Genomic DNA, 119385 nt, shown 5'->3' with positions numbered 1-119385 from the left:
AGACAATGGAGGTGAATATAAGTCTGATCCTTTCTTGAAAGTTTGTCAAGATGAGGATATTGTGAGGCACTTCACGGTTAGGGAGACACCGCAACAGAATGGGGTGGCAGAGCGCATGAACCGTACTTTGCTTGAGAAAGTCCGGTGTATGTTGTCTAATGCTGGTTTAGGCAAGGCGTTTTGGGCTGAGGCGATTGCTTATGCAGGCCACCTTATTAATCGGTTGCCGGCTGCTGCGAACGAGGGCAAAACGCCCATGGAGGTATGGTCTGGTAAACCTTGTACTGATTACAAGCATTTACACATATTTGGTTGTCCTGCTTACTATCATGTCAGGGAAAGCAAGTTGGATCCGAGAGCAAAGAAAGCTCTATTTATGGGCTTTAGCACTGGCGTGAAGGGATACCGACTCTGGTGTCCAGATGAGAAGAAATTTGTTGTAAGCAGAGATGTGACCTTTGATGAGGCTGCTATGGTTAATCAGAACAAGCATGAAGGTGAAATTGAAGCGACCAAGACTATGAGTAGTTCAAAGCAGGTGGAGTTACTGAAGACTCCAGTTGTTCCAGTAAGGTCTGATGTTACAGACACTAGTCCTACAGTTGATTCTGATAATGAGGACGATGAAGAGGAGGCACCTACCCAAGAGCCTCCACAGCAACAGGATTTTATTGCAATCAGAAGACAGAGAAGGGAAATTCGGAAGCCTGCTCGGTTTACTGATATTGTGGCATATGCACTTCCCGTTATTGAAGATGATATTCCATCTGCCTTCAAAGAAGCTGTCAGAAGTTCAGAGAGCGTGGAGTGGAAGAAATCTATGGATGAGGAGATGAAATCTCTTCATAAAAATGAGACTTGGAAGCTGGTTCAGTTACCAAACGGGAAGAAAGCAATTGGTTGCAAATGGGTTTATGCCAAGAAGATGGAATCTTTGGGAAAAGACAATGTAAGATTCAAAGCCAGATTGGTAGCTAAAGGCTACGCTCAGAAGGAAGGCATTGACTACAACGAGGTATTTTCTCCTGTAGTAAAACATTCTTCTATTCGTATTTTGTTGGCTTTGGTTGTGCAGTTTGACCTCGAGTTAGCTCAACTTGATGTCAAGACGGCGTTCTTACACGGTGATTTGGAGGAAGAAATTTATATGTCTCAGCCGGAAGGTTTTAAGGTTGCTGGCAAGGAAAATTGGGTTTGCAAATTGCAGAAATCATTGTATGGCTTGAAGCAGTCTCCAAGACAATGGTACAAGCAATTTGATAGGTTTATGATCGGGTATAAGTACACAAGAAGTCATTATGACCATTGTGTATACTTTCGCAAGCTACAAGATGGAACCTTCATTTATCTGCTTTTATATGTTGATGATATGCTGATAGCATGTAAAAGCAAAGTGGAGATTGAAAGGTTGAAGACTCAACTGAGAAATGAATTTGAGATGAAGGACTTGGGAGAAGCTCGGAAGATACTGGGTATGGAAATTGAAAGAGATAGAGCGAAGGGCAAGATTAGTCTGTGTCAAAAGCAGTATTTGAAGAAGGTACTACAACGTTTCGGGATGAATGAAAATTCAAAACCGGTTAGTACGCCTCTTGCCCCTCATTTCAAACTTAGTGCTTCTATGTCTCCTAATACTGATGAGGAGAGTCATTACATGGCTCAAATTCCATATGCAAGTGCTGTTGGTAGTTTGATGTATGCTATGGTGTGTACTAGGCCTGATATTTCACAAGCTGTTAGTATTGTCAGTAGATATATGCATAATCCAGGAAAAGGACATTGGCAGGCTGTGAAATGGATTCTACGGTATATTCTGGGTACTGTGGATGTTGGTTTATTGTTTCAGCAGGATAAAGTTAATGGTCAATGTGTTGTTGGATATGTAGATTCTGATTACGCAGGTGATTTGGACAAGCGTAGGTCCACTACAGGTTTTGTATTCACTATCGCTGGAGGCCTAGTGAGTTGGAGGTCGATTCTGCAATCTACAGTTGCCTTGTCGACTACTGAAGCAGAATACATGGCGGTAACAGAAGCTATAAAGGAAGCCATCTGGCTTCAAGGGTTGCTTGATGACTTGGGGGTTCAACAGGACCATGTGGATGTTTATTGCGACAGTCAGAGTGCTATTTATTTAGCAAAGAATCAAGTTCATCATGCACGTACGAAACACATTGACGTGAGGTTCCATTTTGTTCGTGAGATTATTGAAGAGGGAGATATTCTTCTTGAGAAGATTGGAACCACTAACAATCCTGCAGATATGTTGACAAAGCCAGTTTCGTTGCTCAAGTTTAAGCACTGCTTAGACTTGATTGGCATTTGTAAAATTTGTTGATTGCCCCGTGGGGGATTGGGAGACGACTATTGGGAGTTCTACTTTGATAGTTTGAGCCAAGGTGGAGATTGTTGACTATTGTCTCAAAAGCAAAGTTGCTTTCGGCCAAAAGTAGAATATATTATTTGGCATTGGCAGACAAAGTGGAATGGGAAGCTGCATGTGGGAGACAAAAGGCTAGCATTTATCGCTAACTTTTGACTTGATGGGAGGCCTTTGGCCGTTGGCTTCTTTGAGAAGCCACTTCCTTTGGCTTTAAAAGGAGAAGCAGCATCAGCCCAGAGCATGAGAGACAGAAGTTTGCAGAGAGAAAATTGAGAGAGGAAAAATAAGAGTTGGGCAGCAAAACAAATTGTTGATGTCGTTGGTTATTTTTCCCTTTCTCTAAATTGTACTCAATTTGTATTCTCTTTATATTCTTGAGTGTGTGAGCTTGGGTATATTTGGGGCTTGGGTTTCTGAGTGTTAAACACTATTGTATTCTCTCATTGATTATAGTGGAATACTCCGTCGTCTCCAAACTGGATGTAGGCATTGCCGAACCAGTATAAATCTTGGTGTTCTTGTTGGTGTTATTTTGTGTTCATTTTTTTTTATCTCCTGCTAGTTGTGTTTATTTTCACTCGCACTTGGTTGACGCTTCCGCACAACACTAGCCCCTCCCTTGCCATGGCAAGAGGCAAACTGCTGGAAGTGCTCTGATAGAGGAAGAAAGGGAGGAAAGGTTGAAGGACCTATTCATTTTGGGGGAAATCTTCTTCTTTTTTGGGATAGATTATTCAATTATCTTTATGAGATAACCGAGCATGACATTTCATATATATTTATTCATTTACAAGATGTTGCAGAATATTCATGTCTCCAACGATGCCTTCAGCAGCTTCCATGCCAAGATTAACCACTTTCTCTTCAGCAAACAAAATTTTGTGGCTCTTAGTGTCTATTAGGAGCTTCAAGCTCGCACAAACGTTGGAGGTTGCTGCCATATTGAACTAGTGATGAGGAAGACAGGGGAACCATACGGCTATATATTCCTTATATAATAATTGTATGCCAATGTTATGTTTGTATTGCCTAATTATAGATGTTAATTGAAGCACTCAAACGTCCGTTGCCTTTATTGCAGTGAAACATGAAACTCAACATTGGAACTTGGTCTTCATCAACATGCATCTAGAGCTTGATCTCTATTCTCTTCTCTCACCCTTTGAGGAATTTAGGGAGCCACTTAGCAGACTCTTTGGGAATGCGCGTGAGATTGTTTTTGTAATCGATGTAGTAAAGCCCAAATCTTAAGGTATAGCCATGAGCCCATTCATAGTCATCAAACAGAGCCCAGTGGAAATATCCTTTCAAGTTCACTCCATTCTTCATTGCCCTTCATCCAGTACAAATGCCTCAGATTATTTTCAATTCTATGTGGATCGTTCAGTGCAACATCAAGTCCAAGTTTATTATCCTTTGGCTCAGTAATTCCGTTTTCAGTAATGTAGATTATCGGATTCTGAAAATTTTTATTCATGAACTTCAACAGTTTCTTCACACCTTGTGGATAAATAATGTAGAGGATCGAGTTTCCTTCAACCTGAGGACCAATAGGATCTTCGTTTTTGTTTTCGGTCAACATTGAAGCTAAAGGATTGTTGTGGTAGCAGAAGCTCTGTCTTCTGCAGATTATGAGTAAGGCTAAACGTACTGTCCTACAAGACTAATTCCACTTTGTCCACCTTGTTTCTCTTGAAACTTCGCTTTGTAAAGCTCAACAACAGTGGCATGGGCTAGGAGAAGGTTATGGCTCACGATGTAAGGTTCAGTGGCTGAATTGCCGGCGATACGCATGGAAACCCTGCTGAAATAGAACACCTTCCTAGCGCAACAATTCCATAGTCATATCCAAATTTGGCAATGATCAACTGCTCGTTGATTGGTTGATTGTGATCCAATTTTTGACCCTATCTCCGAATGTTGTAAAACAGATTTCAGTGTAAGCCTTGAAATCATCCACAAAAGAACGGTTCGCCTAAGTACTAGTCTTCCAAACCTTGTGGTAGGTCAAAGTGCAATAAGGTCACATAGGGTGTGATCCCATTCTCGACTAATTCATCAATAAGGTTGTTGTAGTGATCAATGAACCCATTATAGCCGCGCGGTTGTACTGTTTGAAATGATAAACGTATAGCCCCCCGGCTATACTCTTTTAATATATTATATTTAAAACGTATAGCCTCTCGGCTGTACTATTAATTGGAATAAAAATTAAAAAAAACCCGGCATATATACTATTAATGTAGGGAAAAATAAAAAAGGGCGCATAGCCGAGTGGCTATACTGTTTTAATATATTATATTTACACAGTATAACGGCGCCGCTACACAATTAATTTCAAAAGCAATTCAAAAAAACACCGAGTCTAGCCGCATGGCTATACTCATTTAATATAAATCTACACAGACCAGGCCAAATTGTTTGAGTTCAATTCTAAAATATACGCAGTAGCTGCATTTGATGTGTTGTGAAATTAAAGTTAAAATGCAATTGTAGAGAAACGGCTGCACTGAGGAGGATAGGCTTCGACAATTCTTCAGTTTCTTCAGATGTTTTGAAAAAGTACATATAGATGAACTTGATTTCTTCAACCCCCCTCAGTACAAAATTGGCCTCCTTATTTGATCTGGATCAACGATAAAGCTGAATGATTGTTGCGATGGTCGGATGACCGTTTGATTCGAGATATAATGAATGAAACCAATAGAATCAATGGACCAAAGTTTACATGATCCAAAGTAATAGAATAGAAATCCCAATCCACAAACCAAAATGAAACCCCAAAAGCTCAATGTCGCTAGAGGACCAAAGTTGAAAAGTTTGTGCTGTTTCTTTCCAAGGAAGACATTGGTAAGAGCGGTATTTGACTCCAATGATGCCCTTCACCAACTTCAAACCCTACAAGAGAGAGAAATATACACGTAAGACATTTAGCTCTCTAAATAGATCAACAAGCCACTGATGAGAGTTAGAGAAATATATAGGACATGAAACCTCCTTAACTTGAAGTGCATCAATCCCCTTCATATTGAACTTTTGAAGTACTGCAACACTTGATTCGGTGGTCATTGGCTTCACTTCCAAATTATCCATTATCATGTAAATAACACCACCCTTGACATAGCCTGCCTTAATATTGCTGGAGGTTGCTCCAATAGGAGCAGATGGAGAAACATAAGACACCGGGGATCTGCACTGTGGACAAGGGATTCCATAGCTCTCAGAAATACGGTTACTGCACCTCACACAAATGTAGAACAAATTAGAAAGATTCTAGTCATTGTTGGTCGGCAATGGCAATTGAAGGATATTGGCCGCAGAAATTGTTGTTTTGGGTTTGAGCAGGGTGTCCTTAAGATTGAGTGGCAAGTATGAGTTGACACTAAGGCTTTCGACACTCTGGTAAAGGTTGCCTAAGCAACCAACCATACCGTCGGTTGAGACGAGGCTAGTAACAGTTGCAACATGCAAAGACAGAAAACTGAAAAGGAAATCAACAACTTCCTTGCTTGCTTCAGCAAACAGAACTTTGTGGCTTTTTGTGTCAATCAGAAGCTTCAAACTCACGCTAGCGCTGTTGGTGGTAGCCATTGAGGGGATATTAAGGACAGACCTTCACAAAAAAAGTATCCTAAATTCAAAAGTGAACGGATCAAGAAGGTGGAGGGTCACCTTGAACTCTTCATCATCAGTCGACCACAAAGCAACTCTACATATACAAATCTGTCATTACTTATACATAGGGAATATAATCCACTGATGAGTGAATAAATATGTATTTATTTCCACTAAAAAACTGTAATCTTAAATAGGTGCGAAAAATCGGCCTAGGCGCAAGGCGGGAGGACAACGCCGCAATTTCACCCTAATCATTAGGGGTAGGAGCCATGGAGTTAGGCGGCGCCTGGGCGCCCGCCGAGGCGGCCCTAGGCGGTCCTAGGCGGCTCTAGGCGGGTCTTGGGGGGGCGTTTTGCCGTTGAGGCGTGGACGAAGGGCGGTTGAAGCACGCAGGATCCGCTGCTTGTTAGGAAGAAAGACGGAGAGGGAGAGAGATTGAGGCAGCGAGGAAGGAGAATGCGACGCTGGGAAGAAGAAGATATCTGACCTAATTTTTTATATAACTAACGGGTTGGATTTTGTAAAATGGCCTTAAACATTGTATTAAAATGGGCCTTTTTTTTTTTTTGTGTCAATCAGAAGCTTCAAACTCACGCTAGCGCTTTTGGTGACAGAGAAGAAGGAGCATATATGTGCTTAAGCCTTCAAAGACCAAACTTCATAAAAGAAGTATCCTAAATTCGAAATTATTCAAAAATGGCAATGGTGAATGGATCAAGAAGGTGGAGGGTCACCTTGGAGACTCTGAATCATCAGTCGACCACAAAGCAACTCTACATATACAAATCTGTCATTACCTATACATAGGTAATATATATGTATTTATTTCCACTACTTGGCATTCATTAACTAAACCAACAGCCAGATTTACAATTCGTTTTGTTTTGTATTTGCCTTTTCATATTAGGTATTGTATCTTCAGACTTCACTAGTTTAGAGGCCAAAGACAGTGAAAAAGTCAACTAACAGCAAACAGAATTTTGTGGCTTTTTTACATGGACTAGGAGTTTCACCTTATTTTTGGTGATTGCCATTGATGACGTCAAGAAGACTGATCCATAATTACATGGATGAGTTTATTCTTTGGAATGGATGATGAACTTCATAGATCAAGTAAGAGGAGAGAAATTTGATAGGTAAAGAGAGAGAAGATAATAAATCACAAGAACATGTAATTTTGTCACACGTTCACATGAGTATGGATTAATCTGGTGTGAAAAATAGGAGGAGCTGTAATGCAAGGCATCAAAAAGCTTTTATAAGCTTGCAAACTGCCACTTCAGAAACAAACTACATTTGATGTATTTAGAAATTGAAGTAAGAATTTGTGTGACATGACAAGGGTTTCATGCACATGTTAACCGCCAACATGCAAAGACAGAAGAGTGAAAAGAAAATCAACAACTTATTTGCTTGCTTGTAACTCTTTGTGCAAAGAGGACAAAGAAGGACGACAGGTGTATAATTTGTCTAAAAAGCCTTAGAAAGACCTATGTATAAGCTTAGACAAACCTTAGAAAGCATCAACAGCAATTCAAACTGAATCAATGGTACTAAAGCCTATGAACTCATAAAACTGCCCAAATGGAATGAAAAAAAAAAAAACAGGGAACTGTTATAAAAGTTGGTCTCCTGCCAACTGGTTTGAGATTTGATCATGCCGAAAAGAAACTAAGAAATGGGGCCCCAAAACATAAAATCAACAGAAAAACAAAAAACTAAACAGTGCAAATGCCTTAGAGAATCAGTGCTTCATAAAGTCCACATTTATCCTTGCGCAGCAGTGTAGATGAGCAAGTTTACTTCAGCCGCACGATCGGTTCTCCTTGTTCATTTTTGTATCAACGACAGTGCAAAAGGATCATTGGGATAGCAGATTGGTTTCCTTGGACTTGTTGGGTCGTTTTTACCATATCTTGCGGTATAATATTTGTTACCAATAAGATCAGAGGGCCAAAGTTGAAATAATCCAATGCAAGCCAATACAGTAAATTTCAATCCACAAACTAAAATGAACCTCCAAAAGCTCAATTTCTTTAGAGGACCAAACTTGAAACCTTCATGCACTTTATTACCAAGGAAAACATTTGTAAGAGCGGTTTTTGACTCCAACGATGCCTTCACCAACTTCAAGCCCTAAGAAGCAAAAGCACAAACAAAATATGTAGTATCAATCAATTGACACAGATAGAGAACACTATTTATTGTAAACAAAACAAATTTTAGAAAAAAGATCAAACCTCTTCAATGTCAAGATCAACCACCTTCTCTTCAAAAGCATCAACCGTCTTAAAGTTCAACGTTTTAAGCAATGTGATCCTTGATACAGTAGACATAGGCTTCACTTCCAAATCATCCATTATCATGTACATAATGTCGCTCTTGACGTATCCTCCCTTAATATTGCCCGACATCACTCCAGTAGGTTCTGGTGGAGGAGCAACATAAAACACCTGGGTGGATATTTTGAGTAAAATGCACGTTGGACAAGTTGTTACAGGACTAACAGAAATATGGCGCTTGCAATTTGCTAGAAAAATCTGATTATGAGTTACCAGGGTGTTACAGCACTGTACAACCAGTTGATTAGCAACAAGGCAGTTAGAGACCAGCATCATCCTCCTCCTCCTGTACACAGCAAAGTCCAAAACACATTATGTCAGGATTTGAAGAACACAGCAAAGTAAAGACTCGTCAGGGAAAATAAAGGTCAACAATCCTGATTGGAATTAATATGGACCCAGCTATTCAAAATCCTTATTTGAAAACTCTATCTTTTTTTTTTTAATTTACTCAGGAAAGATGAGATCAAGGAAAATATTATGAAGCATTTTCAAATGGAACTTTTTCCAAGACAATGTTAGCATTTCTCAATTCATTTACCTCAACTCTTTTTATATTACTTGGTTTCGGTTTTGATGTTTTGCTAGCAGTATCAGATACTACCATCCAATCAAAATTCCCTTCTAATTGGGGATTTTTAATATAAATGGAGACATTAATAGACTTTTCAAGGGGCACCTACTGCAGCTGGCCCAAAATAATAGCAAATAAGGTCTGGTTCCATATAGCAAGTGATTCTGCAACTTCAAAGATAAAAAGTGCAGAAGCAAAAACATGTTTAAATGCAGGAGATGGAACAAAATCAAGTGAAACGGCCTAAGGTTGCATGCACCCTGTTAGTTAGTATTGCAGTACAAGATCATCAGACTAGAAAGGTTGATTCACCAGTGACCTGCCACATGACTGTGAAAACAGTGTAATCCTAATTCCACTCCAACCAAAAGCTCATTATCTTTCAATTTGGAACCAACTTAAGTCAGTTCCGGTACACCAAGAGGTACCCTTCCAGGATGTGGAATCCAGGGGTAGGCGCCAAGGAGTTAGGCGGCTCTAGGCGGCCCTAGGAAGATCTGGGCGGGCGTTTTGCCGTTGAGGCGTGGACGAAGGGCGGTTGAAGCGCGCAGGATCCGCTGCTTGCTAGGAAGAAAGACAGAGAGAGAGAGAGATCGAGGCAGAGAGAGGAAGGAGAAGGCCACGCTGGGAAGAAGAAGAGTACAGCCGCTCGGCTATACGCTTTTAATATATTATATTTAAAACGTATAGCCGCGCGGCTATACTATTAATTTGAAAAAAAAAACCAAAAAAAGGGAGTATAGCGGCGCGGCCATACTATTTTTATATATTATATTTAAATAGTTTAGCCGCCCGGCTATACTATTAATTTCAGGAAAAAAATTTAAAAAATGGAGTATAGCCGCTCGGCTGTACTCTTTTAATGCGAATGTCAGGGATATTGTGAAAAAAAGCAATGTGTGGTGGTGGTGGTTGTGGTAATTTCAACCCTCAGTAGTCGGTATAGATATGCAATTATGAATATCAATTAATTTGATGTTGCTCGAGAATTGTCGTTTCCAAGTGATGACATCATTGCTTTTTTAAGTCGAAGGACATCATTGCTTTTTTAAGAGAGAAAGAAGAAAGCAAAAGAATCCAATCTCTTTTTATTAGTTTGAAGTCAAATACGTACCCAGTCCAATTCATTCAGCCAATTAATATTGTAAAACAGAGGATACATCATCCATATTCAAAAACTAACATTACAAAAGAAGTTTCAAAATGTCAACTTGAAATGCTGCTTAAAGGAACACATTCTTCAAAATGTCAACTTGAAATACATCATTAAAGTTTTTTCTTCTTCTATTTTGAAATAAAGCGATGTGATTAAGTCATCAACAATGATACCATCAGGAGCCCTCATACCACGTCAAACCCTCAAAAGAGGATAAAGCAGACTATTCCAGAAAGCTTATTATATGCGGTTGTCTTTATCTTAAAAAAATACACACATTCTAGTCAACGAGGTGGTCTTAGATGATGCAGACTAGTGATCTTAGATATGCGGTTGTTACTTTTCCAAAAAAACGATTTGCGGTTAATGCAGACTTTTCAAAAATAAACATATTCTAGTCAGCGAGGTCTAGATCTAACCGAATATAAAATAGCTTGATTTGTAGACTAATGATATTGATTAGATTTAGAGAAACAATAGGATCACTTTCCATTCCCAAACTGAAAATATGTTTTGTGACCTAAACCAAATTTCCCATAGAGGAAATCAATTTTGGCCAACTTGAGTGTAGTGACGTATTAATTAATTTTTGCACTAAATCGTTGGTGAATATTTTTAGGGTAAACTGATGAAATACCCTTGAACTTGTAGCATATTATTATTATTATTATTATTATTATTATTTTATAAAGAAAATTAACTATATGAATTAACTTTTTCAGCCAAGTTTCCCTTACCATTCATTTTCCTCATATTTCATCTAATTTGTCGTTAAAAGATACCAATTTGAGGGTAAACAAAATGGGAAATCTAAAAAGATACCAATATAAAGTGGGACCTTAAAAATAATTAAAAAGTGAAATATAAAACATAAAACGCAAAAGATAAAATAAACCCAATCCACACTCACCAGTCCAACAACCTTCTCTCTCTCTCTTCCCTTCCTCCACCCCCAAATCATTCTGCCTGTAATGACATCGTTGTAGGAAAGGAAGAGTCGGCCGATAATTAAGCAACAGTCCTTTCAAATAGGGTTTTTAACTGTAGATGTCCTTAAACTCTGTTAATTTGTCCTTCAAAATGAGGGGTAAAAACGTCCTTTCGAGTCCCAAGAGTCTCCTTCCTTCGCTTCATAATCCCTCAATAAGAGAAATCCCCAAAATGAAGAAATCATAAGGGTGCTGAGTATCCCAAATTGCACCCTAAGGAAAAATGTCGGAGAGTTCGACAGATTCAAATTGCAGTCATCGTTACTGCGAGTGTGGGTCAGAAATCAAACGTCGGACTTCACGGATGGATCTGAATCCTGGAAGAAGATTTGAGGCATGTTGCAATAATTGGGTAAGTTTTTGTATTTGTAGAAGATTGGTTAAAGTAAAAAATGATTTTTTTGGATTTGAAATTGGTGTTTGGTTTTGTTTCAATTGCAGAACACTAAAAGGGGGTTGCATTTTTTTTGAATGGATGGAGAATGAAACATGCCCACGAGGAAAGGAAATCTTGCATGGGTTACTTAGAAGACTAAGACGAATTGAGAGCAACGGCGGAGAACTTCAGATTGATGGAAGAAGAAAGGAATAAATTAGAGCAAAAACTGAGAGAAGTGGAAGAAGAAATCAAGATTTTGGAAAAACAAATTCTAGGAATGGGTAAACAAGTTGTTGTACTAGAAGGGGAAATTTTGAGTTATCGACAAAGACAAAGATGGTTGTGGGTTGTTGTTCTGTTGTGTTTTATGTTTGTAATATTGGTCATCAATATGGATGAATTGGTAGTGTGGAAATGGGCAGGAAATAGGTATAATATTATATATCCTCTTCAAAATCTTTTCATGGCATGGGCATAGTGTAGAAATGGGCAGGAATTGGTAGTGTGGGCAGGATATGGGAAGGAATTGCTAGTGTAGAAATCTGGGCAAAAACCTAGGCTAAACCTGGGTTTAAGGTTATTTTGTGCTGAATTGGCAATGTATAAAACCTTTTGCTATATAAGGTGATTTTGTGCTGAATTGGCATTGTATAAAACTTTTTCCTATATAAGGTTTTGATAGCAATATATCCTCTTCAAAAGCTTTTGAGCAGTGTAGAAATGGGCAATGTATAATACCAAATAAACATGGCAAAAGTAATACTTAAACATGTAAATAACATTTACCAAATAGTTAATCCAACATCCTTCACCAAAATACAATCCAAAATATACATGAACATTAAATAATCCAACATTAAAAGACCTTTCAAAATAACATTACCAAATAGCATACTTCACAATCTATTATTCTCCATCCAAAATACACATCCACATGGTACTTAAAAGGCGAAAATAGGCCTTCATCCAAAATAGGTCTTCATCCAATATGTTCATGTTTTTGAAGTTGTTCCTCCTATTTTGACACTGTGTTTGAATCTTCCAAACACTCTACGACTTGTGGTTTCTTGAGTAAGTGAAAAGGATGGTGGTTGCAAGGGCATTTGTTGTGAGGATGTCATTGGCAGATTGGCCCTTCCTTGCCTTATACCACTTACCACCTAAGATTAAAAACACAAACAACATATATTACTAAATAGGCAAACATAAAAAACCTGAGTTGGGCAAGCATAATAGGCAACTAACTGGTTGTGAAGATGAGGGCCTTGCAACTTGATTCCGTATGCCTCTTCCTCTGCCTCTGCCTCTTTCTCTGCCCCTAGGAACTTGAATTTGGGTTGGGGCAGTGTAAGTTTGAGTTGGGGAAGTATTAGTTTGGGCTGGGGCAGTATTAGTTTGGGCCGGGGCAGTATTATTTTGGGCTGGGGCAATATCATTTTGGCCTGCATTTCCATTTTGGGTTGCTTCAACTCCATTTTGGCATGCATTTCCATTTTTGGCTGCCTCAGCCTGCACAACATGCAAGCACAACTATAAAATGGAAGAACCATAGCATAACTAAACCCAAATAATTAAAAAATCATTGCATAACTAAACCCAAATAATAAAAAAAACCATTGCATAACTAAACCTAAAAAATTAAAAAAACCTATCTTCCACATTTTTGGCCTTCTTTTCCACATGCTCCACATCTAATCTTAATGAAGAGTCTTCTAAGTTTTGCTGGTGGAGCAGTGTAACCTGGAGGCAAAGGGTTTGGTGGGTTTGGGGCTGGTACTTGAACCTCACCAAGCTCCTTTGTCCTCACTCTCTTGGGTCTTCCTAGTTGTCGCCTATGAAATTGAGGTCTAAGTGGAGGCAAGCCATGCTTAACCCACTGATCCATAGAAGGGATGGGGTGAACTATTGGTTGATATGACATCATGCATGTTTCTGGCTTATAACACTCATCCACATATTGAATAGGGGTTTTCATCTCTGTGGAATATAGTTGAAATAGCATGTGCACAGGGTATGCCATATAAATCCCCTCTCCTACAACTACAAGTCATTGTTTTTAGATCTACAACAAACTCCCCACCATACATGTGACTCACTTGATACACTTATATCTTGGATGAAAGTGAGATCTAGTCCAATTTTTGGGTGGTTTCTGCACCAACCATTTCCAAGCTTCCAAGTCTTCTTGTTTCATCTTCTCTATTTATGCTTCCCACCATGGAATAGTAGTGGCTCTGGCAACTGCCCACAACATGTGTTTAAGAGTAAGACCAAGATGTGTTGCTCTGAAGTTGTTGTACAAGTGTCTGATGCACATTCTATGCTTTGCAGTTGGTAGTACATGTTCAATGGCAGGTATGAGGACATTTCGCTTGTCACTTATGAAAACTCAGGATAAACCATTTGTAATACCTAAATCTTCAATCAACAAAGACAGAAACCAAATCCATGAGTCATTGCTTTCAATCTCAACCATAGCATATGCAATTGGAAAAAACCCATTATTACCATCAACTCCTACAACAGTCAATATTTGCCCAGGATAAGGACCTTTTAAATGGCAAGCATCAACACCAACAACAAGCTTGCACCCTTCTAAAAACCCTTTTTTACAAGCAGCCAGACACACATGATTCCTTTGAAATATTGCTTCACCCCCAACCAGATCACACTTAATTTTCACTATACTACCCTTGTTGGTATTCTTCAACTACTTTGCATAGTCCCACAACCTTGCATATTGTTGTATGTAGTTTCCTTCAATTTGTGCTTTAGCCAATATCTTTGCCCTATACAATTGAGTTTTGGACACCCTCACATGATAGGACTGCAATACTTCTCCTTGAAATACTTTCAGATTCCAATATGTGTTTATCTTAATCTTGCTAGAAAATCTATCACAAATACATTTGGGATTAGCGAACTTTAGCTTGTCCACCCTCCCACGTGTATGTTCTAAGCTCAACTTCTTAATTGCAAATGTTTGCACATCTTGGTTCATCTATGAACCATAAACCACAAATGGACAATTTAATCCTCCTTTGCAAATTTCCTTTACTCTCCTCTTGTTATTTTTTCAAAGTACACCCACATTCCTTCAATGATGGAATATTCCTTCAGTGCCTCTTTAAGAACTTGTCTATTTTCAAATTGCATCCCAATATGAAACTCAGGATTCTTTAAGTCCACCTCCCTCCTATGCTACTTAAACCGAGGTAGTTTTTTTTCCTTCTCACCTTACTTGTCCCTTCATTATCCCCTTCCATATCATCCCCATCACCCTCACTTTGAGTATCAAAATCTGAGGTGTGCTCACCATCTGATGACACTTTTCCAGAAGCCTCAAAAGTAGGCCCCTCATTGTTACCATTCATAGTGCGCTATGCCCCTTCATGAACAGACACTTCAACTGTCTTAAACCCAAATTCTTCTTCACTGAACTCGTAATCACTATTAACAAATTCTACATCATCTTCTTCACTGTCTATAACCTCAGCTTCATCTTTATCTTGCACCTCAATTTCATCTTCCACCTGACTTTTGTCTTGCACCTCAGTTTCATCTTCCACCTGAACGTTGTCTTGCACCTCTGCATAATTGTCTGCACCATCCAAACTACGACACCTAAAAGATGCTTGACTTCAAACTCTATTAGAATTGCCCACTTCAGTATAGTACAACACACCAATCCTATTACATGGCATTTGGGCCAACATGTCAACCAGTTTAGCATTTGAGCTGATAAGTTCAAGCCCACCTGCACCATGCTTTCCACCCTTCCTATACCATATTTCCAAATTTGGTTTGGGGTTGGAAATGTCTACATTGTAACCAAGCCCTTTCTCTACCTTTGTTAAGTCCACCAATCACAGAAAATCATCTATAACATTATCCATGTAACAAACTTTTCCATTTTTATACTCCCCACTTTCCAACACACCCTCATGGTGAAGTTCCAAAGTAAACTTTTCATGGTTACCTACACAGTAAACAAGGGTCAAAATAATGTTAAAACACACAAACTTGTTTTGGATTAATAAAATCTGACAAAATCATGTTTTAATTCAATGTTGTGCACCAAAATCAAAATATATAGTACACAGTTCGGTGATTTTTTTATAATTGCTATGGAATAACTTTAGTTAAAGGTGTGAGGCATAGAAGACAAGAAGGGATAAAAAAAAACCCTAAATGTTGCAGTTAATGACAGTATAAAGCAAAGCCTGGAAGGAATCTTAAAAAGTTATGGACCACATAGACAAAAACAAAACCAACTCATATGCATTCAAACATGTAGAATCAGTTACTGTATTTAGGAGCAACACCACCCTAACGGAAATCAAACTCTTCCATCACCATCAGCCAAAAGGACAAAAAACCCAAATATCCCCAAAATGAAACCTTAACCCTTAATTGTACCCCCCAATCAACCCCAAATTTCGAAGCTTACACACAAAATTTCTCACTCACTCAACATTGGATCAGTCACTGCTGCAGCAAATTGAACTCCAATGTTTGACGAAAGGGTCGGTTCACAGGTATGGAAGATCGAAAAGCGCTTTCCCCCTCTCTCCAGCCCTAAATTGGATTATGTTTCGTTCAAAATGACGAAAACTCCAAGATACCCCTCACAACAAACGCACGTGCCATTCACACGGTCAAACTCGACGGATTCTATTACGGCATGACCCAATTGGAACTACTTGTCGAGTTAAAGGATGTAATTGCCTAAAAAAAAAAGTTCACGAACCCAATTGCAACTGAGGGCAAAGTTCATGGACGTCTACAGTTAAAAACCCTTCCAAATAATTTGCAAGAGTTGGCTGCTGATTGTTCGCATTGGAGGATTAAAGGCAGGAGAAATCAAATGGGCCCTTTTTTTTTTTTGGTTTTTTGAAGAAAACTAACATCTCTACACGTGCTCTCATACATACAAGACGTGCTCCACACAGTTTAGAGATTTCTCATGTAATTTTTTGCAATTATTCTCTTTGACGTTTGGTGGTTGGTTATTCTACATACCCATAAACATGATCTTATTTATTTATTTTTGTCAATAACCTAAGCATTTTTATGAAGAATAAAACTCAAAAGCATGAATTCAAATAAATAGAATTTTGTTCATAATTGAACCTGAAATCTGAATCCTGAGTTTAGGTATAAAAAAAAAAAAACTAACAGAAAAATAAAGACAAATAGGTATCCAATCCTCCTATATTATTTTTGTTTTTGGCTTGCCACAATCTGCTGGGACTTCAAACTTTCAGTAAGCATACTTCATAATGGACCATGCTTCTAAGTTGAACATTCGTACTAATTATTAAACAAAGAAAAACAAGTTTGTTTTTATTTTTCTGTTAGTCCCAGCAGATTGTGGCAAGCAAAAACAAAGATAATATAGGAGGATTGGATACCTATTTGTCTTTATTTTTCTGTTAGTTTTTTTTTTTTATACCTAAACTCAGGATTCATAGAGGTATTTTCAGGTTCAATTATGATCAAAATTCTATATATTTGAATTCATGATTTTAAGTCAAAAAATGCTTAGGTTATTGACCCAAAAAAAAAACATGATCAGGTTTACGGGTAGAATCCAACCACCAAACACCAAAGAAAACAATTGAAAAATATTACATGAAAAATCTCTAAATGGCGCAGAGCGCATGTCTTGCATGTAGAGATGCTAGTATATACTAAAGAATGATTAAATTTAATATACGCCCTTTTGTTTGTCAAATTATGTACTAGTATATGGAATTGTCACGGACAAGCATAGTGCAGTTGGAAAACTAATAGTGCTCTTATATTTCTTCTCAGTTCTAATGCTGAAGTGTTTACTCTAATACCTATGGGCTGTTCTACATCAGTTGGTATGCAGAGCCTTCTCTCGATTTCGCTTGTGTCTACTCTCTGCCATGGTACCCCAAACCGTGGCCTATCCACAGAATTTCATGAGTTCAAAGCCAAAGTTTCTGCCAATATCCATTGACACCCAACTCTCCCATCTGAGTGCTGACCAAAATTTCTGCCAATAATTTTTTTAACTTTTTCCTTATGTTCTATAAATAGCACTCACAAAACCTCAAGGACACATAGGAAAATCAATTTTTCGGAGATCTGAAAATGGGGAAGTATAACAATATGAGTTGGGTCTTGGCTTTTGTAGGGTTTATGCTCTTGGGTGGGATTTGCAAGGCTAATGGAGCTATCTATAATTATGATTTTGTTGTAAGTGCTTCCCTACGTTACACTAGTACCAGTTTGAGGGCCTCTTGCATGTTCATGGTCATCGTCGCTTGCTTTTCTTTAGGTTGTATGTATAGGTGCATGGTGTGGATACACACAGACACACACATATATATATGTATGCGCTTCCCTACATTACACTAATACCAGTTTGACAGGCCTCTGCATGTATCATCTTCGCTTGCGTTTCTTTGTAGGTTGTATATATACGTGCATGGTGTGGAGATACAAATGGATATATATATATATATATATATCGAATCGAATTTTCCTTTTTTTTTTGTGGAAAATTTGCTTACATCTTTTATGGGTATTTCACTATAATTGTGTCATTATTATTATTTTAATAAAAGTGATAGTCTAAACTATAGGCAAATAAGAGTTTCTCACAACACACTACTAAGACATCATGAGGTGTTGAACCTGAAATTACTGATCTACAAGTCAATGTGATTTTTCAGAGACTAAACCATGTTGACACTAGAATTGTGTTATTAAATGTTGGGTTTTGTTTGTGATATTTTGCAGCTGAGAGAAGAAAATTTTACAAAGCTTTGCACCACAAAGAGCATCTTAACAGTGAACGGGAGTTTTCCGGGGCCGACCATCACTGTTCGGAAAGGAGACACTGCTTTTGTGAATGTCCACAACCAAGGATTATATGGTCTCACCATTCATTGGTAAGTCCCATTATTAGCCTAGCTCTAGATCTGCGGTGTTCTTTTGACATAGATCAAGATTCTAGACTCGTTTTAATTGAGAAATTATAGAATTGGACTATAGTATGGTCATGCAATATAGTTTGTACACGTGTCATGTTTCTCTTTTAAAGTATCCATAAAAATCTACTTATGTCATAACACTTGTTCGTATTATCATTCTACACTATACGTGTTCTATAATGGAATATATCTTCTTTAAGCATTCTAAAATAATAGAATTTTAAATTTAGAGTGCATGCATGATGACAAAGTGAAAGGCTAATATTTTGCGCACCACCAAACTTTAAATATTGTTTAATATTTACAGGCATGGAGTGAAAAACCCGAGAAATCCATGGTCGGATGGACCCGAGAACATAACTCAATGCCCTATTCCTGCCGGAACAAACTTTACGCACGAAGTTATATTCTCCAGTGAAGAAGGAACATTATGGTGGCATGCTCACAGTGATTGGACACGTGCCACTGTTCATGGTGCCATCATTATTCTACCAGCTCTCAACACCAGTTATCCATTTGTAACGCCAGATGCACAAGAAACACTTATTCTAGGTACTTTTTATTTAGGGTAAATTGGTGAAATACTCTTTGAATTTGTAGCATACTTTTGATTTGTCCCGATTATTATTTATAGAAAAGTAAAGATATGAACTATGTTTTAGCTAATTTCCCCACATATATGAAAAGGAAATATTTACAATATTTACCAGGAGTGCAGACCATGCGATAACTACAAATATGAAAATAAAAATATTTCTTTGATTAGAGTTATTTTTGGTGTTACTTATAGAAGTTTGAAGTTTGCAGCAAAAATAAACACAAAATTGTTGCATCGTATAGTTGCACCATTGGGTCTTAATATTTAAATTCCTTTTTCATCTGGTTTAATGGCAGGATCCTGGTTCAAGGGAGATGTGAATGAAATAATTGAAGAGGCCCTTGCAACAGGTGGCGACCCCAACATTTCAGACGCCTTCACAATAAATGGAGAGCCCGGAGATCTGTATGATTGTTCCAATGGTAATTATAATAATCAAAGATCCAAACCTAATATGCTTTAATTTATCTATTTTAATCTAATCTCATTGATTATTTATTGTTATTATATATGGAAGTGAGAAATAGCAATGGAGTGTTTGTTAAACGGAGTTGACATAAGGGATGATGGTATCATTCCGCGTAAGGTGTCTATGAAATATAATACCATGTGTATAGTTTCTCTGACTTTTGTGGTGATTAGCTAGCAAAACTTAGTAATCAATTTCAAACTAGCTATTGGTTTATCGGTGATGTGTGTGAGAAACACCTTATTAATTATTTTACTGTTGCAGAGACAACATATCGTTGGTTAGTTGATTATGGCAAGACCTATCTTCTCCGCGTAATCAATGCCGTGATGAACGAAGAACATTTCTTCGCCATCGCCAACCACAACCTCACAGTGGTAGCTCAAGACGCTGCATACATAAAACCTATAACCACCTCATACGTCATGATAACTCCAGGCCAAACCATGGACATTTTGGTCACTGCTAACCAGTCTCCAAGCCACTATTACATAGCTTCTACTTCTTTTGTTGATGGGGACGTCGCATTCAACAACAGCACCACCACTGCTATTCTTCAATACAACGGCAACTACAGTGCCCCCTCAACCATCCCCTTACCGAATCTTCCCGATCACGACGACGACACAGCTGCTGCAAACTTCACTACGCAAGTGAGGGCCTTGGCAAGCGAAGAGCACCCCATTAGTGTCCCCGTAAACATCTCACATAGGCTCTTCATCACTGTTTCTATAAATGAAAGAATTTGTCCCAATTCTTCTTGTGATGGGCCAGATAACAACGCACTTGCTGCAAGCTTAAACAACATCAGTTTTGTGACTCCATCCATTGATATACTGCAAGCATATTATGGGTACGTATCGTAATTTGAATTGGTTGCTCAAGTAATTGGTTAATGTTGTAATTTTGTTAACCCACTAGCCTAACCACGTCTGCTTACTTGTTCATTTTTGCGACGTTGAACCTTGTTTAAAAAAAAGGTTCTAACTTAAATGACCTTATTACCTATGTACAGGGGAATTAATGGAGTTTACACACCTAATTTCCCAGACAAACCGCCTTATTTTTTCAACTTCACGGGACTCGTACAAAACAACACAATATATCCGAGCTTTGCGACGAAGGTGAAGATGATTAAATATGGTAAAGAAGTTGAGATAATCTTCCAAGGGACCAGCATGATTGCCGCTGAGAACCATCCAATGCATCTCCATGGTTTCAGCTTCTATTTGGTTGGAACTGGTTCTGGGAATTTCAACAGTACGACGTCACCTAAGACCTACAATTTGGTTGATCCACCAGAAGTAAACACCATTGGTGTACCGAAGAAAGGGTGGGCAGCCATCAGATTTGTAGCTGATAATCCTGGTAAGTTCTACTTCTACAGCTACCTGATTAATGTACATGTCACATGTCACATGTATGATGTATGTAATTAGGCAAATTAAATTAAGAACAACCATGGAGCTAGGGTAACTAATTAATTAAATGAATTATATTTGATGATTATTTTCAGGAGTATGGTATATGCACTGTCATTTGGAAAGGCATTCCAGCTGGGGAATGAACACTGTGCTCATTGTGAGGAATGGAAACACCACTGAAACCAGCATTCTCCCACCACCTGCGTATATGCCTCCTTGTTCCAAGTCTTAAATTTAGAAATGTAACCAGAGTATACATATTTATATCTTGAGACTTGATTGTATTTGTTAGAATAATTGTATCATCCAAGTTTCTGTTATAAAATAGACTGAATATGAGAGTGTGTGAAATATAGTATTCTCTGTGATATTGCAACTAGCAGTGTTATCATAATCTTTCTCACTGAATTCTAGATCTCTTTCTTTCCTTCTCGCTTTCTCTTCTTTTCCCTCCTTTCTTTCCATCTCTTCTTTCTCTCCTTCTTTTCCATATCTTCTTTCTCTCCTTTTCTCTCTCTTCTTCTTTCTCAATTTTGGTGTGTCTTTACAATGCATCCAGCGCCCCTTTATATAAGGAACTTAACATTCAATGCTCTACACGTGGATAAGGTAAAAAATGGATACACGTTAAAAATAAATTTTAGGACAAATTACGAAAGACCCCTAAACTATGGGGTCATTTTCAAGTTCATACTCATTTTAAGGGACATTTACAATTATATACTCACACTTGCAAAAAACCTACAATTACAGCTAAACTGTTAGTGAATCTGTTAAATGCTCACGTGTCAAAAGTGGGACCCATTTTTTAATGACATAGACTTCCATGTGGACAAAATACCCTATAAACAGTCTCCTTCTATTGAGGGATCCCTCAAATTATTTGAGAGACACCCTTTAGGGCCAACTATAAATTTTTTTTCAACAATCCGAACATCTATATTTTAAGTTTACATTCATAGATCATCTTTGCAAAAAATTATACAAATTGGAAACCATTTCGACATCTAATTGTGTCATACAAAATCAATAAATATGGTGCTTCAAAGAAGTATTAAAATTTTAATAATTTAATTGAGTCGTCAAATGATATCGAATTCAAGTGAGATTTTTTTTGTAGAGATGATCTTTGAATGAATATCTACAAAATAGACAGTTTGGATTAATGAAATACTATGCGAAGTGAGCCTTACAAGGATGTCCCTCAAATAAGGATCTCTCAACTAAAGCTCTCTGTATATATATATATAGTTTTTCTCTAACACGGATGTTCGCATTTTGTTAAATTACAGTTGTCCACTTTGCAACTTGTTTTTGGCAGACGAGGTGGATTTGATTCGTGCAATTCCAATTAGCAGTAGAAAGCCGTTGGATTCATTGATTAAAAATGGCAGTTTACAATACAAAGTGCTTAACATGTTGCAAGAGCCTTGAGAGCAACCAATGGTACTGCTTCTTCTTTTTCTGCATCTCCATATTCCCACATTTGGGATACTTTTTGCAGGGCGCACACCTCTGGCAAGGTGAAAGTGATTTGGCGGCATGTATGTTTTTACTTGTATATACATATATATTGGCAAATTTGTGGGCAACCGTAGTTTAACAAAATGCAAACGTCCGCATTAGAGAAAAACTCTCTCTCTCTCTCTCTATATATATATAGAGTTATTTACAGTAACACTCTTTTAGGTTTTCGGCATTTTCACAAACCCCTGAGAATTCAAAAATTACACAAACACCTCCTGAGGTTTCAATTTGTTTTCCCAAAAACCATTTTCGTTGATTGTTTGTCCAAAACTTGATAATTTCATTTTTAAAAACGTGTGCAAAGGACAAAATCAACCTCAATGAATGTGTTAGCAATCTAATCTTAAAGGCTAACTTTCTCATTATACGAAATTATATATATATATATAAAAATCATCATTCTTTGAATTAAAAATCAACGAACAAGGATTTTGTGAAAACAATTTAAAACTTCAGGGGATATTCGTATAATTTTCAAAATTCGGGGGGTCTTGTGAAAAAGTCGAAAACCTGAAAAGTATTAGTGTAAATAACTCTATATATGTATACATTTTTTTGGAGATAAGTCTAGAGAATATTTAATCGAGTTAGTGGCCTTTCTAATTAATTAGGGACAAAACTTGGAGGGCACCCCAATAAATTAAAGAAAAAAGAAAAAACTTGGAGGACACCCCATTCTCTGTTGGTAAATATCGTCTATTATTACCGCTCACTTGACTTAAACCGACCTTGAACCGCCAAAGCTTGAGAAATCGACCATGGCTGCTCGGATGTTGCAGAGGCGCATAGGCTCACTCTTCCCCAGCAATCAGCAGCAGCACGCCAAACTCTTCAAAGGTTAGCCCCCGCTCTCTATTGCCCACTCAAAAACCCAAGAAATCATGTTTGCGAAATTGGGGTTTCTTAGTTGATTTTGGTGGGGTTTTGTTTTCATCAACGAAAAATATGAAATTTGATTGCCATTACAAATCCAAAAATTGATCAGGCTAGAAAAAGCCTCCACCTTGCTATGTTTTGGTCTGTATGAAGAAAATTTATCATCTTTATGGGATCACCCTCTATTTACAATTGGGCTAATTGGCATAAGAGATTAACTTGAAGGGCATTAATTTAGGAACTCTGCAGTTTTCATGGTCATCCATTGGTGGTTCTTTCTCTAATTCCTCATAGGATGAGTGTTATTTTTGGATGCCGGGTTAGGATTAGGAGGAAAATTTCCTGAGGTGAATGTACTCCAAAATGTACTCCAACAATATCTGTAACATGGAACACTTGAAAATTTGGCTGAACAGTTTGAGAAATAGAGTTCACAAATTGCATTTAAGTATTAGATGGTTTATTCATTTTATGTTAATCTATTCATGGTTTTAGGATATTGGTGTTATTTGCTTGTTGACCTTCAAAAAACACAGACATGGGCACCCATAGTACGTGCAACTCATCAATTTAGATACAGAAGACTATGAGTATGTTGTGAGTTTTGTGACTGAACATTTGAAAAAAAATAAGAAAAAGTTGAAGTTCCTTTTGTTGATCTATTTCCATGACAGTCCTCCTTTGCCTCTCCCTTTGGGCTGAAGAACTTGTTGGGTATACAATTTTGATTAACTTTTGTTTTGCAAATTGTTGTTGGCAGAGCAATTTGTTCCTTCTGTGAGTTCTGTACTCGGGAAATATGGATTTGACAAAAGGGATTTTCAGACGCAAACAAATGCAACCAATCTGGTTAATGAGGGTTTGGCAGATCATGGAGATGGCAGTTTGAAGCCTAATTGTGACTCGAATAACTCTCCGTCCCTCTCAAATGCTATCAACAGTTCTGATGTCAAATTTTCTGCTGCTGCCAACTTGAAAACATCCCCAAGGCATGACCTTGCCATGCTTTTTACTTGCAAGGTCTGTGAAACAAGATCTATGAAGACGTGTAGTCGAGAATCATACGAGAGCGGTGTGGTGGTAGCGCGTTGTGGTGGGTGTGACAATCTCCACCTGATTGCTGATCATCTTGGGTACTTTGGAGCACCTGGAACCATCGAGGACTTTCTGGCTGCCCGCGGGGAGGAGGTGAAAAAAGGTTCTGCTGATACACTGAATCTGACTGTTGAAGATTTAGCTGGAAAGAAAGTTTGAAATGATTGAGCTTTAGCTATTATAATGCAGCATTCATGTAAACATTTTAAAGTTGTGTACAAAAGCTGAACCTTAGTTTGATTTGGCAATGTCAAGTTTCACTTAGAAAAGCCTTTTTCTGTGTTTGATGAAGATTAACAAGGTGATCTATGCTTAGTGCTTCCATTTTGGGTAGGGAATTTGTGAACGTAAGGGTACTTAGGCTTGAGAATTCATTGGGAGATATGTGATCTGGCCCAAACCCGATTGCCATTCGGGTGGTAAGTATGAAGCCAGCATTTAGTGTCTGCTCAAATATATAATACCGCAAACCCAAAAAAGTAAGGAAAAAAAAAAGAGGCAAAAGGGCGATTTCATCTAAATAATAGCAATGAAAAACAAGAATTTAATCAACTTAATTTGATGAATACTCCTAGAAAACGCGTTAACTTGTTGGTTGTTTGATTTAAATGGCAATTTCTGTTCAAATTTGAAAAAACAAAAATTGCTTCAATACTCCTGAAAACAACAAGTGAATATCACCCTAGTCATTTTAGTTGAATGGCTTGGAGATTAGTTTTTATTCCGAGGAGTTCGCAGCACAAGTGGTTATGAAACAGAATTGAGTTTTGCTTATCCCTTTTGCTAATATTGTTTGTGTTAGAATTAATTAATTTTTATTGTCTAAATTAAATTAAATCACTCTCAAAATATACATTATTTCCAAATATAAAAGTGGTTACGGATAACGGGTCAAGTACTTGAGCTCCATCTGGGTACCGAGTCTGAGCTTATATAAACGCCAACCGACCGAAGTAACACTCAAACTGAAATTCTCTCCCTTTCCAGAAACCATGGCGAGTACGTGTATTCCCTCCACTTTTTCACCTATTCTTCACAACTTGACTACCAGAAACTCCATGACCATGGTGGGTTTGCTCTCTTATGCCCCCAAAAGCCTCAGGCCTCTCTCTCTTACCGAAAGCTTCAGCTTCAGCTCACTTTCCACCGCCAGAAAACCACCGGGAAAATTGTTCCAATTCCAAGGTAGTGTCTTTCTTCAATATCGACTGTTATTTATCATGTGGGTCTGAATTTTTTGTAGATTAGATTATATTTTTTGAGTCATAATTGAAACTTGTCTGTGATTTTAGCTAGTTGCTTTGACATTTCGGATTTATTTTCTTTTCAATTGATGGTTTTAATGGGTATTGAACTCATGTGGTTCGAAGCAGTAGCAACATGGTTGTAATTTTATTGGTTATTATTTTAGAGCAACTGGTTTACCTTGGTAGAGAAGAAAATGTATTGGATAAATGACTGAAATTGAAGTGGGAATTAGTGAGAATAAGGAGATTTTTATTTTTTTTTTATTTTTTTGGCTATGAGGAAAATGGGTTTTTAGTAATATTTTTCTGTTGAATATGTGCCAACCTCCACTCGTACTGGAATGAGTGGAGGTTGGGGATGAAAGTTTCTGTTCAAAGCACTTGCACTTTGGTATATTATATGTACTGGAGTCTGTTTGTATCTTTGGCTCTAATTGAAGGAAACAGAGGAGATCATGGCTAAGAACTTGCTTTTCTTTAACCAATAAGTTGGAGTCAATCCACTGTGTAGTGTGTAAGAATTGTGAATGACGGAAACAAAATGTTTACTCTTGAAAAATATGTTTTAGGAAGAAGCCCCATTATCAATTTTTTCCCCCTTCTGTGAAATTTCTCTCTCTTGCTGTGAAACCATCCACTTCCTATACAGGTGAAAATTATACTGACGTTAAGTTTCTTGGACTATTAATAGGCACCTAATATACTGGTTGATCGGTAGTTCATGTTTGGTTTCTTCTATGTATAAAATTTTGCTTTGGTTCCTGACAATTATTGAAAATGAAAGAAGTTTGAATCTTTAGTTTTTGTTATATTGAGACCCAACAGATAATGTCTTCTCTCAACCAAGCCCTATGCTGCTGTTTAGAAATAATATCAGAAAATTGAGACTTCATTTCTCTCTCCCTCTTGTTTTCTCTAAAATGGGTAAGTTCTTGATGAGTTCACTTTAAATGTAATTGTTTGTATGAAAAGCCACATCTAATCATATGCTGGCTGTGATTTCCATCATGGAATTTATTTGTCTCTGTTTAGGCGTTAGGGCTTGTTTTATTCTAAGTGCCTCACAAGTTTAGAAGTATAATTTAGAAAGAGAAGTTTGTGATGTTATTATGGGATTTTTGACAGTGCAAAGTTGAGTGTGTCAGAATGAATCTTTTTCATTTATACTATGTCTTAATTTTGGTCAGTGAGATCAGTTGCCGCTCCGGCAGAAGCTGTTGCCGGGTTTGATGACATGGTTTCTGGGACTCAGAGAAAGTATTACTTGTTAGGCGGGAAGGGCGGTGTAGGAAAAACAAGTTGTGCTGCGTCACTTGCTGTAAAATTTGCTAATAATGGGCATCCCACTCTTGTGGTTTCCACTGATCCAGCACATTCCTTGAGTGATTCCTTTGCTCAGGTTTAAAACACTCTCAGTTATTAATGTTTTAAAGTATTCACATTTCCTGCAAAGTAGAACTGGTTGTAATAGGTATGCTTGTATGTGCACAAATATTTTATAATTGTATATGTTATCTTGTCCTAGGATTTGACTGGAGGGACACTTGTACCAGTTGATGGGCCCGAAGCTCCGCTTTTTGCTCTTGAGGTGTGGAGTTAGCTTTGTATATGAGTTTTCTTCATGTAATTCTCTGTTTGCGGTATTTGTTTTATGAGATGACCATTACAATGATTAATCGGTTGTTAGCGTTTCTTAGTATGGTTTTGTAATCTTATACATAGTGTACGTAGTTAAACTAATAACTTTACCACAGATAAACCCTGAGAAGGCAAGGGAAGAATTCCGTAATGTAAATCAGCAAAATGGTGGAACAGGAGTCAAAGATTTCATGGATGGTATGGGCCTTGGGATGCTTGCGGAACAGGTAAAAGCTTTTATTTGGAGATATTGGTATTGCAACTTGAGTTGTAGTTTTCATCTTTTGATCCTATTTTTATGTGATATGGATGTCCTTAAGCCATTAAAGGCCTAACTGATATGTTGCACACTTATATTCTCACATCATGATCTAATTAGTATAGCGTTTCCATGTATAAAAGGAGCATATGTACCAATATAGATTCACTTATGCTTTATGGCGATCCTTGCTTCTCTCTTTAACCTTTGTGTTTTATTATTATCATTATTTTTATGGTTGAAGTTAGGAGAGTTAAAACTGGGAGAATTACTAGACACACCTCCTCCTGGTTTGGATGAAGCTATTGCAATTTCCAAGGTATGCCTTTTTTGGCTTGCCAACATGCTCAAAATCTTTTTTGCTCTTCTATTAATGTTTAATCCTCTTTCCAGGTGATACAATTTCTTGAATCCCCGGAATATAGCATGTTTACTCGTATTGTTTTTGATACTGCACCCACGGTGAGAAAATATTGATTCTGATTTTGTCACCTCAAATTTTATTTTATTTTTTAAAATGTTGGAATTAGCTCACTATGATGAGATATTGTTAACAGGGTCACACATTGCGGCTTTTGTCCTTGCCAGACTTTTTGGATGCATCAATTGGCAAGATATTGAAGGTAATGATGGCAACTTAGAATGAATAACTATAGAAATGTGTGCATGTGTTTTTCTTTTTGGAATTAAATGCATCATATGACTTGAAATTTAAATTAGGAGATAATTTATGAGCAGTTGAAGTCTGCTGCACTCCTCTGAAGTTTTGATAGAATGACTGCTATACCCAAATGTTCTAGTTACTTGATTCTAGTTACCAACAACATAATATTGACTTTGTTTTTTGACTAATTGCTTGAGAAGTATTGTTGCTGGAAAAATGTATGCCATTTTTTTTCGTAGTTTATTTTCTTAGAAGTTTAAAGGAGTAAATGCTTGATGTAATTTATGGATAAAAGCTCTGATGACTGAAGTAAGCTAACTTTGTTGGTGTTGACGCTCATAATATCCAGGCAAAATAAAAAAAGAATTGGCAATTGGAAAGTGGAAGACATTTTCCCCTGGTTCTGGGATCACTTGATTGTAGCATATTGTATTTCCTCGTAAACATATGGCTAGTCTGCAACTGAAAAGACAAAAAATATATGGCTAATCTCAAATGAATTTTAGCATTCTTACCTGTGTAGACATGTTTGCTACTAATTGCTTGTTCTCTTAATTTGCAAATAGTTAACATTTTCTGTTATACAGCTTAAACAGAAGATATCTTCAGCCACATCAGCTATCAAATCTGTCTTTGGGCAAGAGCAACCTCAACTGGGCGCAGTAAGTCTGATACTTTGATCTGTTTTTATACTCTGCTTCCTAGACAAGTATGCTAACCTTTTAATTGTAAAACTTCAATGCAGGCTGACAAATTAGAGCAACTCAGAGAGAGGATGATTAAAGTGCGTGAGCTTTTCCGCGATACTGATTCCACAGAGTTTGTCATAGTAACAATACCCACGGTAAGATCTTTGAAAATGTGGTTTGATACTGGATGTTTGTGATTTTTTGCAAATGTTGTTTTCCTTTATGCTGTAATTTAATTTGTTATGAGTTCACTTTAATAGAGATCTATTTACTTGATTTATATTCTACAGTGTAGAATTTAATCTTGTAAAAAGATGGATCCCTGCATATTATATTTCCTCCTTTTTCCTTCCTAGTGAGCATCATTTGCTTGGAAGTTGGCTAAATATGTTCAATGTTGGATGAAAAATTTGCTTCTCATCGATTGTTCACACTTTTGTTTTTCTTGTTCTTCCCAAGGTGATGGCAGTCAGTGAGTCATCTAGGTTGCATGCCTCTTTGAAGAAGGAAAGTGTTCCTGTGAATAGACTTATTGTTAATCAGATTCTTCCCCCATCTGCCTCAGACTGCAAATTTTGTTCAATAAAAAGAAAGGTGTTAATCTACTCTCCTTTTAATTTCGGGTAGGAAATGCATTCACCCTCTGTCCTTTTGGCAGAATGTGCGTTTTTTGTGGCATCTAGTAAAATGATGATATTTTGATGAAACTAATAACCAGTTGAATGCAAGAACTGTCCAGACCGTGCAAAAAAATATATTGTGCTTCAAAGATAATGCTCTTCCATCTCATATGGATGGGGTGAGCACCACCCATGGGCATTACATGTGGGACCCACGCTTGTGTTCGATTTATTATGTTTCTTAATATTCTTACATGTTTGGTTGGCGGCAAGGAATTCTAATTAATTTTTCTTTCTAAATACCTCAGGATCAGTTACGTGCTCTTGATATGATCCGGAGTGATACAGAGCTTGCCAGCCTGACGTTGATCCAGGCACCACTAGTTGATATGGAGATCAGAGGTGTTCCCGCCCTTAGATTTCTAGGAGACATAATTTGGAAATGATCATCTATCTGCAGTCATATAATCAATGATAAAAGAAAGGACCCTTTTTTTCTTTAACTATTCATTCATTTGAGAAAATGGGTTGAATTTGTTGCCCCTGTATCCAGTAAAGTAATTTTCCCTGTAAAAACTGACTTCCCTTCCTTTCCCCCTCCCAACCCATCTTACTATAATGCAATAAACCAATTGATCGCAGGTATAGACATTGAGAACAACTCTGCATAGATTGCATTAAGATCAACAGTGTGTGTTGGGAAATTGGGTTAGACTTTGTTCATTGCCAAACCCTAAACCAAATCTCCTATAAGATACATCCTAGGCTATAACCCTGGCGCAAATGGGACACCGGTGGATGGCAGCCAAGAGTTGCCACCAATAAACTTGGCGACTGTAAAGGAATTGGCCTTGGACGCCTCAGTAATGACATGATAGCTGAGCCACTTGATCCGGTTTGAAATGGAGGCACCTGGGGCATTGTTCATGTGCTCAGCATAATACAGAGTGCTCAGAGCAGATTTCCCATTCCACTACAGCAAACCCTCTGACCTTATAACGTTACTCATTGATGACTTCATGAACACGGTACGTGCATATTTGCTCCAAGGTCATGCTCTCTACAATTAACACCAAGTTCATCTTCGTTTTATCAATCTTTACATATTCTTTGTAAACTTCTTTCTTCACAAATATCACAAACTGCTTCTGGCTATGGGTTGGTGCAGCCGCAATGGCATCCATTATTCGCTTGAATTTCCCACTCCCATCCTGTGAAACGGTGACGTCTGCTGTCTGGGAAAGAGCTGCTGCTGCACTTGGATCATACCAAGGAGCTCATCGATTGATTTTGTCACTTGTCTTAGGCTCTCTGCAACCTTTGAGAAACTTCCATGCATGTCGCTTCTCTGGCTTGAGAAGTATTCAGCCATGTTCTCATATGGGAAACGACATCAGCTGTGCCATGGATAAACAAATTTTCTTGTCAGTAATCCAACACTACAACAAGAAATTAAATAGACGACGAATGCCAGAAACACTGCCGTCTTAATGCCCCAGACGACAATTAGTAGTAAAACCGTTGTTTTGCAAGAAATATATATAAGTTTTACATAAACATCATGTGTCAATGTCACACGTATCATAGTGTGAGAAAGGGAACTTCAAATAATATAGCAAGATAAAACAATGGACAAAAAATCAAAGTAAATATGCATGTTGTCTTATGTACGTTATATGAACCTTTAAGATCATCAATTGTGGAAAGAGACCAATCCAAGACTTCAGCAGTTTCACCAAGCAAATCCTCACAATATGAAATGACCATATTAGTAGAATTTTCATAATCTTCACAAGCATGCATATGTGACATGGTAGAGGCCACATTTTGCACAAGTTCCTTGGCCTTCTCCAATGAGTTTTTGAATACAGGCAAAGAAACATTTATCAAGTGGGGGTCAACATTATCAGCATGGAGGTCAATGGACAGAGAAGATAAACAAATAATGAAAAAAATGAAATGGCAGAACAACTTCATGATGGACTCATAGCACCAGAAAATGTAAATGACGAGAGAAAAAAAAAAGGGCAACTTAGAGAGAAGGCAAAGAAATGTTACACTATGAACAAGAATGTCTTGTATGAGTGTGTATATATATATATATGTACGTAGAATACGATATACACTGCACCACTAGATTGGTTGTATGGGAGAATACGATTTATGAATCATGATATTTATCTTTGGATGACATTTATGGATTATATATAGTATGATATACAATGCACAATTTTCTTTTTTAATGATTTGTTACCTATACTTCGACTTGAAACACATCTCCTACCAAATGAACTAAAGCTAGGAAAGCATTTAGTTTCTTACTTTGCATCAAAAAATTGAGACGTCCCTTGAAATCCTGACCGAGTTCGAGCTCTAGCATTTAATTCTTACTTATGCCACAAAAATTCATACCCTTAAAATCAAAATTCAGTTTCGAGCTCTATATAAGAGATGAAATGAGCAGGAAATTCTGTGCGAACGAGATTTTTAGTATATATTTAAGGTTATATTTTGAAGACGGGATTGTAAAAAAGGGTTTTTAGTCTTTTAGGATTTTCAAGTTTTGGCTAGTTTTCAAAAATTTCCTTCCATATATTTCTCCCCACTCAAATCCACCAATCTTCTTATTCCCTCAACTGCAAGCTCAACTTGTTCAGTTTCTTGATACCCAAGGTACCATTAACATGGGCATTTTCCTTTTCACAAGTCTTATGTGTTTTCAACAACTGGCAGACCCAGAAATTTTTTAGCGAATGTGCAATATTGACTAAGTATGAAAAATGATTTTTCGGAATAATCATTTTCTCAAGATAATTTTTGGCGGCTTTTATTCCTTACACATCAAATAAGAAAACTTGATTTTATGGGATTTTAGTATGAAGTATTTATTGACTTAATGAGCCATCATTTTTAGCCTAAATCGTATTTTGCACTAAAACCGATTTTTCATATTTTGATTTGGTGGGAATTTGATTTTCTAGTATTTTTATTTGAATCCAAATGGGGGGTACTTCCCTATTTACATTGTAAACTTAAGTAAATTGAGTAATATAAAAATAAATGAAAGTAAAAGGACAAAGACATTTACTTAAATGTTGATAATGGAAATAAGGTAATCTGTCCATCAAAGGGGCAATTTGAAGCACTTACAATGGTTTTTCCGGCGAGGGGGGGTGCAGCTGCACCTCCTTGCGCCTTAATAGGTCCGCCACTGTTTTCAAGATAGATAAAAGAAATTGCGATGAGTTAAGCTCTAGTATATAAAAGAAAGGGGACTATATATATACACACATATATTTCATATTTTAGTCTTTTTTTATATACAAGCAATATATATATTCCATATCAATGCCATTGTACTTTGCATTGATATTAATTTTGGTTTTATCCAAAGTACATCCTTCGAAAAATAAAATAAAATAAAATAAAATATTTATAAAAATAAAAAAATAAAAAAAAACTAAACCCGCCTTGGCGCTAGGCGCCCGCCTAGTCTTTGTTTTATCAATCTTCACATATTCTTTGTAAACTCCTTTCTTCACAAATATCACAAACTGCTTCTGGCTATGGCTTGGTGCAGCCGCAATGGCATCCATTATTCTCTTGAATTTCCCACTCCCATCCTGTGAAACGGTGACGTCTGCTGTCTGGGAAAGAGCTGCTGCTGCTGCTGCACTCGGATCATACCAGGGAGCTCATCGATTGATTTTGTCACTTGTCTTAGGCTCTCTGCAACATTTGAGTCGATTTCATTTTGAAAAACTTCCACGCATGTCATTTCTCTAGCTTGAGAAGTATTCAGCCATGTTCCCGCCTAGGTCTTTTTTTTTTTTTTTTTTTTTTTCTTCCTGAGTTTAAAGAAAACCTACATCTATAACGTGATGATCAGAGCATAAACATGTACAAAAATCAATGCTGCGGATGAAACTCTTTCTTCGTTTGGGTGGTTGTTGCTGTATAGGCAAATGCTCTGCGATGTCATCATTTCCCGTAATTGTCTCACTTTTCCGTTCCTTGTAAAAGAATGGCGGCCCAGGCCAGACCTTCCATGCACAAGTCGTTAAGTATGATGTTTTTGTTCAAAATTCGTTGATTGGTATGGACTCTGCGTGTGGGTTTTTGAATAGTGCACGTACATTGTTTGATGAAATGTTGGGAAGGGATGTTGTTTCGTGGAACTCGATGATTAAGGGGATTTGCAAAAAGTGGGAATCTTGATGAGGCATTGAATGTGTTTGGAAAGATGAACAACAGAAACATTAGCACTTGGAATTCCATGATTACTGGGTCTGTTCAAGGTGGTCGGCCAAAGGAGGCCTTGGAACTTTTCCATGACATGCACATCACCAGTTGTGATACGGTTAGACCGGATAAGATCACAATTGCCAGTGTCCTTGCAGCTTGTTCTCATCTTGGTGCAATTGATCATGGAATATGGGTGAATGGGTACCTGAGGAGAAGTGGCCTGGAGAGTCATGTGGTCATTGGGACAGCTCTGGTTGACATGTATGGTAAGTGCGGATGTGTGGACAAAGCGTATGAGGTCTTTCAGCTCTGATTTTAGTGTTGGCTCTCCATGGATTTGGCAATGAGGATTTTGGTGTGTTTAGACAGATGGAAACAACTTGGGTGAAGCCGAACCATGTGACATTTTTTGGGCTATTGTCAGCTTGTGCTCATTCTGGTTTAGTAGAGAAAGGTCGCTCGTGTTTTGGTGTGATGAAGCGTAGGTTTACTTAATTGAACCGCAGCTCTATCACCATGCAAGCACGGTTGATATGCTTAGTCGTGCCGGGCTGATTGAAGAGGCAGAACGGTTTATAAGCAGCATGCCAATGAAGCCATATGCATTTGTTTACTCGGAGGCTGTCAAATACATGGAAAGGTCGAGTTAGGATAAAGGGTGGCGCAATATTTAATTGATTTGGAACCTCTGAACCTGAACTTGTGTGATATATATGCCAAAGCTAGTAGATTTGATGACGTAAAGAGAATCAAATCCTTAATGAAAGAAAGAGGGATCGAAAAGGAGGTCCCAGGCTGTAGCATGATTGAAATCGATGGGGTTGTTCTTGAATTCTCTGCAAGCATCCTCACGTACAAGAAAAGGTTGCAAAGGAAGTTAGAGAAGCAACAAATGTGAAAGACAAAATGCATTATCTGGTTGCTGCTTTTAACTGAGACAATCAGGCTCTATCCTGCAGTTCCATTGATACGTTAACACATCTTAAATCTAAAGCATGAAATGCAATTAATGTCCAAGCACAATTGCTATTTCAAGCTTATATAAGTAGCACTCCCTAGTTTTTTTCTGAGTTTGAATCGTTGATATTACTTTTTAACAAGTTTCAGTGATGTTGGCATAGAATGCGAAGATTTGCTTATCTGATGATACATGGCCAGATGAAAGGGGATATGGTGGGATAACACGCTTATGGCATGGCAAGGATGAAATTTCTATGGGGTTGATGATGCAAAAGAATTTCGGCCAGAGAGATGGCTTGACGAAAATGGCCTTTATACCTTTAAAATTTCAACCAAAATTCAGTTTCGAGCTCTATAAGAAAGAAGACATGAAAGTTGAGCAGCATATAAAGGGGATTCTCTACGAAAGAGATTTTGAGTATATATATACTTGAGGTTATATTCTGAAGATCGTAAAAAAGGGTTAGAAGTCTTTTAGGATGTTCAAATTTTGGCTAGTTTCCAAAAATTTCCCTTCAATATATTTCTCCCCACTCAAATCCAACCATCTTCTTATTCCCTGAACTGCAAGCTCAACTTGTTCAATTTCTTGAAACCCAAGGTACCTAAAGATAGATAGGTTGAACTGCAAGCTCAACTCGTTCAATTTCTTGAAACCAAGGGTACCTAAAGATAGATACGCTTTACCTGTGACCGTTTCAACTTTTCATTAAAAAGCTCACTACATGACCCCAAAACTTATAGCCCTACCAGTCGAATCTGAAAATCCACAAATTGAATGTTAGTACGGAATGGTAAAATAAGGAGACAAATTTTGCACTAGAAGGAAGAGGAGACAAATTTTTTTAAAAAATAAAAATAAAAATCATAAACATTAATTTCAGGATTGAAACATGGTGTTTGTTTAATGTGGGCATTTTTCCTTTTCACAATTCTCATGTGTTCTCAACATAGATAAAAGAAATTGCGATGTGTTAGGCTCTAGTTGGATTTAGGCCATTTCTTTAAGGTAAAATGCATCATTTTGCCATTGTATTTTGCCTTGATCTTAATTTTGGTTTATATATATATTTCATATTTTAGTTTTTTCAGTATAAGCGATAATTTAAACTACATAGGGGGTTACTCATATACACACACACACTATCAAGGTGGGGTTTCAAACCTGAGACTATTGATCTACAAGTGAAGACCCTTTTTCACTAGTATAAATGTAACACGATGAAAATAAAAAGAAAACGAAACGCACAATCATTTTTGTTCGTATTGGATTTTTGTATTTTAGACCCCGTTGACCATATTTTAGTAATTGTGTTAAGTAATTTTGGTCACTGCAGTAATTAATTAGATAAAATTTAAAATTTAGATTTAGGATACCAATCCGTTTGTTCACGGGAAAAAAGTTGTTGGGAGATTGAAAGAGCACCTTATGAGTTTCTAAAACTAAACTTCTGTTTTAATTTTCGTGTTTATTCGATAGATAAATTGAGTCGAAGTACTTTTAGCATTAGAACTTATTTGATTTCTTGAAAAATCAAATCTTATAGACATGATCAACCCTTGAGTAATACTCATGAGTTTAAACAAAGTTTTTTTTTGTCCGAAGCCAATTATAAAAAAAAATATTCAAAATGATCCTTAAATTGGTAACAAATCCAAGCACAACAACAAGAAAAATAAAATCACTATGACTAAAATTAAAATGTCGTTTAAAATTCATTGCTTTAAAGTAAAGTAAAAGACAATAAGCTTGGCCACTGTAAACTCATCAGCCAGACTGTCATTTTACCTATTTGCTTTGGCAATGTTGGGCAAGCAGATTCAACCCAACAATGTATAAATATTTATGTTACTTCTAAGGGTGACAGAAGCACTTCAAACGCTTCTTCTTCCACTTTGAAAACCCTAATTAAACTAAATCCCCTATCAGACACATCCTATAGATCTGCTTTAAATGGGACACCCGTGGATGGCAGCCATGACTTCCCACCAATAAACTTGTCCACTGCAAACGAATCGACCTTGGAAATCAAATGATAACCCGGCCACTTGACCCGGCCTGCAACCGAGGCACCCGGACCATAGTTCTTGTACTCAGCATAATACAAAGTATCAAGATTAGCTCTCCCACTCCATTCTAGCCAACCCTCTGGCCTTATAATATTACTCATAAAAGACTTGATGAACACGGTACGTGAATATTTGCCCCAAGGTCGACCCAAGTACGTCTTCGTAGAGTAAACATTACCCACCAAATCAGAATCTGCTTCAATTCTGCAGAACTGGAACGAGAACCCTGACGAGTCTTCTGAAAGTCGACCATTGGCGGTGATTGTGTCTTGTTGGCCTTTGATGGCTTTCCTGGCAATAATTCTAGAGTGTTGGAAAACGGCTGTGCCATAACCGAAGATGAAGTCGACGGTGCCGCTGATCGTGCATTCTCGGTAGAACTGTCGGCCCGACAACACCAGCAATGTGTCTTGGTATCCACTTATCTTGCACCGGTAGAAAACCGACCGGTCGCTGCGGGATGAAAGCGCAACTGCCTGCCCTTTGCTTGGTCCTGCGGTGTTCTCAAACCCTATGTTCATTGCAAGGAATCCTTCGGCCCTTACATCTACATAAGCAATCAATTCACAGAATTTTTAAATTCCAAATAAAATAAAATAATTGGTTGTATGGAGTGTCAATTAAATAGAACATTAGGGTTTGACACATTATGGTTTAGGATTCAAACATGTTATTTAAAAGGCTAAACTGTTGAGGCAATCCAATTTAATACTCTCCCTTCCTCTCCCGCTCCCTAGAGAATGACAAATAAAAAAGACTAAACTGTTGATTTCCGCCTAAACTTGTACTTAATTTTCAATTGATCCCTTATACCCTTGTTTTTAAAAAATGTGGTTCTCAATTTTTTGGTCAATTTCTCCCTATCATTAAATTTGCTCACATTCAATCCAATTTACTGTTAAAAATGGTCACATTCCTTGCATGTGACACTTAAATAATTAAAAAATAAAGAAAAAGAACAGAAAAAAAGAGTATGGCACAGCCCCAGCCCGTTCCACCAAGCCCAGCATCCCCTCTTTCTCCACCCCGCAAATCACTCCACTCAATGCACCCATATAGCCCATGGGTGTCTTGACAAGTTTAGAGGAGATCCTTATAATTGACATCCTTAATTTTCTATAAATAAAAAAAGGATTAGGGTTTAAATAAATAAAAAATTAGGTACTAATTTAAGGGGAAATCAACAGTTTATAGCCTTTATTTTTAAAAGAAAAAAAGAAAAAAAAGAAGAAGTAGTTTTGGTGTCTTACCAAATGTTGCTGAATCCATTGTTGCCCAACCACTAGCATTGCTTCTATCTCCAGATATGGTGGTAACACTCATGCCCTCTCCAATCAACACCAAGTTAGTCTTTGTTTTATCAATCTTCACATATTCTTTGTAAACTCCTTTCTTCACAAATATCACGAACTGCTTCTGGCTATGGCTCGGTGCAGCAGCAATGGCATCCATTATCCTCTTGAATTTCCCACTCCCATCCTGTGAAACGGTGACGTCTGCCGTCCGGGAAAGTGCAGGATCATAAGGATCAGGATCTGGACCTGGATCTGCAGTAGCATTATGACGATGAAGATGATGTTGCTCCTCCACTTGGATCATACCAAGGACCTCATCGATTGATTTTGTCACTTGTCTAAGGCTCTCTGCAACATTTGAGTCGATGCTATTTTGAAAAGCGTCAACGCATGTCGTTTCTCTGGATTGCGAAGTATTCAGCCATGTTCTCATATGGGAAACGACATCAGCTGTGCCATAGACACAATAATTTTCTTGTCATTTTAACCCAATAAATATCTATTAAAATAGTTAAACTATAAAAACTAAAATAAGTTTTACATAAACATCATATGTGTCAATGTCACACATCTATAAACTATGACTGTATCCCAATACACAAATCTAAGTAGATATGTACGTATATGAACCTTTAAGATCATCAATTGTGGAAAGGGACCAATCCAAGACGTCAGCAGTTTCATCAAGCAAATCCTCACAGTACGAAATGACCAAAACAGTAGAATTTCCATCAAGCAAATCTTCACCAGCATGCATATGTGACATGGTAGAGGCCACATTTTGCACAAGTTCCTTGGTCTTCTCCAATGAGTTTTTGAATGCAGGCAAAGGAACATTTATCAAGTGGGGGTCAACATTATCAGCGCGGGGGTCAATGGAAAGAGAAGAGAAACAAATGATGAAAAAAATGAAATGGGAGGATGACTTCATGAGTGGACTCGTGGCACCAGAAAATGTAAATGACGAGAGAAGAGAAGGCAAAGAACATGAGTATATATACAGTGCACACTATTTTGTGAGATTGGTTGTATTGGAGAATACGAATCATGGATCATGATATTTATCTTTGCACCATTTTTCTTTTTTAAAGATTTGTTTCCTAGTTTACAACTTCTTACTTTGCATCAAATCCACCCACTGCACTGAAGAGCAACTTGTTTCAATATTTCTTGAAACCCAATGCACCTAAAGATAGAAAGGCATTACCTGTTACCATTTCAACTTTTCATCACCAAGATCACTATTTGACCCCGAAACTTACAGCCCTACGAAATCCAATCCGAAAATCCACACAAAAAGGAAAAAACACAAATTGAAATAATTAGTACGGAGAGGTAAAATAAGGAGACAAATCATGCACTAACAAAAATCCTGGTGAGTATGGGATCCCTGTGGAAGGCAACAATAATCTTTGAAGAATATGATTTATGGATCATGATATTTATCTTTGGATGACATTTATGGATCATAATATGATATACAATGCACCTTTTTTATTTTTTAAAGATTTGGTACCTATTTACACCTGAAACATATATATCCTTTCAAATGAACCCAATGCCAGGAAAGCATCTTACTTATGCCACAAAATTTCAGACCCTTTAAATTTCAACCAAAATTCGGTTTCAAGCTCTATCAAAGAGATGGAATTTGAGCACTATATTAAGGTTATATTTTGAGAAAAAAAGAAGAAGAAAGGTTTAGAAGTCTTTTAGGATGTGCAAATTTTGGCTAGTTTTTCAAAAATTTCCCTTCAATATATTTCTCCCTCTCAACTCCACCCATCTTATTATTTCGTGAACTTCACTGAAGCTCAACTTGTTCAATTTCTTGAAATCCAATGTACCTGTGACTATTTGACCCTTTGAATTTTTCATTACCAAACTCACTATTTGAACCAAAACTTAGCCCTACTCCTAAGTCCAATATGAAAAGAGCATGGTTTGGCTCCTTAAAATTAAGGAGGAGTTACTCCTTAAAACAAATGGGGTTTTCACACTCATCAAATTCCATCAACATTAGCAAAGTTTCAACAAAAAAGAATATTAAAAAAATTTGACACCTGTTAAAACCACATTGATTGTAAAGAGGAGCTCCTCCTCAATTTTAAGGATCCATGTGAAAATCCACAAAAAGAAAAAAAAACACAAATTGAAATTTAAAGAAATAATCCTGAACCTCAATTTCAGGATTGAAACATGGTGTTTCTTAGTGTGGGCATTTTTCCTTTCACAATTCTCATGTTAATTTTGGTAGATACTATTTTTCCTATTTTGCTCACTGTAGTAATTAACTAGAAAAAAATGAAATTTTTAAATCCATTTGTTTTCGAGAGAAATGTTTGCTCGGAGATTGAGAGACTCCCTTATGTGGTTTTTATTTATTTTTATTTTTTTATACAAGCGATATTCTAGTTTAAACTAATTTAAACTATGAGAATGATGATTCAAACTTGAGTGCAAAGTAGGGAGCACATTCGCTCTAGTCAACTTGGGCAAAAGCCATGTCTGCTCCCTTATGCACTTTCTAAAACTATATTTCAATTTTAATATTGTCTTTATTTGATATGTGATATGATAGAGGTCGCGTTTTGTATAGCTTGCATGGTTTTCTCCAATGACTCTTTGAATACAGGCAGAGGAACTTTTATCAAATGATGGAATGGAAGCCAACATTATTAGCACGTGGGTTAATGGACATCGAACAAAAAGAAATTATGAAAAAGATGAAATGGCAAGAGGACGACGACGCACAACTGGAGTTTTCAATATACAGCTTGTAGAATAAATTCTCAGAGCAAACCAATGGAGTTCAACCCAGCCCAACGCTGGTCCTATATCAGTATATTTAACCATTTTATACCATAATTTCTATAATAAAGAAAAGGGAAAAGAGGTAATAAAAAGAAGCTTCTCTATTATCTTGCCTATGATTTTACCTATTTGCTTTGGCAATGTTTGGCCAGCAGATTCAACCTAACAATGTATAAATCTTTATGTTACTTCTTTGGGAACTTTGAGGGTGATATAAGCACTTCAAACGCTTCCACTTCGCAAGTCTTGAGAGCTGCAAAAGAACGGTGTGCTGATTGTTGATCTCTGATATCTCACTTCTTCTGAAAGGTCACCATGCAAAAGAATGCTACGGCTCGACTAACTATACCGATGAACGTTAGGATGATTATACAAAGATTCCAATCATGAAGATTATAGCCACTTTTCAAAAGCGACCCGCACCGCGTTATCAGCCATACTCCAGAATACCTGTAGAAAAAGGGAATAGTAGATAATCCAGATCAAAATAACAATTCAGAACAATCTACTAGTAGTTATTGTTATAGTTATTAAATTTTTAGCAGGAGAGGAGCCAACACTTCCATTTCAGTTCTCGGATTTACAAAGTTAGACTCTTTCATGAGCAGATTGCTAGATTAAGGGGTAGTAATGTTTTCACTTTCAGTAGGTAATAGTATTCTAATCACTTTTTCAGATATAGGGAAATTGGCGCAGTACCTTTCAGCATTTGCAATCACAAATGCTTCTAAAGCCCACCTAGGATAGCAAAATTTAGCTAAAATCTTTAGAAATTCACTATCTTGTGGCCGTGTTGCTATAAGAGTCATCACAACTGGAAGAAGGACTGACGACTGCAAAGAAGAGCAGTTTGTCAGTAAAATATCAATGGAATGTGAAAAACTAAATGAGCAGTTGACAATCTTTTAATTGAGCATTTCGATTACTTACCAGCTGGGCTGCACCTAGTTCAAAAAAGATTGCTAAAGCATAAGCTATACCAGTTACACAATACACAAGGCAGAGCAGAACAATGTAGTTATCAGCAAAGCCAGATCTTGGGTTGGTAAAGAAGTAGAACATGGACAGATACACTACAGGTTTGATCAGTGTATTAAAATGGTCAATTGTATCCTTGGCGAGAAAATAAGCCAAGCTGCTCATCCCAGAAGCGCTCTCTCTCCAATAGTGTAATCTATCCAGAGAAAATGACCTCAAAGCCGCAATTTTACACAGTAGAGCTGAAATCGCAACAAGACACATGGTAAGGAAGAAAAAACTTTACGCATATTCATAATGGAATGGAAGTAGAGTTGGCATTAACTATTATATTGATCCATCAAAGCCAAAATCGACATCAAAATATAATGTAGGTATGCATCTTTTAGGCAGTAGTATGTAGTTTTTTATATTAATCAGTAAGACAATATGAATTTCTCTTATAGGAAAAATACCAATAACTTTGAGCTTCTCATGTGTAGATAAAGAACGAAACTTAATAACTTGTGATTGATTGTACTTACAAACTGCAATGATAGTATAAGTGTAACCAACTGCACCAAAGGTCTGATCGCTCACGTTAGCAAGTGATCCTAAGCAGGCTCCAGCAAGTAATAAAATCAAATAATCGACTGCTTGTATACGAGCTTCCCGAAGTCTCTGCTTACCAACTCTGACATGACATCAATATAGAGAATATCAAACTCTTTGCAATAAAAGAAAAATTGTAATAAAGAAATTAAACGAAGATTTCAAAAAACCAATTATCTGAAGAAAAAAATTGTAATATTTGAATGCACCTGTACTATCTTGATTGTTTACCTGCCCAGGAAGTATCTGTATTGTTGAAATAAACCTGGAGTTCTCCGGTTTGATAAATCCTTGGACTTCAGGAAATTGAGCCGTATCTTATCACGATGCAGTTCCACAGTACCTTTCACATCTTGCCACAACTCTCCAGCAAAAGACTGTTCCGCCGTTCCAGCACCAGAAGGATTTGTTTCATGATTTAAATTTTCATCCGTTGAGAACAATTCAAGTCTAGTGGCACTCTGTCTCATATCAGGGGGTACTGAGTACCCATTATGAAGCATCCATCTGACGGGAAGCTCTTCATAACTAACTCCCGAGCTTCTTTCCGTTGCTACCATACCCTCCAAAATGTCAATCAAGTGGTCTGGAGGGTTGACACGGTCTGGGACTTTGATCCCAAGGCCTGCAAAGTAGTCTTCTACTTTCTTTGCTGATCCATGATAGACAGTAAAACCACCTTTTGCCAGGAGTACCAAATCATCAAACATCTTGAACAACGCATAGCTGAAGCAGAAATTTTTTGCATTAATGAAGTGCAGAGAATACTTATCCTATGAAAGAACACACTTGATCATATACGATGAGTTCTATATCTCTTTAACCAAGGGTATGCATTAAAGCTTCTTGGAACATTCAAGGATCCAACAATAAGTAGAAAGAGTAATTTTATACATGCCTCAACTTTACAGGGCATGTCAATTCATGCTGTAAAATAAATCCCAGTAGCTAGCTAGCACTAAAACTATTAAATTGGCTTTTGGTTTTTTGTACTCATATCATATGTGCATGCATATCATCATTGAGAAAGTAGGCCCACCAGCGTAACAAACATAAAATATTGCACAATCATAGGTAGTATTTTTATAAAAATGCTGAACATGTAAATTTTGAGTTTTTAGTAAGACCCAAAGGCCCATTCCACCGACCTTCTTTTGTTCCTATACATTATTCAAGCAAAAAATATCAAAGAATACAAGAACGCAATGCACATTGAAAGATAGTGAATTTTCAAAGCATAAAGACTTTGTTTGGAAATGTTACCTAGGCTGGTGAACCACCATGCAGATGTTTACCCCTTCAAGAGCTTCCCGTCTAAGTGCTCTAAGAAGCAGCTGAGAAGAGGCACTGTCTAAACCAGATGTGGGTTCATCCAGAATCAAAAGTGAAGGTTCCATAACCATTTCTAAGCCAACATTTACACGTTTCCTCTGGCCTCCAGAAATTCCTCGCTTCTCTACTGTTCCAACCAAAGAACCACGCACTTTCTGAAGCCCCAAGGACTCAATAACTCTTTCAACCACTAAAACTTTATCCGGTTCTCGTAAGTCCGCAGATAACCTTCAAAAATTCGAAGTTCACCATCAAAAAGTAGCAGCAGTCAATACAGTAAGATTGACATACAAAATTTTTGGACATACAAATACAATCTCCAAACAAATTACCCTCTTTTGGTTCCACTTTCTATACCTCTAGCTATATCAGAAAGGAAAAGGTTTCAACCAGGACTAATTAAAATTGGGAAACTTTTTTTAACATTGAAAGTACTAACTATTCAAAATAGTAGTTTAAACCATGCTCTTTTATGGGCTATTGGATTTGTTATTGTGAATCACAAACTGGCATTCAGAACATGATGCAGGAAACAAACATGTTTGCAGAAAATTTATACAACGCTACAAGGGTTGTGTGGGGTTCAAGAATTTTGCATCATCACTTCATTGTAAACATTTCAGTAGCATTTGACAATAAACTATCACAATAAATTTCTAAAATTGTAGCAAAGATGACTAACATGTGAATAGAATATTTTCTGTTGGAGTGCAATCTGTAAAGAGCTGTATGTGGCATACCTGCACTTTGCACTGAACCATAAATTCTCTTCCACAGTCAAGTTTCCATGCACAATATCATCTTGTGGCACAAAACCTATGATTTTCTTATATGAATGGATTGATATATTCTTTCCATTTATAAGAATTAAACCAGTCATATTGCATCCAATTGCTTTTCCGGCTAGGGCAGAAAGAAAAGTTGTTTTTCCAGCCCCTGATGGACCCATGACAGCAGTAATGCGGCCAGGCCTAATTTTACCAGTTACACACCTCAAAAGATGCTTGTTTTTTGCTTTCAAAGTAAGTGTTAGGTCTTTGAAAGAAATCTCAATCAGCGGCCTTTTCCTTATTTCATGATTAGTAGCCATTTTAACCACCCCTGAGAAGGTAAGGTCCTTGTACTCATGCTGCTGAGCCTTCTCTTTCTCAAGTTGAGCGTAAGCATACTTGAAAATTTGGCTATGAGTATTGATTTGTTTTCCTTTTGGCACATTTCCTACATTTGTATCCTCAGCTCCAATACTGAAACCTTCATAACAATCAGGATCCTCTTCAATTTTATGCATAATCTGCATGAGCTCACTAGGATCCTTTTTCTTTCCTTCTGATGGCACAGGTGAGGACAGAGAGACACCAGATGTACTTGGATGTGGTGGTATCGGAAGTCCATCATCTATGTCAGGTTTAGACTGATTCAAAATCTTAAGTTTCTCAGGATCTGGGGTGTCCTTTTTCCGAGAAAATGTACGTGATAAATGAGCTTGCAATCCACTTGCATGCTTCTTAGCAGCATCTTTTGCAGATTTCCATCTTTGTTGTGCTTTTGCTGTTTCCCTTGCACTTCTGGCTGCTGCTTCTCGGGATTTGGCCAGTCTCCTCCCCCTAGTGGTGAGAACTTGGTCAGAACAATTGTAAATAATAAGTAGCAGAGTACTCAGAGCTGCCTGCGTAAGAAATGAAGAGCATAAGTATGTTTCACAAAAATAAAATACGTATAAGATAGAAAGTCAGTAAGACAAAAAAACTGGAGTTTTGGAATATATCAGATAGGCACTTTCATTAGGATGAGCAGAGTGTGCTTTACATGAAAGATCAATCATGTGAGACTGTGAACCCTGTTGAGATCAAGTTTTTGTTTCTATAAAGTGGCCAACTTACAATAAGCATTATTCCATATGCATGCATATTTTGATTTGCAGTGCTTGGATTGCAGGAAGTCAATGCAAAGCAGCCTGTAACATAAAACAATGAATGGTCAGCTGCTTTATGCAGAGAGTACTGGATAAACTACAGTCCAAATTTCTGGTTAGAAGGAAAAGGGGCGCGATCGCTGACAAAAGTGCTGCAATTAGGAACATAATAAAATTTCATTTGAGAAATAGATTGAAATAAAACTTACGTTTCTCAGATGTAGAACCCATTCTGCAGTAGTGTCTGCAATTGGTTGAACAAATATTTAATAGGAAGAACATATAATATGAAGGAAGGAAGGACGAATTGCATGCGTCGTATATAATTCAAGAATATGATGAGCACACAATTAACTAAAAATTGAACAAGTGCGATAAGTGATGTAGGGATGAACTTAATACCCACTACTACAAGGAATTCTTTTCACGGTGGTTGGACAATATGATCCAGCTGAACAAAATACTTCACTACTACTGCCAACATCAGCCCATATATTTGCTCCTCCACAAGTATGGTTTGGTTGCCCTGGAGGTAGTTGGTAAATGTATCTGCAAAACCACATCAAAATATAGTTTTGACAAATTATAGGCTGTGTTGAACAGCATAAATAAAGTGATCATTAAAGCTAGAATCTGAACTTACGGTTCACACACACCAGTTGTTTTGTTCAGAGTTGCCATGGGACAATAAGAACCCGATGGGCAAGCTTCAAGAAATTGGAAGAAAGCAAAGAAATAATCAGAAGCATCCTATAATAAAGGAAAATACATTACATAGAAACAAAGTACCACTTAAATACTGGGAGATATTGATTAAAAGGCCTTAAAGTAACACAATACATCATCAACACCATACTTTGTCCTTTCCCAGAAGATTATTAAGAAAGAAAACACTAAAGGATTTAAATTACTTACGTATCATGCATGTGATGCCATGGGGACAGAAGAATCCCTCACAACATGGCTGGCAGGTCTGAGTCCTGGCAGGGATGTCCTGTGAATTTTCTAGGTCAATCTGCTGATTTGGGCCAACACTACAAGCCCATCCTGGCTCACACCCAGAAACCCATGAGGTTAAATTACAGTTCTTATTAGGTTTTAAGTAATTTGCACTCTTGGATTTTTCAAAGAAATTGTTGAAGTAGAACTTCATTTCTGCTGCTGTACACAAGCGCCGTGTAACGTCTCCTGTTGAACCATCAAAAGAACCAGGCAAAATAAATTAAATATTCATTTCGGCCACCGTTAAATCTTTCAGCCACTCTAAGCTAGATATAATGAAGCAAAACAAACATCTACATTTGATTGCCTAGACACAAACAAAAATATTTTGAATTTGTCCATTTCCTACATTACTTAAGAACCAGACATAGTAAGATTCACTCTTCCTTCTAATTACAAGTACTTATACCTTTAGTCTTTTGAATGCATGAAGATAGGAATTCCACATTGGATGAAAAATTAAAAGCCTGGTTCCAATCAGCTTCCCTGAAATACAAATTTTATATCAAACTCTAAGAATAGTCTAACTGAGCAATTGCAATAAGTAAAAGAATAAACATTATGCTTCAATTGGTTAAGTTGAGTTGACTTCTCACAACCCATTATTAAAATCCAATCACCCTCTTCTTCTTCTTTTTTTCATGCATTTTCTCAGCAACAAAACAGAGAGAGTAAAGTGAATAAAGCTTACGGGTCCTTTACGCAGAAGCTGGAACGATTGCTAATCTGTCGACTGAGAACTGCTGTGACATTGGATATGCGGCCATAGAGAATCTGTGTGATGAAAGGAAGAACAGCAGGGTTGTCAATTTGATCATTGTCACCAACATCTTGGCACTGAACCAATTGCCCCCAATGCACCAAGCTCAAAGCTAAGATGCCAAGTGAAGCAAATGTGCAAAAGTTGGTGCCTTTGAGGCTCTTGGAGCTCATTATGAAAAACAAATACCAAATTTCAAATGGGTTTTGGAAATTTAGTGGGAAAAAGTGAAAGAAAAAAAAAAAAAAAATTCTGGGTTTAACCCCTTTTTCTCTGCTCAATACATTGACCCAAAACAAAAAATGGAACTTGGTGTGAGATCTGAATGTGGGCTTGGAAACAAACTGAAGGGGGTTTCTGGTTAATGGGTGATAGAGAGAAAGAGAGAAACAGAGGCCATGTGTTTTGAGGTTGAGTTCAGAAGTCAAATGGAAGGGAGCTTGAGAGAAGCAAAGAACGTGGGTGAGAGAAGGAAGAAGAAGATGCAGTGGGGCCTGAGATGAAGTAAACAAAAGCACGTTCGAACTAGTTTGCTTGGAGCCGGCTTTCAGACATGTCTTGTCTTATTGTCTCTGTCTGAAACAATTCCGCAGGACAAAGGTTTGAGGGTTTTGTTAAATCTATGCGCCATTTGGGAGGCAAAAGCGTGTTTCACCAATAAAAATCATTATACAATAATTTAAAATAATTAATTGCATTAAGTTATTAAATATTAGTTTTATATAACTTAAAATTTTCTTTTTCTGATTTGCTCATCTAATTTAGAACTTCTGAATTACTAATGGAATTGCCAAAACATGGGGTTTACAGCTAATACACATAGCACGGAATTTTATGATAATGTAGTTTTGAGTTTTTATTAAAACTTAAATTCCTTAATTAAAATCCCTAAGCAATGATTTTTTTCAGGGTAATTTTATAAGGCCATGTTGCATGTTTCATGCATCTTTCATAAAAATGGAACCTACTTTTACATGTGTGTCATCATCCTTACTTGTGGTACAAATAATAGAATTTTACAAGAAAAAGACAGCCAATCACAGTTGTTTCTTTTGCCCTTCTGATATAATTTATGAAGAAAAAAAAATTATTGGAACAGGAAATCAATAAAAATAAAATTAGTACCTGTTAAGAATATATTTTCTAAGAAGAAATGTGAACTATGGGTTTTCCTTTTGGCACAGGCCTGTGTTAGTTGCGATGAGCCTAGCTTACTTTGTTGGCCTTTATATTAGGCCTTTGATCAAGTGTCAAGAAATAGGTACTCAAGCCCAGTCCATAATTATAATTGTTTTTTTTTAATAGAAATTTTTAAGTATAAATTAAAGGTTTATTTATGGATATGCTCATATGTTTTCAAAATAGTCTCAGATTACCACATGTTCTTTAAAATGTCTTAATATACCACCTATACTTTCAATAAGTGTCTCACATTAGCTATTCCGTCATATTTGAGAGAAGTTTTGTTAGCTGATGTGGCCCCCACTTCTTTTCAATCTCTTAACAAGGGAGATGAAGGGTTAGTTTGAGAAAATGGGAATTTGGGAGAACAAGGTTAGGTTGAGGGAATTTGATTTGAGGATTTCAGATTTGGGAGAAGAAGGAATAGTATCTGAAATTCCCTCAACCTAACATTCTTCTCCCAAATTCCCCATTTTCTTAACCTGACTAATACTTCCTCTTCCTTGTTAAGAGATTGAAAAGAAGTGAGGGCCACATCAGCTACGAAACTTCTCTCAAATCTGACAGAATAGCTAACGTGAGACACTTATTGAAAATATAGGTGGTATATTGAGACATTTCAAAGAACATGTGGTAATCTGAGACTATTTTGAAAGCACAAGGGGCATATCTATAAATAAAAATAGTTCATCACTATTGCCCAATAAAAAAGCGCCTATGCTTGCATACCAAAGATAGAATCGAAGTATCAGGTTCGAATCTCGGTGGCATTTTAGTTGTGTGTGTGTGAGAAACCCCTCTTCTCTGTAGTTTAGAGACAATCACTTGTACTAAAAAAAAATTCATCACTATCACTTAATTTTATTTATATTTATTTATAGTGATAAATGATAAGTCAGTTTGTCCCTCTCGTATTGGCTGGGAATCAAATTATACATTAATAACATGCGCACGAACGTGCAGATTATATATTTGCTTATGCAAAGAGATGAAGTAGAATATTCATTAATCTGGATTGGGTTATAGAAAATTGCAATGAAACTAAATTTTAAATATAATTGTCAGGAGGATCCTCTAGTGTATCAGAGCGGCCCACCCAATGACACATAAGTACAGCCTTAAACGAGGCCAAACTCTCCCTTCTTCCTCTGGGTTCGATTCACGTAAAAGACAATTTTGAGACAACCCAATATATACTCCACCTACCTAGCAAATGACAAAAAATAAAAAGTAATTTATTGTTCAAATAATTGACAGAAACATAAGCTTGATGAATGTGGCTTATTGTTAATTTGCTATCATTTTCAACCAAAACATAAGCCAAGTTTACACATTTTAAGATATTGGTTATGCTTTTAGACCCCCCAAAAAAAAAGGGTTCTGCTTCAGTCTTCAGATACATAATGAGCAGCTTAAACATGTTGATTTGCATTACAGATGCTTCCAACTTTCTGATTTGTCATTATTTTCTGTTTTTTGGTCAAATGATTTGTTACTGTTAAGAAAATTGAAAGCATGATAAATCCAAATATTATATATGTGGCTGGAATTAAATAATTGGCAGCATTTGGGCATGGTCATGCAGCTTCTACAAGTAGATTTATTCTTACCTCTGAACCTTGGGATGTTTTATGGGCTAAGCTACCCCACAGAATCAAGCAATTTTGGGGTGTGTGGTCTCCAACTTGCAACAACCTCTCTTTGTTAAAACAAGCATTTAAATATACAACACATATTATTATACACTGCAGATGATGACTGGTTCTTCTTCTTTTGCTGCTTTGCTAGCTTGATGACTCGTTCTTTGAGAAACCCATCTTAAAGTTTATACCTTTTCTTTTAAACAAAGCTATCCATCCATCTCTCAATCTTCTCACTCGGTATTCGCTTTCATACATAACTTTCTTCCCCTACAAATACAATTCAATCTCTTTTTAAAAAATATTTGGGTATCTTTTGCACTCTCCCTTTACCAATATTTGTCCGTCTTTTGCTCTCTCTCTCTCTCCCGCTCTCTCAATATTTTTTTTTGTTTTTTGTTTTATTTTTTTCCGTTGGGGTGCTTAGTTGGTGAGCTAGACCCCAGCTGCCTTGTATTGACTTGCCTTAGATCATGGAGTGCTCGTTGTTCCTTTGGATGCTCTTAAGCCTTTTTGCAGGATCCCAGGTCTGTCCTTAGAAGGACCAAAACTAACCGCATAGGGTGGCAAATTATTCCTGCAATGATATCTGTAGGGCTTGAACAACATATGTGAGAGGTGAGTTCTCTGTGTACTTGAATTCTGTTTTGGCAAGTGAATTGACCTTTTTTTTTTCCTTATGCATGCCAATGAATTTTACTGTTTATGAGAATTCATTTGACTGGAAATGAAATGAGATTCTGGGTCTTGATGATAGTTTCCCAAGAATTTGATTCTTAGATTTTTATCTTGGTTTGACTTTTTTCTTCTTTTGCCTTAATGTTTTGTCTCAAATAAAGGATTTGTTGTGCAAATTTGACCAGAGTCAGAACATGAATGCTTAAAGATAAGGTCTGAGGAAGTTTCTGGTATATGAGATGAAAATTTAGGCTGTGTTAGGTATTAATTTCATAATTAGACTGTTTGATTAGGTATTGTAAATATATAAAATTTTATGGGGAAATATTTGGGATATATAGGAAAAAGAGAAAGTTGTGAGAGTAACTGGTAGGTCAAAGTTTTCAAAGCCTTTTCTAACTTTATGGTGAAATTATTGAAACATTTAATTTAAGTTTAAGATATGACTGTTTTCTAATTGAATGTATGAAGAGCAAATTTTGGGTATAGTCCATTTGAATTTTCATAAACACCCGGGAGTTTTCTTCCTTTTTATATGTGAAATTCTTAAGATATGACAACAATTGTGTTTGTCTAATGCAGTGAGGCCATCAGCTTTCTGCAGGCAATGAAGTGCTTTTATTTCTACAACAAAGAGAAGAATGATGAAGCAAAGACTACGAAGTCTACTTCTACTCGTTCCACTTCCGCTTTCTTTTCACTTGATCGTGACCCGAGAAAATCTGGTTCCGAGTCTAATTCTCAGAATGCCACAGAATTTAGCACAGCATCCTCTGCCAAGTCATTTGCAGCATTGTCGCAGCGACAGAGTAATCTCCGAGAATTCACATGCTCAGAGTTAAAAGCAGCAACAAAGAATTTTAGTCTCTCCCTCATGCTTGGAGAGGGTGGGTTTGGTGGTGTGTATAGGGGTGTCATCCGGACCACAGAAGATCCACATAAAAAGATAGATGTTGCTGTTAAGCAACTGAGTAAAAGGGGATTTCAGGCAAGTCTTCTTCTTCTTCTGTATTGATACCAGGTCCAAACCTAGCATAGTCTACATACGCTAATTTAACAGTGAGAGTAAAAAATTATGATCTGGTAACAATATTACCGGCACATGATGCATTTTTTAACTTGTGACAGGAACTACTGCACTAGTTGACTTAAAAATAAGAAAGTTCTGATAAATAGCAAACTAATTGTTGTTAAGGAGAAACTAGCAAGGATTATTTATGTAAGGAAATTTACGCATTCTTGAAAATTGTCAAAACTCAAGCTTGCAAAAATTCATCACTATAATGTTAATCATGTCCTAGTTGTCATTTGTCATGTTATAAATCCCTAGTTCTGCTACTTATAGTAAGTCAACCCAAAGAAAACTTGTTATGACTTCCTATAAATCTACGAACAAGATAACGCGAAGTGTAAACAGCCAGTAGGATCATTTTTCTGAAAAATAACAAAAAGGAATTGCTGTCACATATTTTCTTTTTCCTCTTTTTTTTCCAGTTCTAATTCGCACTATGCAATGCATTTCTTTCGATGTTTGATTTTTTTGACTGTCTCTTGTCTAACAGGGCCACAAAGAGTGGGTGACTGAAGTGAATGTTTTAGGGGTTGTTGAACATGCAAATCTTGTCAAACTGTTAGGCTACTGTGCTGAGGATGATGAAAGAGGGATCCAGCGGCTCCTTGTATATGAATATATGCCCAACAGGAGTGTGCAGGATCACTTATCAAGCCGATTTCAGATAGCTCTTCCATGGGGTACAAGAATGAAAATCGCCCAGGATGCTGCTCGTGGCTTAGCATACCTCCATGAAGGGATGGAATTTCAGGTAATTTCTAATCCTTGCTGCAGTTATACTAAAGATTGGGGTGTCTCACATAGAGCATATACATTTTCTCTAGTAGGTTAGTATTTATTAAGTGGTATAGTTTTTGTCAACACCAGTTCATTTCCATACAGAAATGTAATGGCAAAGCCACAATTTCCTTGTAGGGATCAATTTGGTTTGTTATTTGCTATATGCAATATGATTTTCAAGTGAAAATTAACTACAGATTTTGGCTAGGAATGTTAAATTTTTGCTTCAGTTTTGCAACAAGATTAACAGGAGAATAATGCTATATTGTAATGTCTCTCTGATTGAAAGAAAGGACTATCTAAACTGTGATCGGGACACAAGGGAGCTGTATATCTTTTCAGGCTATAACCCTTCATTGGATGAGTTTCCAATCTGCTTCCACTGATTCTCTTATTTTGTTCTTTTTCAAATTACTCTGTGGCGCAGATTATCTTTAGGGATTTCAAGTCTTCAAACATACTTTTGGATGAACAATGGAATGCCAAGTTATCTGACTTCGGATTGGCTAGACTTGGGCCTTCAGATGGATTTAGCCACGTCTCTACTGCGGTATGTTTATATATATATATACCTTGGAATCTTTTCTCAAATATTAATTAGGCATGTCAAGAAGGTGAAACAGACGGCTCAATTATGCATGCAAAGTTGATTCAGCAATCACAAATTATGTAACAGTTGCAAATAGACTGTACATATCCTGCAAAAGTTTGACATTGTCATGAACTTATACATTAAAGGTCTCTCTGGTTTCTTTCTAACTTTTCAAGTTACTTTCCAATTGATCATCTTTCTACAGGTTGTTGGAACAGTAGGGTATGCAGCTCCTGAATACATTCAAACCGGACATCTCACATCTAAAAGTGATGTATGGAGCTATGGAGTTTTCCTTTATGAACTCATCACAGGCAGACGACCTGTGGACAGAAACCGACCCAAGAATGAGCAAAAACTCTTGGAATGGGTGAGGCCACACCTCTCTTCAGATCCAAAGAAGTTCCAGTTGATTTTGGATCCAAGGCTTGAAGGGAAGTATTCCCTCAAGGCTGCCCAAAAACTAGCAGCTGTGGCCAGCCGGTGCTTGGTGCGACAGCCTAGATCACGCCCGAAAATGAGCGAAGTCGTGGAAATGTTGAACCGAATTATGGAGACAACGGATATGGGAAGCCCCGAACTCCCTCTGAAGGGTGTGGACTCCAAAGATGAATTTTACAGAGAGTCCAAAAGAGAGGTTTTAAGAAGGATGTTTGTGGATCCATTGATTGGAGAGAATGGTTGCTTAAATTGGCAAACATGGAGACCAAAGCTTGTGAATACATGTTGAAACATGTTGGGGAGCACAATGGGAATTGGCATAATTGGTTTGATCATGCAATGGCTCATCTAACAATGATGCTTCATTTTTTTTCTTTTTCTTTTTTATAGGATCATGTAATGACAATCTGCTGTGTGTACTGTGGAAATAGAAGTGTAAAATCCTCATTGACTGATGCCTATAGATAACATTTTATATCAAAATTCCCAAATTAGGTTAATTACAGGTATTGGTGAACTAGACTGTCTCTATACAATTCTTGCTCAAACTTCCTTGACTGCTATAATTCGAAGGCCTTCGAGGGCTATGCCACGGTCATATTCTTAAAACTCTAGAGTAGTTTAGAATATTGCTTTGTAAAAATAAAATAAAAAACCGAGTTTTCAAAATTGCCCAATTTCCTTAATAGGAATTGTACAAGGTCCCTTTAATTTATGATATTGTTTATTTGAAAGAGCCAAGAGGAGGAGTGGAGTGGGTGAGGGGAAGCTCAAGTATCAGCCATTGGTGATCAAGAACAGTTCTCCTAGAGTTGGACATGAAAAGTTAAAATTTATTTATGAGTTACAAAAACACTTTTTAGGTGCTTCGTAAGGGAGAACTTCCAAGTGTTTATTTAGAGAGAACGTAAATTTGTAATAAAAATTTCAACATCCTTATACTAAAAGTAGTTCCAATAAAAGCACTTACGAGCATAACTTGTTTCAGAAACACTTTCAAATGAAGCAATTGCGTTTTGAGAATTTTTTATCAAATGACGGCAATTTTGAGTTAACATAAGGGTCTTCTACAGAAAATTACATTATTCTCTTTTTTGGTCGATAATTACACTGTTATCTTTAAATAAGATGTTTTCTTTTATATAAAATTTTTAATATTAAATATTGCTAGCTTTTGAATTTAAGGGTATACTGGAGAGTTTTGAATTTTTTTTTTTTTCAATTGTAGTATGATTTAAAGACAATTGGACTAATTTAAAATGGCCAATACAAATATAAAGAAAAAAGAAGAACATCAACTTTTTTTTTTGTTTTGACAAAGCAATATTCTAAACTATTCTATAATGTACGGAAGTGGGAATCGAACTCGAGTGCAAGGAGGCGGACACATACATCTTGGCCAACTGGCATATCCCACGTCTTCAAGATCAAATATTTTATAATTTGATTGAAGGAGCCACACTTACAACAATGAGAAATTTATTGCCTCTTATATTAATAATTTGGCTTTTAAAATTTAATTAGTAGTTATATTGATAATTTTACACGTGCTGATAATTTAAGTAAATTCATCACAATTAAAAATAACAATAATTCGTCTAATAATTGGTCCAACACGACTCTTTCTCTAGAATTTGAGACTTCAATCGGAGTCATGCTACAATTTATATTTTTAACTCTTTTTTATGGAACCAAAGAAGCTGACGCATCCATCTCTTTCCCAAATCGTTCCTCAGCAACACGAAACGTGGCACAATCACCAGGAAACCGGCAAACCCCGGTTACCAATGCCCGCGTGCCAAATCATCATGGCCCGGTTTCCGTATGTACAAAAGCGAGCCATATATAAAGGCCAACGGGATTTTCGATTTTCAAGAAAGCACGCTGAATCCAACGGCGGTTCTAATTTCAACGAACTTCTTATCTTCCTCCCTGTTATTCCTTTCCTTATTGGCAAGGTGGCGCGTGCCTTCGCAACCTCTTTTCAGTTTGTCTCCAACATTGTTTTGTCCCCAAAGACCATTCTTTTGATTTAAAGGTTCGTATAAATCACCATTGTTAGTTTAAATTAATTGTTTTTCATGTTAGTTTTCTGTATATGGGTATGTTGTAAATTCAAAGTTTGAACCTTTTCTGGATTTGATTTCAGTAGTTGAGAAGATTCAAAAGTTTGGACTTTAGGGTTTTGTGAGTTGTGAAATTTCAGTTTTCTTAACGTTATGTGCAGTATATTTGTTCCTTTTTTGCTTTCCTCTGTTGGGTTGATTTAAAGTTCAGATTTTTGAATTGATAATGGGGTTAGTGATTGAAATTTGAGATAGATTTTAAGGCAATTGATTATATGATTATGAACTTTAGATGTTATGATTGCAAATTTAGTTTCCAATGTATATGATTATACCCTTTACTCGTTTCTTTTAGTTATTGAAATTTATTGGGCTTGCTAGGTTGCTTCGGGAGAAGCTCGAGTGTTGTTAAATGTTACACAGGCTCATGACATCGTATAAGCTTGATCCTGACGTTGTTCGCTGGGGTCTCCATCTCTTGGATGATGTTTGTACTCTTTCGAATGATAGTTCGCACAGTACTGTTACTCGTTATGACCAGGATTTTAGTCAAGTAGAGTATGTTAGAGAAGGTTATATTGAGCCTTGCATTGTGGAGAATGATGAGATTATAGCTCAGACTTACCAAGAAGAGTTATCGAGACTTGCTTCTGCAGAAGCATCAGGAGTCTCTGGTTGTGAAGATGGGAATTTGGAGGCGTCAATTCTAGGACAGGATTGGCTTGGTCCTTCAAACAGACACAGTGGTTCTGGTATGGGATTCTGTAAACAGACATTCTCATTTAGTTCTATGATTTGAGGTTGTACACTTGTTCACCTTATTGTAATGAAATGCTGGAAATTTGTAGGGCTTCAAAATTTTCAGGATACAGTGAATGATTTTGACATAAAGATAAACACTGATGATTATAGAGATAAAGAAAATGAGGCAGATGATCCTAGGAGACATGGAAGCGAGGAAGCAAACGATCATAGTGAAGGAGAATGCTCTGTCAATAGGGAAGACTTCTTACATTCATTGGACATAACAGATGAATCTACTCTTGATGGTGAAGTGGGGAGAAGATTGAATCAGTTGGTTTCTGTTCCTGTAAGTCTAGCTTTATGGAGTCATGCTACTGGCATTTTACCATAGAAGATTACTTTTACTTGTGTATATCATCTTCTGGCCATCTATTGGAATATCCTTTTTCAGTGCTTTTGGTTATTTGGTCCAGCCACGCTGATTGTGTTTTGTATTGCGTTAAACTGGAGTCTCACTGTCATCATTTCTTTTTTTGCAGCATATTCCTAGAACGAATGAGAACATACCCTCAGCTGATGAAGAGATATCAGATCATCAAAGGCTGTTAGAAAGGTATTTATGTTATTGCCCCTGAGGGTTATGTACTTAATTTGTGCGAGTAATGAATCATCTCCCGGGATATATTGTCAAATTTTATTTTGTCTATTATTTTATTTCATAGATTTACTTGTTATTTTCTTAAGCTATCAAAATGGATTTAATTGAGGTATGTTGAACTATAGCATGATATTGATCTAGATCCTCTATATTGATGGATTCACTGCTGACTATGAAGTTGTACATTTCTGGTGATTTTTCTAAATTGATTTATATCATCTCAACCCTTTAAAAACACTATTAAAAAGTGCTCGTCATAACTTTGGAAGGCCTATACTGGCAATTAGATTATTGTGTTTGGCACGCAATCAGAGGTAACTTGAAATAAGCTTTAAAAATTAAAACACTGAAATTAGCAGTTGTTAAAATTAGAACACCAAATAGCAGTTGTGATACGTGATTCTTGGAGGGACGGAGTAGAGGAGCATATACATAGATTTAGGGGAGACAATAATTTGTAGTTCAGGAATGTTTGGACAGTAGTGCATGGTTTCCTTCTTCTGCTGTATTGACATCATGCCAAGCACATAACTTCAGTGTGTTTATATGCCACACCAGCAGTTGCGACATTGCTTTCAATTACATTTTTATTGTCATTTTCTTTCGTTCTCAAATTGGATGTTCAGTGTGTTTTGTTTCCTGTTGGTTTGATTTTAACTACAGGGACAGTTTCAGAAATGTTTCACTTCGGATGTCTGATATTTTCTTTTTTCTTTAATAGACTCCAGTTGTATGATTTGGTGGAGTGTAAGGTCCAGGGAGATGGTAACTGTCAGGTTGGTCTTATTTTGAACTTTACTTTTAAATTCTTGTACATGAAACTCTCAAAGTTATTGCATAACTACATGTTTTTCCTCATTGTTGTGACACAAATAGCATTGTTCTATCAGTTTCTTTTTCTTTAATGAGCAAAATTTTATTGGACTACATCAAAAGGTTTATTCACTATGAATAATCTGATGAGATTTAGAATGATGCATTACCTATGATTTGTGAATTGTCCCGTCTAGCCTTGCTGAGTGTTGCTTTCTAAATTGTAACTGCACCGCTGGAATTTATGTATTCTACATGTGATTTAGAGTGGAAACATATCTCACTATATATGTGTGTTTTGACTTACAGTCCTTTACTCAGTTAACTTGATAGTGTCTCACTAGCATCTTATTTCCCCAGTTTCGTGCTTTATCAGATCAACTATATCGTTCTCCTGAGTACCATGGTGTTGTAAGAGAACAAGTTAATCAACAGGTTGGTTGGCATTTCAGTAAGTGAATCTTTAGGAGTTGAATTTAAATTATTTTTGTGATGCTGTTGCAGATGATATCCAATATGCTTATTGTTTGTACTCATCTTTTGATCTCTCAGCTCAGGAGTCACCCAGAAATGTATGAGGCTTATGTTCCTATGGCTTATACTGATTATCTAAAGAAGATGAGCAAGTATTGTGCTAATCTCCTAATTTATTCATGTTTTCCTATCTTACATCTATTTCTTGCTTATTTACTTGTTCTTCTTGATGTGGTTGAACTAGGAGTGGTGAATGGGGTGATCATGTCACATTGCAGGCTGCAGCAGATTCGGTACGAGGCAGTATTTTTTTGCTAGGTTTTTTTAATTAAAAGCATATCTGTTGTCTAGTTGCTCAATTGGTGCATGGATTGAACTTTTTACATTAGTAACTTTCCTGATTGGGGAGGTGGGCTCTTCTAAGTTTATTCTAGAGGGAATTTCCATTCTCAATTTTGCTGCTTATTTCTTCCTGTATGATGAGATGTTACGCAAGTTCCAGTTCTTAGTATTCTATGTAAAAGTGCAACAAGATGGTAATGATTTTATGGGACCCAGTCAAATTTGCATATCTTGTGTCTGTAGGTCATACACTAGGCAATATGTTTGTTTGTTTATGTTGCATGAAATATTACTTCTTCTTTTTTCCCCTTTCATTTTTCTCACTTGTTCATGAAAAGTTGGGCCAAGTAGTCTATTGCTTTCACAAGGGTGTCGTTAGTTCATATAGAAACTTACTCATTTCAATTTGTCACTAAAAAATCTATTATTGTACTGCAGTATGGTGTCAAGGTATTTGTAATAACTTCCTTCAGGGATACATGTTACATTGAGATCCTTCCGCATGTTCAAAAGTCCAACAGAGGTAACAGTACTTACATCATTTTTCCCCCCGCTCCCAAATTTTCACCGTATTCGGTCATGTTTTACTTATAGTTTCACTTGTGCAGTTATTTGCTTGAGCTTTTGGGCTGAGGTGCACTACAATTCAATTTATCCTGAAGGAGGTAAATGAAAAGAAGCTTTCTCTTTTTACATACATCTACTGGGAAAACAAGAGGACAAATGACATGATATAACTGGCATTAACAATTGTTTCGTTTTCATCTTCAGAACTTCCTCCACCAAGCTTAAAGAAAAAGAAGAAATGGTGGAATTTTTGAAGCCAGGAATCGACATTTGCGACGAGTCTCACTTTTCTGTTGAGGAAGCTTCAGTTTCGACGTGTTCTATCTTTGGCTCTTAGGAGCAAGGGCTGTTGCATTGTGCTGGACACAACATGGCTTTTTATGGTTCCTTTGCTTGTCCCCGTTGCAGCATTTGCACTGAAACCTGATGCTTTTCTGCCTTACCTCCTTCGTACATATTACACATTCTTTGATTTAGATTTTATATATATATTATATTTACATACCTTCGATAATGTTTGAGGATTTGCCATTCCTTTTTGTACATAAATAATTACCTAATAATTTCAGCGTTTCTAATTTCTAGTTCTTATAAGCTTTCTGTACATTCATCTGTGCCCACCTTCGAATTATGTCGAGAAATGTCTTGTGTCTATTTTTTAATTTTTAAATAGTATCTGATTTGTTGAGGAATGCTAAATGCTGAAGCCTTATAACTAGGAAGGGTTCTTTGCTAAAGTTGGTGATTCTATTTGAATACCAGCTCCCCGCTTTTAATTCCAAAAGATCATAACATGGAAGAAGTAAGGAAGAAATTCTTCCTCCATACCATAAGAACTCGGGTGCAATATGTTCAAAGGAATATTGTCCATATTTCTCTTCACATGAGCAAGGAGATGGACCATCAGACCATCACGAGAAAAGAGAGACAGAGACTTTGTTTCATGAAACATATTGCATGCAAGTTTTTCTGGTTTGTTTTTGTGAAATGGAAGAAAATAAAGAAAAACCCATGATGGTGCTGATCTTTTTCAACGTTGAAATTTGAAGAAGAATAATAAAATGCATATGTATGAGATGAAGAGTTGGTGTAATGACATAAGCAATTTTAATATCAAACTATTACTCATCCACGGGTCCATAGCTCAGTAGTAGAGCATATGACCTGCATGTTTGATTGCAGATCATGAGGCCACTAATTCAAACTCGGTTGGGCCCTTCTTTATCAAATTATCCAATAATTTTTTTATTTTATCTTAACGGGTTAACTGGTGATTTGCCACCTGAACTTATACCTACATGCAATACGTTTCAAGAAACATAGTCATTGTCTCTCTTTTCAAGAACAAGTTTTTCTGGTTTGTTTTTGTGAAATGGAAGAAAAGAAAGAAAAACCAAGGATGGTGCAGATCTTTTTCACTTTTGAAATTTGAAGAAGAATTATAAATTGTGTATGTATGAGATGAAGAGTTGCTGTAATGAGATAAGTAATTTTAATATAAACTGTTACACATCCACAGGTCCATAACTCAGTGGAAGAGCACTTGAAATGCATGTTTGACTGCAAATCATGAGGTCACCGATTCGAACCCTGTTGGGCCCTTCTTTATTCAATTATCCAATAATCTTTTTATTTTATTTTAATGGGTTAACTGGTGATTTGCCCCACGAACTTGTACCTACATAAAATATGTTTCAGGCAACATAGTCTTTGTCTCTCTTTTCAAGTACAAGTTTTTCTGGTTTGTTTTTGTGAAATGGAAGAAAAGAAATAAAAACCAAGGATGGTATTGATCTTTTACACTTTTGAAATTTGAAGAAGAATTATAAAATGCGTATGTATGAGATGAAGAGTTGGTGTAATGAGATAAGTAATTTTAATATAAAACTATTACTCATCCACGGGTCCATAGCTCAGTGGAAGAGCACTTGAAAAGCATGTTTGATTGCAGATCATGAGGTCACCGGTTCGAACCCGGTTGGGCCCTTCTTTATTCAATTATCCAATAATTTTTTTATTTTATTTTAATGGGTTAACCGGTGAGTTGCCCCATTATCTTGTACCTACATGCAAAATGTTTCATGAAACATAGTCTTTGTCTCTCTTTTCATGTACAAGTTTTTCTTGTTTGTTTTTGTGAAATGGAAGATAACAAAGAAAAACCAGGGATGGTGTTTATCTTTTTCACTTTTGAAATTTGAAGAAGAATTATAAAATGCGTATCTATGAGATGAAGAGTTGGAGTAATGAGATAAGTAATTTTAATATAAAACTATTACTCATCCACGGGTCCATAGCCCAGTGGAAGAGCACTTGAAAAGCATGTTTGATTGTAGATCATGAGGTCACCAGTTCGAACCTGGGTGGGCCCTTCTTTAATCAATTATCCAATAATTTTTTTCTTTTATTTTAATGGGTTAACTGGTGAGTTGCCCCATTATCTTCTACCTACATGCAATATGTTTCATGAAACATAGTCTTTGTCTCTCTTTTCAAGTACAAGTTTTTCTAGTTTATTTTTGTGAAATGGAAGAAACGAAAGAAAAACCAGGGATGGTGTTGATCTTTTTCACTTTTGAAATTTGAAGAAGAATTATAAAATGCGTATGTATGAGATGAAGAGTTGGTGTAATGAGATAAGTAATTTTAATATAAAACTATTACTCATCCACGGGTCCATAGCTCAGTGGAAGAGCACTTGAAAAACATGTTTGATTGCAGATCATGAGGTCACCGGTTGGGCCCTTCTTTTTTCAATTATCCAATAATTGTTTTATTTTATTTTAATGGGTTAACTGGTGATTTGCCCCACGAACTTGTACCAACATGTAATATGTTTCAAGAAACACAGTCTTTTTCTCTCTTTTCAAGTACAAGTTTTTCTGGTTTGTTTTTGTGAAATGGAAGAAAATAAAGAAAAACCAGTGATGGTGCTGATCTTTTCACTTTTGAAATTCGAAGAAGAATTATAAAACGCGTATGTATGAGATGAAGAGTTGGTGTAATGAGATAAGTAATTTTAATATAAAACTATTACTCATCCACGGGTCCATAGCTCAGTGGAAGAGCACTTGAAAAGCATGTTTGATTGCAGATCATGAGGTCATCGGTTCGAACCCGGTTGGGCCCTTCTTTATTCAATTATCCAATAATTTTTTTATTTTATTTTAATGAGTTAACAGGTGATTTGCCCCATGAACTTGTACCTACATAAAATATGTTTCAGGCAACATAGTCTTTGTCTCTCTTTTCAAGTAGAAGTTTTTCTGGTTTGTTTTTGTGAAATGGAAGAAAAGAAATAAAAACCAAGGATGGTGTTGATCTTTTTCACTTTTGAAATTTGAAGAAGAATTATAAAATGCGTATGTATGAGATGAAGAGTTGGTGTAATGAGATAAGTAATTTTAATATAAAACTATTACTCATCCACGGGTCCATAGCTCAGTGGAAGAGCACTTGAAAAGCATGTTTGATTGCAGATCATGAGGTCATCGGTTCGAACCCGGTTGGGCCCTTCTTTATTCAATTATCCAATAATTTTTTTATTTTATTTTAACGAGTTAACAGGTGATTGGCCCCATGAACTTGTACCTACATATAATATGTTTCATGCAACATAGTCTTTGTCTCTCTTTTCAAGTACAAGTTTTTCTTGTTTGTTTTTGTGAAATGGAAGAAAAGAAATAAAAACCAAGGATGGTGTTGATCTTTTTCACTTTTGAAATTTGAAGAAGAATTATAAAATGCGTATGTATGAGATGAAGAGTTGGTGTAATGAGATAAGTAATTTTAATATAAAACTATTACTCATCCACGGGTCCATAGCTCAGTGGAAGAGCACTTGAAAAGCATGTTTGATTGCAGATCATGAGGTCATCGGTTCGAACCCGGTTGGGCCCTTCTTTATTCAGTTATCCAATAATTTTTTTATTTTAGTTTAATGTGTTAACTGGTGATTTGCCCCACGCACTTGTACCTACATGTAATATGTTTCATGAAACGTAGTCTTTGTCTCTCTTTTCAAGTACAAGTTTTTCTTGTTTGTTTTTGTTAAATAAAAGAAAAGAAAGAAAAACCAGTGATGGTGCTGATCTTTTTCACTTTTGAAATTTGAAGAAGAATTATAAAATGCGTATGTATGAGATGAAGAGTTGGTGTAATGAGATAAGTAATTTTAATATAAAACTATTACTCATCCACGGGTCCATAGCTCAGTGGAAGAGCACTTGAAAAGCATGTTTGATTGCAGATCATGAGGTCATCGGTTCGAACCCGGTTGGGCCCTTCTTTATTCAGTTATCCAATAATTTTTTTATTTTATTTTAATGGGTTAACTGGTGATTTGCCTCATGAACTTGTACCTACATATAACATGTTTCATGAAACATAGTCTTTGTTTCTCTTTTCAAGTACAAGTTTTTCTAGTTTGTTTTTGTGAAATGTAAGATAAGAAAGAAAAACCAGTGATGGTGCTGATCTTTCTCACTTTTGAAATTTGAAGAAGAATTATAAAATGCGTATGTATGAGATGAAGAGTTGGTGTAATGAGATAAGTAATTTTAATATAAAACTATTACTCATCCATGGGTCCATAGCTTAGTGGAAGAGCACTTGAAAAGCATGTTTGATTGCAGATAATGAGGTCACCGGTTCAAACCTGGTTGGGCGCTTCTTTATTCAATTATCCAATAATTTTTTTATTTTATTTTAACAGGTTAATTGGTGAGTTGCCCCATTATCTTGTACCTACATGCAATATGTTTCAGGAAACAGAGTCTTTGTCTCTCTTTACAAGTACAAGTTTTTATGGTTTTGTTTTTGTGAAATGGAAGAAAAGAAAGAAAAACCAGGGATGATGTTGATCTTTTTCACTTTTGAAATTTGAAGAAGAATTATAAAACGCGTATGTATGAGATGAAGAGTTGGTGTATTGAGATAAGTAATTTTAATATAAAACTGTTACTCATCCACGGGACCATAGCTCAGTGGAAGAGCACTTGAAAAGCATGTTTGATTGCAGATCATGAGGTCACCGGTTCGAACCCGGTTGGGCCCTTCTTTATTCAATTATCCAATAATTTTTTTATTTTATTTTAATGGGTTAACCGGTGAGTTGCCCCATTATCTTGTACCTACATGCAAAATGTTTCATGAAACATAGTCTTTGTCTCTCTTTTCATGTACCAGTTTTTCTTGTTTGTTTTTGTGACATGGAAGATAACAAAGAAAAACCAGGGATGATGTTTATCTTTTTCACTTTTAAAATTTGAAGAAGAATTATAAAATGCGTATGTATGAGATGAAGAGTTGGTGTAATGAGATAAGTAATTTTAATATAAAACTATTGCTCATCCACGGGTCCATAGCTCAGTGGAAGAGCACTTGAAAAGCATGTTTGATTGCAGATCATGAGGTCACCGGTTCGAACCCGGTTGGGCCCTTCTTTATTCAATTATCTAATAATTTTTTTATTTTATTTTAATGGGTTAACTGGTGAGTTGCCCCATTATCTTGTACCTACATGCAATATGTTTCAGGAAACATAGTCTCTGTCTCTCTTTTCATGTACAAGTTTTTCTTGTTTGTTTTTGTGAAATGGAAGATAATAAAGAAAAACCAGTGATGGTGCTGATCTTTCTCACTTTTGAAATTTGAAGAAGAATTATAAAACGCGTATGTATGAGATGAAGAGTTGGTGTAATGAGATAAGTAATTTTAATATAAAACTATTACTCATCCAAGGGTCCATAGCTCAGTGGCAGAGCACTTGAAAAGCATGTTTGATTGCAGATCATGAGGTCATCGGTTCGAACCCGATTGGGCCCTTCTTTATTCAATTATCCAATAATTTTTTTATTTTTTTTTAATGGGTTAACTGGTGATTTGCCTCATGAACTTGTACCTACATATAATATGTTTCGTGAAACATAGTCTTTGTCTCTCTTTTCAAGTACAAGTTTTTCTAGTTTGTTTTTGTGAAATGTAAGATAAGAAAGAAAAATCAGTGACGGTGTTGATCTTTCTCACTTTTGAAATTTGAAGAATAATTATAAAATGCGTATGTATGAGATGAAGAGTTGGTGTAATGAGATAAGTAATTTTAATATAAAATTATTACTCATCTACGGGTCCATAGCTCAGTGGAAGAGCACTTGAAAAGCATGTTTGATTGCAGATCATGAGGTCACCGGTTCGAACCCGGTTGGGCCCTTCTTTATTCAATTATCCAATAATTTTTTTATGTTATTTTAACGGGTTAATTGGTGAGTTGCCCCATTATCTCTTACCTACTTGCAATATGTTTCTTGAAACATAGTCTTTGTCTCTCTTTACAAGTACAAGTTTTTCTGGTTTGTTTTTGTGAAATGGAAGAAAAGAAAGAAAAACCAGGGATGTTGTTGATCTTTTTCACTTTTGAAATTTGAAGAAGAATTATAAACGCGTATGTATGAGATGAAGAGTTGGTGTAATGAGATAAGTAATTTTAATATAAAACTATTACTCATCCACGGGTCCATAGCTCAGTGGAAGAGCACTTGAAAAGCATGTTTGATTGCAGATCATGAGGTCACCGGTTCGAACCCGGTTGGGCCCTTCTTTATTCAATTATCCAATAATCTTTTATTTTATTTTAATGGGTTAACTGATGATTCCACGAACTTGTACCAACATGTAATATGTTTCATGAAACATAGTCTTTTTCTCTCTTTTCAAGTACAAGTTTTTCTTGTTTGTTTTTGTGAAATGGAAGAAAATAAAGAAAACCCAGTGATGGTGCTGATCTTTTCACTTTTGAAATTCGAAGAAGAATTATAAAACGCGTATGTATGAGATGAAGAGTTGGTGTAATGAGATAAGTAATTGTAATATAAAACCATTACTCATCCACGGGTCCATAGCTCAGTGGAAGGGCACTTGAAAAGCATGTTTGATTGCAGATCATGAGGTCACCGGTTCGAACCCGGTTGGGCCCTTCTTTATTCAATTATCCAATAATTTTTTTATTTTATTTTAACGGGTTAATTGGTGAGTTGCCCCATTATCTTGTACCTACTTGCAATATGTTTCTTGAAACATAGTCTTTGTCTCTCTTTACAAGTACAAGTTTTTCTGGTTTGTTTTTGTGAAATGGAAGAAAAGAAAGAAAAACCAGGGATGTTGTTGATCTTTTTCACTTTTGAAATTTGAAGTAGAATTATAAACGCGTATGTATGAGATGAAGAGTTGGTGTAATGAGATAAGTAATGTTAATATAAAACTATTACTCATCCACGGGTCCATAGCTCAGTGGAAGAGCACTTGAAAAGCATGTTTGATTGCAGATCATGAGGTCACCGGTTCGAACCCGGTTGGGCCCTTCTTTATTCAATTATCCAATAATCTTTTATTTTATTTTAATGGGTTAACTGATGATTTGCCCCACGAACTTGTACCGACATGTAATATGTTTCATGAAACGTAGTCTTTTTCTCTCTTTTCAAGTACAAGTTTTTCTTGTTTGTTTTTGTGAAATGGAAGAAAATAAAGAAAAACCAGTGATGGTGCTGATCTTTTCACTTTTGAAATTCGAAGAAGAATTATAAAACGCGTATGTATGAGATGAAGAGTTGGTGTAATGAGATAAGTAATTTTAATATAAAACTATTACTCATCCACGGGTCCATAGCTCAGTGGAAGAGCACTTGAAAAGCATGTTTGATTGCAGATCATGAGGTCATCGGTTCGAACCCGGTGGGGCCCTTCTTTATTCAATTATCCAATAATATTTTTAATTTTTTTTAATGAGTTAACAGGTGATTTGCCCCATGAACTTGTACCTACATATAATATGTTTCATGCAACATAGTCTTTGTCTCTCTTTTCAAGTACAAGTTTTTCTGGTTTGTTTTTGTGAAATGGAAGAAAAGAAAGAAAAACCAGGGATGGTGTTGATCTTTTTCACTTTTGAAATTTGAAAAAGAATTATAAAATGCGTATGTATGAGATGAAGAGTTGGTGTAATGAGATAAGTAATTTTAATATAAAACTATTACTTATCCACGGGTCCATAGCTCAGTGGAAGAGCACTTGAAAAGCATGTTTGATTGCAGATCATGAGGTCACCGGTTCAAACCCGGTTGGGCCCTTCTTTATTCAATTATCCAATAATTTTTTTTATTTTATTTTAATGGGTTAATTGGTGAGTTGCCCCATTATCTTGTACCTACATGCAATATGTTTCATGGAACATAGTCTTTGTCTCTCTTTTCAAGTACAAGTTTTTCTGGTTTGTTTTTGTGAAATGGAAGAAAAGAAAGAAAAACCAGTGATGGTGTTGATCTTTTTCGCTTCTGAAATTTGAAGAAGAATTATAAAATGCGTATGTATGAGATGAAGAGTTGGTGTAATGAGATAAGTAATTTTAATATAAAACTATTACTCATCCACGGGTCCATAGCTCAGTGGAAGAGCACCTGAAAGGCATGTTTGATTGCAGATCATGAGGTCACCGATTCGAACCTAGTTGGGCCCTTCTTTATTTAATTATCCAATAATTTTTTTATTTTGGTTTAATGGGTTAACTGGTGATTTGCCCCATGAACTTCTACCTATATGTAATATGTTTCATGAAACGTAGTCTTTGTCTCTCTTTTCAAGTAGAAGTTTTTCTGGTTTGTTTTTGTGAAATGGAAGAAACGAAAGAAAAACCAGTGATGGTGCGATATTTTTTACTTTTGAAATTTGAAGAAGAATTATAAAATGCGTATGTATGAGATGAAGAGTTGGTGTTATGAGATAAGTAATTTTAATATAAAACTATTACTCATCCACGGGTCCATAGCTCAGTGGAAGAGCACTTGAAAAGCATGTTTGATTGTAGATCATGAGGTCATCGGTTCGAACCCGGTTAGGCCCTTTTCTATTCAATTATCCAATAATTTTTTTATTTTATTTTAATGGGTTAACTGGTGATTTGCCACATGAACTTGTACCTGCATGTAAAATGTTTCATGAAACGTAGTCTTTGTCTCTCTTTTCAAGTACAAGTTTTCTGCTTTGTTTTTGTGAAATGGAAGAAAAGAAAGAAAAACTAGTGATGGTGCTGATCTTTTTCACTTTTGAAATTTGTAGAAGAATTATAAAATGAGTATGTATGAGATGAAGAGTTGGTGTAATGAGATAAGTAATTTTAATATAAAACTATTACTCATCCACGGGTCCATAGCTCAGTGGAAGAGCACTTGAAAAGCATGTTTGATTGCAAATCGTGAGGTCATCGGTTCGAACCCGGTTAGGCCCTTCTTTATTCAACTATCCAATAATTTTTTTATTTTATTTTAATGGTTTAACTGGTGATTTGCCTCATGAACTTGTACCAACATGTAGTATGTTTCATGAAACATAGTCTTTGTCTCTCTTTTCAAGTACAGGTTTTTCTGGTTTGTTTTTGTGAAATGGAAGAAAAGAATGAAAAACTAGGGATGGTGCTGATCTTTTTCACTTTTGAAATTTGAAGAAGAATTATAAAATGCGTATGTATGAGATGAAGAGTTGGTGTAATGAGATAAGTAATTTTAATATAAAACTATTACTCATCCACGGGTCCATAGCTCAGTGGAAGAGCACTTGAAAGGCATGTTTGATTGTAGATCATGAGGTCACCAGTTCGAACCCGGTTGTGCCATTTTTTATTCATTTATTCAATAATTTTTTTAATTTTATTTTAATGGGTTAACTGGTTATTTGCCCCTTGAACTTATACCTAGCTTTCGATTAACCCCCTATTCTTTTTTGGTATTATAGAAAATTTAGGATATGAACTTTTTTTTCATCGTTTTCTCCCGTACCATTTTAATCCTCAACATTTTATCCAATTTGCCGTTAAATATGGGGGCATATTCGTCATTTCATATGTTAAAAATTATAATTATAGAAATAAAATTTAGAAAAAATTAAAAATTGAAATAATGATGATAAATTCACCCTCTGTCTGGCAGCCACTAACATTACCACCCTACATCACGATCCTCAACCCTCTATCTTTTATCCCCCCATGTGCCCACCCCCTCCTTCTTCTCCCCCCCACTCTCTGTCTTTTCACGTCTCTCTCTCGAGTAAGGTGAGGTTAATGATGAAGATCTTGAAATGTTTTGGGTGGCTATTTAGGGTTTTGAACGTGAATAATTTTTTTTGGGTAGCTGTTTGGGTTTTCTGGGAGGCGAGGTTGTGGATGTCGAAGAAAGAGGGAGACAGAAGGAGGAGGGGGCGGGTGAAGGGTGGGCGGTGCTGATATCTGTAAAGAGAGAGAAGGGGGAAGAGAGAAGAGAGAGAGAGGGAGACACACTTTGTAGAGAACAAAAGGAAGAAAAACAAAAAAGAAGATCAAAACCCTAAAGCCTAAGGGAATGGGGTGACAAGAGAGAGAGAGAGAGAGAGAGAGAGAGAGAGAAAGGAGGCGGGAGGAGGTGCGTCAGGGGTGGGGTTGGTTGGCCTCGGGAGAAGCATTGGGCAGAGGAGGAGGGGGAGAAAAAAACTAGAGGGGAGAGGGAAGGAAAAAAAAAGGGGGAGATAAGGTTTTTATTTTGTGTTATCTTTTTCTTCTTTTTTTCCAATTTTTTTTAAATAATTTAACAGAAAATTAGATGAAATGTTGAGGATGTAGACGGCAGGGGAAATTGGCTAAAATAAAATGTTCATATTTTTAATTTTCTAAAAAAAAAAAAAAGGGGTAAATCAAAAATTAGGTACAAATTTAGGGGCAAATCACTAATTAACCCTATTTTATTTTTTTTGGGGTAAAAAAGGGTCTTTCATTAAGACACGGTATTGTTCGTGCCATTGCTGCAATTTTTATTCTCATCAGGTAAAACGCAAACCCTCCCTAACCCTTCAAAAACTCTACAAATTTGTAGATTTTCCTAAAACCCATACAGGGTAGAAGGTACCTACTAAAACCCTATACATGTTATTCAACAAACCCACCTGCAAAACCCTAAAAAACCTCATCTTCCCCTCTGAACAAACAATCTTTTCCTTCCTGCGCCATCCCCATAACCCTCCTCACACATACACCCAGAAATTCAACTATGTCGATGTCTACATGAAATGGAAGAAAGACTCGTACTATGATTCAATCGAGCAAATTCACAAGTCCATAGTGCTTAAACCCATCATCTCTCTCAAGAACTGCATTTCCCAGGACCCCAATGGTTGCATCCCAATCTCTGATGTGTCCAAAAGGGGCATACAATTGGAGGTCCCCATGAAGGTTGCAAGGTTCTTGAGGCTCTACCCATCAATCTTTGAAGAGTTTACTGGTCCACAATACAATCTTCCCTGGTTTAGGTTGACCCCAGAAGCTGATGAGATTGATAGGGAGGAGAAAAGGGTTTATGAGGATTGCAGGGAGGACTTGAGGGATAGGTTGAAAAAGTTTATCCTGATGAGTAAAGAAAAGGTTTTGCCTTTGAAAATAATACAAGGAATGCAGTGGTATTTGGGTTTGCCTGACGATTTCTTGCAGCACCCGGATAAGAATCTGGATGAGTCTTTTAGGTTTGTGGAGATGGAAGATGGGTTAAAGGGATTGGCTGTGGAGAGTGGTGAAAAGGTCTTGTCTACGGTGCAAAGGAATGCAATGAAAAAAGGGGTGTATGTTGGAGACCCAATGGAGGCAATTGAGTTTCCTCTTTTCCCATCTAAGGGTCTGAGGTTGAGGAGGAAGATTGTGGACTGGTTAAAGGAGTTTCAGAAGCTTCCCTATGTTTCACCTTATGAGGATTTTTCGCGTTTGGAACCGGATAGTGACATATCTGAAAAACGAGTTGTGGGGCTTCTTCATGAGTTGCTTAGTCTCTTTGTTGAGCATTCGGCGGAGAGGAAGAAGCTTCTGTGTCTTAAGAAGCACATGGGGCTGCCACAGAAGGTGCACAAAGCATTTGAGAGGCATCCCAGTATGTTTTATTTGTCTTTGAGGAACAAGACTTGTACGGCCATCCTTAAAGAGGCTTACTGTGATGAATCTGCTATTGAGAGGCATCCACTTTTGAGGGTAAGGAATAAGTACATTAATTTGATGAGGGAATCGGCGACGATCTTGAAAACTAGGAGAGTGAATAGCCGGTTCGCTGATCGTTGGGATTCAGGTTCTGAGAATGAAGATGGAAAGGAGGTGGCAGAGTGTACTTAGTAGATGATTTTCAGTACATAGCCCAATGGAAGACTGGTAAGAAGTTGCTTCTAGACTAAAATTAGGAGAGCTGATGCTGAAGAGAGTCTTCTGATGGAGTTACTAAGAACAGGCTTAGTTACAAAGAACATTCAGTAAAACATCTTTTGCCTGAAGAGTTCAAAACAACAAATGAGAAAGCTTAAATCGACAAAGACCCACGCAGTGCAATCACTACCCGGAAATGAAAAAGTGGAGAACAAGCTTGGCATGGCTTGATGCCGATAATAGAACTGAAACCAGGAGGTGCTTTTGTTGTTCCAGGCTCGAATGATTTATTCGCTTTGTAAAGCCCTTTTTTATGCTTTTTCAAAACGCTTTTAAAGCCCTTGGGAAAGTGACAAGGTGACAACCCTTTGTGTCTAATTTGCCATTTGGCTGTGAATAAGATCTTTTTTAACACGAGAATGAAAAAAGGGGTGAATTAAATGTTATTTTGATTCCTCCTGGAGAAAGTTGCAGTATATTTACAAGATGTAGTTCTCAAAGTCGAAGACCCCACCATACATAACCCTATTTACCCTCTCTTTCAAAATGCAGTTAACCATTTACACTTAATACTGTAATATAGACAATGAACCTTTTACACGTACTTCTCCACAGGCTAGAATTACCCTCCTCCTCCATGTGGAGTCTTCATGATCAGATTAGAATTGGTGAGCCAAAAATATATACGAGGAGGCGGATAGACAAAAATTCCATATCGCAGGGGCCTCTGGATTTCATGCTTATTTACAACTATAGTCTCTCTGTATATTATACGATCAAATGAACTTGCTAAGGTCACTGTCCATGTTAGCTGTACAAAAGGTGCATACTTATTGGTGGTGGCAACAGGAAAAATGCCGTGCTTGCTCCGAATTGGATGCCTCAAGAAGAATGCGAGGCTGACATCCCTATGCGCCTTTCTGCATTTGATAGATCAAAGATCTGTTAGCGGTCCTTGTGCTTTGTGTATATGTAAAAAGATAACGTCCATAATTTCTGTAGGAAAAGCCTCACCTCCAGTTGTGATGAGTTTCTCAACACGAGAAACGATATGTTTGCCGTAGGTATACTTCTTCAGGGCAGTCAAATGAACCTTAATGCGAGAAAGAATCAACTCAAGACTCTGATCATCACAAGTCTCAAGAACCTTTTGCACAACATAGTTTCCATATGGATCTTTCATCATGGCCTGCGTATTTGCATTTTTGAAATTTGGTTACACAACAGGCACTAATAAATTCATGACCTACACACACACACACACATACACACACATACATTCTAAGAGTATGAAACATAAGGCTCAGGTTGCAGGACTTAGGTTAGGCAGGTCAACGTGATATATATTGATTTGAATATTAATCGTGTTGAACAGGTTGACACAATTTTTACACAAACATGCAAGCACGGTTGTAACCAATCGTTTTTTAGTTGTGTTACCATTTTGCGCAAAAAATTGCCACCACTAATATAGACTAGATTCAGAACCTATATTATCTTCTGTAGAAAAACTGTATAAGGTTTAAGAAAACTAGGAATGGAACAGACCTGTAAGGGCTCATTTTCATCAGTGGAACCCAGCATCTCATTCACCAAAAACTGGCGCTCCTCAGGACTCCCAAATGTTAAGCATTTCTCCACAACATTAGAAGCAAACTTCTGCTGACTCATCTTTACAATTTGTCCTGCAAGCTTGTGGATAATTTCTGACCGTTCATGTGGTTTACCATGTTCAAGGACGTGCTACCAAACAAGAATAGTCATATCAGATACACACAGTTGATGATGAGTACATGAGCATTCACATCAGGTACACATAGCTGATGTTACATATCACAAATCGTGTAGGCTTTCAAAGAGACATAACACTAACATTGTTCACAAAGGGAGAACACATCATAAATAGCATCGGCTTTCAAGCATGTAGTCTATAAAATATCAAGTACCTTGGCATCCAGTTTTGTGCCAATGCGCAGAATAATCCCAAACAAGATGATGTGAGAGACATATCATAAATAATATTATTTAAGGCATAGAAATACGAATATATATATCAGGTACCTCAGCGTCCAGTTCTGTACAAATGCTCATAATAATAATCCCAAACAAGATCAAATCTGGTCAGCATGAGCATAATATTTTCTAACCAATTAAGTTGTTATCTAGTTAGGACAATATGTCCGCTCATGAAGCAAAATCCAATTTTCTTTTCCTTTTTTTTAAAAAGCATTTCCATCTGACACGATGCACATTTTCTGGGATTTAACTCATTTAACAAAATAATAATAAACAATCTGCAGCTATTTATGGAAAAAATAACTAAAGATAATCCTTGTAGCTCAAACATATACATAACAGTTTCTAAAGAGTATAAAAATACCTGAATGACATAATTTCCATACTGATCTTGTGCCAAAATGCATACAGATTCCATGATTTCATCCATGATAATTTGTTGTGTATTTGAATCATCGCAATGTTCCAGAACCCTCTGTAGGCATCAAAAGAGATTTGCACTAGTAAACATAACAATTCCCTACAAAAGGAAAGAACATGCCAACAACTAACCTGTATGACACGGCAACCATAAGGATGGGTGGAAAGTGTGACAACTTGCCCATAGAAGGATGTAATGATAAACTGAATTTGGTCTTGAGGGACACATTCTATACACTTCTGAATGACATGATTCCCATTCTGATCACGGACACATTTCATGACTGAACCATCAAGCTCTGCCACCATTTGAGTCCGCTGATCAACGTCAACCACTTCCAAGGCCTATGGTAAAATTTAGAGCATTACAACTTATTTTCCCAGAATGCTTCATCTCATACCAAGCTTAAACAATTCTTAAACAATATGATTGGCTCTTTGTTTTCTTCCATCCACCAAAGTGTCTTTTCCATATCATAGGAGAGAGCATAAAAGCACATAGTCATCAGTCAAAATGAGGGTCATACAAGACACAAGCATGCTTAACATGTGGGAGGGCATCTTTCTTGAATTTTTCCAAAACGTTTTTTCATCTTTCCAACTTTATCTTTCTCTTGTCCAATGAGATAAACATCTCATGAAACAAAATAGTCAAATACATTATAGCACATCATTTGCAAAACGAAGAGCTTAAGTGGCAAGAATAACAACAAATGCTATGCTAGAAAGAGTTTCACAAAGCAAAAACCGGACAAACTGATTTCATATCAATGCTAATGCAAATTTTGAGGAAACATCTAGAAAGACATTACTAAAAGGATAGAAATAGGAAGAAGATCAAAATTTGAGGATTGGAAAATCACCTTCTGAATCACCCTGCAACCATACATTTGAAGACTGAGAGGCAAAACATGGCCAGTGAGTTGGCTGCTTAATTCATTTCTTTGGCTTTCTGTACCATGCTCAAAAAACTGCAAATTCACACAATTAAATTAATAGTTTTGAACTGTAAGGATTGCATTTTTTAGTATTGGAATACAAAGCTTATACCTTCTGTATGACATAATTTCCGAATACATCAGTCATCAAGGTACGAGCATGAAGAATAATCTCCGGAAATATCTTCATCGTTTCTTCCGCAGTGGCAGTTTCAAGTTTCTGCTGAATAAAGCGACTTCCATACTGATCGGTACTGTATTTTGAGGAGAAGATGGAGCAGTCAGAATTGCAGCCAAAACAATCTAAGAAGAATATGCACAAAAGAAAGTATTATAAGTACCTGAACTCAACTACATGATCAACAATGTCTGCAAGTTCAAAAGACTTATTCTTATTGTTCTTGAACTCATCTAATAATGATGATGCATGTCGTCCTTCTAGGTCATTTCCAATCTCTGATTGCCAGGAGCTAACTGACCCTCCCATTGGACTTCTCAACATTGAATTAAAGCGTTCAATCTTCTCATTCTGAAACATTGGACTAACAGATCCAACAGAAGGATGAACAGAATTTGCCATTGGATTTCCTGGATATGTCATGCCGAGCCCATATGATGGATTCCCATAATACCCATGGTTAAATCCACCAGATTTACCTGAAAGTGAGAACTCGTACTGTTGCTTCCGTTGAGCAAGCAATGCCTCAAAATATGCTTTCTGAAGCCCCTCTAAGTCTCCATGCAAAGTGCCAAAGTGATTTTTACTGGGAGGATAACCACTTGGACTAGTAACATTACGTGTTGCATAGTCAGCTCTTTGCAAAAACTGAATATAAGATCGGTCCATAACTGAAGAATGAAGACCAGACCCTACTTTGTTTCCCAGTCTGTTCGGACTATGCCCATCACCACTACCAGTCAATGCTGCTGCACTCCAAAAAAATGAGGGGAGAGGGGGGAGAGAGAACTGTCAATGCTAACTAACTTATTCAAACAAAATACTGAGGGTTCTTTTTTTATATAAAAAAAAAATTGCAGAAGAAATTTGAGAAACATAATTACCTGCATCAAGATGATTATTAATTGTCATATTCAACTTTGGATTCACAGGATAGGCCCCAGAATGGCCATGAAACTCCATGCCTGGAGTATTTGCATCTTGGTAATGAACATTAGATCCTTCCAAAGTTCCAAAGCCTGAAGAACTCCCTTTTGAGTAAAGACTGGCAGAAGAAGTTCTTCTGCCAAAATTAGCTTGCCCATCAGATGTATTACGGTTTGTCATGATCCCATTTTGTTTTGCTAAATGAGGATAATTCGAAGCAAGAGAAAAACTTTCAGCATTTGACTTCTCTATCAGTTGCTGCTGCAGCCTCTGATTATGACCATTTGGCATGTTGAACAGAAAATCACGCTGTTTATCAAGATCCAAATGAAGCTGAGACTGAATACGGCTATCTTCATCTACAGATCTACCTTTTGACAGGCTTAAGCCAGATAATTTGGCTGCAATATCCAGATCATTCATGCCAGAAGAATTATCCTTTGGCATATCTGGACCTGCAACATTCTTCTTCTCAACAGGAAATACTCTACTCCCCACAGGAGGAAGACCAGCACTGGGAGACCTCCCAAATAGTTGTTGTTCAGGGGTTCTGCTTCTTGACAGAGAAGGACCCACAGCAGATGCAAAGGAATGAGAAGCCGCTGTACCATGGCTCTGAACTCCCACCAGGCCACGTGAAGCTGCTCCATTATGCAAGCCCTCTGCAGACTCCACTCCATTACATAACCCCACTGGCCGGGCATCAGCCATGCCTGTGGAATCCATGATATCACTAAAAGCAATACGACTTGATGGCCTTGTCAAGGAAGCAGGTGGATCAAGTCCTTCCTACAGCACATGCCAGTTATCAATGAAACAGGGCACTAATATATGAAACAAGAACAAAACAACAAAGCACTTCATCACAGTAGTTGTGCATGGCAAGCCAAACCACATCGTTTGAATTTATTTGGCAAAGAGAAAATACAAGCATATTAATTTAAAGAATCCGGATGATGAAAATTTCTGCATAAGAACCAGGAAGAACTAATAAACATCTGCACTTTCTTGATATCTAGAAAGGAAGAGGAAAAAGAAAAAAGAAATGAGAACTTTGCACAACGTGATGCATTTGTTATGTCATGTGCACACAATATAAAAGCTAGCACTTCCAACAGAAGTCAGTTCAGATAGTTGCAACAGTGATTCTAAAGAGTAGGATCATGCTCTTGGCTACATCCTTGCTCTTTATCCCCATACGGGTGTCCCAGGACTTATGGAAATGTGTGATCACGTGTAGTATGCAATAAATATCAAATCTAAAATGAAAGTATGCATAAACTGTATGCAAGCTTCAAACTGACATCTAGTCCTCCCCACAAGAGCAATACTAATTAAAGGGGGACAGTGATCAACAACATGAAGAAGCCCAAGTATACAAATTGTGAGAAATAAATAAATACCAATATTAGCTGTTAAAGGGCATCCAAACAAAATCCAGAAAGAAAACCATACAATCGAAGTCTATCCAAGAACTACATAAATGCTACAGAGTGAAGTCTTGACTATACTGCTGATTACCTGTAAAATGTCAGCAAAACTCTTCCTCCTTGCACCAAGCCCACTTGTCGACAAACCAATTAAACCATCTGAGCCTCTATCAAGCCACTCAGATGAAGTCTGTTTAGGGAGATTGCTTCCATTGCCATTCCTCAACTCCATCAAATCATTCTCTGCCTTTTGTACGGAAAGCCCCAGCTGCGTTGAAAACAGCGACAAACTATCACCGTCATCTACCAATTTCTTCTTCCGCCAGTCCCCAATGCCCTCAAAAGAAGACCCACCGACCTGAAACCTTTGAGCAACACGCCAATCCTCTCTTGACAACAATGGTGGAGGCAATCTTGGGTTAATATTATCATGTGAATAGTAGTACGAAAGATAAGCAGGATGCGATCGAATCTCATCCTCAGACAAAACCCCATTGTTATTACTAATCCTACTAGTGACATCCCTAAAATCAGAGTTCCCAAAGAGACTACCCACAGCAGTTAGCGATCCCTCAACAGTTGGCGGGGCACTGCCACTCCTATATATATTCAGATCCCTTTCCCGATGAATGGCATGCTGATTTCGCTGCTCTCTTAAAATCAGTTCAAGCTCACTCTGTAAAGCATCTTCTAAATTCCCATTGGGTCTTTGCAGATTATTATCTTGGGTTGATAGCATATCTATGTTACTCCCAGTAGCCATCTCCAAACCTCTAAATAATCATCAAAAACAAAAACACAAATTAACAGTATATAAACACAGAAAGAATCTAAATTTAAACTCTCAAAAACATAGAAGCAATTTGAATTCTAAAAAATTCAGCTACTTTCAGCTTCAATAATCAAAAAAATCGTTAAGATGGGAACATAAACGGCTAACTTTTGAATTAGAAGGCCCAAAATGCAACAAAAAAACATAATTGTATAATTCCATCCCATTACGACATCCCCTCCCAGCCATTTTTTGTTTCCCAAAGCAAAAATTGAGCATTCCTAAACTAAAAAATTGAAACCAATAATTACATACCGCTTAGCGTGAGGAGAAATCCTCACATCGATCAATACGAACAAAGCCCGAACAGATCCTCGGCTAACTGCGTCAAATAATGAAACATATAAAAATCAGCAAACCCATGCATATGATCAATAACAAATAACAACATGAATTGTCGAAAATTCGTTTCTCATTGTAATTTTCATGAATTGTATTGAAATCGCTAATGAAACATGGCAGGGATCAAACTTCGTCGCAGAGGAGGAGGGAGGGACTTACGTCGCGAAATTGATCGCAAAGGAGCTCCAATTCTTATATGTATAGACAAAAGTTATATACCTTTTATATGTATGAATGTATGAGATGCTAAAGGTTTTTGTGTGATCGAAAATCTAGGTAAACGAATTTTGGAACAATTCCAAGGGGTTAGAGAGAAACTTTACAGAGAGAAAGAGAAAGAAGGAAAAAAGAGAGAGAGAGAGAGAGAGAGAGAGAGAGAGAGAAGCCAAGGTTGGAGATGAGATCGTGTGGGCCTGATATCCTTCGAAACGGCCGGTTTTTAATTTTTAGAGAGAGAGAGAGAGAGAGAGAGTTTTGGTGGGGACGAGGCGGGAAGAGAGGAAACGTGGACCGTCGGATTTAAGGAATGGACGGTGATGGGCGGTGCAGGGGAGGGGGTACGTGCATGGGCGTTGTGACAAATTCCTTTATTTATTGGCTTCACTTTTAGTAGTGTTTTCATTCGTACAGCCATTCCTTATTTGGTTTCTTTGTGATTTATTTTGTCCCACCTTTATATTTTTCTTTTCTAGGCAATGTCACTTTATGTTTTTTTAATTTTTTTTATTTATAAATACAAGTAAATGTTCTAATGTTATTCAGGCGATGGCTCACACTCTTTTGCAATCGTAATGTTATTTGCACTCTCACAAAAAAAACATTGATCATTGTTAATGCATTCCCCAAAAGTTTGCTTGTTATTAATGTGGAAAATGAGATGTTTTATGCATCTATTGACAAGTCTACAGTTTTGAGAGATTTTTTATTTCTATTTTTATACAAAAGATATTGGAGAGGGGGAAATCGAACTTATGACATTGAATGCATAGGTAAATATTGTTAACCACTTGAACTACAAGCCTCTTGCATCGTTTTTGAGAAAATTGAGCTTGCCTAACAGCAAATGTGTACAAAATTGTGTTTCCTTGAGGACCTTGAATTTTTTTTAAATTTTCCTAGCCTGCTAAACTGGGTGCAACAATTGAAGTGTTGTGAACCCGAAATTTATTAAATGGTCAGGCCAATATAAGGTTTTTGTTTTGGTGATAAGCTAAATGGTCAAAGTTTTTCTTCATTAGATATGGACTTAGCCAAGTTGGATAGAGCGAATATGCTCCATATTCTGCATCCGAGTTCGAATCCCCTTCCCGTAGTTTAGATTAGTTTAAAATAGATTATCAAACAAAAGTTTTTCTGCTTAGGGTTTTATTATTAAATAAGATAAGAAATTTGGCATCCTCTAGGGGTCCCAGCCCACCCAAGCTCACATGATGGTGAACCAAACAAAGCCAAAAAGTTGGAGCTAATTATGGAGACTTTTTCAGCTCTGCTCGACTGTCCAGAGTTTGAACCATTTAGATGCCTGCGCTGCGCAATTAACCAAACAAACGAAAATGTAGAAGAAAGTTTGCTTCAGTTTGAAGTTCTTCTTGTGTTGTGAGTTTGTGACTTCTCGTAGTTGCGTGCTGCTGCTGCCCTGTCTGCAGCAACATCAGCTTCTCTAATGCTTTAACTGCGGCTCTGCGGTTGTTACTGTTTTTTAGGCTTAGTTTGGTATTGCTGTGCTTTTTAAAAAAACTGCTTCTGCTGTGCTGCGAGAATAAACAGCTGTGAAGTGAAGCAGCTAGGTGTTTGGTAATTCGTATTTGTAAAAGTGCTGTGAGTAAAAAAAACAGTGTCATAGCGTTTGGTAAACTTTTTTTTAGAAGTGCTGTGAGTGTATAATGACCAAAAAGGGCATAATACAAAAGTGTTATTTATTTATTTATTTATGTTTTAAAACACAAGGAAGTTCAATACACTTACAATTTTTTTTTAAAGAATCTTAATTATAATTTACACTTTTCCCACACAAAAACAAAAACAAATTATTAAAAATAATAAATAAATAAAAATTAAAAACTCAAAACCAGCCGACACCTTTCTTTTTGCCTTTTTCTCATTTTTATTTGTTTCTTCCTCTTCACTTCCTTTCTTTATTCTTCTTCCCTTCCTGTTTTCTTTTCTTCCTCTTTTCCTCTTCCTTCCCAGGCCCCCCCCCTCTCGCCCTTTTTTCCTTTCCTCTTCTCCTCCTTTCTCTTTTCTTCTTCCTTCCAAGACTTCTTCCCTTCCCATGTTTTTTTTTTAATTCTTCCTCTTTTCTTCTACCTTCCCAGGCCTCTTTTCTTCCTCTCTGGTTCTTTCTTCCCAGCCTCCCCCGCCACTCCATCGCCATCTATCTTCACTCTTTTTTTCCCCTTTCTTTCTTCCTCTTCCTCTTCTTCTTCTCTCCCTCCCCATCCGCCACTGCCAGGCCCCCTCCCCCCCCCCCCCCCTTTTTTTTTTCCTCTGTTTCTTCCTTTCTTCTTCCTTTCCAGGCTCCATTCCCCTTTTTTTTCTTCTTTCTCCCTCCTCTGCTTTCTCTTTTCTTCTTCCTTCACGGGCCCCAATTTTTTTTTCCTCTGTTTCTTCCTTTCTTCTTCCTTTCCAGGCTCCATTCCCCTTTTTTTAGCTTTGAGGGATTGAGGAAGGGAAAAAGTTGCAGAGAGAGGATGAGGTGAGCAAGTTGCAGAGAGAAAACAAAACAACTACAAAAAATCCAAGAGGAACAACTACTGGGAGGCTCGAACCGGGATAACGAGGATAAAAGTCTGTAATTGTTTGAAACAAATAAGGGCAATATGGGTAATATGAAAATTTCATTAAACCTTCCGCATGCTTCTCCTCGCAGCAGTTTTCAGAAGCAGCTCCCCACCTGCTTCTGTTTTTCAGCTTTGAATGACAGCAACTTATTAAATAAGCAGCTTATTTTTGTTTTACCAAACACCCAAATCTTCAAAACTTTTTTTTAAAGCTGCTTATTTTTTAAGTTAAGCAACCCCAAACCAGCCCTTAATGTCTTCATATCATTAGTTTTGCTACCTATTTGAAACTATGGCCACAAACTTTGCGTTGCATTTGCTGCACACGTATGGGAATTGGGATGCACTGATCTACTACCACACTCTCCATTGCCCTGAAACCGCCATCATCGGCATCACATCACAGAACCCACCATGGCCAAATGCACCCACATCACAGTTCGTGTATGGATTGGGGCCCTGATGAAAACCATTCATCCTGATTAAAATACCAAGAGGTAACCATTGGCTCAAGCTATTCATTCAGAAAATCATAGGAAAAGACCGTCGGCTCAAGCTTGTCCTTGGTCATGACTTACAACTCTAGATACTCACCTATCGTTTTGCACTTGGCCATCAGCCTCATAAGTTCTGCCAAACAAAGTGTAGAGATTTGTGTAAAGATTTTCTGGTTTAGAATTCTTTCTTATGTATTTCATTACTTACAATCAACACATATATATACAAGTTCCTAAGCCCACCAAGTTAGGCAACCAACCTAGTTAGGCAACCAACCTAGTCAAGCCCCCCAAATATTGTAGGTGCCAAACATAGTAGGTGCCAAACATTAATTGACTACATAATTAACACATGTTAATTGACTACATCATTAACACTCCCCCTCAAGTTGGTGCAAAGATGTCACGCATGCCCAACTTGTCAATAGATTCATTGAAAACTCTACTTGACACTGCCTTTGTCAGAATATCAGCCAGTTGATTTTCTGAGTTTACGAACGGAAACTTAATCATCTTTTTTTCCAGTTTTTCTTTGATGAAGTGTCGATCGACTTCCACATGTTTAGTACGGTCGTGTTGTACTGGATTATGTGCTATCTCGATGGCAGCTTTATTGTCACAATATAGGTTTGTGGCATTCACTTGTTTAATGCCAAGATTCTTTAGTAATCTCCGCAACCAAAGCAATTCACATACTCCTTGAGCCATTCCTCTAAACTCAGCTTCAGCACTGGATCTAGCTACAACTCTTTGTTTCTTACTCCTCCAAGTAACTAAGTTGCCACCCACAAATGTAAAATATCCAGAAGTTGAACGTCTATCCGTGATACACCCTGCCCAATCAGCATCAGTGTATCCTTCAAGATCCATGTGTGTATGTTTGGAGAACATCAATCCTTTTCCAGGGGCAGTCTTCAAGTATCGCATTATCCGTATTACTCCATTCATGTGAGCTTCACTTGGTTGATGCATGAATTGGCTTACCATACTCACAGCATAAGCTATGTCAGGGCGTGTGTGGGATAGATAAATCAATCGCCCAACTAACCTTTGATACCTTTCTTTATCAGTAGGAGCTTGATCTGGATACATTCCCAATTTGTGATTCTGTTCAATAGGTGTGTCAGCTGGCTTGCAATCTAGCATTCCTGTTTCTGTCAACAAATCTAACACATACTTTCTTTGGGATAGAAATATGCCATGTTTAGATCTAGCAACCTCAATGCCAAGAAAATATTGTAACTCACCCAGTTCCTTCATCTCAAATTCACTTCCAAGGAGCTTCTGTAGATTATGCATCTCTTCATTGTCATTACCGGTAACCACCATATCATCTACATAGATGATCAGGGCCGTAAGCTTTCCACCACGATGCTTTAAGAATAATGTGTGATCTGAGCTACTCGGAGTGTACCCAAATCGCTTCATGGAATCAGTAAATCTCCCAAACCAGGCTCGGGGTGATTGCTTTAGCCCATACAGAGATTTTCTTAGCTTGCATACGGTATTAGGACCGGATGTCATAGGAATCCCTGGTGGTGGATCCATATATACTTCTTCTTGTAAGTCCCCATGAAGAAATGCATTCTTTACATCATATTGCAGTAGTGGCCAGTCAAGATTTGCAGCCAAGGATATGAGAACACGTACAGTATTGATTTTGGCAACTGGTGCAAACGTCTCCTGGTAGTCAATTCCATATGTTTGTGTATATCCCTTGGCCACTAATCGAGCTTTGTATCGGTCTATGGATCCATCAGCTTTGTATTTAACAGTGTATATCCACCGACATCCAACTGGTTTCTTCCCATGTGGTAAAGGAACCATTTCCCATGTAGAATTCTTTTTCAAAGCTTCCATTTCAATTGTCATTGCTTTAATCCATCTAGAATCTGTCACAGCATCCTGCCACTTACTTGGAACACATACAGTAGATAATTGATTGACAAATGATGCATATGACTTTGACAATCTATGAGTGGACACATGGTTATTGATGGGGTATTTAGATTTAGCATTAAGGTCAGGGCAATATTGAGGTTTAGGTTTTCCCCTAGTGGATCTAGGTGGAAGTATATATGGTGCAACATTAGGTGGCTCAGTGATTACCTCAAGTACTTCTTCATCACTAGACGAATGATGCTGTGGCAGGGCAAGAGGGGTTGTATTTTGTAGTTGATCATCTGGGGCATCTGGATCACCTTCTGGTTCCATAGTCTCAAGGTCTTCACTGAGGTCAGAACTGAGAAGATCAAGATCTTCAGGATTTTCAACTCTGTGAAAACGCGACTGGTCGCTGGATTCTTCGTGACTGGTCGCCTCAGGCACTTCTCCATTTTTTTCAGTATATTTTTCGATCGTCTCTTCAAATGATGAGTCCTTCTCTTCACTCCCCCTCTCCCCCTGAAGAGAAGGGGTCTTGGAAACCACAAAGTAGGCCAAATCTTCATGAAAAGTGGCATCCATAGTGACAAAGAGCTTTTGAGTAGGAGGATGGTAACACTTGTATCCTTTTTGATTCAAGCCATATCCAACAAACACACATCGGAGGGCACACGGATCCAGCTTACTCCGTTGATGAGAAGGAACATGAGCATAAACAACACAACCGAACACACGAGGAGGCAACTTAAGGATGGTAGGAAGAGAGATGTGATGAGCCAAGGTATCTAGTGGAGTTCGGAAATCCAGAACACTACTAGGCACTCGATTAATCACATAGACTGCAGAGAGAAGAGCATGACCCCATAAGTGGTGAGGAACTGATTTATCAAGCATGTAGGCACGGGCAACTTCAAGTAATTGGCGATTCTTCCGTTCGGCGACACCATTTTGTTGTGGAGTGAAGGGTGTGGAGGTTTGATGGATGATGCCTTGGTCCTTGAAGAATTGAGCCAAGGCACCATTTACATACTCCCCACCATTGTCGGACCGGAACACTTTGATGGATGCTTGGAACTGAGTGGTGATCATAGCATGGAATTCCCGGATTGTGGTAGTAACATCACTTTTATGGGCGAGCAAGTACACCCATGTCATGCGGGTGCAGTCATCTATAAATGTAACAAACCATCTTTTGCCATTAGAAGAGATTTTAGCAGGACCCCAAACATCAGAGTGAACCAACTCAAAAGGAAATTCTGTTTTATTATCACTTGTGGGAAATACGGCACGATGGCTTTTGGCCAATACACACGTTTCACACTGAAATTTTTGATCAACTAGACCTCGAAATAAAGATGGAAACAACCGGCGAAGATAAGCAAAAGATGGATGTCCTAAGCGACGATGCCAGAGCCAAATCTGTTGGTGAGCATGTGAGTTTGGAACATGAGTATGAGCGGCACGTGGTGGTGGCGGTGGTGAGACTGTCAAAGAATACAACCCCCCTCTCCGTTTACCATGCCCAATCGTCTCGTGAGTCAAAAGATCCTGAAATGTACAATGAGAAGGATAAAAGGTGGCATAACAATTATGTGAATCAAGTAATTTTCCAACTGATAATAAATTGCAATTAATAGACGGAACTAAGAGTGTATGGGGTAAAACTAGAGAAGGGGAAAGTGATATGGTCCCTTCTCCAGCAACATTAGAAGGGACCCCATTGGCACTAGTAATGTAAGGATGGCGGGACTGAGTAGACAGTTTAGAAAAAAGGTTATAGTCAAAAGTCATATGATCAGTGGCACCAGTATCAATTATCCATGTAGTGGGATGCGTACCTGAGTTGGGGTTGGAGTTAGAGAGCAAGGCAGGAGACGGGGATGCATCAGTAGTCATGACACAAGCAGCTTTGGATGTCATATTGCGGGTCTTGTGTGTATCCCACCACTCAGGATAACCATGAAGTTTAAAGCATTTTTCAACAAGGTGATCACCACCACAATGGGTACATTTTCGAGTTCCTTTTGCATCATCAGGTTTAAGGCCACGAGGGGGCAGCCCAGAGGATGCACGGTGGGGTGCCCGATAGGGCTTGACTGCCATGGCACTGCTACTTCCAAGCATGGAGGATTGGCGACTATCTTCCTCCATCACAAGTGCATAAGCTTCAAGGACAGGTGGTATTGGGTTCATAGCAAGGATCCGGCTACGGACTGAATCATATTGAGGATCGAGTCCTCCCAAGAAATCGTACACTCGATCGGCATCGAGTGCTTGTTGGTGAAGCGCCACACCATCAGGATTGGTGTGCTTACAAGGACGAAGGACGTCGATTTCCTGCCAAATTAGATGCAATTTTTCATAGAAAACACTCACAGGCTCACCATTCTGAGAGGTGGTGACTGACTGACGGCGGAGCTGGTACAACTTAGAGCTATTCTGAGTAACAGTATAGGTTTTCTGAGCTGCTTCCCACACCTTACAAGCTGTTGGGCAGTGATCAAATAAGGCACGAACATTCTTGGTCATGGAGTTGAGGAGCCATGACTGCACCAAACAATTGTCTTCATCCCAAGTGTCATAGCTGGGGTCATCAATGGCAGGGGCAGATTTTTTACCATTAATGAAACCAGCCATACGCCGACTTGTTATGGCCAAACGAACACTACGAGACCATGCAGAGTAGTTGGACCCATCCAACTTATCTGGAGTGATTTGAGGAGGGTAGTCGTGAGAGGAGCGGACTGGTGGAGTAGAGGAGTTAGCCTTGGAGGAGTCGGAGGCGTCACCCATGAGATAAGTCGGGATAAGTATATGCAGCGGAAGGATAAAACAACCAAGGGAACTCAACACAAGTTTTGTGTTGGAACAATATAGGAGCAAAGAAGTAAAGGCAAGATTAAGTAGAGGCAAGGTAAGGCAAGAATAAGGTAAGAACAAGGTAGAACAAGGTAAGAACAAGGTAGAACAAGGCAAGAACAAGGTAAGAACAAGGTTATGCAGAGGCAACCAAAATCGATTGCTCTGATACCATGCCAAACAAAGTGTAGAGATTTGTGTAAAGATTTTCTGGTTTAGAATTCTTTCTTATGTATTTCATTACTTACAATCAACACATATATATACAAGTTCCTAAGCCCACCAAGTTAGGCAACCAACCTAGTCAAGCCCCCCAAATATTGTAGGTGCCAAACATAGTAGGTGCCAAACATTAATTGACTACATAATTAACACATGTTAATTGACTACATCATTAACAAGTTCTGCATCACAATTGTTGAAAAAATTTGGAGGTTGAATTTAGTGGAGGCAATAGTTCTGAAGATTTTCTATTGGGAGTTTAGAGTGTTCGGCTCTGTAAATGACCAATGTAATTTTGAGGACAGAAAAATTCAATGCAATTATTCTACTGGAATCTACTCTAAAAATGAGTAGATGTATTCTTTGTTATTGCTTGTTTTTTCTGCATATGGCTGGCCAAGAAAAAATATATGGGTTTCTGCTCTCAACTTGTGTTTTATGTTCTATACTCTTAAAGTAGGAAAAAGTGTGCGGTACTAGTTTTTCAAGTAAGAATCTAGCAAGTCTGCAGATCATCTTCTGTCAAAATAGCAGTCCCCCGCGATTTTCTTGCTGGTTGATTTACAACGTGATGCTGAAAGAAGGTGACAAATATCCTCCAGATCAAATATAACATGAGCATTGTGTTTCGTAGTGCTGATGCAAAAGGAGACTATCCAAGCAAAAGCTGGGTTCCAACACACACACAAGGAGGGGAAAAGTCATGGTTATGCAGCTAATAGGGGATTTGTATTTGGCTAAGCCAGGGATACCTCTTACTGAAAACAAAAGAACCAGTTGTCAATTTATTCTCTACCCTAAATCTGGTATATTTATATATTTATGAAGGAAAAAAAATTTACAACTTTGATTTTTCGTTTTAATGAATCTGTGAATGATAAGATTGTCCATGTTACCAAACCTCACGTGTCATCCTCATTTTCAATCATCTCACGAACTTCATTAACGACTAAATATGCTTTGTGACCACCGATCACCTCAGCTTGTTTCTTGCCGTCTTTCCACAGCTGTAACATAATCATCCTGATTACTACAGAGAAGAAAATAGAAAGGGGGAGGAAAAACATCCCAAGTTCCTCAAAGAGGATTTACCTGTATAGTTGGCATCTTCTGCACAGATATGAAAGCCCACCGTGTAAATAGCACAAAAAAACACAACTGTCAGTGAACATCTTCTCACATATATGGCTGAAGCAAGGCAAAAATAATACAATTGACAAGTTTTCGAATTCCCATGGTTGTATGATCACAGAAATACAGAATTTGGAAGCCCATCATGTGATGCACGGAAAAAAAAATGGCTTTAAAATGCAGAGCACAAGATACATTGGATTATAGTAAAAACTTAATCATATAAAGTTGACCTAGATAGCATTGGTGGAGCTAACAAAGTTCAAAACTCATATAGCTTTGCAAGTCACCCCACCAGCTCCCTCCCTCCCTCTCACTTGCATGCGCAGTGCAAACAACATTAACTTCAAATTTTGTCCACAACTACCAAACTAACTCAAAAGTCAAAACCACAAACTTATGAAGACTGCATATCACTTAACTGATCAGTTACTAAGATTTCCATAGCTAATGGCGAAAAAGCCATGTCCATATCCCACAGAAGATTTTGAATATTTGGCTTTTACTCATTACCGTGAAGCTATACACTTTACAATTGACGTTCAGCCCAAACTTACATGACCCTACTTCCATTCAAATACAAGCCATACTAACATATTCTTCCAAGTGAGATGAAAAACTTACAGTGACCTCAGCACGAGCAACAAGCTTGTGTGGAACTGAATTGACATCAACGGAACAGAACCGTAATCTACATGAAATTAATTAAGATTTAGATTTATTCTCCACTGCAGAGTTACAATCCAGCAAGAACAATAACATACTATTGAATTATCTAAGCACATAGAATGCATATGTACACAGGTATGTAATTCTTTACATCAATGCATGACAAGTTTCACTTTGCTTTAAAATACTTATCTATATATACAAATGAGAGATTTAATGTGTTTCAATTTGTTCTGCCTTTTTTTACACATTTATTTTTCTATTATAATTTTAATGCCACTTTTGCAGACTGCATATGGAAATCTCACTGTTATATTATCATAAGTTGAGCACCAGGAATGATGCTTCTACAAGGGCAGGGATATCAGAAGGGCAAGCATTTTAGTAGAGTTTGAAGCTTTATTCTAATATCTCCATGAATGGCTCATCAGAATTTTAATAGAGTTTGACAATTGGCAAAATAAAAGAATGCAGATTTAAGTTGATTCAAAACCTTTTCATTAATGCGCGCATGGATGGAACTCAGTAAAATAGAACTTAAATAGAGGGACATATCAATATACTGAAGTTTCAATGTGAAAATGATTTATAATTTATACTACTGTATAGAGCGTGAACTAGTGCCCAACTAACCTTGGATAGTACTCAGCTGCCAGCTTCTCCAATTTTGGTTTCAAATATATACATTTTCTGCACCAGCTTGCCATCCTACAGAGACATTTCAATTGAAGTTTCATTTCAAAGAAGGAAAATCTACCAATTTCTTAATGCCAAATCAGAAAATTTCTGAACTATAAAGAATCTTTTAACAATGGAAGAAGTGAAGTGCTGCTTGCAAGATTTAATCACAACCCAACCACAAGTTCCCAATAAAGTTTTAAGCATGGAAACGCAAGTCAAAGCCTCCACCTTTTTCTCTCCCTACATTTCTCAGCAACCAAACAAACCCAAATGAAAAGAACCCACCAAACAAAAACCCAAAAACCTCACCAAATCAAAATCCCATCACAAACCAGAAACGTACCAAACGACAACGACCGATTCCTCCAGCTGCTGCGCTTGGGCAATGACCCGGTCGAACTGGGTCTCGCCTGAAATCGGCACGAGCTCCACCGAGATCGGCGTATCATCGAGCTCTTGCAACGACCCTTCTTGGCTCAGAGCATTTACGGCCCTAATTGGATGTCGAATTTCATCAAATTTACGGGAAAAGACCAAAGGATTTGAAGAAGGCGGGTCGCGAGTTGGCCCTCTGAGCCTGAAGCTCAAGATTGAAATTTTCAGTTTGGGTGAAGTTGGAGGGTCACGTGACGGGTCACTTGAGGCCCTGGTTCCCAGGTGCCTGAGAGCAGGGTGGGTAGGTACCACGGACATGTCGAACAGAGAAAGAGAGAGCAACTGTCGACTTGGGACAATTTAGGACCGTTGACGGAGGATTTGAGGTGACGGCGGAAGGGAGTGTTTGACCGCACGGCAAATAGAGGCGCCTGACGGCGTTAGTGGCTGGACGGTAGCGGGACCCACATGGCCTGACCAAACCAACGGAATAAAAGTCACCCGGACTGTTCGATCCAGCAGGTACGGTCAGATTTGCTGAAGTGACGTTGGACTGAAGTTCGTTAAGAACCAATGTAACAGCCGCCATTTTTTTTTTGTTCTCTTTTTGCTTTTTTGTTTTTGTTCTCTTTTTGCTTTTTTGTTTTTGGTGTCTGATGGAGGCCCAAACACACACAATCAGCCCAGTTAAAGATAGCCCCTTGTTTTTTTTTTGCCCAAGGCCCAAATGATTGGTTTTTATTATTATTAATATTTTCAATTTTAGTTTTTTTATAAATCGTATAGCCGACTGGCTGTACTGTTTTTCACATTGAAACGCTAGGAGGTTTTTTTGTGTTCTATAAATAGTATAGCCGGGCGGCTATACTCGCGATTTGTTTTTTTTCAAAATGAGTATAGCCGGTCGGCTGTACTGTTTTAGACATGTGGCGCCGAATCTCTAAGCGGGCGCTAGGCGTGTCCTTTTTTTAAGTTTTTGTTTTACAAATAGTATTGCCGCTCGGTTTTACTAGGGTTGCTTTTTTTTAGTTTTTGTATAAATAGTATAGCCGTGCGGCGATACTTTGCTTGATCATGGCGCCAAATCGCTAGGTGGGTTTTTTTTTGTTTTATAAATAGTATAGCCGCATGGCAATACTCGGGATTTTAAAAAATGAGTATAGCCGCGCAGCTTTACTGAGTCGCTTTATTTATTTATTTATTATTTAATTTATATAGTTATTTTATAAATAGTATAGTCGTGCGTCTATACGTTTTTTGACAAGTGGCGCCATATCTCTAGGCAGGTCTTTTTTATATATAAATAGTATAGCCGCGCAACTTGCTTTTTTAAAAATTTTATATACAAGAAATATTGAGGAGGGAAATTTGAACTTAAGACTCCAGGTGCATAAGTAACTGCTTCTAACTACAATTCTCTTGCCGAAATGATAAGTTAATATGATTTTTGGTACTCTGTGCTTGTGACAAAATCTAAGCCATTGATGAATGTAGGTTCCATACAAAACAAACATACATCAACGGCTGACACAATCAGCCCATATTTCATCACCCGCCCACACGCAACCAACGCTAACCCTCCTCTATTTAGAAATACCAACAATGAATACTACTACCTTTTCTTTTATCAAAAGTGTCAGTAAAAAAAAATATATATATATATTTAGCCTTCTTGGATGAGCAACAATTGCATATGTTATGTTTAAAAAGTTTATAACCAAAATGCAGTTCTTTGCCTGGCTTGTGACTAAAGGTAAAATTCTTTCCAAAGAGCAAGCAAAAAGAATGCTAACGGATGATCCTTCCTGAAGTATATGTGGCCGGCGAGAAGAATAACTTACTCTTTCTATAATGTAAATTGGTGAGAATATTTTGTTTTTCCTTTTATTTGTTTGTTTATTTATTTATTAATTACTTACCCTTTGTATAATGCTATTGTAATTGGAATTTCTAACCCTTTTAGGTTTACCACTTTGTACATCTTTTTTTTTTTTTTGTTCTGTGTAATTACTTACTCTTTGTATAATCCTGTTGTAATTCGGATTTGTAACCCTCTTATGTTTACCACTTTATACATCTTTATAAAATACCTATCAATGTATCAGAGAATTATCTCATATACTTTGTTCTACTCTTTTCTTCTTTAGTCGTCTTCAGCACAACGAACACGAAGCTTCGCCAGCTCCATTACTATGGATACCATACAAGATATCACACAAGGGATGCACGAATTGAATTTTGAAGCAACAGCGGCACACCCTTTTCCCGAGGAAATCATACAAGAGATCCTCATTAGGCTACCCGTTAAATCTCTGATCAAATGCACCTCAGTGTGCAAGACATGGAGGTCCATGATCATAAACCAGACCCTTATTCGCGCCCATCTCAGTCCACAGAATGACATTGACAGTCACCTCCTCCTAGTCCACAGATATTCTGTTTCTTCTACGGAGGAGACCATCTTCTTCAGAAACATGGCCTTGTCCAAGGTAGAGTACGAGGTAATAGAGGTTGTTACTGTGCATTATGATAACCAGGCTTTTGACGAGTACAACTCCAAGATAGAATTTCCAGTTGCTGTCCAGGAAAAAACGTGCGACTCATGTAATCGTGTGGCCGGCATTTGTGACGGGCTAGTCTGCCTAGTGGATGATGCGGATGATATTTTCGGTTACAATTACAACTTGTTCATATGGAACCCATCCATTAGAAAGTTCGTGACCCTTCCCGAGCCTGGTGTTAAATTAAATACGCATGGCGAGTACAGGGCTTCGATTGGATTTGGTTTTGATGCGACGACCAATGACTATAAGGTTGTACGAGTTGTCACTTTATCGTTCATACGTGGGTTACAAACTCTAGCCGAGGTTTATTCCCTAGCCACGGGCACATGGAGCAGTCTTGGTGTTGTTTCTCCTAGAACATGTCTAATGCTTGAAAAAGCTGCAAACAATGTTTTTGTTAATGGGGTTCTTCATTGGTCTGTAATCTGCTATAAGACAAATGATTATCATCATCCTTATGATTCTATATTGGCATTTGACCTGGGCAAGGAGGTGTTCCATGAGATATTTATGCCCGAGGGTATCGAATGGAATTGCGGGGTGTCATCGCGTTTGTCTATTTCAGGTGACAGAAAATCTATTGCTTTGTTCAAGGTGGATAACAGGAATGGAGATTGTATTCTTGATATATGGGTGATGAAAGAGTATGGCAGAACGGAGTCATGGACGAAATTGATGACTCTCGGTCGACAAGGTCCAGAAAGACTTTTACCCAGGGATCCCTTATGTTTTAGGAAGAGTGGGGAACTTGTGTTGCTTCTCACTCACACTGACGACAAATCAAGGAATGAACTAGTATCACTAAACCTTGCGAGCAAACAGGTTAAAAATTTGGGGATTGATGGATATCGATGCTGCGACGTTGGTTTTTATAAAGAGAGCCTCCTCTTACTTGACAAGACCGATGCAGAGTCTTACTAATAGAAATATGGAAGCGTCTTTCTTTACAACTTCTTCATATGAAACCCAGCCATTAGAAAGTTAGTGACCCTTCCCAAGCCTAGTGTTAGATTGAAAACGCACCGCGAATACGATGCTTCGATTGGATTCGGTTTTGATGCTAGGACCAATGACTATAAGGTTGTGCGAGTTGTCTCATTACCGGAAGAACCTGGGACACCAACTCTAGCTGAGGTTTATTCCCTAGCCACCGGCACATGGAGCAGTCTTGGTCGTGTTTCTCCTTCATGTCTAGTGACTGCAAGAGCTACATCCAATGTTTTCCTTAATGGGGTTCTTCATTGGCCAGTAGACTGTAGGACAAATAGTGGTGATCTTTGCTCTTTTATATTGGCATTTGACCTGGGCAAGGAGGTGTTCAGTAAGATATTTATGCCCAAGGTTATCCAACGGAATTTCGGGTTCGGATTGCGTTTGTCTATTTCAGGGGACAGAAAATCTATTGCTTTGTTCGCTGTGTGAACCCGGCGCAGGTGTGATGAAGATTGTTTTCTTGACATATGGGTGATGAAAGAGTATGGCAGAAAGGAGTCATGGACCAGATTGATCACTCTCGGTCCACAAGGTCCAGAAAGATTTTTACCCACGGGGCCCATATGTTTTAGGAAGAGTGGGGAAGTTCTGTTGCTCGTCACTAGTGGCACTGACAAATCAAGGAAGGAACTAGCATCACTGGACCTTGTGAGCAAACAGTTGAAAAAACTTGGGATTTCTGGATATCAATCTAGCGATGGTGATTTTTATAAAGAGAGCCTCCTCTTACTTGACAAGACCGATGCAGAGTCTTACTAATAGAAATATGGAAGCATCTAGTTAGTAATTGTCTTTTTTATATTAAAAAAAATGTAATATTACTGCAAATAATAATGGAAACAAGACAGGATTTATTGCAGGATACAACAAATTCAAAGATGGCTCAAAATTGGAAATGAACACCAAGAGATTATATATACTCTCTAAGGATCCACAATACATTAATAATCATGTTCTCTCTCACTGTTCCAAGAAAATGTCCCAAAAACTTCAGTGAATCAAGCTCTGAATAATGTTCGAAACCGCCGAATACGTTCCAAAGGAAGACGACACAACACCTACTATAATGATTATAATACAAAGCGTTGCCTGGCAATCACAGAAAAAAAAAACAGCAGATTAAAATGTTAACGAGTTGGTTTGGAATTCACATTCTTTGATCAACATTGAAATTATATGAAAGCATTTTTCTATGTAACAATGTGATTGTGTTTCTTGTTCGCCTATTTTTCTAAACCAATGTTAACAAGCGTATGAAACAGACATACCTGAAGCCGAGTTACTCGCCCTCTCAGGATACTCAGATAACAAGCACAAGGAAGTATCAAGGTCTGCAAATATTATATTTTGTTAATATAGAAGTATAACTTAACTCATAGAATGATATTTGAAATTTGAAAATATATTTCTTGTAATCAAATACAAAGGAAAACTTACTACAAGCATTGTGAATAAAGATCCGATGAACGACATCACCAGACCTGCGATAAGTTAAAATTGAAGTTGTAACAGTATGGTAATGGTGAATGTAGCATGCCAAGTGAGGTGCTGCTGTTCCTGTCTATCTAATGTATGTTCTCTTTTTCTCTGTGGCACATGTGGTTACCAAGAGACAAAAGGTATAGGAATTCCATGGCAACAAAACGGAAATGATAAATAAAGAAAGTTCAAGGGAGACTTACCAAAGAAGGGGATGCAGAGACCGACTACCAGGGTAGAGACAACCAGTGCCGTTCTAATTAAGATTGAGTATATATGGGACTTGTTTGATGGAACCAGCTCCTCCAGACTCATTGCGACGGGAGATATAGTTAATGCATATGTGGTTCTAATTAAGGAGAAACATATCTAGTCATTTCCGATTTTTATCTTTTGCGTGTGTGTGTGCATTGACGTTGAGCAACATAGGCACAAAAGAAACAAAAATGATTCTTCAAGTTCATTATGCTTTAGAGAGTTGAGTTACTGTTTCTTTCTGATGTTTGTCCAAGGCACAAAATACCTTCTAGACTGCATGAATTGTGCATGGGTGTGTGTGTTTGTGTGATGCGTGTGTGCTGGTATATCAGATGGCATTCATTATCTGCATAATTTGCAAGAAAGGATATTTGGTAAATGGGTTGACTACCTGCAAAAGAACAAATACCCGATAATAGTATTAGCCACCAGTTTTAATTCTAAGTATAGAAGGAAAGGTTCACAACATGGAGAAAGAACATAAAGTTAATGTTTGAGGTGCCTAAGGTAAAACAATAGGCATAAAATGGACCTGCTGAAGAGAACTATAGGCAGCCTAAGGCCATCCCTAGATTTTTTGTTCCTTCTATAATCTATTGATTTAAGCCTAAATCAAATGGTGCTAAAAAGTTGGATAAACCATCCCTACAGGATACATCAATGAACTAGCCAACTAGCCAAATGGTAAAATCTCTCGACAGCCTAAAACCTGAAATCAAATCCCAGTTTTCTTTACCTCCAATGGACAAGGGAAACAACAAATCTATATCTATCAACAACTGCCTGGACCAGCTTGATAATTGCATGGTTTTCCGAAGGCGGAGGGGATAAAGAGTTGATTTTCTGGTTGATAGTTGTGCAAAACACATCAGGAAAATAGCATGATTCCCCGCTTGATAATTGTGCAAATAATAAAGTCAAAAACATCAACAGAACATCCATAATAAAAAAAATTCATGAGCATACCGTAGTCCACAGAGCAATCTTGGAGGCAACCAAATCGTGAGGCATGTTGAGAGTGAACTGTGACGCTGTTGATTCCCCAAACATTGTGTACCCCATGACAGCAACTCCACCGTACAAAATAGTGCAAATCACAAAGCTACACGGAAAAAACAATTAAGTAAATAAATGAAGTATAACAAGTTGCATTCGCTCACAAATAATTGCAGTTCCTGTATGACGTAAAGGGAATTTTGAAATTTCACACAAAAAGGTAGACAGCAGTACGAGTGTGAAAAAACTAAGGCTAGATTCTGATGAAATAAATTATTAAATTAAATAGAAATATAGTTGAGCATCTTTAGTTTACCATGTTAAGAGGATTGCAGGGTATTGGTTTGGTTTTGCCAGTGAAGTATAAATGTTTGGGAAAACAGCATGTCCTGAGTAGCAGTAGCCATAGAGACCCATTGCAACAGGAAGAGTTGAAAGGTTCAGTGGTGTTCCTTTGTTCTCAAAGCCAACTCCATCAACTAGACCAACCCAAAACAAGCAAAGGACCACCACGATCGATGCAATAACTCCACCAGCTGGAAGTAAAACAAGTAAAATGTAAAAATTTGTCAAGAGAACAGCATGCATTTGGTTAACAGTCTTACTGCAGTCCAAGAGATTACAGAAGGTTCAAGAGAGGAAAAAGACTGGTAAAGCAAATTCACTATCTAAATGTGATTGTCAGCCACCAAAGCTTCAACTATTTTTGGCCCCAAATAGAACTTCAATTTCGAATAACAGACTCTTTTTCTTGGTTCATAGACAACAAACTTGAACCTTCGACGCCGCCGGTCTGGCCAACTAGTCTAGATATTCCTATTCATAATCAAAATATTGCTTGACAAAGCAAATTCATTTCACAGAATGTTTAGATGTATAGAACGCATAGATTATATTCAAATTGCCAAACTCACCTGAGATGTAGCTAAGAACACTGAGGTCTCGAAGCCATACGGTAGGAAGAACAGCAAGGGAGGTCAAAATCGCAAATAAAATGTGAGAATCTAGCATGTATCCGCCCAAACTTAGGTGCGCATTTGGAAATAGTGAAGACAAGTTATCACTCTCCAAAATTATATATTCTATGCAGCAAGCCTGCAAATAGAGGAAAACTTAAAATAGGTGATTTATGTGCTTTAAAATTATTAAGCAAAAATACTCAAAATGTCAAGTAAGGTTAAAGATCAACATGATCTAAGCTATAAGTTTTTCTAACTATAAAACGAAACGCTGTTGCAGGTGTATGGCAATTGCAGCAAAAATTATGGGATGTTCTTCCTGTCAGGTCTCCTAATTTGAGATCATGCAATTCCATGCTGCATAAGTCTTCTGGCAAAGGCTGTGATATTAATGGCTCTAACAGAGGTGCATGATCAATCCTTACAAGTGCAAGCATTTAAATGATGAGTATTACTGATGCATTGCCTCAGAGCAGCATGACAATGTTGATGATGGATATATGATACAAAACAACCCCTTCATTTGGATAAGTGCGTCATTGGCTAAACAACCATTTAAGCTTGGTTCTACTAACAAAAGAAAATCCATAATTTTGTCCAGCAATAGCCAGTTTGGTCATTATCTGCATACCAATTTCTAATTGGCAAAGTCTAAAGTTCCCTAAAAAGCGAAGAACCTCCTTCGGATATGGATTTCAAGGCAACCTTGAGTGCAATTTAAATTAGATGCTGCACTCAAGAGATCAGAAAAATACATCAGTGTGTCTCATGTGATGTCCTAACAGTCATTCATGCTGAAAATGATTAGTGTTGGCATGATTTAAGGAACTCCAATCATCTCATGCATTGAAAAATGCTCATCATCCTAAAGAGAAGCAGAAAAAAGTTTAAAGAAAATACCAAAAGAACCCATCAAGCTTTTTCTTTTCAGGAACATTGGAAGAAAAATAATTTTCAAGGAAACTGGGATTTTTAGATCAAATGAGAACTGAACAATCAGCCAACCAGGTACAGCTTGTTGTATTCAAATGGGAAATTGTGGTAAATGAGCACCAAGACAAGAACCACATGGTCACTTCAAGAACAAGTGACCAATAAGATCCAAAAATGAGGACCCATGTTATAGGCTCAACTCAATCAATCAGATCCAGATGTGGGACCCAAGAATATAAGGGTGGGCCCACTGGAGCCCGACTTCCTTTGTTTTTTTTTCATCCCACCCATCCATGTGTTCCATTTCAAACCATAGATATAGGTGAAGCACAAATAAAGTAAAATACTCACTCAGTGAAGCCAGCTGGTACTTACATATAATTCCACGTACAGTATTATCTGCACCCACAAAAAAACAAATCACTACAACGACATAAAAAGCAGCCATTCAACTGAACTCTCTAATAGACGTTTTAACTTTATTTGTTGTTAAAACGGCAGAAATAGCAACACTGATGAAATTTTATACAACCACATCTCAAACATGACAAAAGAAGATGGGATTCATTTATACATATGAATCTCATCTCTATTAAAGATTAAAGATGTGGTACATGGTACGAATAGTATGACTCTGTATACAAACTACCTAAGGAGAATTTTAAGTAATATATAAATGTGGTAAGCTTACCGAGATGGCGATTCGTCCTCCCGTACCAAATGCAGCTTGGCCAATGTCCGGGTAAGTTTCAAGGCCAGGCTGACTATCCAAGCAGCGACGCAGGAGCAATCCAGTGTAGAAGGAAAGCACTGCAAATATAAGCAAAATCGAGAGCCCAACCCATCCTCCTTCTTTGATTGCATATGGTGTGGAAAGGATTCCAACCCCACAAAGAACATTGATTCCTGAATCACAGGAAATGGTGAGTGGACACTGATCAAGCTCGGAATTATGTTAGAAAAAATATAATTTGTTCATAGTCAAAGTTAAAAAAAAGGATCCAAATTGTAAATCTGCATTGAAAGCTACACAAGCCAAGCCAAACAAGTTAATTGGTACCAATACAGTTTTAGTACTTATTTAGTAGATCTTTTCATGTGCAGCATGTGCAATCGGGGGTAAGCCACCTCATCAACTCATGTGAAATAAACAGAGTCTTGCTTGTTTGAAAGCTCATAAATGAAGATAACAATAGGGTAAGGACAAAGCAATGTGGTGATCTACAGACAAATTCTATAATATTCAAAGATATGAAGAAATAACTAAAACATGGTCAGATTTTGAAATACTAAATTAAGATGCATCTGCAAACATGTCATGTATATGCATGTTAGCATCAGAACAAGCTCAAAATTGCAGTGTAGAAAGAGAATTTTGGTGGGTAAGTGGAGAATGTTTTGAACAGACAGCTTCTACTTTATCTTGAGACATGTGAAGGGCAACAAACTGATTTTAATTGAAAGGATAGAACCATCATATTGGACTATGTGGTCCCTGCAACTTTTTTGCTGACACATGATGAAGCTCTAACTGTCTGTAGTTGCAGGATTTGGGTTTCCTTTGCTTGGAATAATTTCATTGGATTTGCATTTAGAACACATAAAAAGTATCATCTCATTATGTATTGGACATCCTAGGGCACAGTAACTATTTATCATAATATGTATGAAATTACTAGGCAGATCAGAATCCAAATGTAGTTAACTCAGCTAATCATGACTACGGGTGTTCATGTCATAGACATAAGCACTCTTCGGAGTGCTTAACACCAGAAATTACTTGAATTTGATGCATTGTTAAAGAGATTTAATTGATGACTGAGAAATAATTCTAGACTTAAACAGTGCTACAGAGCACAATTCTTTCTGGCATAATCTGCAGATGAGGGTGAACGGATATGCATGAACAAATATGTGTGTACAAAACATAAATGACAGGAATAAATTAAATAGCATGTGCTTTGCCCATACTTACCATTAATCACAGCTTGTGTGAATGAGCTGTGGCGAGAAATAGGATGATGTTCATGAGAAACCCTGGATGGTTTATCATCTTTTCTAATAGAAGACCTCCTTGAATGAATAGGAGGAAGAAGAGAATGAGAACTACGTCTCTGTTGCTGTTGTTGCTGCTCATCCGCAACTATCGGTACCGAGGGTTTCGTCAAGAAAGGTAATGTTTCGGGAGTGTGCCTTCTTGTCAGTGATGAGGAAAGAAATGAACTTCCTAATCTTGACAATGAAGGAGTGCCCAGAAACCCAATACTAGGGGATGGTACACTACTATACAGATCAATGGATTGCCTGAAACAGTAAATTACAAACAGTAAGTACTAATTTGGAACTAAAATTGAAAAAAAATACATCACCAGAATAACAGAACAAATCAGTCAGTTTTTTTATCAGTTATTTCATTCATTTGACTGATCAAGTGTAAACTTCTCTAGAGACATTTGATGGAGCCGAAAAAGACAAGTAAAAAGATTAAAGAGCAAGTCATTGTAGCAGAAGTACAAGCCTAAAGCCACCCTATACTTCTGTGGAGACCTTTGATAGAGCCATTAGCCATATCAATCACTCCCTTTTTCCAGCAAGTTAAAAAGAAGGATTCAAAGAGCAACAAAGCAAAACTACTTTTTCATCCTACGTTACCGCCTAATGATCCCAAATTAAAGTTTTATTCTTTTGGCCTAAACAATCCAAAATGTTAAAAGCAGCCAAATATTGACGTTGACCCAACTGAAATTTTGGCCGACTTTACTTCAATATTGGAACTGATTTCTTTTACTTTGTATAGAATTTCTAGGAGATTATTTTAGTTGACTGTAAATCACCACTGCAATAGTAACACGTTTTGAGTTCTATTCTCAGTAAGTAAGATTTTATCACCAAATCCAACAAATTTTACCATTCATTTTCTCCAGCAGAAACCATGTTGTCACTACTCTCCCACAAAATTTTACATATCAAAGTAGTAAATTTTCCTTTACTACATATTTCTGCGGTAAAACTGCTAACTGGACAAGAAAGAATCATGGAAAATTATACAACCAGCTGAGAATTTCATGCAGCCTAACAGAGAAAGACAGAGGAAAAGAAGAGACCGGGGAAGAGAGGAGGAGAAGGGGGGAGAGACACAGAGAGAGAGAGAGAGAGAACCTGTAACTTTGAGGCCATTGGGTGTTGTAAGAACTGGGAATATTCTGCTGCTGATTTTCAGTAAAAGATTCAGAAGAATCAGAGTCGTTTCCTCCATCTTCTATGCTTTTGCTGAATTCCTTTTCCTCATCTTCTTCATCTTCACTCTCAATGTAAAAACTGCGATCCGAGACTGAGTTATTCATCTTCTTCTTCAAATCTTCCTCCGCTAATTACCTTCTGCAGAAACTCCCAAAACACCAAGAAACCAATGAAAATCTTGATCAGGCTAAAGGGTTTGCAAATTGCAATTGGCCCACTTGGGAAAACAGTGAAAAAATATGAATCGGATGAGAACAAAGTTAGGCTTGGGACACATTTTTCTTTTTTGTTTGATACTAAGAAGGTAGAGATAATAATAGTTTCTTTGTTTGGAATTAACAGAACGTCTGAATGTAGCCAAAAAATAAAAAAAAAATTATATTGCCAGCTAAATAAGCTTATATGACATGACAGTAACAGCCAGCAAAAATGTAAATCATAACAAAGAAGAGCAAAAAAAATAAAACATGAAAATTGCATACCATAGAGAGAAAACTAAAAATCGTTTAGTAAAAGAATACACTCAGATTGGTAGAGACATAATGGTACACGGATTTAGCAGAAATTCTAGCTGGCTGAAGTTTGAAGTTTTCAAAAGGACCCTCCCTGCATGTTACATGCTACACTCTGTTTGGTTTCCGAGAAAATAAAGGAAAAGACAAAGCTGACTTAAGGTCTGAAACCACTGAGTCATGCATTATCCTAAGCAAAACAATAAACCCAATTCAGCTAAGCCCGGATTCTGTAATAAAAATTTAAGAAAAACAAAGAACTAGCAAAGCGGATATCAGGATATGTGATCGGAGATTTTCTTTTGTTTTTCCTCGGTTTTCTCGGAAACCAAACAAGGGATGCGACATAGTATGTATAAAGTCTTCTGGTACAATTCAGAGGAGATCTCTAAAGGCGAGAAGTGTCATGCTATTACAGGAGCTTCAGAGCAACAAAAAAAAAACTAAAGAAGTAAGGAAAAGTAAACCTTTTTTGTTCTTTGGATTTTCCTTGCTTCTGTTTCCCGCGAATCGAAAAGGAGATTGATTTTTTCTGGGATTCAAGAATCTGTTGAAACCCGAGAGTGGTAGGCAGAAAATTTGAAAAAGACTCCGGCTTTTTCTTTTTCAGAAAAGCACCAGAAACAACGAGAAACAGAGGCAGAGGAAAACAGAGTGAGAGAAGATATTGCTGTACGTTTACCGTCTGCACAACTAATATATATATGGAGAGAGAGAGAGAGAGAGAGAGAGAGAGATGTCTGTCTCTCTCAGTCAGTATGGTATGGTTGTGGTTCTGTGAACGTGAACTTGCAAGTGTTTTGCTCTTTTTTCTTTTTTCTTTTTTTTATACATTTATTTTGGTTTGTAGAACTCCCTGGTTCGTGTCAGCTCCTATAATTGATTGCCTTTTGGAATTCAAGTGGGTCTGGGTTTCTTTCTTCTTAAAAAAATTTTGCGTGATTTTAGCTAATTATTTGAGTGGTTTTTAGCTAATTATTTGAGGGATTCCAGGTAATTATAAGTCGGTTAATAAGTGACCAAAGGGAAGCTGGTAATCTACTCCTGCGCTGGTGTTGTTGGAGTGCATTTGGGATTGCTTGGCACTGTAAAAGCGTTTTCAAATGACAGAATATATTTTCCTTTTAAGATTTAAAATAAATAAGTGAAAGTGTACATTTGAGTTATAATTGCACTTTTTCTAAGAAGGCTGTTTTTTTTTTGGGGGACCAGGAAAAACATTTAGGGCTTGTTTGGTATGCCTCCCTAACTTGGACTGGCTTGGATAAAAAATTATCCCATATTTGTTGTCATATGGTTCTAGTTTTAAATGGGATTAATAATCTGGGGCCCACCAAAAACACCTCCTTAACTGGGCTTAGTGAGACCCGTGTGTGAAGTGGGGACAAACTAATCCCCTCCTCATCGCTCGCGACTTCCTCCCTTCTCCACGCCTTCATGCTTCATCTCTTCCATCAGTTCTCACCCCACCACACACCTTGTCACAGCCATCACCTCCCACCTAAGCACACACCTCGTCACAGCCATGGCCTCCAACCCTCATCCATGTCAGCTGCGCGCTCTCTCTCTCTCTCTCTCTCTCTCTCTCTGCTACAAAACCCAAATGGAGGAAATAAATTAATTAATTCAAATCGCTTTTTCTTTTTATGAAATTAGGAGAAGAACCTCACAAAACAATAGCTAACCATCAAGCAATTCATCATCAAAAAACCCACCCAGGCAGAAGTTTCCTCAAAGAATCAAATTCCCAAATTTAGATTGTGGGGTTTGGGCATGTGGCTATTGAAGAGAGAGGAGGGTGAAGAGAGAAATAGTGAAATAGGAAATTGAGAGAGTATAAAATTTTGAATTAAGAAGCAGAGAGATAGATTGAGAAGAAGAGCAGAAGGAGAGAGGAGGGAGAAGAAGAAGTTGAAGAAGTCGCAGGTTGGAAGAAGATAAAACAACAGAGAAAGAAAGAAGAGAAGTTAAAAAAACAAAACAAATAAATCCACTTGCCTTTTTTTTTTTAATTAAAAATAAAAAAGTTAAAAAATTTAGTCCTAGTCCAATCGTGCACCAAACATAGTACAAGTCTTATCCAGCTTATGCCAAGCCAATCCAGTCCAAGACAGTCCCAATATTTAGTCTACCAAACGAGCCCTTATGGGACAAAAGGGTGGACCCAAGAAATTTTATAGGGGTGGACTAATTTTTTTTTAATGGGAGATCCATTATATTACCTTTTTTTTTTCTTTTTAAAAACAGATTTACATGGTTAATTGGCTATAGGCTTTAGGTTTTTTTTTTATATGCAAAGAAAATGAGTGGTAGCAACTATTCTTCAATTAACAATTTGTAAATGCTATGGGAGTACATATAGACATAGGGAGTGCAGTCATATAGATCTACAATTGTGCAATCATAAGCTGCAAGCATTCAACAAAACCAAGAGGCAACTAGGCTATATAAAAGCAGAGATCAAATAATGAATATATTAAATTAGAAAAATGACGAGTCATCAATAAAATCCTAGCAAATTGCATAAGAAAAAATCCCCAAAATTTAACACACAAACTCTAAATCATAAAAAGCTAACAATAACAATTGAAATTAGAAATTAAACAAAAAGTAATTACTAATATTAAAGAACGCATTGGATATCGGTTGATACAATTTTAAAGAGGAAGAGACCTACTTCTAAGCTCTCAAGTTCAAATATAAAGTTATAGCTTACATGGATGGGTAATAGAAAAACATGATGTTTGATGTGTGTGGGTGCCTTAAGAGATGAAATCTTATAGTTGTGATAGGCTAATTTCAACAAAGGGGAGTGGACTATTTTTAATTAACTTGGGTTTGACTTATAAAATTAACATTAATTTTTTTCATCTCCAAATTTAGCACTGGTGCCTAGATTCGTCCTTGATGGGACATTGGGACAGGCTGTTTTTCACCATTTCCAGCCACTTTTTGGGGTAGACCTAGGTATCAAACTTTTTTTTCCTCACTCTGATCTACATGTTGGTATGGTTGGTTTGTTGCATTTGATGAAGATTTTTAAACTTTCTCTTAGTCTAAATTACCGGAGATGAGGATTTTTACACACACACTACCACGGTATCATGGGTGTTTGAATCTAAGACCACTAATCTGCAAGTCAATGCCATTTTTCATTGGGCTAGATCTTGTTGGCATTTAAACCATTTCTCAAAAGGCATTTACTTCTAATTGAATATGTAGGAGCATATGGAATTTTAAGTTTACAAAAATGCTTCTTATGAAATATCCCCAGATTTTGAATAGTCTTTGTTTTCTTCCTAACTTAATTACATGTTTACATATGGCTATATGCCACATTTAAACCCAGAACCTCATTGGGAAAATAAACTTCCTAACCAATTAGGCTGAAGAGGGAGGAGAGGACTGATATATTCAGAATCTGTCTGCCCAGTTCCCTTTTTTTTATGTTTAAAAAAATTAGAAAATTAGAAAATATGTTCTATGTGTTTTCTTAAAAGAAATGATGTTCCTAAATAGTTTTTATTTAAGTAATAAGAATGAGATTGAGGATTATGTAATGTACCAGTTCAAAGTGGCAGTCCAAGTTTATCATATTATTGTTTACATATTGTGGCCTCATTTATTTATTTTGTTTAATAGAAAGGCATCAAGTCTTTTTTTTTTTTTTTCTGTAATAGCATCATTTTTTCAAAAAATTTTGTTTAATAAAAAATTTCTTTATATTTATTGACAATGTCGAATAAAATGATACATTACATCGGTACAAAGATGTGAGCAAGGACTGTATGGATTAGGTTTAGGGTTAAGTATATAACTCATCCACATGGATCTAGGTTTGCTTCTAGATGTGATTTGACACCAAATTAAATAATTAGGTTTTGAGGTGGCATGAACAATTTCCTTGGTGTAACAAATAGAATAGACCAGACAAGATCTACCCTTTAAGATGATGACAAAAATCCATGTTGCAATTTTATGGATATATTACAACTTGGTCGTCTAGTTGCATAGGCAGCCTATTCATGACAGTTACGTAACCCACAATTATGTGCCATGAGTCTCCCTAAACCTAATTACAACATAAATTTATTTTTATCCAAAAACAAAAAATCCCGATCGATCATAGAAAATGAAAGAAAAAAAAAGGAAAAGTTTCATGAAAAGTAAAATGAGCAATGGTGATGCTTTGGCAAATGTTGGACATAAGTATTTGCTCGGGTGCATATTTGGTTTACTAGTTTTCCTTTTAATGTCGTTTGTAAAATTAAGTTCGATAAACGTCTTTAGGGATCCATAGAGGATCCTCTTTGTAATTTTAGTTTTCGTCTTGGAAAAAAAAAGAGACATGACGAGAAAGAATGAAGAGGCATCTTGGTACATATCATATCATATTAACATGGTATGGATAAGATCTGTCTGTCCATGATAAATATTAACATCACTAAATCATGAAATATCTCAATCATGCATTATTGGAACTTTTCATTCTATTACGAAAATTAAATTTCCAGATATAATATTATAAGAAAGTTGACCAAGCCTGTTGGGTGCATCGCTGTCCATTGAGAGCGATTTTGGAGGGTTGGTTTTTTATTTTTTCACCATATTTTCTAATTTGTTTAGTGTCACTAATCAATAGTAATAATTCAATTGATAATGAATTCTCATTGTTTGTTGAGCATTAATTGCTAATATATTAATGACCAAATTTAGGCAAATGACTCACTAGTATAGTGGTTTAGAGTTCAAGTCCTAACATCCGTGTAATGTGTGTGAATTTAGTATATTATCGTCTCTCTTAATATGACTGTCCTTAAAAAAATAAACCAAATATAGAACCATATAGAAATATCTGAATTTGGTTGTTAGCCAATACAAAGTTTTTCATTTTCTTGCTAGAATGCGCTTGTATCTTTCGATTTTCATGCGTGAATTAAGGACGGTGTTATGCGGCTGTCTAATATATCATATTTCTTAATGCTAAAATAAATTATCTTTAGCCCAAAAAAAAGCCACATGTAACATGAGAGTCGTGTTGGGTGCCAATTATGCGTATTTCTTTATGTGTTTGTCCCTATCTGTGGTCAAGTAAATAAGATTATGATAATAATATAGATGTTTTCTGAGACTCAACTTCGATTTTGGTTGGATTGAGTAAGCTGGAGATTAGCTCGAATTCCTTCTGATCATGAGTTAGATATATATCCAGTCCGATCAAGTTAGCATAATATCTCTATATAATTTTTTTTCACCTTAAAGATGAAGGAATAAAACACCTCACTCGACACATGATCATTTAGTCTAATGACACTCAATTTATTTTATTGAAAGAAGTTTTAAGTTCAAATATCTCGCAGCATCTGTATGTATCAATCTCCCTCTAGCTGCTTCCCCTCAATATAATGCAACTGGCAGATGGGTAGCATAGTTATCAAACCACGTCAGGATGCACGATATTGACAGGCTTTATCATATATATATATATATATATATATATAATATAAAACTCCAAATTGCATATGCAGCTATTTTGTTTGTACAACATAAACCTATCGAACACCATGCATTATTTAGATTTACACTGTCACATCCCAACAACAACCATTTTTTTTATTCAAGTTTTTTAAACCATAGAATATGGTCTCTAGGTTTTGTCTATTTCTCTTAATTACCAATTCTGGAATTTGGGTTTGCTGTGAAGAGATCTGACTGGTTTATTGATCCAAGGCCAGCCAAAATAATCAAGAAAAACCTGTTTTTGGGAGCAAAATCAAGAAAAACCTTGCTGGTTGGATCATGCAATGTTCCCAATTCCCATCCAAGTTTTTGGATTTAATTTGGATGCAATCTAAAGACAGGATAGGAAAGTTCATGCAGCAGAAATCTTGGTCTTGCTGATTTGTATATGCCAAGAATATACCGTACCATGTTTCCAACAACCCAATGAGTCAGTGTTGTAATTAATATGGCCTGGTAGGGATTTTATAATTTTCTTTCTATGTATATGTATTTTTTTTATCTTCAGAGGAGGGAGAATCAAATCTAGAATATATTCTAACATTGAGCTTATGAATATTTTGGTTCCTTCTAAATTTTGTTGAGTTTATAAGATTGAGAAGTTCGGATTATTTTCTCACCCAAAATTGTGCAAACAAGTGATACATTATTATTCTTAAATAATACAAAATCCATGAATATTGTTTGGCTCTAGCAATCTTACTTACAAATCACAGTTTAACGCATATATATAAACAACTCACTAAAAATACCAAAAAATGAATAATAATAATTATACACTCGTCAAACTGTGATTTAAAAATAAAATTTAAAGTGTTAGACAAAAATTACTGTATATGGGCTTTGGGATGTGCACAAATGAGATTCATTTCTTCTTTCCAGCCCACCACTGATCTTCCTGGCACTTGCTGCCTTGACTCCTTTACTCATATGAATCAATCCCCAAAGACTCAGGAAATAAGAACTGCTGTCCTAAATCCGTATGCCACACAATATGGCACTTTGCTCCTAGCTTATTGGGACCCAAAAAGTCACTAGAATCTTCACCAATTGGCTTTGATCCATGATGTATGTTAATGCCAAGAAGCCTAACAAAGTTTTAATATTATTGTTAAGAAGATCACCAGAAACGTCATTCTGCACCATCCCAGCTTTGAGGATGTGCTGCACATTCAACTTCAACTTTCTTTTTTTAACGTTAAATTCTTCGTAAAGAGCATTTTAAGTGAGAAAAAGGTGGAACACACTTATCCAGGATTTGATTTGCAACAACATATTTTTTTCTCCACCAAAGCAGGCAGTCCACGTGTAAATCACAAGTATTTGTTTAATGAAAAATTAGTAAAGAGAAGATAAAAAACCAAGTGTTTGGTCTCTAAAGTATAAACACCAGAGATTTGGTACCAAATCAAAATCATAATAACAGACACCAGAAAGTGAAAGCACCAGCAATTATTTATATATATAAATATATATGGATAATGATATATTGGAAGTGATGATATATGGGTTTTATCAGGTTGTGCTTAATCAGAAAAGAAGAATTGGTTTCAATGGATGAGGGGCCATCCACACTGTTCTGCATCTGCATCATTGTGTGCTTTCATCTTCCAGCAAATTTGGAATTATCCATTTTGTTTCCATCTTAGTCACTTCAACAAGTTGCTAACACCTCAATTATTCTATTTCTCTTTTCTTCGCGTTCATGATTCCTAGTGCCTGCAATTTTCTCAATAGTCTCTCTCTCCCTACACATATGATCATTAATGTTACATCAAATCTTTTAGGTTTTATTTTCCTGTTCTATTCTTTGCCTTTATCACTTTTTAAATATCATCATTTACAATTGAGTTGAGTTGAAGTTTTAAAGCGAGGATTTAGCTAGAATTAGCTAGGCAAGCATGTGTGGAAGAAATTTTATCACGACCCGACTCCCCTAGTACGATATTGTCCGCTTTGGGCCCCCCTCTCTGCCCTCACGGTTTTGTTTCTGGGAGCTCACGAGCAACTTCCCAATGGGTCACCCATCCTGGGATTGCTCTAGCCTCCAACTCGCTTAACTTCGGAGTTCCTATGACTCCGAAGCCAGTGAGGTCCCAAAAGGCCTCATGCTGGGAAGAGAAGTGCCCACACATTTAAAGCACTTCACCTTTCCCTCCCCGAGCGATGTGGGATTGCTCACCATTCTTGTTTCCCCAGGACACGGGTCTTACAAATTTAATCGTTGATGAGTTGTGAGCGCCACATGCATCAACATATCAATGGCCAGGAATGACCCGTGCAACCGACCGTAGCATTAAGCAATCCTTATTTCTTGATAATAGAATTAAAACAAAACCAGCCGGCGTCACAAATATAGTTTTTTTCTTGTGGAGAGACAAATAGTATAAATAAACATTTTACTGGTCATTTAAGCGAAAATGGCACAATGTAAGCTCTTTATCCAGTATCCAGAGTGTAAACAAAAATGCTATTCTTACATGAAGTTACAAACACTGTTTCTATTCCAATATCCCTCAGTTTGGGGCTGGGTTTAATCAAGTGGGTTGCAGTGTCCTCTGGCGTAAAATATCTCAAACGTTTATCGTATAAAATATCTGATGTACACTTCATATATCTAACCTACTGTTGCCAAAAAAAGACTCTTGTTGATCTCTAGCATGCGAAAAAGGAAGCCCGTTCTACCCGCTTTCAACATATCCTATTGTGCAAGTCTTGGCACTTTCTTAGGCTCCTAATGAAGCTGATAACCTGCCCTGCGTTTATCAACAAGATATGTAGCTTCTTCCCCTCTGTTGCTTTTTAGCTAGCTTCTTTTCAGATTAGGAGATGACTATAGTGAACATGCTTCACATTCTCTGTGTGCTGATGAACAAGGACTTGGGCCACCAAATCTGAATTTGAGCAGAGGCAGAAGACTCATGAATTATCGCGCGGAGTAGGGAAGATAAGTCCATCTTTTAGATGGCTTACTGCTGTGGGCCATAACCATTTCAGCATGTTTGGACCCAAGACCTGATCAAAAAGGCAGATGACTTGCAATGTTAACCTTTTCAACATATATCAGACATAACTTATATATGAACATACAAGATACGCACACATAGTGGGAGAGAGGGGAAGAGAGAGAGAGAGAGACCGAAATAATGTTTTTGTAGAAACTAAGATTGTATGGATGCCTGTAGCTCTGCCCAGATTTCCTAGCCAACCATGATGCCCGAATTCCTTCATAATACTGGTAAAAGATCCATGTCAAGCTCTGTATCAATGATTCCCAAAAAATAAATAAAAAGTTCCGCTTTCAGTTATGATATGTCACACTTTACCTCTATAGTCGTCATATTATGGATGATGAGGTAGACATGCCAGCCCAAAAGAGTTCCAAGCATTACGCTCAAGGAAGCCATCATTAGTCCAGACATAACCTAAAAAACCATTAAGATGATTGGTGAGGCAACAAAGGGTTTTAAGTGGTTTAATTTGCAAAGAGAGCCAAGAACCAAATAGAGAGTTATGAATACATATATATATGAAACCCGTATTCAACAGCTGAAAAAGAGGAACATGCAGAAGAACCCATTTATGTGACTATTAGCAACCAGTTCTCCATATTTTTGCGCACTCCACCAATGCTTGACACCATTACAATATGAGCTATAAGACATACATTGTAGTAGACAGGATTATTTCTGCCTCTAACTCATTTAAGTGTCCATCAAAATAGAAGAGGCTTCACTAGATTCCTGATCTAACTTGAGTACTTAGGAAATTACTCCAAAACAAGAAAAACAGAATATATGATTATGTACTCACATCCTCAGCACAAAAGAGAGAAAAAAGAGAGCACTAACTCACATAAAAAACCTTGAGGCCACCACTTCCACTGTATTCCAAGTCCTTATGAGATGCACAATATATAATCATAACCTAAACATGTCAAAAGCTTCTGTCAGAATATGAGGATAATTATTGTCAAAGCATGTAAAAGGAAGAACCAGATAAACTTACTGTAGAATACAAGCATCCTAGTGTTGCATACAAGACAAGCATAAAAAAGGCCTTGTAGTTCCAATAACCAACACAGTTATTGATCCATAGACAGTGATGATCCTGCATCCAATTTTGGCACAAAAGCAATAAAAACTCTAATCCATGTACAGAAAAATCATGAATAAGATGATATGGTAATAAGAATGTAATGCAACCTACCATCCTTAAAACACACCTTCTGCAGACCCGGCAATGATGAGCCCTGGGAGGTTTGTATGTAGAACACTTGTCACAGCGCCTGGATGATATGCCCTGTCAGAAATCAAGAATCCAAAGTTTCAAAATTAGCTACAAGGAGAAGAAATCAGTATTACAAATGTGTGTCTACATACACAACAGGGTATCCTAACGCATAAAGTACTTGATATAATGAACACGTGTGATATGCTTTTAAACAGACTGTAAGATTTATACTATGAGGGAGACATTAATTAGCTGTAAATGCAACATTTTAATCCATAATTCTAGAAAAAATTTCATGCAATTATGGTCTTTGAGGAGCATGAAATGGGAGTTCCTGATCATGTTGACTCATCTTTATGACTTAAAACCTTAAACAAGCAGCATGTAAAACCTCAAGCAAAATCCTGACAGTTATCAGCGATTCCAATCATAGCATCAAAACAACATTCACCCTTCTCTCTCTTCCCCCCCTCCTCCCCTCTCTTTTCCCCCTTGAGAGCTTCAAATCATAATTATGCGGTATGCAGTGCATAGTCCCTAGCCATTACCAAAAATGAAACCCCCATTAGCTGTTGTCAAGATTTTCCTTCGCTTGTATCTTATGTCACCTATGTCCCATGTCCATGCTCCTAAGGTTGTAATTGTATAAACTTTCATCTCAGCAGTGACCTAATTGTTAACATTTTTTTATCACTCTCTGCTACACTAACAAATATCCACCTTTAATGAAATAGGTAACACAGTACTAACTCGCATATGAAAAGATCTCCTTCAACAAGCAATGCAATTTACTCAGTGGTCCAGTTCTCATATTTTCTCACGCACTAAGCATGTATGTTAATTAATTTGTTTATGCCATATCAGCCAGTAACAAATACATAACTCATAAATTCTCACTACCTTAAACCTTTTGGTGTAAATTCCATAAATCACACAAGAAACAGATCTAAGACACAATGGGGTGACAATAACTATTAACAGAAAGCATTAGAATTAAAAATTAGAAAACATTCTCATCAACCCATTAATGTGCCAGTCAAAACTTATATTCTAATCACCAGCCAAACAGAAAGCATTAGAATTAAAAATTCAATCTTTTTTTCTTTCGTTTAGCTCAATTTTCTCATCAACCAAACAGACCACGCCCAAATATATGCCTGTAAAAGCTTACATTTTTCTTGAGTTCTTGATCAGATGCCTCACTGTCTTCAATATCAGGGACATAGGAAGCTGGAACATAACCTGGGTCAATGAGAACACTAGAAAAGAAAGAGAAGAGGCAGAGAGAGGCCAAGGAAATGAAAATCAGAGCGTTCAAAGAACCAGCAGAGCTCTTCAACCCAACCCAATCTTCGATGAAGATGAAAAGCGTGACGTAACACACAACACCCATTAACAGAAACACCATGAAGATTGGAATTGAAAGGAATCTTTCGCACTTCATCGTAGGTTCTGAGGAATGGAAGAACAGGAAGTTTCCCAATTTTTTTTCTGGGAAGTCTATTTCCCGGGAATTCTAAATCCAAGAAAAAGGTCAGCGCTGTTTTTTATCTTTTTGGTTTCTCTTCTATTGTGTAGGCGTAACCAATAATTTAATCACACCCTGCTTTCATAATTTTTTTGTTGATTATGGTCTCATAAAGGCAAAAATACACAAGTAAAAATAAATAAGGACTTATTTATTTGAAGTAAATATATAAAGTGCTATAAAAATAAAAATATAAGTTTTACAGAATTTGGGCCGGCAAAGACAAAAAAAAAAAATATGTCAGAATTTGGGCCTAAATCAGTCTTAAACCCAAGTAACAAATGGATATCTTTAGACATCTATGAACCCATCTTCTTCAGTAACAACAATTGAAGAAACTTTACCTTTTGGCCCAACAAAAAGTAACTTTGTCTTTGGACATACCTTAACATAGCCCATGAAAACAATGGACAAATGGAGTGGAAAGCAGCGAAATTTTATAGTGAGGATGTCATATATGGACTCCTTATGTAGACCTTCATATTAGTCACATGATCATTTCATTAAATTTAAGTGAAATTATTATTCAGATGAATCATGTGGCTAATATGAAAGTCTACATCTATGGTCCATATATGGCACCCTCACTATAGAACGACTCGTGGAAAGCAACGAGAGAGGCTACAGCGAGGAATTTAAAATGAGGAGGCTATTTGAGAAGGTCAATCCCACCATCAAAACATTTTAAATGTTTAAGTCCCATGATTTCTTTACATTTGTGAATGATGAGATTAGCCTCCTTAAATAGCCTCCTCACTTTAAACTCCTCATTATAGCCTACTCAAGAAAGCAACATATCAAAGACCTTTCTCATTTCCCACTCATCTGTAATATCGCTTTATCTTTTTGTTTTGACAGATAATAATATCAATTTGTTTTGTCTGTGGTGCCTTAAAATCCATGAAGTTCTGATCTCAATTATTTAGTTTCAGAGTTTCCTATGAATCCTATCCTTAATTAAATGCAGGCATTAATTTTTTTCATCTTGTTGTGCAGTGGCCGGCCTAGGATAGTTTGCTTTTTGTGGGGAGGGGGGTGGAGAAAGAAATTTACTCAGGCTAGGTACGTCAGTAGTAGAAAGGAAACCCTAGCTAACCTGCAAGATTTTTGAGAAGTAGAGCGGTCCCCAAAGCTCCCACCCTCTGTCACTGATGTTTCAATCAAGGCCTACCATTTCTGCTGTCCTGATCGAATTTGATCTCGATCCTTAACTGGGGCTGAAGCTAGTCCGGCTAGTACATGTAATAATCTTCACTCACAACATAAAAGCGCAGACAAAAGGTTCTTGCATTATTGGCTAAAGAAATCTTACCGGGTTGAGAAAATCTTATATGCACTTAAACATTATTGTCTAGGAATATCGAACCCTAGCTGTTAACTATTGTACGACAGCAAATTGCTAGTCCTCTTGCGATATGTCATTTGTGGTGCCTATGTAATGTACTAATATAGCTCCCTACAATTTCTATTTCCTAGATATATACCCATCATTCTATAAATTTACGTGTAAAACCCAATTTCAAACTTAAATGACCAACAAGATATAAGAGGTCATAATATTCCTATGTTTTTACATCGTTGCCATCAAACTTCGTATTTTATTTATAACTAGCCTTTCTGCACGCGCTTCCGTGCCTGCGAGAGGCTTTTCTAAAAATAAATTAAATTTATTTTAGAATTAAAAAAGATAATGGGTAGTTGTGTTCCATAAAAATAGGATCCATTATCTGATTTTTCTTTTAATTTAAATTTTTTTTAATATGAAAAAGTGTGAATTTACCCTATTATCCTCATTTAATTAATAATTTTAATTTTTAATGTTTGCATTAACCAAGGGCATTTTTTGGTATTTTGAATGTTTCACCATTCTCTGCCTTTTGCTTTATATATATAGATTTATTCCAAACATTTCACTAACTGCCATAATTTTAATTAAAACTCCCGATTAATAGCATATCAATCACCCCATTTCTTTTGGTTGCCATTCCCTCTAACATATCGCCCCCTAAAATTGAAAAAAAAAATGTAAATTACATATCCAATAATGTACATATGAAAAATATAAATATATAGGTGTAAAAATATGGGTATATTATTTACCAAAAAATTTAAAAAAAAACTAGGTCAGTTGCTTTGTAATTGAAATTCCTTACATTTTTCATAAATTAAAAATAGGTGCACAATAATTTATAGAAAATAGGTACGTTGTATAATTGAAATTTATGCACATTTTTTCAATTGAAAATAGGTTCATTATACTAGGTAAATTATAGAAAGTAGGTACGTTGTATAATTGAAAATAGGTTCATTATCCTAGGTAAATTGTTTTACTAGGTACATTATTAGAGAAAAAAAAAATAGGTACATTATTAGAGAAAAAAAATAGGTACATTATTTGGAGAGAAAAAATAGGTTCTTTTAAAAAAAATTATTTTCATAAAACACACAATAAAAAGATGATCAAATTATTTTTCATAAAACAAGTAATAGGTGCTTTATTTAGAGAAAAAATAGGTTCATTTAAAAAAAATTGTTTTTCAAAAAACAAACAATAAATAGATTATCAAATTCTTTTTCAACATAATTAGAATGTACACTATTATCCATAAAACTATAATAAAGAGATTACTAGTCATATAATTCATAAAAGGAAAAAAACATTTTTTTATTATTAAATAAACTGAAACGTTAATCACCTATAGATTACTAATACATTAATGTTGAATTTAATATTTAATTTCAAATAAGTTTCTAAATTAATTCCTACATCCATTACAATGGTTTGGAGATCTTTCCAAATTCAACGTGTGTCATTAGTTACACACCCCCCCCCCCCCCCAAAAGCACATTAACTTATAAATATGAGTAGTTTTGGAATCCAAAAATTACAATAAATTAGATTTTAAGTTATATTAGATAACTTGCTTAGTTGGATCCTAGTCATTGGGTATTATTTGAAAAAATTGGGTATTTTAGAGCATCTCTAAGGGAGATGTCAATTACCAAACATCAAATTTAAATTTGATGGATGATGCGGCAATTTGACATCTTACACAACTTTACACTCCACCTAATATGTCAAATTAAATTATTATTTTATTACATTTTAGTGTTGATTTATTTTTAATTAAAAATAATAGAAAAGAAAAAATAATAAAATATTCATTTGACATCTTGCTTTTGGGGGATGTCAAAAATAACATTTCAATCTTCAGCCTTCATTCCACATCAACTTTGACACATTAGTTGGAGTGGTGTGAGATGTTATTTCTAGCTGTTAAATGTCTATGTGGCACTTTTGACATATCGGTTAGAGATGCTCTTAAATGGAAAAATAAAGGGAAGGGTTGTAGGTGATTTAAAATGAATTTTATGGGTCTAAGCTCAATGTAAGAGGTAAGAGGGTATAGAGATTAGGATTATATTTGAGTTTCATTAGACTTTTATATTCTATTAAAGCATCAAACTAATGCCAACAAGGTAGTGAGAAACCTCCATGATACCTTGATAGTGTCTATGTGAGAAACCCCCATTGCCTTTGTAATTTACATTATCACTTATATTTTAAAAAAACCATCAAACTAGTAAGTTAATTACTAATCGTTAGACACCATGCAATTGGCTATAATTAACCCTATTGTTTATGCCCTTAATTTCCTCTTCTTTTCCTGATTTTCAGAGGGCTTGGAACTTGGGCTAGCTTAATTAGCTAGTTGAATAGGGTTGGAACTTGGGAAGGTCAGCCTAGGACAATTGGGGCTAGGAGGGTCTTGTGAAATATCTGGTCTCATCCCAACTGAGTTTAGGCAAATCAGATTCAAGTTTTGGAAATTATAATTAACTAACCTACAAATTAAGACCATATATGTAAGTTTTAGATGAAGTATTATCCTATCACACATCATCAGCCAAAAATAATAATATAATATAATATATATCAGTTCCCTTCTATTGAGGGATTTCGCAAATAATTTTATTTGAGGGACACCTTTTAGGGTCCCCTACGATTTTTTTTTCAACGATCCAAACTATCTATTTTTTAAGTCTAAATTCATAGATCATCCTTGCAAAAAAACTAAACAAATCGAAACCGTTTTGACATCCAATTGTGCTCTAAAAAATCAATAAATACGGTGTTTTAAGAAAGTACTAAAAATTTCAATAATCCAATTGAGTGGTCAAATGATATCGGATTCAAGTGATTTTTTGTAGAGATGATCTTTAAATGAAAAATAAAAGGTTTGGATTAATAAAATACAATACGGAGTAGGCTCTACAAGGTTGTCCCTTAAATAAGCTTTTTTGAGGGATCCTTCAATGAAAGCTTTCTTTGTGTGTGTGTATATACATATGATTTTTTTTCTATGCCGACGTCCGGATGTTATTATCGTACGAATGCCATAAATATATGTAACCAGCTGTTCCATACTGGAAAAGTAGCATACATCGAACTAAGGCACAATCACTTGGCCTCGATCTTGAGCTAGCTTCATACCGGCCAAAACTCAAAAGCAAACATATATAGCAAGGGGCTTGAAGAGCCACGCAAATATGGTTGTATAACTTTTCTCTCTGGCAATTGTCATTACCCACAAACTACACTTGTGGTCTGCAAGAAAAACAGTACAAGTGCCAACGGCAACGGGTTTATCTGATCACACAAACTTGAATATCATTCAAAATGCCACGTCTACGATTAGGTTGGAATTGTGGGAAGTGGGAATACACCACACCATTGTCGGCCTCGAGCATCAATATATTGTACTATGCCCTCTAAAACACAACATGTATACATATATATATATATATATATATATGGGGACCATTGATATATGATCCATCTGAATCTTTAATTTGTATATGCGGACCCCAAAACCCAGCTAGCCTCTTCAGTGCTACTGTACAATGTTAGGGTGACAACTGTTGATCAATACAACGCATGGGACAAGACTTAGAACCAACGAAATGGTATAAATATGTGTACTAGTCCCATAGATGTGCCCAGAGGCCCTTGACGTTATCTTATATTTCACGCTCATGCTTATATTACCGGACTGTGAATCTAAATTATTAATTGATTTGATTCTTGTTGAAATGCATAGTTTACTATTATACGGGACAATATAAGCATTTGTACATATATCATAATAAAATTAGACAAATTAAGAAAAGCTTTGGAAGGACTAAGACAGTATCTTGATGGCTTACTTTCTATACAATATAATGGATGAAAATGGTTTTGCTGTGAATTCAAATAGCAATTGAAATAACTTTTATACAGGTCCACAGAACTATTCCTCTCTCGCATCATTATTGGCGGACGCAGCTTCATGCACATTTCTTAAACCGTTTCCCTCCAAAAAGTAGAGAAATCATATAGCTAGAGCTAGCTAGCATTTGGTCCACAAAGAGCCAGAACTTTTTGAAACAACATTAGTATTGTACCACAGAATTCAAATGTTTTCTGTTCATCTGCGGTTTGTTGATACCAATGTCTAAATATATATACTGCTATTTGTATTTTCCAGTACTATTATGATCTGCTTTGTTCATTTACGGTAGGTTCAAATTAATTTGCTACTTTGTCCGTCTTCTGACCATTATATAGGCAGTACTTCCTTTCCTCAGTGAACCTAGCTATATTTTTTTGATTAATTGTCAGAACGGCTATGGCAAAAATCAACCACTCATCACAATAGCTATAAATTTTTGGTATGACCATCTATTAATATTACTTCGTAACCGTTTTATAGTCCTACACCATGGTTCGTAGCCAGGTACTCTAATTTTCTGAGTTACAAGCCCACCTCTTCTCCACTTGATCTGTTACTGAGTACCCTGAAGAAAAAAAAAAGGAACTTTTCCTTCAATAATTTTACCAAGACCTTGGCTCAAGTGGTAAAGATCGCGTATGAGATGAGTCATGTATATACATTGATAATAATCAATCGGAAAACAAAAAAACAAAAAAAGTTTAAGAGACATAAAATTGCATGATCAATTGTAAGGATTTCCATTATTGGTAAAAAAGAATGGTGGTTGAAAATATTTGACTTGTATGATGAATTGGCTAGGGCACACATGCAAGCATATGGCCGTTACTAATGAACTAAAAGAAAGTTAAAGACAACTTACTTGCAATCTTGTCACAATAACTTAAACGTTGGATTCACCTTTTGGTATTATATATGCATAAGATTCCTTAAGTTGGCTTTGGTGCTCAGGATAGCTTTAATGATTGTGCTTTCCTAAACTTTAGCTTACAAGGTA

The 119385-nt window shown here is 36.9% G+C and overlaps 13 protein-coding genes, 7 non-coding genes and 2 pseudogenes across 22 annotated transcripts; 16 read left to right on the top strand and 6 right to left on the bottom strand.

The window, feature by feature from the left end:
* The first annotated feature begins 17564 nt into the window (after window positions 1–17564).
* On the top strand, window positions 17565–21132 carry LOC110767895 (laccase-15-like). Its single transcript, XM_021971563.2, has 7 exons — window positions 17565–17669; window positions 18216–18367; window positions 18717–18961; window positions 19304–19429; window positions 19741–20329; window positions 20492–20844; window positions 20993–21132. Exons 1-7 carry the CDS (start codon window positions 17565–17567, stop codon window positions 21130–21132), a joined length of 1710 nt encoding a protein of 569 aa, XP_021827255.1.
* A 1914-nt stretch (window positions 21133–23046) lies between these two features.
* Window positions 23047–24667, top strand: ZR3 (Zim17-type zinc finger protein). Its single transcript, XM_021970955.2, has 2 exons — window positions 23047–23264; window positions 24064–24667. Exons 1-2 carry the CDS (start codon window positions 23186–23188, stop codon window positions 24555–24557), a joined length of 573 nt encoding a protein of 190 aa, XP_021826647.1. The 5' UTR covers window positions 23047–23185; the 3' UTR covers window positions 24558–24667.
* Window positions 24668–25345: 678 nt separating this feature from the next.
* LOC110767977 (P-loop containing nucleoside triphosphate hydrolases superfamily protein) lies at window positions 25346–30160 on the top strand. Its single transcript, XM_021971659.2, has 11 exons — window positions 25346–25583; window positions 26833–27044; window positions 27171–27233; window positions 27400–27510; window positions 27787–27861; window positions 27936–28004; window positions 28100–28165; window positions 28794–28868; window positions 28952–29050; window positions 29355–29489; window positions 29824–30160. Exons 1-11 carry the CDS (start codon window positions 25391–25393, stop codon window positions 29959–29961), a joined length of 1236 nt encoding a protein of 411 aa, XP_021827351.1. The 5' UTR covers window positions 25346–25390; the 3' UTR covers window positions 29962–30160.
* A 52-nt stretch (window positions 30161–30212) lies between these two features.
* Window positions 30213–38851, bottom strand: LOC110767656 (putative pectinesterase/pectinesterase inhibitor 44). The gene is made up of 4 exons (XM_021971260.2): window positions 38716–38851; window positions 38041–38535; window positions 36742–37337; window positions 30213–30374 (listed from the first exon to the last, which is right to left on the bottom strand). The coding sequence occupies exons 1-4, from the start codon at window positions 38849–38851 to the stop codon at window positions 30282–30284; spliced, it is 1320 nt and encodes a 439-aa protein (XP_021826952.2). The 3' UTR covers window positions 30213–30281.
* On the top strand, window positions 33427–34658 carry LOC148296974 (pentatricopeptide repeat-containing protein At3g62890 pseudogene; annotated as a pseudogene).
* A 1981-nt stretch (window positions 38852–40832) lies between the features above and the next one.
* On the bottom strand, window positions 40833–48074 carry LOC110767738 (ABC transporter G family member 24-like). Its single transcript, XM_021971373.2, has 14 exons — window positions 47406–48074; window positions 47124–47200; window positions 46628–46900; window positions 46356–46419; window positions 46115–46261; window positions 45922–45956; window positions 45681–45754; window positions 44541–45466; window positions 43732–44028; window positions 42700–43194; window positions 42402–42550; window positions 41830–42119; window positions 41599–41732; window positions 40833–41349 (listed from the first exon to the last, which is right to left on the bottom strand). Exons 1-14 carry the CDS (start codon window positions 47645–47647, stop codon window positions 41193–41195), a joined length of 3360 nt encoding a protein of 1119 aa, XP_021827065.1. The 5' UTR covers window positions 47648–48074; the 3' UTR covers window positions 40833–41192.
* Window positions 48075–50306: 2232 nt separating this feature from the next.
* LOC110768026 (Protein kinase superfamily protein) lies at window positions 50307–54342 on the top strand. 2 transcript variants are annotated; one of them, XM_088248002.1, is made up of 5 exons: window positions 50307–50914; window positions 51569–51962; window positions 52537–52797; window positions 53254–53376; window positions 53624–54342. In XM_088248002.1, exons 2-5 carry the CDS (start codon window positions 51582–51584, stop codon window positions 54146–54148), a joined length of 1290 nt encoding a protein of 429 aa, XP_088104128.1. In that variant the 5' UTR covers window positions 50307–50914; window positions 51569–51581; the 3' UTR covers window positions 54149–54342. The 2 variants fall into 2 exon arrangements, with proteins under 2 accessions (XP_088104128.1, XP_021827404.2); XM_021971712.2 differs by having other exon boundaries at window positions 50308–50914; window positions 51557–51962.
* Window positions 54343–55714: 1372 nt separating this feature from the next.
* Window positions 55715–60117, top strand: LOC110767375 (Cysteine proteinases superfamily protein). The gene is made up of 11 exons (XM_021970906.2): window positions 55715–55897; window positions 56307–56677; window positions 56774–57015; window positions 57209–57282; window positions 58049–58103; window positions 58501–58575; window positions 58693–58766; window positions 58859–58907; window positions 59395–59479; window positions 59565–59621; window positions 59728–60117. The coding sequence occupies exons 2-11, from the start codon at window positions 56338–56340 to the stop codon at window positions 59775–59777; spliced, it is 1101 nt and encodes a 366-aa protein (XP_021826598.1). The 5' UTR covers window positions 55715–55897; window positions 56307–56337; the 3' UTR covers window positions 59778–60117.
* A 1308-nt stretch (window positions 60118–61425) lies between these two features.
* On the top strand, window positions 61426–61510 carry TRNAC-GCA (transfer RNA cysteine (anticodon GCA)). The gene has a single exon. It is a non-coding gene; the product is annotated as a tRNA-Cys (tRNA).
* Window positions 61511–64879: 3369 nt separating this feature from the next.
* On the top strand, window positions 64880–64964 carry TRNAC-GCA (transfer RNA cysteine (anticodon GCA)). Its single transcript has one exon. It is a non-coding gene; the product is annotated as a tRNA-Cys (tRNA).
* Window positions 64965–65264: 300 nt separating this feature from the next.
* On the top strand, window positions 65265–65349 carry TRNAC-GCA (transfer RNA cysteine (anticodon GCA)). The gene has a single exon. It is a non-coding gene; the product is annotated as a tRNA-Cys (tRNA).
* A 300-nt stretch (window positions 65350–65649) lies between these two features.
* TRNAC-GCA (transfer RNA cysteine (anticodon GCA)) lies at window positions 65650–65734 on the top strand. The gene has a single exon. It is a non-coding gene; the product is annotated as a tRNA-Cys (tRNA).
* A 299-nt stretch (window positions 65735–66033) lies between these two features.
* Window positions 66034–66118, top strand: TRNAC-GCA (transfer RNA cysteine (anticodon GCA)). Its single transcript has one exon. It is a non-coding gene; the product is annotated as a tRNA-Cys (tRNA).
* Window positions 66119–66796: 678 nt separating this feature from the next.
* Window positions 66797–66881, top strand: TRNAC-GCA (transfer RNA cysteine (anticodon GCA)). The gene has a single exon. It is a non-coding gene; the product is annotated as a tRNA-Cys (tRNA).
* Window positions 66882–67564: 683 nt separating this feature from the next.
* On the top strand, window positions 67565–67649 carry TRNAC-GCA (transfer RNA cysteine (anticodon GCA)). The gene has a single exon. It is a non-coding gene; the product is annotated as a tRNA-Cys (tRNA).
* A 2363-nt stretch (window positions 67650–70012) lies between these two features.
* WTF9 (Ubiquitin carboxyl-terminal hydrolase family protein) lies at window positions 70013–72559 on the top strand. Its single transcript, XM_021971041.2, has one exon. The coding sequence runs from the start codon at window positions 70466–70468 to the stop codon at window positions 71690–71692; it is 1227 nt and encodes a 408-aa protein (XP_021826733.2). The 5' UTR covers window positions 70013–70465; the 3' UTR covers window positions 71693–72559.
* Window positions 72152–79209, bottom strand: PUM4 (pumilio 4). 2 transcript variants are annotated; one of them, XM_021971023.2, is made up of 12 exons: window positions 78962–79209; window positions 78716–78782; window positions 77720–78401; window positions 76156–76987; window positions 75435–76020; window positions 75206–75347; window positions 75019–75126; window positions 74288–74500; window positions 74100–74210; window positions 73268–73462; window positions 72734–72908; window positions 72152–72639 (listed from the first exon to the last, which is right to left on the bottom strand). In XM_021971023.2, the coding sequence occupies exons 3-12, from the start codon at window positions 78389–78391 to the stop codon at window positions 72602–72604; spliced, it is 3072 nt and encodes a 1023-aa protein (XP_021826715.2). In that variant the 5' UTR covers window positions 78392–78401; window positions 78716–78782; window positions 78962–79209; the 3' UTR covers window positions 72152–72601. The 2 variants fall into 2 exon arrangements, with proteins under 2 accessions (XP_021826715.2, XP_021826724.2); XM_021971032.2 differs by having other exon boundaries at window positions 79022–79209.
* Window positions 79210–87803: 8594 nt separating this feature from the next.
* Window positions 87804–90458, bottom strand: WCRKC2 (WCRKC thioredoxin 2). The gene is made up of 5 exons (XM_088248222.1): window positions 89869–90458; window positions 89478–89552; window positions 88800–88866; window positions 88137–88154; window positions 87804–88051 (listed from the first exon to the last, which is right to left on the bottom strand). Exons 1-5 carry the CDS (start codon window positions 90216–90218, stop codon window positions 87947–87949), a joined length of 615 nt encoding a protein of 204 aa, XP_088104348.1. The 5' UTR covers window positions 90219–90458; the 3' UTR covers window positions 87804–87946.
* Window positions 90459–92092: 1634 nt separating this feature from the next.
* On the top strand, window positions 92093–93460 carry LOC110773690 (F-box/kelch-repeat protein At3g23880-like). Its single transcript, XM_088248221.1, has one exon. It carries the CDS (start codon window positions 92093–92095, stop codon window positions 93383–93385), a length of 1293 nt encoding a protein of 430 aa, XP_088104347.1. The 3' UTR covers window positions 93386–93460.
* Window positions 93410–94216, top strand: LOC148296966 (F-box protein CPR1-like; annotated as a pseudogene).
* Window positions 94217–94291: 75 nt separating this feature from the next.
* LOC110773680 (amino acid transporter AVT1C) lies at window positions 94292–102584 on the bottom strand. The gene is made up of 13 exons (XM_021978199.2): window positions 102302–102584; window positions 101242–101460; window positions 100058–100386; window positions 98774–98988; window positions 98458–98481; window positions 97105–97285; window positions 96507–96726; window positions 96161–96296; window positions 95566–95585; window positions 95140–95279; window positions 94895–94938; window positions 94726–94788; window positions 94292–94546 (listed from the first exon to the last, which is right to left on the bottom strand). The coding sequence occupies exons 2-13, from the start codon at window positions 101424–101426 to the stop codon at window positions 94448–94450; spliced, it is 1656 nt and encodes a 551-aa protein (XP_021833891.1). The 5' UTR covers window positions 101427–101460; window positions 102302–102584; the 3' UTR covers window positions 94292–94447.
* A 7152-nt stretch (window positions 102585–109736) lies between these two features.
* LOC110773677 (DHHC-type zinc finger family protein) lies at window positions 109737–113182 on the bottom strand. The gene is made up of 7 exons (XM_021978197.2): window positions 112759–113182; window positions 111564–111656; window positions 111363–111464; window positions 111210–111281; window positions 110681–110779; window positions 110494–110589; window positions 109737–110369 (listed from the first exon to the last, which is right to left on the bottom strand). The coding sequence occupies exons 1-7, from the start codon at window positions 113029–113031 to the stop codon at window positions 110274–110276; spliced, it is 831 nt and encodes a 276-aa protein (XP_021833889.1). The 5' UTR covers window positions 113032–113182; the 3' UTR covers window positions 109737–110273.
* Between the last annotated feature and the right edge of the window lie 6203 nt (window positions 113183–119385).

The sequence above is a fragment of the Prunus avium genome, chromosome 2, assembly GCF_965620075.1.
Source record: "Prunus avium chromosome 2, drPruAviu1.hap1.1, whole genome shotgun sequence".
Lineage (NCBI taxonomy): Eukaryota > Viridiplantae > Streptophyta > Magnoliopsida > Rosales > Rosaceae > Prunus > Prunus avium.
This window is presented reverse-complemented; position numbering and strand designations above follow the sequence as displayed.

Bases quoted from the DNA above. Each gene is read 5' to 3' on its own strand.
- LOC110767895 (XM_021971563.2), top strand. From the start codon at position 17,565: ATGGGGAAGTATAACAATATGAGTTGGGTCTTGGCTTTTGTAGGGTTT. The intron at 19,430-19,740 runs GTAATTATAATA...TTACTGTTGCAG, and splicing joins TCTGTATGATTGTTCCAATG to AGACAACATATCGTTGGTTA. The intron at 20,330-20,491 runs GTACGTATCGTA...ACCTATGTACAG, and splicing joins ATACTGCAAGCATATTATGG to GGGAATTAATGGAGTTTACA.
- WTF9 (XM_021971041.2), top strand. From the start codon at position 70,466: ATGTTATTCAACAAACCCACCTGCAAAACCCTAAAAAACCTCATCTTC.
- LOC110773680 (XM_021978199.2), bottom strand. From the start codon at position 101,426: ATGAATAACTCAGTCTCGGATCGCAGTTTTTACATTGAGAGTGAAGAT. The intron at 98,482-98,773 runs GTAAGCTTACCA...TTGTGGGTGCAG, and splicing joins GAGGACGAATCGCCATCTCG to ATAATACTGTACGTGGAATT. The intron at 95,586-96,160 runs GTATGCTCATGA...GTTCTTTTGCAG, and splicing joins AGATTGCTCTGTGGACTACG to GTAGTCAACCCATTTACCAA.
- LOC110767977 (XM_021971659.2), top strand. From the start codon at position 25,391: ATGGCGAGTACGTGTATTCCCTCCACTTTTTCACCTATTCTTCACAAC. The intron at 27,045-27,170 runs GTTTAAAACACT...ATCTTGTCCTAG, and splicing joins TGAGTGATTCCTTTGCTCAG to GATTTGACTGGAGGGACACT. The intron at 29,051-29,354 runs GTAAGATCTTTG...GTTCTTCCCAAG, and splicing joins TCATAGTAACAATACCCACG to GTGATGGCAGTCAGTGAGTC.
- LOC110767656 (XM_021971260.2), bottom strand. From the start codon at position 38,851: ATGTCACATATGCATGCTGGTGAAGATTTGCTTGATGGAAATTCTACT. The intron at 38,536-38,715 runs GTTCATATACGT...TCTATGGCACAG, and splicing joins CACAATTGATGATCTTAAAG to CTGATGTCGTTTCCCATATG. The intron at 37,338-38,040 runs GTAAGACACCAA...TTGCTTATGTAG, and splicing joins AATGGATTCAGCAACATTTG to ATGTAAGGGCCGAAGGATTC.
- WCRKC2 (XM_088248222.1), bottom strand. From the start codon at position 90,218: ATGTCCGTGGTACCTACCCACCCTGCTCTCAGGCACCTGGGAACCAGG. The intron at 89,553-89,868 runs GTACGTTTCTGG...ATGTCTCTGTAG, and splicing joins GAATCGGTCGTTGTCGTTTG to GATGGCAAGCTGGTGCAGAA. The intron at 88,867-89,477 runs GTTAGTTGGGCA...AATTTCATGTAG, and splicing joins GCAGCTGAGTACTATCCAAG to ATTACGGTTCTGTTCCGTTG.
- PUM4 (XM_021971023.2), bottom strand. From the start codon at position 78,391: ATGGCTACTGGGAGTAACATAGATATGCTATCAACCCAAGATAATAAT. The intron at 76,021-76,155 runs GTAATTATGTTT...TTTGGAGTGCAG, and splicing joins TAATAATCATCTTGATGCAG to CAGCATTGACTGGTAGTGGT. The intron at 73,463-74,099 runs GTATTTTTATAC...CTTGTTTGGTAG, and splicing joins ATGGAAATTATGTCATTCAG to CACGTCCTTGAACATGGTAA.
- LOC110767375 (XM_021970906.2), top strand. From the start codon at position 56,338: ATGTTACACAGGCTCATGACATCGTATAAGCTTGATCCTGACGTTGTT. The intron at 56,678-56,773 runs GTATGGGATTCT...GGAAATTTGTAG, and splicing joins AAACAGACACAGTGGTTCTG to GGCTTCAAAATTTTCAGGAT. The intron at 59,480-59,564 runs GTAACAGTACTT...TCACTTGTGCAG, and splicing joins TGTTCAAAAGTCCAACAGAG to TTATTTGCTTGAGCTTTTGG.
- LOC110773690 (XM_088248221.1), top strand. From the start codon at position 92,093: ATGGATACCATACAAGATATCACACAAGGGATGCACGAATTGAATTTT.
- ZR3 (XM_021970955.2), top strand. From the start codon at position 23,186: ATGGCTGCTCGGATGTTGCAGAGGCGCATAGGCTCACTCTTCCCCAGC. The intron at 23,265-24,063 runs GTTAGCCCCCGC...TGTTGTTGGCAG, and splicing joins GCACGCCAAACTCTTCAAAG to AGCAATTTGTTCCTTCTGTG.
- LOC110767738 (XM_021971373.2), bottom strand. From the start codon at position 47,647: ATGAGCTCCAAGAGCCTCAAAGGCACCAACTTTTGCACATTTGCTTCA. The intron at 46,901-47,123 runs GTATAAGTACTT...ATGGTTCAACAG, and splicing joins ATGCATTCAAAAGACTAAAG to GAGACGTTACACGGCGCTTG. The intron at 42,551-42,699 runs GTAAACAATCAA...ATGTCATGTCAG, and splicing joins TACAGATACTTCCTGGGCAG to AGTTGGTAAGCAGAGACTTC.
- LOC110768026 (XM_088248002.1), top strand. From the start codon at position 51,582: ATGAAGTGCTTTTATTTCTACAACAAAGAGAAGAATGATGAAGCAAAG. The intron at 51,963-52,536 runs GCAAGTCTTCTT...CTTGTCTAACAG, and splicing joins TGAGTAAAAGGGGATTTCAG to GGCCACAAAGAGTGGGTGAC. The intron at 53,377-53,623 runs GTATGTTTATAT...ATCTTTCTACAG, and splicing joins TTAGCCACGTCTCTACTGCG to GTTGTTGGAACAGTAGGGTA.
- LOC110773677 (XM_021978197.2), bottom strand. From the start codon at position 113,031: ATGAAGTGCGAAAGATTCCTTTCAATTCCAATCTTCATGGTGTTTCTG. The intron at 111,282-111,362 runs GTAAGTTTATCT...TGACATGTTTAG, and splicing joins TAGGATGCTTGTATTCTACA to GTTATGATTATATATTGTGC. The intron at 110,370-110,493 runs GTCTCTCTCTCT...CTTTTTGATCAG, and splicing joins TCTACAAAAACATTATTTCG to GTCTTGGGTCCAAACATGCT.